This window comes from Macaca mulatta, chromosome 10 (genome assembly GCF_049350105.2).
Source record: "Macaca mulatta isolate MMU2019108-1 chromosome 10, T2T-MMU8v2.0, whole genome shotgun sequence".
Taxonomy (NCBI): domain Eukaryota; kingdom Metazoa; phylum Chordata; class Mammalia; order Primates; family Cercopithecidae; genus Macaca; species Macaca mulatta.
The window spans coordinates 35,212,902-35,357,080 of NC_133415.1; the positions used below are offsets into that span (position 1 = coordinate 35,212,902).

General features: G+C 42.9%; 1 protein-coding gene and 2 pseudogenes across 2 annotated transcripts; all 3 read left to right on the plus strand.

The window, feature by feature from the left end:
- Nucleotides 13,176-14,084, plus strand: MACMULV1R-PS1029 (vomeronasal 1 receptor macMulV1R-ps1029 pseudogene; annotated as a pseudogene).
- Nucleotides 26,494-85,006, plus strand: GAB4 (GRB2 associated binding protein family member 4). Its single transcript, XM_028828027.2, has 15 exons — nucleotides 26,494-26,729; nucleotides 27,529-27,874; nucleotides 45,157-45,463; nucleotides 49,192-49,399; nucleotides 67,127-67,707; nucleotides 69,240-69,325; nucleotides 72,653-72,917; nucleotides 73,329-73,419; nucleotides 73,975-74,555; nucleotides 75,778-75,863; nucleotides 78,573-78,837; nucleotides 79,257-79,347; nucleotides 79,657-79,753; nucleotides 80,732-80,839; nucleotides 81,728-85,006. Exons 1-15 carry the CDS (start codon nucleotides 26,494-26,496, stop codon nucleotides 81,869-81,871), a joined length of 3,492 nt encoding a protein of 1,163 aa, XP_028683860.2. The 3' UTR covers nucleotides 81,872-85,006.
- A 48,335-nt stretch (nucleotides 85,007-133,341) lies between these two features.
- Nucleotides 133,342-134,572, plus strand: LOC718162 (26S proteasome regulatory subunit 10B pseudogene; annotated as a pseudogene). The gene has a single exon (XR_001447661.3). The product of XR_001447661.3 is annotated as a 26S proteasome regulatory subunit 10B pseudogene (transcript).
- The last annotated feature ends 9,607 nt before the right edge of the window (nucleotides 134,573-144,179 follow it).

Sequence of the window (144,179 nt, forward strand, 5' to 3'; positions counted from 1 at the left end):
GGTGAGATAGGTAATATAAAAAGATATGATTTGAAATACCAAAAAGTCAAAATGTGGTAGAGATAATGTTAAAGTGTAGAGTTTTTTTTGTTACTTGTATTTGTATTAAAAGTTAAATTGTTATCAGTTTAAAATAACATGTTATAATTATGAATTTTTTTGTAAGCATTATGGTACCTACAAAACAAAAACCTATAACAGATACACTAAAAATTATAATGTATCACAAAAGAAAATCACTTAACCACAAAGGAAGACAGTAAGAGAGGAAAAAAGGATCTACAAAACAACCAGAAAAGTGGTAACAAAATGGCAGTACACAACCCTTACATATCAATAATAACCTTGAGGGTAAATGGATTAAATTATTTAATTAGAAGACATATAGAATAGCTGAATGGACTAAAAACCAAGACCAAATACATGCTGTCTACAATAAAAAGTCACTTAATCTGTCTACAAAGACAGATTGACTTAAAGTGAAGTGATAGAACAAGAAATACCATCAAATGAAAACCAAAAAATCACAAGAGTAGATACATTAGATAAAGCTGACTTTAAGTCAAGCATGGTAAAGAAAGATGATGAAGGCCATTATACAGTAATTAAGAGGTCAATACAGCAAGAAGTTATAACAGCTATAAATAAATATGTACCCCACACAGGGGCACACAAATATGTAAAGTAAATACTAACAGACCTACAGGGAGAAATGGACTATAATCCAATAATAATAGAAAATTTAAGCACCACATTTTCAGCATTAAAAAAAAAAAAAAAAAAACCGACGAAAAATCAACAACAACAAATAAGTGGAGTTAAATTGCACTCCAGCAAAAGTAATTCTAAGAGGGAAGTTTACAGCAATAAATACCTACATGAAAAAAAGAACTATTTCAAACAATCTAATATTATATATCAGGGAACCATAAATGCAAGAAAAAACAAAAGGCACAAAGCAGGAAAGTAGTAGAAGGGAAAAAATAATAAAGATCATAATAGAAATAAACAAAATAGAAAATTTTAAAAATAGAAAAGATGAATGAGACAATTGGTTTTCTGAAGATAAAGTCAACAATTTGTTTGTAGACTAAGAAAATAAGAGACAAGACTCAAATAAATAAAATTAGAGATAAAAAGGAGAAATTACAATTGATATCACAGAAATACAAAGGATTACAAGAGACTATTAAGAATAAATATTTGCCATCAAAATGAAAAACCTGGAAGAAACGAATAAATTACCACATACATAAAACGTACCAAGATTGAATCATGATGAAATAGAAAAACTGAAAAGACCAGTAATGAGTAAGAAGATCAAACTGGAAATAAAAACTCTCCCATCAAAGAAAGGCTCAGGAATGGATGGCTTCACCATTGAATTCTTCTTCTTTTTTTTTTTTGGAAACAGAGTTTCACTCTTTTTGGCCAGACTGGAGTGCAATGGCGCGTTGTTGGCTCACTGCAACCTCTGCCTCCTGGGTTCAAGCGATTCTCCTGCCTCAGCCTCTCCAGTAGCTGGGATTACAGACATGCGCCACCACGCCTGGCCAATTTTGTATTTTCAGTAGAGACAGGGTTTCTCCATGTTGGTCAGGCTGGTCTCGAATTCCTGACCTCTGGTGATCCACCCACCTTGGCCTCCCAAAGTGCTGGGATTACAGGCTTGAGCCTCCACGCCCGGCCTTCACCATTGAATTCTAACAAACATACAAAGAATTAACAACAATACTTCTCAAACTTTTACAAAATGTGGAAGAGGAGGGAATTCTTCCAAAATAATTCTACAATGCCAACATTAACCTGATACCAAAAACACAACAAAAAGAAAACCAACAACCAATTTCTCACATGAGCATAGATGTAAAAACACTAAAAGAAAAAAACACCAGCAAATTGCACCCAAAAACACTTTGAAAAGATTATTTACCATACACAACTAGGATTCATCCCAAGGATGCACAGGTGGTTCAATATAGTCAAATGAATAAACAAGACACATCACATTAACAGGATCAAAATAAAAAACCATGTGGTCATTTCAACACATGCAGAAAAGTATTCAGTGAATAGAACAACTCTTATGATACAAACTCTCTACAATTTAGATACTAGAGGAACACACTTCAACACAATAAAAGTCATAGATGGGAAATCCACAGCTAACATCAGAGTGAAGGGAGAAAGTTAAAAACCTTTTCTCTGTGGTCTGTAACGAGGCAAGTATGCTCACTTTTACCACTTTCATTCAGCATATTACTTGAATTCCCAGCCAAAGCAATTATGCAAAAGAAGGAAATAAACATTTAAACTGGAAAATAAGAAGGGAAATTGTCTCTGTTCTCTGATGGCATGATCGTATGTATAGAAAATCTTGACTCCTTTAAGAAACTAATAGCAATAATACTTTCATTCAGTAAAGGTGTAGGATAAAAAATCAACATACAAACATTAGTAGCATTTCTATATGCTCATAACAAGTATCTGAAAAAGAAATCAAGAGAGCAATCTCATTTATAACTGCTATTGAATAAAATAAAATACCTAGGATTAAATTTAACTTAGGATGTGAAGCATTTCTACAATAAAATTATAAAACACTGATGAAACAAATTAAAGATATCAAAAAAGATATCCTGTGTTCCTACTTGGAAGAATACTATCATTAAAATGTTCATATTATCCAAAGTGATCTACAGACTTATCATAATTCCTATAAAAATGGTAATGAAGTTCTTCATAGAAATAAAAAAGTGCAATATATAAATTAAATCACAAAAGACCAAAATAGCCAAAGTAACCTTCAGCAAAAATAAATAAAATAAAGCTGGAGACATCACGTCATCTGACTTCAAATGTACTACAAATATATAGTAATCAAAACAACGTAATACTGACAAAAAAACCAAAAACAAACAAAAAACAAACAAACAAAAAGCCTCCCAGGTATTTAGACCAATGGAACAGACTAGGGAAACCAGAAATAAATCCATGCTAAAAAGCTAGCTGATTTTCGACAAAAGTGCCAAGAACACACATTGGGGAAAAGATAGTCTCTTCAGTAAATGATGCTGGGAAAAGTGTACGGCCACAAGCAGAACAATAAAATTATTTCTTACCACATTCAAATATCAACTCAAATAGATTAAATACTTAAATGTGGCCGGGCGCGGTGGCTCACGCTTGTAATCCCAGCACTTTGGGAGGCCGAGGTGGGCGGATCACGAGGTCAGGAGATCAAGACCATCCTGGCTAACACGGTGAAACGCCGTCTCTACTAAAAAATACAAAAAAATTAGCCGGGCGTGGTGCCGGGCGCCTGTAGTCCCAGCTACTCAGGAGGCTGAGGCAGGAGAATGGCGTGAACCCGGGAGGCGGAGCTTGCAGTGAGCCGAGATCTGGCCACTGCACTCCAGCCTGGGCGATAGAGCAAGACTCCGCCTCAAAAAAAAAAACAAACAAAAAAACCCTTAAATGTAGGACCCACAATTATAAATTCACTAGAAGAAAACACATGGGAAACGCTCTATCATATTGCTCTTGAGAAGGAGTTTTTGTATAGAACCTCAAAAGCATAGGCAACATAAGCAAATATAGACAAATAAATGATATCAAACTGCAAAGCTCCACAGCATACAGAAGCAGCATATTATCTACCAAAAAGCTACATGACAAACAATCAACAGAGTGGAGAGACAACTTATAGAATGGGAGAAAATATTTGCAAACTATACAAACATCCAGAGTATATAAAAGATTCAAGTCTATTTTCTCATTGATCTTCAGGGTGTTTTTTAATCCATTATTGAAAATGGGGCATTTAAATCTCCAACTCTTGTTGTGGGATTATCTAGTTCTTTCTTCATTTCTGTCAGTTTTGGCTTCACATATTTTATTGCTTTTTTACTTCCATATTGGCTGACAATTGTTAAATCTTCCTGTGGAACTGACTCTTTCATCAACACAGAATGTCTCACCTTACATGTCTAAGTGTGTGGGTTTTTTTGGCTTTTGTTTTTTAAAATTCTTTTTTAAAATTTTGTAATTGCAACTACAACTTTATTATATCTGTTGCTTGCATGTTTTCATTTCTTTGCTTTTACACAATCTGTTTCTTTGGATCCAAAGTGACTGTGGTGCAGACAACATGTATTTGTGTCTTACTTTTATAATGTTTGACAATCTCAGCTTTTAAAATTTAATTATTTAATGTTTTTATACTTAGTGTCAATAATTATATAGCTGAGTTTATATTTGCCATACTATTTTTGTTTTCTGTATATCACCTGTGTATTTTATTATTTTTTCTACCTATTCTGCCATTTTGCATTAAGAAAATATTTTTATGTAACATTGCAATTTATTCTATGATTTTTAAATATATATTTGGAGCTATTCCTTCTTTCAGGGCTTCTGACACACATCTTAACTCATTAGAATCTGCTTTACATTTATACCGACAATATTGATGAGTTATATGAATGCTAGTATATGTATTTCTATTTCTCTTTTTCATTTTGTGATATTAATTTTATACTTATATCTATGTGTTATAACTAATGTTATACTTATATCTGCATGTTATAAACTTAATATATTTTACACTTTTTATTTTATATAATTTTATTTCTTTTAAAGAGGCTGAGAAAAGAAAAAAAGCAATTATACATCTACAAATCTTGTCATACGAACTTTCCTATTTTCCGTTTCCGGATTTCCTCATTTATTCCAGAATATTCAAGTTATTTGAAATATGTCAGAGAATATTTCTTTATTCCAAAACGACTTTGTTATCACTCACCTCTTTAGTTATTGGTAAATATATTCCATTTATATTTGCAATAGTTCCAGCAATGCGATACTATTTTTATTGTTATACATTCATTTTTGAAAATAAGATGAGAAACAAAAAGGAATATGTATACATAACATCTTTTATAACGACATGATTATCTTTACTGGTGCTTTTGTTATTTTATGTAGATTTCAAATTATCATCTTTGGTCATTTGATTTCAACTTAGTTGAAAGCAACTCAGTGTTTATCTGGAAAGGGCTTATTTTACATTTTTTTTTATTGATAACTTTCTTGTTCAGAGGATTCTTTGATGATAGTTTTTCTCTGAAGAGTAGACAAAAATTTTTGAGTAGAGTTGAAAGGTTTACACAAGGGCAATCAAATTAAGATCTTAGCAAATTGGATTGCAAATGAAATCATATTGATAGCAGCTAATGATATATTGAACTGCATTGGAGAGGGCAAGAAGAATTTAACTTGTGGACAATCAAGTCTGAGAGTTGGGTAGTCCCAACTCTCAGGCCTGCAGAACTGAGGCCAAATGGAGGACACACTTTTTAAAGGATTAAAGACAATGCAGGAGAGCACAGCATGCTGAACCTAAACTGGCAGAGATTTTGCACTGTGCTAAGATCCATAAACTTATAGAAAGAAAAGTCACCATTTTAACTATAACAGTTTAACATAAAGTATTCAACTAACAGCAGATTGCAAATATGCAGTCATTAATTATAATTAATATTAGGTTTAGTTATGATAGAATTGTGTTTGATGGGTGTTACAGGAGCAAAAGAAACATCCCTTGCTATGAAGTAAGTGCTCCATTACTGAGTGTTTAAAATAAAACCCTCCTGTGAGTGGAAGCCACAAATGCAACCGAGGAATGTGGTTGTAGAATACGCCACCAGAATAGCTTGATACTTCACATCTAAGAGAGATCTCTTGGCACGGGCAGTTCATATCCACTCTTGTTTAAAATGGAGGTGTCCTTCTGTACTCTGTAAATGCACCTGGACAAATTAGTGGGAGAGGTAAAAAGTAGTCCACATTTTGCTCCCACGTCTGGTGCTCTGGCTCAGAACTGTGTCCTCAGGAAGACAGAGCACGTTGCCCATGTAGATCTAATAGAGGTGACATTTTTCTGATTCTCACAAAGGTGCTTATGGTCTACTTCTTACTCCAAAAATTAGAGACCACCAGGGAACATTTGTGAGGGCTACCATGAATTACTTGAAACAGCAGAGATGCTTTGGGAAATCTAACATTGTGGTCTCATCTTGAAGGCTGAGCAATTGAGAGATAGCTGTTTTGTCTACTAGGACAGAGACCATACAACCCACTGAGCTGAAAATACCTAGAGAAATAAGCTCACACATGAAAAAGTTTGGAGCACAGTTGTTTCTACAGTGTTTTCTAGGAATTGTAAAATTCCATTTTCCTTTTGGTGGCTCTCTTTCTTACAATCACAAGGTCAGGGCTTGCAATCTTTCTATAGCTGACGTGAAAATTATAAACCTGGAGGGAGATGAGCTGATGGCATTGCTTCCCCACGAGTGTGAGCTTCATCTTAAAAACATAGGCTCACTCCAAAGACTCAACTGAGTGACTGACAGCATTGTTAACAGAGACTGTCAGCGTTGTTAACAGAGAGCTCAAGACTCAGGTGAGTGGTGAGATGAAGCAGGATTTACTCAAGGAACAGCTAGGATAATTCTTTTTTCATAATTTCAGTCATATCTCGCTGAATCATAACTGAAAACAATAGATATTTTCAGATGAAAAGATACATTTTTTCACTCATGAGTCTATAATGTATTAATTTTGAAGATACTTTGGTAATTTTGTAATACCATGTTTGAATTGCATTTGCATTATACGTCTTGTTTTACTAACTTTTCTCAGTTTAACTTACTGTATGTACTCCGGTGAAATTTCATATTTTATTTTAAAAAATAATTATTTAATTTAATTTCCCTTCTTCTTCCCTTCCCTTCTTCCATTACAAATGGTAATTTCATATTTTATTTTATTTTTTAATTATACTTTAAGTTCTAGGGTACATGTGCACAACGCATAGGTTTGTTACATATGTATACATGTGCCATGTTGGTTTGCTGCACCCATTAATTTGCCATTTACATTAGGTATATCTCCTAATGCTATTCCTCCCCCTGTACCCCCACCCCATGACAGGCCCCGGCGTGTGATGTTCCCCTTCCTGTGTCCAAGTGTTCTCATTGTTCAATTCCCACTTATGAGTGAGAACATGCGGTGTTTGGTTTTTTCTCCTTGCGATAGTTTGCTGAGAATGATGGTTTCCAGCTGCATCCATGTCCCTAAAAAGGACACGAACTCATCCTTTTTCATGGCTGCATAGTATTCCATGGTGTATATGAGCCACATTTTCTTAATCCAGTGTATCATTGATGGACATTTGGGTTGGTTCCAAGTCTTTGCTATTGTGAATAGTGCCGCAATAAACATAAGTGTGCATGTGTCTTTATAGCAGCATGATTTATAATCCTTTGGGTATATACCCAGTAATGGGGTGGCAGAGTCAAATGGTATTTCTAGTTGTAGATCTTTGAGGAATTGCCACACTGTCTTCCACAATGGTTGATCTAGTTTACAGTGCCACCAACAGTTTAAAAGTGTTCCTATGTCTGCACGTCCTCTCCAGCACCTGTTGCTTCCGGATGTTTTAATGATCACCATTCTAACTGGTGTGAGATGGTATCTCATAGTGATTTTGATTTGCATTTCTCTCATGGCCAGTGACAATGAGCATTTTTTCATGTGTCTGTTGGCTGCATAAATGTCTTCTTTTTAGAAGTGTCTGTTCATAACCTTTGCCCACTTTTTGATGGGATTGTTGGATTTTTTCTTGTAAATTTAAGTTCTTTATAGATGGATAGATCATAAAAATTTTCTCCCATTCTGTAGGTTGCCTGTTCACTCTGATGCTAGTTTCTTTTGCTGTGCAGAAGCTTTTTAGTTTAATTAGATCCCATTTGTCAATTTTGGCTTTTGTTGCCATTTCTTTTGGTGTTTTAGACATGAAGTCCTTTCCCATGCCTACATCCTGAATGGTATTGCCAAGGTTTTCTTCTAGGGTTTTTATGGTTTTAGGTCTAACTTTTAAGTCTTTAATCCATCTTGAATTAATTTTTGTGTAAGGTATAAGGAAAGGATCCCGTTTCAGCTTTCTACATATGGCTAGCCAGTTTTCCCAGCACCATTTATTAAATAGGGAATCCTTTCCCCGTTTCTTGTTTTTGTCAGGTTTGTCAAATATCAGATGGTTGTAGATGTGTGGTATTATTTCTGAGGGCTCTGTTCTGTTCCATTGGTCTATATCTCTGTTTTGGTACCAGTGCCATGCTGTTTTGGTTACTGTAGCCTTGTAGTATAGTTTGAAGTCAGGTGGCATGGTTCCTCCAGCTTTGTGCTTTTGGCTTAGGATTGTCTTGGCAATGTGGGCTCTTTTTTGGTTCCATATGAACTTTAAAGTAGTTTTTTCCAATTCTGTGAAGAAACTCATTGGTAGCTTAATGGGGATGGCATTGAATCTACAATTTACCTTGGGCAGTATGGACATTTTCACAATATTGATTCTTCCTATCCATGAGCATGGAATGTTCTTCCATTTGTTTAATGCCCTCTTTTATTTCATTGAGCAGTGGTTTGTAGTTCTCCTTGAAGAGGTCCTTCACATTGCTTATAAGTTGGATTCTTAGGTATTTTATTCTCTTTGAAGCCATTGTGAATGGGAGTTCACTCAGGATTTGGCTCTCTGTCTGTTGTTGGCATAGAGGAATGCTTGTGATTCTTGCACATTAGTTTTGTATCCTGAGACTTTGCTGAAGTTGCTTATCAGCTTAAAGAGATTTTGGGCTGAGACAACGGGGTTTTCTAAATATACAGTCATGTCATCTGCAAACAGGAACAATTTGACTTCCTCTTTTCTTAATTGAATACCCTTTATTTCTTTCTCCTGCCTGAATGCCCTGGCCAGAACTTCCAACACTATGTTGAATAGGAGTGGTGAGAGAGGTCATCCCTGTCTTGTGCCAGTTTTGAAAGGGAATGCTTCCAGTTTTTGCCCATTCAGTATGATATTGGCTGTGGGTTTATCACAAATAGCTCTTACTATTTTGAGATACGTCCCATCAATACCGAATTTATTGAGAGTTTTCAGCATGAAGAGCTGTTGAATTTTGTCAAAGGTCTTTTCTGCATCTATTGAGATAATCATGTGGTTTTTGTCCTTGGTTCTGTTTATATGCTGGATTATGTTTATTGATTTACATAAGTTGAGCCAGCCTTGCATCCCAGGGATGAAGCCCACTTGATCATGGTGGATAAGCTTTTTGATGTGTTGCTGCATTTGATTTGCCAATATTTTATTGAGGATTTTTGCATCGATGTTCATCAGGGATATTGGTCTAAAATTCTCTTTTTTTGTTGTATCTCTGACAGGCTTTGGTATCAGGATGATGCTGGCCTCATAAAATGAGTTAGGGAGGGGCCAGGTGCGGTGACTCACACCTGTAATCCCAGCACTTTGGGAGGCCGAGGCAGGCAGATCACAAGGTCAGGAGATCGAGACCATCCTGGCTAACATGGTGAAACCTCGCCTCTACTAAAAATACAAAAAATTTAGCCAGGCGAGGTGGCGGGCGCCTGTAATCCCAGCTACTCGGGAGGCTGTGGCAGGAGAATGGCTTGAACCTGGGAGGCAGAGCTTGCAGTGAGCCGAGATCGTGCCACTGAACTCCAGTCTGGTCAACAGAGTGAGACTCCATCTCAAAAAAAAAGAGAAAAATTGAGTTAGGGAAGATTCCCTGTTTTTCTATTGATTGGAATAATTTCAGAAGGAATGGTACCAGCTCCTCCTTGTACCTCTGGTAGAATTCAGCTGTGAATCCATCTGGTCCTGGACTTTTTTTGATTGGTAGGCTATTAATTATTGCCTCAATTTCAGAGCCTGTTATTGGTCTATTCAGGGATTGAACTTCTTTCTGGTTTAGTCTTGGGAGGGTGTATGTGTCCAGGAATTTATCAATTTCTTCTAAATTTTCTAGTTCATCTGCGTTGAGGTGTTTATAGTATTCTCTAATGGCAGTTTGTATTTCTGTGGGATCAGTGGTGATATCCCCTTTTTCATTTTTTATTGCATCTATTTGATTCTTCTCTCTTCTTTATTAGTCTTGCTAGCAGTCTATCAATTTTGTTGATCTTTTTTAAAAAAAAAAACAGCTCCTGGATTCATTGATTTTTTTTGAAGGTTTTTTGTGCCTCTTATCTCCTTCAGTTCTGCTCTGATCTTAGTTATTTCTTGCCTTCTGCTAGCTTTTGAATGTGTTTGCTCTTGCTTCTCGAGTTCTTTTAATTGTGATGTTAGGGTGTCAATTTTAGATCTTTCCTGCTTTCTTTTGTGGACATTTAGTGCTGTAAATTTCCTTCTACACACTGCTTTAAATGTGTCCCAGAGATTCTTGTATGTTGTATCTTTGTTCTCATTGGTTTCAAAGAACATCTTTATTTCTGCCTTCTTTTTGTTATGTACCTAGTAGTCATTCAGGAGCAGGTTGCTCAGTTTCCATGTAGTTGAGCGGTTTTGATTGAGTTTCTTAATCCTGAGTTCTAGTTTGATTGCACTGTGGTCTGAGAGACAGTTTGTCATAATTTCCGTTCTTTTACATTTGCTGAGCAGTGCTTTACTTCCAACTATATGGTCAATTTTGGAATAAGTGTGATTTGGTGCTGAGAAGAATGTATATTCTGTTGATTTGGGGTGGAGACTTCTGTAGATGTCTATTCTGCTTGATGCAGAGCTGAGTTCAAGTACTGGATATCTGTGTTAACTTTTTGTCTCGTTGATCTGTCTAATGTTGACAGTGGGGTGTTAAAGTCTCCCGTTATTATTGTGTGGGAGTCTAAGTCTCTTTGTAAGTCTCTAAGGACTTGCTTTATGAATCTGGGTGCTCCTGTATTGGGTGCATATATTTTTAGGATAGTCAGCTCTTCTCGTTGAATTGATCCCTTTACCACTATGTAATGGTCTTCTTTGTCTCTTTTGATCTTTGTCAGTTTAAAGTCTGTTTTATCAGAGACTAGGATTGCAACCCCTGCCTTTTTTTGTTTTTCAATTACTTGTAGATCTTCCTCCATCCCTTTATTTTGAGCCTATGTGTGTCTCTGCATGTGAGATGGGTCTCCTGCATACAGCACACTGATGGGTCTCAACTCTTTATCCTATTTGGCATTCTGTGTCTTTTAATTGGGGCATTTAGCCCATTTACATGTGTTAATATTGTTATGTGCGAGTTTGATCCTGTCATTATGTTGTTAGCTGGTTATTTTGCCTGTTAGTTGATGCAGTTTCTTCCTAGCATCAAAGGTTTACCTAGTCAAACCTCAGCAATGGCGGATGCCCCTCCTCCAGCCTGGCTGCTGCCTCCCAGTTCAATCTCAGACTGCTGTGCTAGCAGTGAGCAAGGCTTCATGGGCATGGGACTTGCTGAGCCAGGTGCGGGATATAATCTCCTGGTGTGCCATTTGCTAAGACTGTTGAAAAAGTGCAGTATTAGGGTGGAGTGTCCCGATTTTCCAGGTACCATCTATCATGGCTTCCCTTGGCTAGGAAAGGGAAATCCCCCAACCCCTTGCACTTCCCGGGTGAAGCAATGCCCTGCCCTGTTGTGGCTCACACTCTCCATGGGCTACACCCATTGTCCAACCAGCGCCAATGAGATGAACCAGGTACTTCAGTTAGAAATGCATAAGTCACCCGTCTTCTGTGTCAGTCACACCGGGAGCTGTAGACCAGAGCTGTTCCTATTCAGCCATCTTGGTGCCTCCCCTTGTTTTTTCTTTTTCTGATTTCAACTTGACAGCAGAACTCAACTGTGCTGATGGTGCAGATGCATGTTGGTGGGAACTTTTCATTGTGTGATTCTGACATTTATGATAAATGGATTCACTTACTAAAGTTTTGTAGAGAGAGCAATAACCATTTAGTCACCTAGATGATGTTTCCTTTATAAAATCAAACATATCTGGTGGTTTTAAAGCAATTATTTTTTTAACCTCAGTCACTTATGATTATTAGAGAAGAATAATAAGTGTCAAGGTGTTTGCATTGCCTTTCATATTTTTATTTATGGGACAGTGTAATTATATGACTTTGAATCTATAACCAGACACACTTTCATCCCCCCCAATTTGTGCTCATTTACTGTTTTTTATATTTCATGCATGAAGCTAAATTGTTTTTACCCATGGATTAAAGTAAAATGACACAATGATACCTGAATCCTGTTCAAATAACATGAAATGGAAACTGCAAAATTGTTTTGCAAAATTTAACAAGGTAAGAAAACTTGAGAGGCATTAGCTTTCTCATTGGAGACAGACATTCTTGTATCAAGTAAAGTCTCAGGAAAAAGAACCATGTGTGACTATTTTAATGCAACCTCTTGGTTGAAATATAATGATTAAAAGTAGTGTTTATCTTGTTGATAACTGAGAGGCAAATATTTAAAATTTTGTTTTGAGATGAAGAGAGTTCACATGATAAATCTCTGGGATGTGAACTAAACTGGGAGCGCACCAGGACCATTTCTAAGACATACAGTTAATTAGGGTTTGGGTAAACAGAATAGCGTTCCCCATTCCCTAAAAAAGATACTTACATCCAAGTTCTTAGATACTGGAAATACATTACAATTCATGGCAAAGAGAATATAAGGCTGCAGATGGGATCAAAACTGCTGATATGCTGATGAAAAATAAGAAGACTATTATGAATTATCATGGTGGGTCCAGTAGAAGCATAAGCGTCAAAAACCATGGAAGAGTGAAGAATAAACCGTATCAAAGTGACAGATCGTGAGAAAGACTCAATTGGATATATTTTTGTTTGTTTTAGTGAGTCTTTCCACTTCAGCACATGTTTTACTCAATTCACCTGTGCAAATGTGATTCATTTTATATGCTTGTCACTGAATTGGGTGCTAAAAATAAAATGAGAGAACATAAAATAATAAAAATATGATTTCTAAAGATGGAGGGCAAAGGACATTAGGAATACAGTGTGCACCCTATACAAGCATGATTGCAAATGTAGTCATTGCATATATATATACACATATATATATATAATTATTTGGTTTAGAAAATAGTGCAGGAGGTACATTATTAAGAATTTATAGTCAAGGTTAATCAAGAATAAGTGAGTAAAATAAAAATAATAATGACATTAATAATTTCAAACACTGAATAAAGAACATTGATGATATGAAGTCAATTTGTTTTTCATATCTACAAAATATGTTTCTTCTATGCCATTAGGATGAACACAGTTTTCACTTATGTTATTTTTTAAAAAGTATCAAGCTAGCATTGGAATCTCAGCTAACATTTTCCTTCTTCTCTTCCACATTTTTACATTCTTTCAGGATCACAGGCCTAAGACCCATGCCCTGGTCACCAGTCATTTGGCCTTTGTCCACCTAGTAATGCTCTTCACTGCAATGGAGTTTTTGTCTCCAGACATGTTTGAGTCACTGAATTTCAGAATAACTTCAGATGTAAAGCTTTGTTCTATGTGCACAAGGTGATGAGGGTCCTCTCCATCTACACCACCTGCCTCCTGAGCATGCTGCAGGCCATTACCATCAGCCCCAGAACCTCCTGGTTAGTGAGATCTAAACATAAATTTACAAAATATAATATCCTGGGCTTATTCGTTTTTTGGTTTAGCAATTTGTCTTTCAGTAGTGACATGATAATTTACACTGTAGGTTATTACAATGACTCAGATAATTTTGAATATCAGCAAATATTGCACACTTTTCCCAGTGAATGTCATCATCAGGGTGCTATTTCTTATGCTGTTGTTATGCAGAGATGCCTTCTTCATAGGAATCATGTTCCTCTCAAGTGTATACATGTTGATTCTTTTGTCCAGGCATCAGAGGCACTCCCAGCGCTTTCACAGCAGCAGCCTTATATTAAGGACCTCCCTAGTGAAAATGGTCACCAAGACCATCCTCATGCTGGTGAATTTCTTTGTGCTCATGTACTCAGTGGACTTCACCCTCTCATCATCCACAGTGCCGTTATGGGTATTTGGCCCTGTCATCTATGGTGTCCACAAGTTTGTGGTCAATGCCTATGCCACTGTCAGTCCTCTGGTGCTAATCAGATCTGATAAAAGAGCCGTCAATATTCTGCAAAAGTTTCAATGGAAGTGCCATCTATTTTTAACAAGTTGGTGATAAAATTTTCTAAAAATTATTTCTTCATAATCAATTAAATTATACAAAAAGCACATAACTTTCTTTCTGATTTAAATAAAATATGTGAATTGTACTTTTATAATATCTCAACATCTTTTAATTTTTTGGTGCCAAGAACTATGTGCTTTCCTCAGTTCAATGTCCACTATGATTTTGTATTCTCAAGGTCTGCCTCTTACCCCTTCATTTTAATTTTACCTTTATACAGGAAAACGTTATTTTCTTCTCGAGTACACTCTTAGGTGGCTCCTATTGGCAAACAAACCTCTCAGTTTTAATTTTTGAAATTATTTTAATTTTTCTTCTTTATTGAAGATATTTAGCTACATTCAAATTCTAGCTTGAATAAAAAATTTTTAAGCATGATTTTAAAATTTGTTTTTAATTGAAGATAACGTGTAAGTTTATTATGTACAAATGATGTTTTGAATTACATATAGATTATAAAATGGTTAAATCTAGCTAATTAACAAATGCATGATCTAAAAGTTATTATTTTTTGTGGTGAAAGCACTTAACATCAACTACTTTTCCATTTTTCAGGACTGCAACATGTCATAATTAAGTATGGCCGCCAGGTTGCACAACAGAGCTTGTAAAATGTATTTCTTCTATCTAATTGTAACTATGTTTCCTTTGACCAACACTTTGCATCCTCCCCACTAACCAACCCATGCTCTGGTAAACACCATTCTACTCTCTACTTCTAAGAGATAAGCTTGTTTAGATTCCACATTTGAATAAATTCCTGTGTTTTTTGTCTCTCTGTGTCTGGCTTATTTCACTTATCATAATGTCCTCCAGGTTCATCTATGTTGTCTTAAATGGTAGAATTTTATTCTGCCATTCATTTTGTTATGCCATATATTTGTGGCTAGATAGCATTTCATTGTGTTCACATACCATGTTGTCTTATCCATTTATCCTTTGATGGACACTGTGATTGATTCCATATCTTGGCCACTGTCAATAGTGCTGTAATAAACATGGGAGTGTAGCTATCTCTTTAACATACTGACTTTATTTCTTTTGGCTATATGGCCAGTTGTAGAATTGCTGGAACATACAGTAGTTCCATCTTTAGGCTGAGAAACTTCCATACTCGTTTTTCATAGTGGCTGTATTAATTTGTATTCAAACCAACAGCGTATAAGAGTTACCTTTATTCCACATCCTTGCCAACACTTGTTCTCTTTTGTCATTTTGATTATGGCCATTCTAATTAAGATAAGGTAAGGTCTGGTAGTTTTTGATTTGCATCTCCCTGGAGGTAATAAACACAAAGATAGAGAACCTGGGAGATACAAGAGGACAGAAATGACTCAGTGATAAACACCATGGAGTCTCACCCACAATTGGCACACTCTGATCCTCTAACCAAATGACAAGCCACAGTCCAATAACTTGTTTTAAAGAAAAATGAGAAAAAAAAAATCTCTAAAAACAAGGACAGGCAAGGACAGTGTCCCCCTTTGGGCGCAACAGCTGGTTTTATGTGATAATTACAGCACCTCTTCTTGCAAACATTTGTGTAAATGGAGGATTTTACTAAGGATGATGGACATCTAAGGTTCCCAAAGTTAAGAACTTTAAGTATTCCCAAATTGGTCTTCTTGTATGCTAAATTAGAGAAGTTAGGTTTCGGAATCATGGAAAATAAATGAGGGTTGTATTTTAGCTGGCACCTAAAAACATCCAAAAGTGGAAATGATAAACTTACTTAGAAAGGTAACAAGAAAATGTTTGAAACTACCTCAGAATCAAAGAAAAGTAGCAAAATCAGCTTCTAAAATCAGGAAGGTGCCAGAAACTATCTTCTTTTTCTTCCCCCGAAGCTCTGCTTTCTAAACTTCCTTGCCTGGATGATTTCATTTTGTTTCTCTTTCTCCTCCCCATATTCCTTCTTAAACCACAAAGGGTCCAGAAATAGCTACAGAAGAAGAAAAATAGTAGTCATTTCTTTTAAAGCAAAACCCACAGAAGAATGGGTTCAAACATAAGATATATACTTTATACCAAGTCAGAATTAAGTGCTCCAATGTTTGGATTTCCTCATCTGACTCATGACACCTTAAGTTTGCCAAGGAATTCCAAATAATGCTTAAGACCTGTGATTCAGGGTTTTCAAACCAATATCAGCTAATTGACTTACTAGTCCTCCAAAACAAAGCTGAAGAATGCTACAAGGTAGCGAATTAGAAACAGCTTTAGCAGATTTTAACAAACTAAAGTGCAAATGGGAGAGAGAAGCCTAGGCAGTTTTGCAACTGCCTCTGTGGGGATTTACTACAGCTATTCCCCTAATCCTACAGACTGGGCAAAATACAACAATGTAGTATATATCCCAGCAAAACCATACCTGATTATTATATCACATTTATTTTCGTTTTTGTGAATATACAGTAGTTGTGTATATAAATGGGGTACATGAGATACTTTGATACAGGCATGCAACGTGTAATAATCACAGCACGGTAAATGGGGTATCTATCTCCTCAAGCATTGATTCTTTGTATTACCAAAATTCAATTATATTATTTCAGTTATTTAAAAAGGTACAACTAAATTATTATTGATTATAGTAATTGTCAATTATTGACAATTGCAGTGTTGTATCAAGTACTACTGTTGTGCTATCAGTACAAACTGTGCTATCAGTACAAATACTACGGTTGTGCTATCAGCACAAATACCCTGTTGTGCAATCAAATAGTACCTCTACCTCTTATTCATTCTTTTAAACTATTTTTTGTACCCATTAACCATCCTCACTTCCCTGCATGCCCCTACCAAACTGCCCCCCTACTATGCTTCTCGGCCTCTGGTAACCATTCTTCTACTCTCTGTCTCCATGAGTTCAACTCAGTGGGATCCTCAGCTCCCACAAATAAGTGAGAACATGCAAAGTTTGTCTTTCTGTGGCTGGCTTATTTCATTTAATATAATGACCCTCATCTATGTTGTTACAAATGACAGGATCTCATTCTTTTTTTCTGGCTCCACTGTGTATACGTACCACACTTTCTTTATCCATTCATCTATTGATTGACACTTATGTTGCTTCCGAATCTTGGCTATTTTCAACAATGCTGCAACAAACATGGGAATGTAGACATCTCTTCAATATACTGACTTCATTTCTTGTGAGTATATACTTAGCAGTGAAATTGCTGGACTATATGGAAGCTCTATTTTAGTTTTATGAGGAATCTCCAAGCTGTTTTCCACAATGGTTGTACTAACTTACATTTCCACCAACGGTGTACCAGGCTTCCCATTTCTCCACATTCTCACTAGCATTTGCTGTTGCCTGACGTTTGGACAAAATTCATTTTAACTGGGGTAAGATGATATCTCATTGTAGTTTTGATTTGCATATCTCTGATAATATACTTGCTTGCAATTCATATGTCTTCTTTCAAGAAATGTTTATTGAAATATTTTGCCCATTTAAAAAATCAGATTACTAGATTTTTTTCCCATACAGTAGTTTGAGCTATTTATCTGTTCTAGTTATTAATCCTTTGTCAGATGGATAGTTTGCAAATATATTCTCCTATTCTGTGGGTTGTCTCCTCACTTTGTTGATCATTTCCTTTGACATGTAGAAGATTTTCAACTTGATGTAACTTCATTTGTCCATATTTGCTTTGGCTGCCTGTGCTTGTGGGTTATTATTCAAGACATTTTTGCCAATACCTGGAGAGACTTTCCTCAATGTTTTCTTATAGTTTTTAAATTTGAGGTCTTAGATTTAAGTATTTAGTCCACTTTGATTTGAGTTTTGTTTATGGCAAGAGATAGGGGTTATAGTTTCATTCTTTTGCATATAGATATCCAGTTTCCCCAGCATGATTTATTGAAGAGATTGTCTTTGCCCTAATTTAAGTTCTTGGCACCTTTGCCGAAAATGAATTCAGTGAAAATGTATAAAATTTTTTTCTGGGTTGTCTGTTCAATTCCATCGGCTCATGTATCTATTTTTCTGCCAGTACCAGGCTGCTACAGTTACTATAGCTTTGTAATATAATTTGAAGTCAGTTAATGTGATTCCTGCATTTAATCTGTGAATTGCTTTGGGTAATGTAGACATTTTAACATACTAACACTTTCAATCCATGAACATGGAATATCTTTCAATTTTTGTGTCTTCAATTTATTTTATGATTGTATTATAGTTTTTATTGTAGAAATCTTTTACTTCTTTGGTTAATTTCTATGTGTTTAGTTCTATTTGTGACTATTATAAATGGTATTTCTTTTTAATTTCTTTTTCAGATTGTTCACTCTTGGCACATAGAAATGCTACTGATTTTTGCCAGGCGCAGTGGCTCACGCCTGTAATCCCAGCACTTTTGGAAGGCTGAGGCAGGCGGATAACGAGGTCATGAGATCGAGACCATCCTGGCTAACACGGCGAAACCCCATCTCTACTAAAAATACAAAAAAAAATTAGCTGGGCGTGGTGATGGGCGCCTGTAGTCCCAACTCCTCAGGAGGCTGAGGCAGGAGAATGGCACGAATCCGGGAGGCAGAGCTTGCAGTGAGCCAAGATAGCGCCACTGCACTCCAGCCTGGGTGACAGAGTGAGACTCCATCTCAAAAAAAAAAAAGAAAAAAAAAAAAAGAAATGCTACTCATTTTTATATCTTGATTTGTATCCTGAAACTCTACTGGATTTATCAGTTCTAGTAGTTTTTGTGGAGTCTTTAGGTTTTTTACAAATATAAGATTATATCATCTGCAAACAAGGATAATTTGTCTTTTCCCCTTCTATTTAGATGCCCTTTATTTCTCTCTCTTGTCTGATTGCTCTTGCTAGGACTTCCAGTACTATGGTGAATAACAGTGGTGAAAGTGGGCATCCTGGTCATGTTCCAGATCTTAGAGAAGGGGATTTCAGTGTTTCCCCAGTCAGTATGACACTAGCTGTGGGTACGTCATATATGGCTTCTATTATGTTAATAATGTTCTTTCTCTACCCAGGTTCATGATAGTATGTTGAATTTTATCAAATGCTTTTTTCTGTCTTAATTTAAATTATTATAAAATCTTCGTCCTTCATTTTGTTGATGTGATGTATCATATGGATTGACTTGCAACCATTCTTGCATCCTTGTGATCAATCACACATGGTCATGAAGAATGATTTTTTAATGTAATGCTTAAAGTTTTGCTAGTATTTTGTTGAAGATTATTGCATCAATATTAATTGGAGATATTGCAGTTTTCTTTTTTAAAGTGTCTTTGATTTTGGCATAAAGGTAATTATGGTGTTATAGAATGAGTTTGGAAGCATTCCCCATCTCTATTTTGTGGACTAGTTTCAGTAGAATTGGTGTTAGTTCTTTAAATGTTTGTTAGAGTTCAGTAGTAAAACCATAGAATACTGGGCTTTTCTTTACTGCGAGACGTTTTATTACAGCTTTGATCTCATTGTTATTGGTCTGTTCATGTGTTGTATTTCTTCATGTTTCAATTTTGGTGTGTTTCTTGGTGCTAGTCTGGCCCACTCAGACCTGCTCCATGCTCTCCATCAGACAGCTGGTGGCCCTTCTTGAAGAGTGAGTGCAGCAGGGACTAGCGGTTGGGCTGAAGCCCCTTGGCCTCATGCGGACTCTCCAATACTCATTGAACTTCATGGTGAGGGACAGGGGACCCACCCTGTCTCTCAGCGGGAAAGCAGGGAGTCCTTGTTCAAGGAAGCCCCTGGGGCAGCCGCAGGAGGCAGCCCTGGGACAAAGCGCCCAAGGCCCCCCTCGACCGGCCATCCTGCCTCCTCTGCAGGACCTTCTCTTCCCCTTTTCCTCCCTCCTGAGGTGAAAAGGAGGGGAGGAGGCCATGGAGCCCACTGTGTCAGGGAAGCCTGGCCCTTCCTTTTGAGCCTCCAGGGGACTCTCACGGGTCTCGCCCCTTCTCCAGGACCTGGAAGCTTCTATCCCTGAAGAGCCCTGAGCTCAGGCCGGGCGCGGTGGCTCAAGCCTGTAATCCCAGCACTTTGGGAGGCCGAGACGGGCGGATCACGAGGTCAGGAGTTCGAGACCATCCTGGCTAACACGGTGAAACCCCGTCTCTACTAAAAAATACAAAAAACTAGCCGGGTGAGGTGGCGGGCGCCTGTAGTCCCGGCTACTCGGGAGGCTGAGGCAGGAGAATGGCGTAAAAACCCGGGAGGCAGAGCTTGCAGTGAGCTGAGATCCGGCCACTGCACTCCAGCCTGGGCTACACAGCGAGACTCCGTCTCAAAAAAAAAAAAAAAAAAAAAAAAGAGCCCTGAGCTCCAGTCCCAAGTGTCTCTTCCCCATTGCTTCCTGTTTCTCCTTTCGCCTCCACCACCACCACTGCCAGGGGCTCACACTCCCTGCTTTTGGGCTTCAAATGTTGTACTACGTGCTTGACTCACTAGCCTGCTTAATCTTCAAAATCACTCTATCTAGAAGACATTCTAGGCTGGGCATTGTGGTTGATGCCTGTAATCCCAGCACTTTGGGAGACCCAGATGGTCTGACTACTTGAGTGTATGAGTTACAGACCAGCCTGGGCAACATAGCAAGATGCTGTCTCTACAAACACAGAAAAAACTAGTGGGGTGCTGTGGCACATGTGTGTAATCCCAACTACTTGGGAGGCTGAGATGGGAGGATCGCTTGAGCCTGGGAAGTCGAGGCTGCGGTGAGCTGAGATCACGCCACTGCACTCCAGCCTGGGCAACAGATTGAGACTCTGTCTCAACATAAAAATAAAAATAATGTAAAAAGTGAAATTGCCGAAATCACTCATTTAACCAATAAGATGAGCCACTACCTACCAGGGACAATGAAAGTTTAAAGGTGCCAAGAATTATGAAGGCAGTATTGAACTCACTTGAAATATGAACACCACATTGGGTGAATTTAGATAGGAAGGACAAGGAGCCATTCCTAGGAATATCATTATATATGGGAAAACACTGAAAAAAGACTCTGCAATGTTTGAGAAAATAATGGCCATAGAAAAAGATTTCATGGACCTTCCGGCTTATGAAAAAATCAACTGAAATTGCTTAACATTAGGTTAGAGCAATAAAAAGGAAAAATAAACCTTTATATAAGAACATAGTTGGAATAGGGGACGGGAATGACCCATTTCCCGGTCTCTGCCTAGAACAGGGCTGGGGAAAAATCTGTGGTCATCACATTGACTGTTGCATAAACACATATTCTTTCTATATGTCATCATGGAGCAGGTGCTACAAAGACAAGGCAAGGAAAAGGAATAGAGAATATTACTGGGTGCTTTTCTGTAGGGTGATCAGGAAAGGACTCACTGAAAAAGAGACATTAGAGCAGAGCAAGTGTGAGAGAGAGAGTCATAGAGAGATCTGCGGGCAGAGGATTCCACGTGAGGGCAACAGACACTGCAAAGCCCCCGAGGCAGGGAGTGCTTGGCGTGTCTGAGGAGCCAGAAAAAGGCCAGTGGGGCTGGAATGGAGTGAGTGAGGAGTAATAGGGGCAGAACACATATAGCCTTAGAGATCATGGCTCTAGGTGTTTTGTTTTATTTTCCAATTTTTAAAATGGTGTTAAAATACACATAACATAAACTATAGTAGTTTAGCCATGCTTCAGTGAACAGTTCAGTAATATTAACACTCATATGGTTGTGCAACCATTACCACCATCCATCTCCAGAATTCTTTCCAACTTGTAAAACCGAAACCCTCTATCATTAAACAATAGCTCTCCATTCTCCCTTCCACCCAGCCCCAGGCAAGCACCGTTCTACTTTCTGTCTCTATGCATTTGACTATTCTTGGGACCTTATAAAAGCAGAATCTATGGTATTTGTCTGTTGTGACTTATTTCACTTACTCTAACGTCTTCAGGGTTATTTTAATAACATTTGTCAGAATTACCTTCCTTTTGAGAAATGAACAATATTCCATTATATGTATAGACCACATATTGTTTATCCATTCATCTGTCACTGACATTAGAGTTGCCTCTACATTTAAGCTATTAGTGAATAATTATGCTATGACCATGGATGTACAAATACTTCTTTGACCCTTCTTTGAATTCCTTTGTGTAGACACCCAGAAGGGAAGTGCTGGATCATGTGAGCCTCCACCCCCCTGTCTGAAGTCGTCCTTGAGCCTCCACTCTGCTGTCCCCAGAGCTGTCACTGATGTTCCACCCTACTATCTGGGAGCTGGTCTGAGTCTGCACCCTGCTGTTCTTGGAGCCCAGAAAGCCCACCAGGGCCGGTCAAACTCCACCCCTCCCTTGATATTTCCTCCCAGGCATCAGCACTTTGGAAAAGCCATAATGTACCTTTTAATGTCTAGGAAAGGTGCCTCAGGAAGGCATGGAAGGCATGGAGAGATCACCACCACCAGGTTATGGTGTCTCACCTGTGTCCACTGGCCCCATGCTGGCCCTTTAAGGGGTAAGAGCAGAACAGGCTGGGAGACTACACCTCTTTTATCAAAGTGGCCATAGATAAAGCCAGAAAGGGGACGGGAGAATGTGGTGCTGTGGGCAGGATGCTGAGGGCAGAGGCCCCTCCCCACAGGTGCTAAGCAGATCAGGCAAGGAGGAGCTTCCAGCCTCCATCCAGGCAGGACTTCTAACCACTGCTAGAGGCCCCTTCTTGGGAGGTCCTGTCCCAGCCAATGGCCAGCTCCAGAGACTTTTGTCCATTTTCCACAAGACGGACATGATGCAGGTGGCTGTATCTGGGCCCCAGAACTTTCAGGACTGAGCCCTGGTGAAGACAGGAGGGAGTTGTGGGCCCTGGATGTCCCTGTGCAGCCGATGCCTCTGGCTGGGACCATTCACCACCCAGATGCCTCCTCACTTGGTCTCCAAGCCTCACTGGTCACGTGAAAGGCCACGGGGCAGGGCTGGGATGGGTTCAGGGCTCCATGTGCTTCCTGAGAGGGATGAAGGGTTGCATCCCCCATAGCAGCCCAAAGCATAGTAGCCACTACTACCCCACTCAGTCTCAGTGAGCAGGCTTGTGGGGGATGTAGGGGCCTGGTCCTCCAGTGGCAGGTAGGCAGGCAGCGGTGCCTTTCACTCCTCACACTCCGCTGGCAGCATATCCTCCAAACTTGGGGCTCCTAGGAGGTGTTTCCATGCCCTCCTGCTCTCCTCCAGGTCACAGATTTCCAGGGACATGCTGAGCCACAGGTGAGCACCGCAGTGGCCCCTCGCACACTGAATTCCAAGGCTCCTTGTGAGGTGCTGGCACAGTCCTGGCTCGGCTGCACACCAGCCACGTGGGCCTCCATCCAGGTCTGGAGCAGAGTATGGGATGAGGGAAGGGCTCAGGCAGCATGATCAGAACTCACCCTGGGAGTGGTAACCTCCTCCTCAGCAGGCCCTCCCTCCTCCTCCAAGCAGCCCTCCTGATGTCCACATCAAGCAGCACCTGTGCCAGGAACATTCCGTCTTCCTTACTATGTGCTAGCTCAGCCTCAACATGGGACCCTGAGTCTCTTCGGTCCCCTCACTGCTCCCCTAGCACAGAGCCTGGGGCTCACAGCAGCCTGCACCAGGGTACAGATGGTGACATGTGCTGAGGACAGAAAAAACGCCTGGCAGCATGCAGCGTGTGTCCCAGGGCCTTTCAGCAGCTACAGGGACTGGATACGCCCACCTGAACAATTTTCTCTGTCTGTCTCTCTCTCTCTCACACACACACACACGCACACACAGCATGACAGACAGGTGACACTAAGACTGGTGACTTTCAAGGTACTTGGGAAAGGCCAGCTGACCTGAATCCCTCTGTGGAGACATAGGAGACCTCTGCCTCCAAAAGGAAGCTCTTCCTTTGGTGGGACCAGAAGTATCCACCCAACGCACCCCACACACACTACACCCTCCATCACTGCACTGCTCCCTGCCAGACCCCCATCCATGGGCCTGAATCATCCCTGGCAGATGCCCTGGTTCTACAGAGAAGGGCTGGTGCCTGCAAGTGGATGACACAGGTCAGGGTACAATCACAACCTCTGCCCCACTCAGCCTTGTCTTCAGCTGCCCAGGCTCTTGACAGTCACATCTGCCACTCCGAGGAAAGACGGGAACTCTGCCAAGACCCAGGTGCTCAGTTTTAAGCTTTAAATTATATTTTTGAACAACAATCCTAAGAACTAGGTCCCCTGTTGAAAGGGAAAATGGTTTTTTTTGCATAATATGCTGGCAATACTGTGTGGAGGGGATGTCTCTGCCACACAGGGTCCAGGGAAGCCGCAGGACCAGGAAAGGAGACCCTGGTGTCACCCTACAAAGAAGAAGTTGAGACAAAGTTAATGTTAGTAGAGAGTTTATTTGAGACAAACTTCAGGATTGCAACTCCGGAGCATAGATTCAAGTTATCCTGAATATACACTCCAATTAGCAGCAGTTATGAGCCGATTTTTAAAGGCAAAACAAGGGGGATAGGGAAGGGGCAGATACAATTCCTCAGGAATGTTAGTTGGTTCATAGCAATAACACTCCTTAGTGAGGGGCTGTACACTGTTAAGCTACAGGGTGCGATGTATGGCATCCGGTGTGACACTGTTAAGCTATAGGGTGTGGGGTATGGCATCTGGTGTGGCATTATGAGGTAAATTCAAAGCTACTTCTGGCAACAGCAGTATCAAGAAATGAATACACAGCTCAATGTGAGGGAGTAGGACATGACTGTGGTCTCATTTTAATGCCTCCTTCTGGACCTGATAATTAGAAACACTTGCATTTCTAAGATAAAAGTTATTTCCTGATTGCTGAAGACCCAGGTCAGCTTGGTCCGGACCCCAGGGACCTCATGCCTTGTGCCCTTTGCCCACAGTGAGAAGCCTGAGGGAGGACACTGGAGCCCACCTCCCAGAGCTCTCCCTCTGCCCCTCCTCCCACCCATGGGGCATGAACTGCCAGCTCAGCAGGGAGCGGAGGGTCTATGTGACCCCCAAGTAGTTCACCAATACATGGGCTGTAGGAGCCAGACAGGGCTCAAAGAGGAGGAAATGCAGAGCCCATTCCTGGCTCTGGTACCAATGTGTGACCCCAGGGGAACCGAAGGGGTGGGCAGACCAGGAGCCCAGGGTCAGTGAGGGTCCCAAGGGCAGCATCAGTGCCAGGGACCTTTCCCCATGGCCACAGGACAGACCCTCACAGAAGGAGGAGGTGAGCCCTACGGTGGGCGCAGACAGCTGCAAACCAGAGGAAATAGAGATAAGTTATGAGAAACTTACATTTTCCCATCAGCCATGCAACGGAAGACACAAGAAAAATAAATCATCAATGGAAAGTAAAGTGGTTTTTTTTTTTTGTCCACTTGAGACACAGAGGATAAATTTAAACTCACTGTATATATATATATATATATAAAAGGCTCAAGACACTGATAAGTCCCCCAACCATCATCAAAGCCAACATCCTGGGCAGGCTAGACCTTGGGGCAACACCTGCCCTCCATGCGCTGTGGCAGTCTCTGCACGCTCCTGAAGTTCCCACTGTGCGCACTGTAGGGGGCTGGAAGAATGTTGCTGGAGAGGACATATTCTGGAAGAGGGTTCTTTCCACCCCGAGGCCAGAAGACAGTCAGAGGTCCATGGGGACCCAGGTAGGGGCTCCTGCTGAGGCCCCAGTTGGCATGAGGTCACTGCAGGGGCTGAGCTCCCTTCCAACCAGGAAGAGCTCATCTGCCTCATCCCTGCCACTGCCTCTCTCCCCTCTCACCCCATCCAAACCTACTCTCAGGGCAGGATCCAACTGGGTACCCTGTGGCCTCCCTGGCTAACTGATTTATACTAAGGCATACGTCCTATACAGTGTGAGCTGTGATGGTGAGTTTAGAATTGACTTGCCATGACTGCAGCCTGTAGAGGGAGCCAGCACCTCCAGGAACCCCATCCTTGCCATCAGCAGAGGGTCTATGGCTCCTACCTCATCCAATGTCTCCCTGAGCACCATGTCTGCCTGACCAGGACCCACTGGTCCTCCCATGAGGATGTTGCCTAGGGTTCCAACCCAATAGGTCCAAATACACCTCACCAACCTCCCCTCCGGGTTGTCCCCCCATTCCCCACCTCAGGGTCACTACTCATATCTCATCCACCCACATGTCTCCTCAGTCTCAAGACCCTGCAATTTCCTCCACTTGGCTTCATCTCCACTTTTCTTACCAGCTCAAACCAAATCTTATCTCTGTGGACATCCCACTGGCCCTCATCAGGTCCCCCATGTCTGCTTGTTCCCGCAATCCATTCTCAAAACATAAAGCATAACATGTCACAGTTTCACGCTCTTCAGCACTTTCCTTTGCTCTAAGGAGAAGCCAGGCACCCACTCACCTGGCCCCACCCAGCACCCCCATTCCCACACACTCTTCCTTGCATCCTCCCTGCTACCTGATGAGGCCCCTGTGCCCCTCTTGTAAGCTGACACGCAGTGCACATTGGCAATGGCTTACTGAAGACGCCCGTTGTCTGTCCTGTTCTCTAAGACATCTGCAGGGGCAAGAACAGATCCTGTGCACATCAGATGCCCCCAGCTGTGCTTTCACACAATATGTGAACAAAGAAGCAAACCAAGCTCCTCCAGAGGCAGGAGACAAGGACCTCCGGCTTCTTGGTCCCCATGACGCAGGGTCTGGTTGAGGCCAAGCCGCCCTCCTCTTCCACCTCTTCTCTCCTTCCCTTCTCTCCCCAGGCAACATGCGAACCTCCAACTGGCCCAGGGAAGGAACTTGTAAAGCGCACCCTAACTAGGATAAGACAGTGGGGCATAAATGCGAGGAGAGGGGTTGGCTCTCGGTGCCACACTTCACGAACACTCACACATGCACACACTGATGCATGCACACACTGACACATGCACGCACGTGACATAAGTACACACACGCGCACACAGCGACATCCCAATACTTTCACAAACATACACAACACAAACAGCCCAAACCCTCACTCTAAAACCTAACCCCAGCCCCAAACTGCAACCCAGAACTCAAGTCCTAGCCTGAACCTTGACCCCAAACCCCACCTCAAGTCAGAAGGTAAACCACAGGCCGAATCCCGAACTGGAACTCAAACCCCAGCAGGAACCTGAACTCTTCCGTTGTCTTTCCTCACCTGGCGCCTGGGACTCAGCATCTGACGCTCTGCTGCGCGCCTCGTTCTTGTCCTCCCCACCAGCTGTGCTCCCTGTCCCCCCTCTCCCAAGGAGCCGCCCAGCCCATGTCCCCCACCCCGGTGGTCCCGATGAGATGCACCCAGGCTGACCCAGGGTGCAAGTCCCCACCCCAATCCCCAACCCAAACCCTAAACCAGAGGCCTTGTCTAAACTTTACTCCCAAACTCCCCCTCAAATTGGAATCCGAACCACAGGCCGCAAGCCTTAACCAGAACTCAAAACCCAGCCGGAACCTGAACCCCGCCCCCGCCTGTGAGCGCCTGCGCGCGGGTCCCGCCCTGCCCACGAGCTTCACCTCTGACCCGGACCTCCCCCAAAACTGCGCTTTCGACCCCGCAGTCCCAGGGAACCGCAAGCCGCCCCCCACACCCCACCTCCAGCAGCACCCTCTCGCCCTGTCACCGCACCTTCACTGTGAGCCGCGGACCCCATTTCCCTGCCGTCCCCCTCCCCCTCCCGGGAGCTGTGACCACCGGACCCAACATTTGCGCCTTCGTCTTCGTGGCCCGGAAGCGGCCCCGCAGGCGGAGCATGACAAGTGGCCACGTGCTGCACAGCGGCTGGCTGAGGAAGTCACCCCCCGAGGAGAAGTTGAGGCTCTTTGTGAGTGCGGGCAGTGGGGGAGGGACCAGGAGCGCTGCGGAGGGTCTGGGGGCTCCGGGAGGGGTGTGGGGGAGGCGGCCTGGGTCCACGGGAGGAGCTGTGGGTGGAGGCGACTTCTCCACGTCTGCATGCGAAGGCCACTCCCCGCCAGCGAGAGACAGGGTCCGGGTTTGCGTGGGTTGCGTTCCGAGTCCCAGGGAGTTGATTCCGGGGCTGGGGAACCCTGTTACCCTGAGCGCCGTGGGCCTGCAGGTCGGAGAGTGGGCGGAAAAGGAGACCAGGCTTTGCGGACTCACAGCAGGCTCCGCAGCCTCACAAAGGACAGGAACCTCGCACCCGCTCCCCTTCCCTCCCAGGCCCTGAGAATGGCGGGCACCTCGCACCCTCTCCTTTCCTCCCAGGCCCCAAGGAAGGCAGGCGCCTCAAACCTGCTCTCTTCCTTCCCGAGCCCCGAGAAGGCAGGCACCTCACACCCCCTCCTCTGCCCTCCCGGTCCCCAAGAAAACGCAGGCGCCTCACACCAGCTTCTCTTCCCTCCTCGCCCGCCATTCCCGGGGTCATTCGCGTCCTTCCACGCCTCCACGCCTGCTGAGGGACAGTGTGCACTGCAGTGTAGTTTTCTATATATTAATTCACGTGGTTAAACGATTTAGAAAAAAAGAAGATTGGCTGCCCTTCCTCCTAGTGGCTAATTTGAAGAGTGTCGTTCTAAATTTCAACAATTTTTTTTTTTTTTTTTTGAGACGGAGTCTCACTCTGTAGCCCAGGCTGGAGTGCAGTGGCCAGATCTCAGCTCACTGCAAGCTCCGCCTCCCGGGTTCACGCCATTCTCCGGCCTCAGCCTCCCAAGTAGCTGGGACTACAGGCGCCTGCCACCTCCCCCGGCTAGTTTTTTGTACTTCTTAGTAGAGACGGGGTTTCACCGTGTTAGCCAGGATGGTCTCGATCTCCTGACCTCGTGATCCGCCCGTCTCGGCCTCCCAAAGTGCTGGGATTACAGGCATGAGCCACCGCGCCCGGCCAATTTCAACAGTTTTATTGAGGAAACAGTAACTGTTGGAAGTCAGTATGATTATGCCAAGGTACATAAAAGAGGCTTTTCTCGCTTATTCCTTAGCCCCAGGTCTAGCCCTTCAAGAATCTATCCAGAATAAGCTGATCCTGTAGTCATCTTCCCTCTCCTCTGCTTCCCTGGGCTATAACCAATTCTGCGTTCTTGTCTTTCTCCATTTGTTTTTTCAAGTTTTTATTATACTTTAAGTTCTGGGATACTATCATGTGCAGAACGTGGAGATTTGTTAAATACATATACACGTGTCATGGTGGTTTGCTGCACCCATCAACCCGTCATCTACATTAGGTATTTCTCCTAATGCTTTCCCTTCCCCTGCCCCCCAACCCCAATAGGCCACGTTGTGTCATGTTCCCCTCTCTGTGCCCATATGTTCTCATTGTTCAAATACCACTTATGAGTGAGAACATGCGGTATTTGGTTTTCTGTTCCAGTGTAAGTTTGCTGCGAATGATGGTTTCCAGCTTCATCCATGTCCCTGCCAGGGACATGAACTCATACTTTTTTATGGCTGCGTAGTATTCCATAGTGTATATGTGCCACATTTTCTTTATCCAGTCTGTTATTGATGGGCATTTGGGTTGGTTCCAAGTCTTTGCTGTTGTGAATAGTGCTGCAATAAACATACGGGTGCATTTGTCTTTATAGTAGAATGATTTATAATCCTTTGGGTATATACCCAGTAATGGGATTGCTGGGTCAAATGGTATTTCTAGTTCGAGATCCTGAGGGACAGTGTGCACTGCAGTGTAGTTTTCTGAAGGGGTGTTGAAGGCAATTCCGTGAGGACTTGCCACACTGTCTTTCACAGTGCTTGAACTAATTTACACTCCAACCAACAGTGTAAAAGCATTCCTATTTCTCCACATCCTGTCCAGCATCTGTCGTTTCCTGACTTTTTAATGATCGCCATTCTAACTGGCGTGAGATGGTATCTTGTTGTGGTTTTGATTTGCATTTCTTTAATGACCAGTGATAGTGAGCTTTTTTTCATGTTTGTTGGCCACATAAATATCTTTTTCTGATAAGTGCCTGTTCATATCCTTTGCCCACTTTTTGACAGTGTTGTTGTTTTTTTCTTGTAAATTTGTTTAAATTCCTTATAGATTCTGGATATTAGCCCTTGGTCAGATAGATGGATTGGAAAAAATTTCTCCCATTTGGTAGGTTGCCTGTTCACTCTGATGATAGTTTATTTTGCTCTGCAGAAGCTCTTTAGTTTAATTAGATCCCATTTGTCAATTTTGGCTTTTGTTGCCATTGCTTTTGGTGTTTTAGTTATGAAGTCTTTGCCCATGCCTTTGTCCTGAATGGTATTGCCTAGGTTTTCTCCTAGGGTTTATATGGTTTTAGGTCTTACGTTTAAGTCTTTAATCCATCTTGACCCTGACCTCTTTCAGAACTGAGTTAATTTTTGTGTAAGGTGTAAGGAAGGGGTCTACTTTCAGTTTTCTGCATATGGCTAGCCAGTTTTCCCAATACCATTTATTAAATAGGGAACCCATTCCCCATTGCTAGTTTTTGTCAGGTTTCTCAAAGATGAGATGGTTGTAGATGTGTGGTGTTGTTTCTGAGGCCTCTGTTCTGTTTCATTGGTCTATATGTCTGTCTTGGTACCAGTACCACGCTGTTTCGGTTACTGTAACCTTGTAGTACAGTTTGAAGTTGGGTAGCGTGATGCCTCCAGCTTTGTTATTTTTGCTTAAGATTTTCTTGGCTATATGGGCTCTTTTTTGGTTCCGTATGAAATTTAAAGTGGATTTTTCTAATTCTGTGAAGAAAATCAATGGTAGCTTGATTGGAATAGCATTGAATCTGTAAATTCTTTGGGCAGTATGGCCGTTTTCACGATATTGATTCTTCCTATCCATGAGCATGGAATGTTCTTCCATTTGTTTGTGTCCTCTCTTACTTCCTTGAGTAGTGGTTTGTAGTTCTTATTTCCTTGAGCAGTGGTTTGTAGTTCTCCTTGAAGAGGTCCTTCACATCTCTTGTAAATTGTATTCCTAGGTATTTTATTCTCTTGGTAGCAATTGTGAATGGGAGTTCACTCATGATTTGGTACTCTATTTGTCTATTATTGATGTATAGGAATCCTTGTGATTTTTGCACATGGATTTTGTATCCTGAGACTTCACTGAAGTTTAAGGAGTTTTTGGGCTGAGACGATGGGGTTTTCTAAATGTGGAATCATGTCATCTGCAAACAGAGACAATTTAACTTCCTCTCTTCCTATTTGAATACCCTTTATTTCTTTCTCTTGCCTGATTGTGCTGGCCAGAACTTCCAATACTATGTTGAATAGGAGTGGTGAGAGAGGGCATCCTTGTCTTGTGCCAGTTTTCAAAGGGAATCCTTCTAGCTTTTGCCCATTCAGTAGGATATTAGCTGTGGGTTTGTCATAAATAACTCTTATTATTTTGAGATACATTCCATTAATACTTAGTTTATTGAGAGGTTTTAGCCCAAAGGGGTGTTGAATTTTATCGAAGGCCTTTTCTGCATCTATTGAGATAATTATGTGGTTTTTGTCATTGGTTCTTTTTATGTGATGGATTATGTTTATTGATTGTCATAAATAACTCTTATTATTTTGAGATATGTTCCATCAATACTTAGTTTATTGAGAGTTTTTAGCACGAAGGGGTGTTGAATTTTATTGAAGGCCTTTTCTGCATCGCTTGAGATAATCATGTGGTTTTTGTCATTGGTTCTTTTTATGTGACAGATTACATTTATTGATTTGTGTATATTGAACCAGCCTTGCATCCTTGGAATGAAGTTGACTTGATCGTGGTCAATAAGCTTTTTGATGTGCTGCTGGGTTTGGTTTGCCAGCATTTTATTGAGGATTTTTGCGTTGATGTTCATTAGGAATATTGGCCTGAAATTTTCTTTTTTTGTTGTGTCTCTGCTAGGGTTTTGCATCAGGATGATACTGGCCTCATAAAATGAATTAGGGAGGAGTCCTTCTTTTTCATTGTTTGGAATAGTTTCAGAAGGAATGGTACCAGCTCTTCTTTGTACCTCTGGTAGAATTCGTCTGTGAATCGGTCTGGTGCTGGACTTTTTTTTGTTGTTGTTGATAGGCTATTAATTACTGCCTCAATTTCAGAACTTATTATTGGTCTATTCAGAGATTTGACTTCTTCCTGGTTTAGTCTTGGGAGGGTGTATGTGTCCAGGAATTTATTCATTTCATATGGATTTCCTAGTTTACTTGCATAGAGGTGTTTATGGTATTCTCTGATGATTTCTGTGGGATCAGTGGTGATACTCCTCTATCATTTTTTGTTGTGTCTATTTGATTCTTCTTTGTTGTGTCTATTTGATTCTTGTTAGTCTGGCTAGTGGTCTGTCTAATTTGTTAATCTTTAAAAAAACAACTGCTAAATTTATTGATTTTTTGAAGTTTTTTTTTTTGTCTGTATCTCCTTCAGCTCTGTTCTGATCTTAGTTGTTTCTTGCCTTCTGCTAGCTTTTGAATGTGTTTGCTCTTGCTTCTCTAGTTCTTTTAATTTTGATGTTAGGGTGTTGATTTTAGATCTTTCTTGCTTTCTCTTGTGGGCATTTAGTGCTATACATTTCCCTCTAAACACTGGTTTAGCCGTGTCCCAGAGATTATGGTACATTGTGTCTTTGATTCCATTGGTTTCAGAAAAGAAGATCTTTATTTCTGCCTTAATTTTGTTATTTATCCAGTAATCGTTCAGAAGCAGGTTTTTCAGTTTCCATGTAGTTGTGCATTTTTGAGTGAGTTTCTTAATCCTGGGTTCTAATTTGGTTGCATTGTGGTCTAAGAGACTGTTTGCTATGATTTCCATTCATTTGCATTTGCTGAGGAGTGTTTTACTTCCAATTATGTAGTCAATTTTAGAACAAGTGAGTGCTATGTGGTGCTCAGAAAAATGTATATTCTGTTTATTTCAGGTGGGGAGCTCTGTAGATGTCTATTAAGTCCACTTGGTCCAGGGCTGAGTTCAAGTTCTGAATATCCTTGTTTCGTTTCTGTCTTGATGATCTGCCTAATATTGACAATGGGGTGTTAAAGTCTCCCACTATTACTGTGTGGGAGTCTAAGTCTCTTTGTAGGTCTCTGAGAACTTGCTTTATGAATCTGGGTGCCCATGTCTTGGATGCAGATATATATTTAGGGTAGTTAGCTCTTCTTGTTGAATTGATCCCTTTACCATTATGTAATTGCCTTCTTTGTCTCTTTTGATGTTTGTTGGTTTAAAGTGTGTTTTATCAGAGACTAGGATTGCAACCCCTGCTTTTTTTTGCTCTCCGTTTGCTTGGTAAATATTCCTCCACTCCTTTATTTTGAGCCTATGTGTGCCTTTGCACATGAGATGGGTCTCCTGAATACAGCACACTGATGGGTCTTGACTCTATTAAATTTGCTAATCTTTGTCTTTTAATTGGGGCATTTAGCCCATTTACATTTAAGGTTAATATTGCTATGTGAGAATTTGATCCTGTCATTATGCTAGCTGGTTATTTTGCCTGTTAGTTGGTGCAGTATCTTCATCATGTCGATGGTCTTTACATTTTGGTATGTTTTTGCAATAGCTGGTACTGGTTTTTCCTTTCCATATTTAGTGGTTCCTCAGGAACTCTTGTAAGGCAGGCCTGGTGGTGACAGAATCTCTTAGCATTTTCTGGTCTGTAAAGGATTTTATTTCTCTTTGCTTATGAACCTTCATTTAACTGGATATGAAATTCTGGGTTGAAAATTATTTTCTTTAAGAATGTTGAAAATGGAGGTTCCAGGATGGCCGAATAGGAACAGCTCCAGTCTGCAGCTCCCAGCGTGAGTGATGCAGAAGGTGGGTGATTTCTGCATTTCCAACTGAGGTACCAGGTTCATCTCACAGGGGCTTGTCAGACAGTGGGGGCAGCCCATGGAGCGGGGCAGTGTATCGCATCACCCAGGAAGTGCAAGGGGTTGGGGAATTCCCTTTCCTAGCAAAGGGAAGCCATGACAGATGGTACCTAGAAAATCAGGACACTCCAACCCTAATACTGCGCTTTTCCAAAGGCCTTAGCAAATGGCACACCAGGAGATTATATCCTGCGCCTGGCTCGGAGGGTCCCACGCCCACAGAGCCGTGCACACTGCTAGCACAGCAGTCTGAGATCAAACTGTGAGGCGGCAGGGAGGCTGGTGGAGGGGCGTCCACCATTGCTGAGGCTTGAGTAGGTAAACAAAGCGGCCTGGAAGCTCAAACACATAATAACATTAACCTTAAATGTAAATGGGCTAAATGCTCCAATTAAAAGACACAGACTGGCAAATTGGATAAAGAGTCAAGACCCACCAGTGTGCTATATTTAGGAGACCCATCTCACATGCAGAGACACACATAGGGTCAAAATAAAGGGATGGAGGAAGATCTACTAAGCAAATGGAAAACAAAACAAAACAAAAAAAGCAGGGGTTGCAATCCTAGTCTCTGATAAAACAGACTTTAAACCAACAAGGATCAGAAGAGACAAAGAAGGCCATTACATAATGGTAAAGGGATCAATTCAACAAGAAGAGCTACCTATCCTAAATATATATGCACCCAATACAGGAGCACCCAGATTCATAAAGCAAGTCCTTAGAGACCTACAAAGAGACTTAGACTCCTACACAATAATAATGGGAGACTTTAACACCCCACTGTCAACATTAGACAGATCAACGAGACAGAAAGTAAACAAGGATATGCAGGAATTGAACTCAGCTCTGCACCAAGTGGACGTAATAGACATCTACAGAACTCTCCACCCCAAATCAACAGAATATACATTCTTCTCAGCAATACATCACATTTATTCCAAAATTGACGACATAGTTGGAAGTAAAGCACTCCTCAGCAAATGTAAAAGAACAGAAATGATAACAAACTATCTCTCAGACCACAGTACAATCAAACTAGAACTCAGGATTAAGAAACTCACTAAAAACCGCTCAACTACATGGAAACTGAACAACATAACGAAAAGAAGACAGAAATAAAGATGTTCTTTGAAACCAATGAGAACAAAGACACAACATACCAGAATCTCTGGGACACATTTAAAGCAGTATGTAGAGGGAAATTTATAGCACTAAATGCCCACAAGAGAAAGAAGGAAAGATTTAAATTGACACCCTAACATCACAATTAAAAGAACTAGAGAAGCAAGAGCAAACACATTCAAAAGCTAGCAGAAGGGAAGAAATAGATCAGAGCAGAACTGAAGGAGATAGAGACACAAAAAACCCTTAAAAAAATCAGTGAATCAATGTTTGATTCAATGTTTGAAAAGATCAATAAAATTGATAGACCACTAGCAAGACTAATAAAGAAGGAAAGAAGAATCAAATAGATGCAATAAAAAATGTTAAAGGGGATATCACCACTGATCCCACAGAAATACAAACTACCGTCAGAGAATAGTATAAACACCTCTATGCAAATAAAATAGAAAATCTAGAAGAGATGGATACATTCCTGGACACCCTCCCAAGACTAAACCAGGAAGAAGTTGAATCCCTGAATAGACCAATAACAGGTTCTGAAATTGAGGCAGTGATTAATAGCCTACCAACCTAAAAAAAGTCCAGGTCCGGACAGATTCATAGCTGAATTCTACCAGAGGTGCAAAGAGGAGCTGGTACCATTCCTCCTGAAACTATTCCAGTCAATAGAAAAAGAGGGAATCCTCCCTAACTCATTTTATGAGGCCAACATCATCGTGATACCAAAGCCTGTCAGAGACACAACAACAACAAAAAAGAGAATTTTAGAACAATATCCCTGATGAACATCGATGCAAAAATCCTCAATAAAATACTGGCAATCCGAATCCAGCAGCACATCAAAAAGCTTATCCACCAAGATCAAGTTGGCTTCATCCCTGGGATGCAAGGCTGGTTCAACATAGACAAATCACTAAATGTAATCTAGCATATAAACAGAACCAAAGACAAAAACCACATGATTATCTCAATAGATACAGAAAAGGCCTTTGATAAAATTCAACAGCCCTTCATGCTAAAAACTCTCGATAAATTAGGTATTGATGAGATGTATCTCAAAATAATAAGAGCTATTTATGACAGACCCATAGCCAATATCATACTGAATGGGCAAAAACTGGAAGCATTCCCTTTGAAAACTGGCACAGGACAGGGATGTCCTCTCTCACCACTCCTATTCAACATAGTGTTGGAAGTTCTGGCAAGGGCAATCAGGCAGGAGAAAGAAATAAAGGGTATTCAGTTAGGAAAAGAGGAAGTCAAATTGTCCCTGTTTGAAGATGACATGATTGTATATTTAGAAAACCCCATCATCTCAGCCTAAAAAGCTGATAAGCAACTTCAGCAAATTCTCAGGATACAAAATCAGTGTGCAAAAATCACAAGCATTCCTCTACACCAATAACAGACAAACAGCCAAATCCTGAGTGAACTCCCATTCACAATGGCTTCAAAGAGAATAAAATACCTAGGAATGCAACTTACAAGGGATGTGAAAGACCTCTTCCAGGAGAACTAGAAACCACTGCTGAACGAAATAAAAGAGGACACAAACAAATGGAAGAACATTCCTTGCTTATGGATAGCAAGAATCAATATCGTGAAAATGGCCATACTGCCCAAGGTAATTTATAGATTCAGTGCCATCCCCATCAAGCTACCAATGACTTTCTTCACAGAATTGGAAAAAACTAAAGTTCATATGGAACCAAAAAAGAGCCCACATTGCCAAGACAATCCTAAGCCAAAAGCACAAAGCTGGAGGCATCATGCTACCTGACTTCAAACTATACTACAAGGCTACAGTAACCAAAACAGCATGGTACCGGTACCAAAACAGGGATATGGACCAATGGAACAGAACAGAGCCTTCAGAAATAATACCACACATCTACAACCATCTGATATTTGACAAACCTGACAAAAACAAGAAATGGGGAAAAGATTCCCTATTTAATAAATGGTGCTGGGAAAACTGGCTAGCCACATGTAGAAAGATGAAACTGGATCCCTTCTTTACACCTTATAGAAAAATTAATTCAAGATGGATTAAAGACTTAAATGTTAGGCCTAAAACCGTAAAAACCCTAGAAAAAAATCTAGGCAATACCATTCAGGATGTAGGCATGGGCAAGGGTAAGGACTTCATGACTAAAACACCAAAAGAAATGGCAACAAAAGCCAAAATTAAAAATGGGATCTAATTAAGCTAAAGAGCTTCTGCACAGCGAAAGAAACTAGCATCAGAGTGAACAGGCAACCCACAGAATGGGAGAAAATTTTTACAGTCTACCCATCTGACAAAGGGCTAATGTCCAGGATCTACAAAGAATTTAAACAAATTTACAAAAAAAATCAACCCCATCAAAAAGTGGGCAAAGGATATGAGCAGACGCTTCTCAAAAGAAGACATTTGTGCAGCCAACAGACACATGAAAAAATGTTCAGCATCACTGGCCATTAGAGAAATGCGAATCAAAACCACAATGAGATACCATCTCACACCAGTTAGAATGGTGATCATTAAAAAGTCAGGAAACAACAGGTGCTGGAGAGGATGTGGAGAAATAGGAATGCTTTTACAATGTTGGTGGGACTGTAAACTAATTCAACCATTGTGGCAGATGGTGTGACGATTCCTCAAGGATCTAGAACTAGAAATACCATTTGACCCAGCCATCCCATTACTGGGCATATACCCAAAGGATTATAAATCATGCTGCTATAAAGACACATGCACACTTATGTTTATTGCGGCACTATTCACAATAGCAAAAACTTGGAACCAACCCAAATGTCCGTCAATGATAGACTGGATTAAGAAAATGTGGTGCATATACACCATGGAATACTATATAGCCATAAAAAAGGATGAGTTCATGTCCTTTGTAGGGACATGGATGAAGGTGGAATCCATCATTCTCAGCAAACTATTGCAAGGACGGAAAACCAGACACCACATGTTCTCACTCATAGGTGGGAATTGAACAATGAGAACACTTGGACACAGGGTGGGGAACATCACACACTGTGGCCTGTTGTAGGGTAGGGGGAGGGGGGAGGGATAACATTAGGAGATATACCTAATGTGAATGACGAGTTAACGGGTGCAGCATACCAACATGGCACATGTGTACATATGTAACCTGCATGTTGTGCACATGTACCATAGAACTTAAAGTATAATTTAAAAAAAAAAGACTGTTGAATATTGACCCTCACTCTCTTCTGGCTTGTAGGGTTTCTGCAGAGAGATGTGCTTTTAGTCTGATGGCTTCTCTTTGTGGGTAACCTGACCTTTCTTTCTGGCTGCCCTTACCATTTTTTTCCTTCATTTCAAACTTGGTGAATCTGACAATTATGTGTCTTGAGGGGTTTGGAAAGTTCTCCTGGATAATAAATATCTTTAAGAGTGTTTTCCAATTTGGTTCCATTCTCCCCGTCATTTTCACGTATACCTCAAATGTAGATTTGACCTTTTCACATAGTCCCATATTTCTTTGAGGCTTTGTCTATTCCTTTAAATTTTTTTCTCTAATCTTGTCTTCACACTTTATTTCATTAAGTTAATCTTTAATCTCTGATATCCTTTCTTCTGCTTGATCAATTTGGCTATTGACACTTGTTTATTTTTCACGAAGTTCTCATGCTGTCGCTTCCAGCTTGATCAAGTCATGTATGTTCTTCTCTAAGCTGGTTATCCTAGTTAGCAGTTCCTGTAACCATTTATCAAGGTTCTTCGTTTCCTTGCATTGGGTTAGAATGTACTCCTTTAGCTCGGAGGAGTTTGTTTTTACCCCCTTTCTGAAGCCTACTTCTGTCAGTTCGTCAAACTCATTCTCCATCCAATTTTGTTCCCTTGCTGGCAAGGAGTTGTGATCTTTTGGAGGAGAAGACGCATTCTGGATTTTGGAATTTTCAGCCTTTTTGCCCTGGTGTTTCCTCATCTTTGTGGATTTGTCTATTTTTGGTCTTTGATGTTGGTGATATTTGGATGGAGTTTTTGTGTGGGTGTCCTTTTTGTTGATGTTGGTGCTATTGCTTTCTGTTTGTTAGTTTTCCTTCTGATAGTCAGGCTTCTCTTCTGCAGGTCTGCTGGAGTTTGCTGGAAGTCCACTCCAGACGCTGTTTGCCTGGGTATCACCAGTGGAGGCTGCAGAACAGCAAAAATTGCTGCCTGCTCTTTCCTCTGGAAGCTTTGTCCCGGAGGGGCACCTGCCAGATGCCAGCTGGAGCTCTCCTGTATGAGTTGTCTGTCAACCCCTGCTGGGAGGTATCTCCCAGTCAGGAGGGACAGGGGTCAGGGACCCACTTGAGGAGGCAGTCTGTCCCTTAGCAGAGCTTGGGCGCTGTGCCGGGAGATACACTGTGCTCTTCAAAGCCACAGGCCGAACGTTTAAGTCTGCTGAAGCTGCGCCCACAGCTGCCCCTTCCTCCAGGTGCTCTGTCCCAGGGAGATGGGAGTTTTATCTATAAGCCCCTGACTGGGGGGATGCTGCCTTTCAGAGATGCCCTGCCCAGAGAGGCAGAATCTAGAGAGGCAGTCTGGCTACAGCCGCTTTGCTGTGCTGTGGTGGGTTCTGCACCATGTTTAAACTTCCCAGTGGCCTCTTTCTCCGTTTTACCTACCGCTGGTCATTGTCCCTTTTTATGAGGATCCATAGCCATTAGACTGCATTCTGCTGGCCTGAGGTAGAGACAAATGCCACAGATCAATACAGGTTACCAGGGCTCAACTGAGGCCCTGAAAGGAGGCAACTCCAGCAGCAGTAAATATAAAATATTGACATAAATCTGAAATACAGATGCAGTTTTAGAACCAAGAGGTAGACAAAGGAAGAAATTAACAAGAAACTCTGGCTTTCTGGGACAAAGCCAAATTCAGAATAAAGGTAATCCTGATCTGAAGTTCCATAGCACAAAGCATTTCCCTCACAGTCACCTTATTCAGAAGTCTCTTAGAAGTCTGTGTGCATCTTCTGTTCATAGCCAGGTGCTTCTCTAGGGAGGTGGAGATGATTCTTGGACAAATGATTGTATTTAGCTTGACCTGATGTCTTGTGTGGTTGTGGCCTGAATTTTGCAGGTGGTCCCACGTAGTTTGAATCGTGGCTCTACCTAATAGCTTTGCATTATAGGCAAATCTACTTAGTGAATGAAGCTTCACTTTCTACAAAATGTGGTGTGCAAATAATTTATATCACAGGTGACTGTTGTATTAAGAAATTGTATAATGTAAGGTTGATACAAGGCATGGAGCTCAGTCCCTGAGGTAGAGTTAGCCATGAAATAAACTGCTTAGTGTGGCATGTGCTACCTTCCAAATTTCCCGTGCCACATTCTCCCATCTCTCACTGTCATTTAGCCACAGTGGCCCCTTTCTCGCTTTGGAAAGAGCCAAGTTCTTCCTCACTTAGGGCCTTTGCACTTGCAGTTCCCTCTTCCTGGGATGCAGCAGCTTCCTCCACCACTTTCACATGCCTGGCTCCTTCTCATTCTTCTAGTTCAGCGGGTATTTTCAAGCAGTGTTGTAAGGTGATTGAGAGCATGTGCTCTGGTTTCAAATTTTGGCTCTACCACTTACTGGCTCTGTGACCCTTGGGCAAGTTACTTCTCTGCATCCCAATTCTTAAACTGTTCATTGCAGTAGTAATATCTATTTGACTAGGTTGTGAGGATAAATAAATTCGTATATATGTGTACATACACGCACATATTTAGCATTTGGAATGGTGCTCAGTGTGTAGTAAGGCTCTGTAGAAGTGATTGCTGTTATAAAATGTCACTACCTCGAAGAGACCTTCCTTGCCCAGGTCATCTAGCAGTCTCCCCCAGGCTGCTGTGATTATTGTCATATTTGGATATGTAATTACTGACATACTTGGGTTTATTTCTATTGTCTGTCTTCATGCTATTTATCCTGCTTGAAAAAAATGAATTGAAAAATGAATAGCCACTTTGTGAGATGGTATCATGAAATTGAACATATGTTTAACTGAAGTTCCAGAAAGGGGTTGAGGGAGAGGAGAGAAAAAATATTTGAAGAAAATTTAGCTGAAGTTTTGCCAAATTTGATCATAAACAGTAGTCCACAGCTCCTAGAAGTTCAGCTAGTTCCAAGCAGGATAAACACAAAGGAGAATGTACATAAGCTCATCATGATCAAATCGCTGAAGACAAAGGTAAGGAAAATGAGGCAGGAGAATCGCTTGAGCCCGGGAGGTGGAGGTTGCAGTGAGCCAAGATTGCACCACTGCACTACAGCCTGGGCAACCGAGCAAGACTCTTGTCTCAAAACAAAAAACAAACAAAAAAGTAGCCAGAGGGGTAACCCACACTGTACCAGATTGACAGTCAGCTTTTATCAGAAACAGTGGAGGCCAGAAGACAGTGCACTGACGTGTCAACAGCCCTGGAGGAAGAAAACCATCATCTGAGATTCTACACCCAGTGCAATTTTCTTTTTAAGTGAAGATACTATAAAAACATTGTCACATTTTTAAAAAAGCTAAGAAGGGTGTTATCAGAAAGCATGCAATATAAGAAATGCTAAAAGAAATATTTCAGGCTCCTGGAAACCATGACCTGTGGCTTTTATCCTATATGTAGTCTGCCTAACAGAATCTGATCACTGTAGGCACACATTTGTTTTTCTTTAAGTGTTCATTGAATATTTGCTAGCTGTGAGGCACAGTACCAAGGCTTTTAGCTGAGTCACTTCATATCCTTAGAACAGCCTGATAGCATAGGCACAGTGTTGTCCTCATTTCTCAGGTGAGGAAATGAAGACATGGAGAACACAGGCCATGACACAGTCTGTGGTGCCATCATCCTAGATTCTCCAGTGGAAAATTCTGCTTTAAAATATGAAGGCAAAACCAACACACTGTCAGAGCATCAGATAGAAAACAACAACAACAAACTAAGACCGTATGTTACCAGACAACCCACAATATGAGAAATGCTAAAAGAAATACTTCAGCAGTGTGCTTCTGGGGAGTATAATGATATTGATACACAACATGGATGCAGAAGGATTTCCAGTAAATTACAGGCACTGGAAGAAAGTATTGGGAGGATGAAGACTGGAGCTGAGCAATCCACAGCTTTCAAGGATCTGCTTACAGATTTGGGAAACTGTATTCCATTATCCACCCAACTATCTTTGCAGAGCTATCGTCATCACTGTTCCCTCTCCCCTAGCCTCAGTCCAAATTCTACACGTAAAGCAATATTGGTGAGAGAACAAGCAGAGCCCATGAAACCAGGCTGCTGGGCTTGAAGTCTTGCTCTGCCACTTTATGACCAAGGCGTTTATAGAATGAATGCAAAGTTGGCTTAACATTTAAAAACAGGCCAGTGCAGTTCATCACAGTAAGAGAATAAAGAAGAAAAATCACCTGATCATCTGAATAGACGCAAAAAAGTATTTGACCAAATTTCAACAAACCATAGAAAATTAGTTGTATCTATGAAGAACCTATAGCTAACATCATTCTTAATCATAAAATACTGAACGTTTTGCCCTAAGATCATGAACAAAGCAAGGATGTCTGTGCATATGACTTTTATGCAGTGTTGTACCAAAGGGTCTAGTCAGTGTAACAAGCATTAAAAAGAAATGAAAGTCATAGAGATTGTAAAAGATGAAGTAAAATTGTCTTTATTCTCAAAAGGCATGATTGGATATACAGGAACTTCTAAGAAATCTACTTCAAAAAACCTTCCCAGAACTAGGTGAATATAGCAAGACCACAGAATTTAAGGTGAACATATAAACTTAATATATGGAAATACAGCTGCATAATTTACACAAAATTGAAATAATGCGGTAGCATAAAAACCCTCACAATATATGAGAGTAAACGCCAGCTAGAGTAGTAACAGTACACTTGCTATGCTCATAATATACATGCACCTGCACCACGCACACACAGAATCGTGAAGGCAGCAGCCTGGGCAAGACTTCAGGTGACTGTAAATAAGTGGCACTTATTTTTATGTTCCTCAACTCTATCCTGTCTGACTGTGCCTCAATCTTCAATCTTTTCAATCCAAGGCTTATTGGGCTGGGAGATTAAGTGAGGCCCAGGAGTTGATATAGCAGCAATGAAGTCTTTGGGACCTTCCCTGAGTCATTTTAGTGGTACAGAAAGGGAACAGCCTGATTAGAGTGATTTCACAAAACAGGAGAAGAGGAAATGAAGATTAGCAGTGAGGAAACTCTTCAGAGTTTTAAGGTAAAGAGGGTAGAAAAACTGGGCCATAGTTGGAAGAGAATGTGGGCTAAAGCCAAACTTTTAATTTTTTTCTAAGATGGGAGAAGTTTGTGTCTTGATGGGAATGATCCTAGTAGAGGTGGAGAACTGTTGGGGTGATGTCCATTTGTGAGCGAGAGGGTGTTCACAAATGCAAGAAGGTTGGCCTTAGTATGGATGAAGACTCTGTGCTCCCCAGTGACAAGGTCCAGGGCTATAGGCACAGGCAGGCTGGTGGGTGTGGAGGCGGATTCCCTTTGCATTGCTTATATTTTCTCATGGAATAAGAAACAAAGAAATAGGGGTGTTGGAGGTTTAAAGGGAGAGAAGTTGAGAGGTTGTTGCAAAACAGCAGGAGAAAGCCATGAACTAGGTAAATATGGTAGGACGTTGGGCCACATGAGGGCCCCTTGAAGTTAAAGTGAGACCAGGCAGCATGGTTATGTAATTCTCTCCAGCTGTTCACAGCTGAATGGGAACAGGTGGAGTAGGCAAAGCATTAGGCTTAGCCAGGGGCTGTGGTTTTGCCAGATAAATAAGAGGAATGGAGACAGAAGCAAGGGTGTGATTATATTAGAGCCATGGAAAGGAAGTTTGATAAGGGGGAGAATAACAGGGATAAAAGGTGAGTGGGAAAAGGTGGTAGGAGTCCTAGAGTGTAGGTCTTCTGGGTTCTAAAGAGTTGTGATAATAACCCGATGCTTGGTGTCTGTGGTCCTTCAGGGTTGTATACCAAGGGGTTTGGGTTTATTTGCATAATAAAACTATGAGGTACTCAGGGTGGTGGTGGTGATTCCAGTAGCTGAGACAAGCTCCAAAGAGGTAAATGGCTTACTGGAAAGTCACACCTGGAGCCAGTGGAGAAGCATAGACTCATCCACAGTTCTCTACCATGGGTAGTCTTTTATCCCTGTATGTGGTGTCACTCAGTCTTGTTGAAGAGATGGAAGAAGAGAGCCTGAGAGAAAATGTAATCATGCATTCAATTCTATGGGGTGGAGTAGTGTAAGGAGTTTATCTGATCACTAATACATACTGAGCACTTAACATGTACAAGACACTATTATAAGTACTAGGGATGCAGCAGTGAACAAGATGGAAAAAAAGCCTCTCAGTGCTTTGGGAGGCAGCAGCAGGAGGATCACATGAGGCCAGGAGTTCAGGATGAGCGTAGGCAACATAGCGAGACCCCATCTCTGCAGAAAAATATATTAAAGAATTAGCTAGGTATGGTGGCGTGTGCTCTAGTCCCAGCTACTTAGGAGGCTGAAGTGGGAGGATTACCTAAGCTCGGGAATTAGAGGGTGCGGTGAGCTGTGACTGTGCCACCACTGCACTCCAGCCTGAGTGACAGAGTAAGACTGTGTCCCTTAAAAAAGAAGCATCCTGAAGTCCTGTGCTTGGGAGAAGTTTTAGAAGGGTTTTTCTGTGACTCTTCTAAAGCATCATGATATGGTAAAAAGCACATTTTACTAAAAGTTGGGAAACATGTTTTTCTGCTACTTGTTTACTGCTAATACTTCTGCTTCTGACACTGTTGCTTCAACTCACCATGCTTAGTGGAGGTCCCCATCTATAAACTAAGATGTTGTGGCTTTGAGAGTTCTGCTCTGTCTAAAAGTGCTATGCACTGAGGTCAGTGTTCTAGCCTAATGACATTGTTGCTATAAAGTGTTCTCACCCAACCTCCTGCTCTAAAGTGTGGAAATGCACGTTATTTTGTAGTGATGAGACTCTGTTGACATAGTGAGATGCTGCGGTAAAATGCATTCAAAGTCACTCTCCACCTTTGAAACTCTGGGGAAATCCGAAAGGGAGACATAGGCTGAGTGCAGGTCCAAGTCCCGTCCTCAACTTAGTGATGTCTTAGATCTGTTAAAAGCTTGGTAATAACAAATGAATGTTTCCCCTCTTCTTACTCCTTCCTGGTGGGATTTAGGCCTGGAGGAAACGCTGGTTTATCCTGCGGAGGGGCCAGACTAGCAGTGACCCAGATGTTCTGGAATACTACAAGAATGATGGCTCCAAGAATCCCCTGCGCACCATCAACCTGAACCTCTGTGAGCAGCTGGATGTTGGTGTGACTCTGAACTTCAACAAGAAGGAGATTCAGAAGGGCTACATGTTTGACATCAAGACCAGTGAGCGTACCTTTTACCTGGTGGCTGAGACCAGGGAGGACATGAACGAGTGGGTCCAGAGCATCTGTCAGATCTGCGGCTTCAGGCAGGTTGAGGAAAGCACAGGTATGGGAGCACACACAGCCCTGTCTCAGGAGGGGCTAGATGAGGCCCTCTGATCTCCAGCAAGGAGGGCAGCTCTAGCTGCCAACACTGCCAAGAAGTGTTGGGCTCGTGATGAAGCTAAAGGCGTTTTGGGTGTTTCTTCTGATACCTCGATATCAGTACCATCCTCAGTCCTCCACCTCTCCCCCTTCCCTGAGCTCTCAGCACCTTTGCCCTGTCGCCTCTCAGCACCTTTGCCCTGTTGCCTCTCAGCCACCCCTAGGGAAGACCTCTCCTTCGCCCTCTACTGGTCCATCTCTGGCTGTTCTGGCCCACCTACCTCAGATCGCCTGGCACAGTTGCACTTGACCCTTGGTGGGTTTGTTTAGGGGTGCTTTGTGAATCTTACTGATTTATAATCACTTAGGAGGGGACAGGTGAAAGGAGCAAATACAGAGTTATGCTTGGGTTTTAATAACCTTCACAAAAGAGTAGTTCAGCTTTTAAAAATGAGTTTTAAGTTGCAGAAATGCTCCTTCACATGTGTTCGGGCTCATCCTCTACTCACCAGGAAGGTTAAGGAGCAGGCTTTTTTCTTTTTTTTTTTTCTGAGGCAGGTATATGGTCTAAATTGGTCATTCTTGAACCTGGTTGCATATCACAATTGAGGGACATTTTTAAAATGTTGATGCCAAGGACCTGTGCCAAGTGAGTTACCTAGAAATCTTTGAGTGGTGGACCCAGGCATTAGTGTCTTTTGGAAGCTCCACTGTTTCCCACTTTTTTGGGAGGGTAAAATTGAAAAGAAAAGCTTCATTTTGAGTAGCAAGGGTCTAGGGCTCAGCAGATACTTCCTGTACATGTTTTAGATTTTGAAGGTCACATATAGTCTCTATTTTATATTCCTGTTTTTTTAAAATGTTACAATCCTTTGAAAATGTAAAAACCATTCTTAGCTCATCAGCATCAGGATAACCTGGGAACTTGTTAGACCTGTACATTCTTGTAAGAATGTCAGTAAGTAATTCATTCTTGTAAGTCAGTCTGCACCCCAGTCCAGACTTACTGAATCAGAAACTCTGGGACAAAACACAGCAGTCTGATTTTAAGAACTCTTCAGGCAACGTTTATTGTCAGAACTGCTTTGAAAGGATGTTTCCGGAGCTATAGGTCTTTTGAGAGAGCTGATCGGTTTTATAGCCATGACTTGGTGCTGATAGACCCCCAGGTCTGCATATAAATGGACTCTGGGTCATGGATAGGACTCTACTGCCTGAGTGCTAGACAGGGGCTGTGGAGGTGAGGGTGGGTCACTCTTTCATCCTCACAGCCCACACATACAACTGGGGGCATGAAGGATGCTTGGGGTGACAGGACAGGGTGAGTGGGTTGTGGAAAAGTGGCCTTTCCTACCAGACTGAGGTGCCTGGACTTTATTGGGAGGGCAATGAGGAGCAGTGACTGTCACCAGGGGAGTAGTTCCTTACTATGCTACATCCTTTGTTTGATCAACGCATACTGGTTGTATCACACAGTGGGCTTGATTCTGAGAACAAAACCATTTCAAAAGAGATGAAATCTCTGCCCTCACTGAGTTTCGAGCTGAAGGTATGGGGCGATGAGAGAAAGGTTGGTGTTTTACAAGAATTCCATTTGAAACACGAGCAATTACTGGCAAGAAACTGGTTGAAGAAATAGACAGAAATGTGGTTTTAGAAAGAGAGAGAATGCTTTGTGAGTCATCTTAAGGATGCAGGGCACTGTGGAAGAGCTTTCTGTGAGCAATGCCGTAAAGACAGGACATGGTTGGTGAGAAACAGTGAAGAGTCATAGTGATGCCTGGGCTCTGGCTTGGAGAGTGGAGTGGACAGTCATGCTGATGTGCCTCACCTAGAGGGAACACAGGCATGCAAGGGGCTCACTTGGAGCATTGGGGACACCTGCTTTTGGGGTGTCTGCCTTGCAGCAGGGAGCCCCAGAAAGGCCTGAGCTGCAGGTTCAGATTTTAGCATTGCCATCACTTAGGCGGTACCAGGGGCTGGGCTGTGGGAGGATAGGATCATCCTGCAGTATCCAGAGTCAGGGTGAGGCTGAGGAGGGTCTAGAGCGGAATCCTGAAGAATAGCTCCATTGAAGGCAGAGGAAGCAGATCCAACAAGATGGCAGGAGCAGAGGCTCGGCAGAGCTTCCTGTTGCACCCTCCCTGGGCAGCAGCTGCGTTCATCCTTGGTGCCGTGGCTGCTTGGCCCCCTAGCATAGACTCTTTCTCCTCCACTGGTAGAGCATTCATCTTGCAGGTCTTTTGGAGCTGCAAGGCCATTGATTCTGTTAGCAGACATCCCACTCACCAGGAGACCTGCATGGGAGCTCATCTTGGAGTGCACATAGCTATCAATAGAGCCATCTTTCCCAGAGCCCCGTCAGATGTTTCTGTTGCTCACTGGCAGAACTTGTCTTGCCCAGCATCAGAAACAGCTGGAGAGCAGCAGACACTCAGGGGCATTAGCCAGCTGGGGTTCCTGCTACAGGCCATGAGGTGGCACAGCCAGAAATAGGCCAGATATCAGGGAGGCAGAAAGAGAACTCTGTCCCCTCTGATATGACTTGAAGAACGCTTAGAAGGCCACCATCAACACCACCCAAACATAACCCCACTAGCGATCACATCATTTAAAATTACACCTGTAGACCTTCATTTCTTTTGAACAAGTTTTGCTGTTGGGATTTTTTATTGCTGAAAGTATGTTTTTATTTATTCTGCAAACACAAACTAAAAGCTGTCTATGTAACCGGCCTCTATTAGGTGAATGCTTGGGCCATGGAGGTAACAACATCAGTTGCAGTTCTCAAAAACCCATGGACTGGGCAAGGAAGTGCCTATGATGGGATGGGAACATGCATATAATGGGAACATGGGCCAAGTGCTGTGACACCCAGAAGAAAGCTGGTCCAGGAAGTTTCAGAGAGAATATGATATTTGAGCAGGGCTTAAAGTCTGCATGTGAGTTTGAGTAGAAGTGAAATCCAGGCAGAAGGAACAGCATAAGCCAAAGCAAAGAAGCCTGAAAGAGGCTGGTGTGTGCAGGATGACCAATGCTACCATATACCTTGGTTGTGGGTGTAGGAAAGCAGGAAACAGGTCAGACTGCGAAAGGCCTTGTAGGTTCTGTTGAGGAGTGTGGACAGGTCCTAGGGAGCAAGCCAGATGAACAGTGTGCTGGGCTTGGGGTGCAGCAAAGTACCACCTGTCCATGATACCTGTCTTCCTTGCCAACACATCAGGAGTCTGGGATGCTGTGGAAGGACAGGCAGGAAAGCGGGGTTTCCAAGAATGCGGCTTCAGTTGGCAAGCCTCACTTGACCCAGACAGCCTTAGCTTTGAGGGAGGCCATGATAGAGGAGCCACCGTGGAGGAGGGAGGTGGTGGCACTCACCACTGCAAGGGCTGTCTTGCCTGGGAGCCTGGACCACACTCCTGGACTGTGGGGAGTCACACCATCTGGGAGTGGCACAGTCATGGCCCAGGGCACTATGAGGCTTCCAGGCTGCTGTAGGGTGGGAAAGAGGCAGAGCGTCTGCTCCTCAGCCAGGATAGCCAGGAGGCCCCAGCCCTCCTCTGGGAGGACACAGGGGCGGGCGTGTGGGAGGAAGGGTGCTGGGGCTGGATTATCGCCTCTGCCTGCATGTGTTTCTGCCTCTAGCAGCCCACTTTAGGACAAGGATGCCTTTCCTTCCTGTTTCATTCACAGGCTCCCTGGGAAACATTTCCTCAGCCAGTCACGGCCCCTGCTCTTCTGCAGCTGAGCCCAGCCGCTCCCATCAGCACCTCCCCCAAGAACGAGAACGTGCGTCTGAACCCCCTGTGTCTCACCATGTGCCGCCCATCTGGCCCATCCTTGCACCTCGGGGGTGTCTCTGCCCGCACCAGCACGCCAGCCAGAAAGCAGGACATGTAAGGTAGGGGACCACTACAGCCAGTGCGGGGAGTGACCCCCACAAGGTCTTGTTCTTTTCAGTCCCTGATTTTTTTTAAATTTCAAAGAGAAGGACATAAAATATTGTATCTTTCAGGTTAGCAAACATACATAACAAAATTTAATTTTTTGTTTATGTAGCCTTCACATTTTATTGGTTTTATTTATGTTGCTACAAAGTGATAATTGGATTCCTAAGAAACCTACCATTATAGAAAATCATGCCATGAAAATTTTGTTTGATTTTGGGGAAAAAAGGATTAGTGGCTAGAGTTTCAGAACTGCAAATAACAAAGTCAGTTTATGTGTTGGCCTTAAGAGGACAGCTATGAAACCTTAAGATTGATGAACAGATCCACAGCTCAGTTGAATTCTAAGCTGTGCTGCTCCCCAGTAGCTGCAGTCATGGCTATTTAAATTTAAACTAATTAAAATTAAATTAAATTTCGAGTTCAGTTTCTCAGTTATAGTGGCCAGCAAAGTGACTAGCAAAGATAGGCAGCATGTCCATCACCACAGATGGTTTCACAAGGGACTCCTTGCTCTGGAACCATGACCTCTGCTTCTCTGACACCACTGGATGTCTCACAGGGGCAGAGCCTGCACCAGTTTTATCACCTGTAATTCCCAGTGTAAGGGCCGGCAAATGTGCAGAGGGGATGGGCTTGACCAGAGCTGGTACTCAGTTGCCACCATGGCACACAGATCACAGTCATATTCCTTGATTTGTTAGTTTAGAAATACCTAAATCATGCTGTGAAAATGAAGGCAGACAGATAAATGCCTGTGTTAATAGATTACTTCATGACATCTCCGAGAATATTTTCGTACATAATCTCACTGGAACCAGTCAAACATATGAGAGATAGCTAGAAAGATCATTTGTGTCCATTTTATAGGTGAAGCAGCTGAGGCTCACAGCTATCAAATGGTAGAGGAGGGACTAGAACCCAGGTACCCTCACATCTGTCCTGAACTCTCTGTCTCACACTTTGCTGCACTCCTGGTTTTCTAATTATTTTTCTGTAACACAGCAGGGGCTCCAACACTCAATCTGAAGGCTGGTTCCATCAGCCATTTTCCTGAAGCAACGCTATTCCTTCATTTGTGAACTTTCAGCAGTTCCACCTTCATCAACTGATACATGAAGATCTGTGTTCTAGAAAGATAAAAGAATTAACCAAGATCAGTGAACTAGTTAGTGGCAGAACCACACCAGTACCTGCCTCTCCTGAGTCCCAGACCAGGGATAGGCAGTACAGTGCAATGGAAAGCATGGCACAGGTTTGGCATCAGCCAGATATGGCTTCAAATTCAGGTTCTGCCACTTTTCGTGTTATCTTAGGCCACTTATTTAACCTCTTTGACCTTCAACTTCCTTATCTTCAGAATGGAAATGACTAACTCAAGGGCGGATGGGTGTAAGGTGGCAGAACACACATGAGGTGCACAGTGGCAGAAGCTCAGTCCATGTTACCTGTGGTTCTCCCTGTGCCCATTTCCCTCTACTGCATGTATGAATGCCTGGACAGAGAGAAGGGAGGTCTTACAGTCGTTCTTGTAAAAGACACAGTGCTTCGTGTTGGTGCCCTTCACGCTTTCACATGCACACAGAACACTTAGTGAGCTTGCTGAGATGCTTGTTTTCATCAGTGAACCTTGCTGACACGGACTGAGGTTACCAGTGCAGCTCATCTGCAGGACACACTTTATGTAGAAGGCTTGGTATACTAACAGCCACTACCACCTGTACTCCAATGACACAGCTGAAGCAAAAGGAGACAGACACATAAATGTCTCTGCCTGCATGAGCAGTGAGGGTCCACTTTCTGCATTCCTTCCTCCTCTGTGAAATTCCTGTTAGTCTTACCAGCAGGAGTTGGTTTCTTTGAATCACCACAGCAGTTTTTTATGTTCTCTCTCCCAGCATTTGGGGCTGTCTGCCTCATGTTAATGGATTTCCATGTTAAGATGTTCTGGATGTTATGGAGGTTGTGTTACGGATTTCCGTGTTAAGATGCTCTGAGGACACAAGGCAAGGCATGTAGTACGTCTGCATCAGTACATGATGAGTGTTTGATGGTCGTGTGCTGTAGTGAGATGGCACAGTGGAGGAGAAAGAACTGTCTACAGCTTGGGAACAGCACTGCCACAGGCCCTTGGCCAGGCTGTGCTGTCTTCTCTCTTTGTTTTCGCTTGTGTGGATGAGGGAGTGAGAGGGCAATGAGCAATATTTCAGGGTAGTTTCTTCAGAAAAGTTCAAACACTGTTTGCCAGATTGCAAGGGGAGATGGAAAATGGGAAGGAAGCTTTCTTAAGTCCTGAAAGATGATATTGTTTCTAATGGTAGTGGCATAGCTTGCATCATACTAAATTACTGAACAGTTAGAAACTGAGACATTAAAAAACAACTGTTTGAAGGCACTGAAGAACAATTAAAACTCTGGCAGGAACTGGAACAGATTTGACTCTTGAAAGAACTGAGATTCAATTTCTGTGGCTTTTCCTAGAACAGATCCCAGATATTCAGTGTGTGATGAAAAATTACTAGCCGTATGAGTAAACCAGAATAGACCCAGATTTTGGAGCTAGCCTACAAAGACTTTAAAATAAGTATGTTAACTTTTTAAATCTATGGGCAAAAAATGTATGTAATGGGTGAAGAGATGATGGATTTTGGGAGAGATACAGGGACTCTGGAAAAGGACTTAGAAATTCCAGCTCCACTGTGGTGGCAGACCCACTGCAGGATATCCTTCCCAGATCACAGATTAAAACTCTGGACACATACAAAGTATGATTACCCAAAGACCCTGGGAAGTAAATGAAAGGAGGCAGAGAGTGGACTGGAGAAAAACTTGGAGCAGTGAATATGCAGAGGTCAATTTTCTGTCTTCCATGGATTTGCCTCCAGGGTGCGCCCACACAAAGCAACACAGTGGGGCCAGTGGTTAGAACTTTCCTGGAAACCCCGTCTTTCTAGGTAGAGGAACCAGAAAAGAGCCCAGTGGAGCTGGAAAGGATTCTAGAGCAGAGTGAGCTGGAGAAGGCATCTGCTAATTCTGAGCATGAAACCACCAAAGTCTTATGCTCACCTTGAGCTAGACATGTGTGGAAAGTCCCAAAACACTGTAACAGAGCTATATGAACTGAGCACAGCTTGGAACTACCACACGTAGGAGAGATGGAACTTGCAGTCTCAACCTAACCAGCTTGATTTTCTGCAGAATCCAAAACATCAACATTCTCCCAAGGATTATGGCAACCCACAGTCTACACAAAACACAACATGCACAACATTCAGGATGCTATTCACAATTTCTCAGCTTACGGAGAACCAGTAGAATGTAACCAGTTCTAATTGGAAGACAGATGTGAACCTCAAGATAATACAGATGTTGGATATCTATTCAGCAGTGAGATTGCCGGATCACACGGTAGTTCTGGTTTTAGTTTTTTGAGGAACCTTCATACTGTTTTCCATAGTGGCTGTGCTAATTTACATTCCTACAAGGAATATATAGAGTGTTCCCATTTCTCCATGCCCTTGCCAGCATTTGTTATTATCTTTTTGATAATAGCCATTTTAACTGGGGGAGATGATATCTCATTGTGGTTTTGATTTGCATTTTTCTAATGACTAGTGATGTTGATAATTTTTTCATTTACCTATTGGCCATTTGGATGTCTTCTTTGAAGAAATGTCTGTCCAGATCTTTTGTCCATTTTGTAATCTGATTATTTGATTTTTTGTCCATTGAGTTGTTTGAGTTCCTTATATATTCTATTAATTTCTTATTGGATGAATAGTTTGAAAATACTTTCTCCGATTGCATAGATTGTCTCTTCACTTTGTTAATTTTTCCCTTTGCTGTATAGAAGCTTTTTAGCTTGATATAATCCCATTTGTCAGTTTTTGCTTTGATTACTTGTGCATTTGAGGTCTTACGCAAGAACGTTTTTAAAGGCTAGACCAGTGTTTTGAAGTGTTTTCTCAATGTTTTCTTCTAGATGTTTCATGGTTTCAGGTCTTACATTTACATGTTTAATCAATCTGGAGTTGATTTTTGTATAGAGTGAGAGATAGGGCTCTAGTTTCATTCATACATTCACATGGATATTTATTTTTCCTAGCACCATTTATTGAAGAGACTGTTCTTTCCCCAGTGTATACTCTTGGCATCTTTGTTGAAAATGAGTTGACTGTAAATGCATGAATTTGTTTCTGGCATCTGTATTCTGTTCCACTGGCCTGTATGTCCATTTTTAAGTCAGTGCCATGCTGTTTTGGTTATAGCTTTGTAGTATATTTTGAGGTCAGGTAATATGAGTCCTCCAGTTTTGTTCTTTTTTGCTCAGAGTTGCTTTGGCTGTTCTGATTCTTGTGTGGTTTCACAAAAATTTTAGAGTTTTTGTTTCTATTTCTGTAGAGAATACAGAATGGTATTTTGATAGGCATTGACTCTGCAGGTTTCTTTAGATAGTGTTGGGATGATAAGACCCAACACCAGGCCATGGGGGCTACGAAGTCTGGCGGAGTCAAAGGATTGAGAAAAGACAAGTTAAGAGTGAAGGTGGGACCAGGGGGCCAATGCTAGTATGGAGGGTGCAAAGGTCCCAAGCTCTGGGAGCCCATGCTATTTGTTGGTGATCAAACAAAGAAACAGGTGGTGAGGATGTGGGGATTGAAAGGTAGCAATGCGTCAAGGGCATGATCTACAGCTGTGATGGTTTAGCATTTTCTTTGAAGCATACAGAACATGTTCTGCTACTTGAGATAATGGGAAACATGTTCTTCTAGTTTAAGATACAATCAATCTATGAGCCTGGGAGGGCTAGAAGCAAGGAGCCACCAAGTCTAGACACTTTCCAGAGGCCACTAGGGGTTTTATGCCCTGAGTCCTGGATTCTATCCAAGCCACGAGGGGTTTTATGCCTTGGACTTAGGTTATGGTGTGGCAGGGCAGCCTTCCACCCTTTGGCACAGAACTTGGTGTTGCAAAGGCCAAGAGGGGTTTTAGACCCTGGACCCTGGACATGTTCCAAGACTCTTTTACATTATTTCAGACATGCAAGCCCTGCCTCAGCTTTTTTCCCAACACTCAGATTTTCCCCGACAGAAGTCAGGTAATATGATTCCTCCAGTTTTGTTCTTTTTGCTCAGGGTTGCTTTGGTTGTTCTGATTCTTGTGTGGTTTCATATAACTTTTAGAATTTTTGTTTCTATTTCCATAGAGAATACTGAATGGTATTTTGATAGGCATTGATTCTGCAGATTTCTTTAGGTAGTATGAACATTTTAACAATATTAATTTTTATAATCATGATCATGGAATATTGTTCCATTTTCATGTCCTTTTTAATTTTTTTAATAAGCATTTTATAGTTTCGTTGTTGAGATCTTTTACTTCTTTAAGGTTATTTCTAAGTATTTTTTGTAGCTACTGTAAATGGGATTGCTTTCTTAATTTCTTTTTTAGACTTTGCTGTTGACATATAGAAATACTACTGATTTTTACACATTGATTTTGTATTCTGCATCTTTGCTGAATTTATCCATTCCAACAACCTTTTGGCATTTTTAAGTTTTCCCAAATATAAGATTATATTATTTGCAAACAAGGGCAATTTTACTTCTTCCTTTTCAATTTGGATGCCCTTTCTTTCTCCCTTCTCATTGCTCTGGCTAGGACTTCTAGTACCATGTTGAATAACAGTGTGAAAGTGGGCATTCTTGTCTTATTCCAGATTTTAGAGGAAAGGCTTTTAATTTTTCCCTGTTCAGTATGATGCCAGCTGTGAGTTTTGCATATAAAACCTTTTATTGTTTTGAGGTATGTTCCTTCTATACCTGGTTTGTTGAGAGTTTTTATTGTGAAGGGATGTAGCATTTTATCAAATAACTTTTTGTCATATTTCGAAATGATCACATGATTTTTGTTTTTGAATCTGTTAATGTGGTGTATCATGTTTATTTATTTGCATATGTTGAACCCACCTTGCATCCCTGAGATGAATCTTACTTGATCAAGATGAATTATCTTTATAATATATCGTTATAAACATCAGGGATGTTTCCTTTTTTATTGTAGCTTTGTCTGTTTTTGGTATCAGGATAGTGCTTTATAGGATGAGTTTGGAAGTATTCCATCCTCCTCAACATTTTGGAATAGCTTGAGAAGAATTGATGTTAGTTCTTTAGATGTTTGGTGGAAATCAGCAGTGAAGCCATCAGGTCTTGAGTTTTTCTTTGATGGGAGTTTCTTTATTACTGCATGTATCTTGTGATTTGTTGGTCTGTTCAGGTTTTCTATTTCTTCATGATTCAACGTTGCTAGGTTGTATTTGTGTAGGAATTAATCCGTATCTTCCAGGTTTTCCAATTTTTGGCATATTGTTGCTCATAATAATCTCTGATGGTTCTTTGAATTTTTGTCTTATCAGATGTAATGTCTCCTTTTTGTCTCTAATTTTATTTAAAGCTTGACTCATTTTTTTGTTAATCTAGCTAAAGGATTTCAATTTTGTTTATCTTTTCAAAAAAACAAAGTTTTTGTTTCATTGATATTTTATTCACTCTAAATTTTATTTATTTCTGCTCTGAACTGTAATATTTATTTCCTTCTAATTTGGGGTTTGTTTTTTTCTTACTTTTCTACTTTTTTAAGGGGCATCATTTAGTTTTTTTCTACCCCACACTATATTTTATTTTATATTTATTTAGTTATTTTTATTACATTTTAAATTCTGGGATACATGTGCAGAACACGCAGGTTTGTTACGTAGGTATACACATGCCATAGTGGTTTCCTGCATCCATCAACCTGTCATCTACATTAAGTGTTTCTCCTAATGCTATCCCTCCCCTATCTCCCCACCTCTTGACAGGCCCTGGTGTGTGATGTTTCCCTCCCTATGTCCATGTGGTCTCATTGTTCACCTCCTACTTATGAGTGAGAACATGTGGTGTTTGGTTTTCTGTTCTAGTGTAAGTTTGCTGACAATAATGGTTTCCAGCTTCATTCATGTCCCTGCCAAAGATGTGAACTCATTCCTTTTTATGGCTGCATAGTATTCCATGGTGTATATGTGCTGCATTTTCTTTATCCAGTCTATCATTGAGGGGCATTGTGTTGGTTCCAAGTCTTTGCTGTTGTGAATAGTGCTGCAGTAAACATACGAGTGCATATGTCTTTCTAGTAGAATGATTTGTAATCCTTTGGGTATATACCCAGTAATAGGATTGCTAGGTCAAATGGTATTTCTAGTTGTAGATCCTTGAGGAATCGCCACACTGTGTTTCACAACGGTTGAACTAATTTACACTCCCACCAACAGTGTAAAAATGTTCCTATTTCTCCAAATCCTCTCCAGCATCTGTTGTTTCCTGACTTTTTAATGGTCACCATTCTAACTGGCATGAGATGGTATCTTGTTGTGGTTTTGATTTGCATTTCTTTAATGACCAGTGATGATGAGCTTTTTTCATATGTTTGTTGGCCACATAAATGTCTTCCTCTGAGAAGCATCTGTTCATATCCTTCGGCCCCTTTTTGATGGGATTGTTTGGATTTTTCTTGTAAATTTGTTTAAGTTCTTTGTAGATTCTGGGTATTAGCCCTTTGTCAGATGGATAGATTGCAGAAATATTCTCCCATTCTGTTGGTTGACTGTTCACTCTGATAATAGTTTCTTTTGCTGTGCAGAAGCTGGTTAGCTTAATTAATCCTATTTGTCAATTTTGGCTTTTGTTGCCATAGATTTTGGTGCTTTAGTCATGAAGTCTCTGCCCATGCCTGTTTGCTTAATAGTATTGCCTGGTTTTTTTTCCCCATGATTTTTATGGTTTTAGATCTTACTTTTAAGTCTTTAATCCACCTTGAGTTAATTTTTGTATAAGGTGTAAGGAAGGGATCCAGTTTCAGTTTTCTGCATATGGCTATCCAATTTTCCCAACACCATTTATTAAACAGGGAATCCTGTCCCCATTGCTTGTTTTTGTCAGGTTTGTCAAAGATCAGATGGTTGTAGATGTGTGGTTATTTCTGAGGCCTCTGTTATGTTCCATTGGTCTATATTTCTGTTTTCGTACCAGTACCATGCTGTTTTGGTGCCTGTAGCCTCATAGTATAGCTTGAAGTCAGGTAGCATGATGCTGCCAGGTTGTTCTTTTTGCTTAGGACTGTCATGGCAATACGGGCTCTTTTTTGGTTTCATATGAAATTTAAAGTAGATTTTTCTAATTCTGTGAAGAAAGTCTAATTCTGTGAAGAAAGTAGTTTGATGGGAATAGCCTTGAATCTGCAAATTTCTTTGGGCAGTACGGCCATTTTCACAATATTGATTCTTCCTATCCACGAGCATGGAATGTTTTTCCATTTGTTTGTGTCCTGTCTTACTTCCTTGAGCAGTGAGTGGTTTGTAGTTCTCCTTGAAGAGGTCCTTCACATCCCTTGTAAGTTCTATTTCTAGGCATTCTATTCTCTTTGAAGCAGTTGTGAATGGGAGTTCACTCAGGATTTGGCTGTTTGTCTGTTATTGGTGTATAGGAATGCTTGTGATTTTTGCACATGGATTTTGTATTCTGAGACTTTACTGAAGTTGCTTATCTGCTTAAGGAGATTTTGGACTGAGACGATGGGATTTTCTGAATATACAATCATGTTATCTGCAAACAGAGACAACTTGACTTCCTCTCTTCCTAATTGAATACTTTTATTTCTTTCTCTTGCCTGATTGCCCTGGCCACAGCTTCCAATACTATGTTGAGTAGGAGTGGTGAGAGAGGGCTTCCTTGTCTTGCGCCAGTTTTCAAAGGGAATGCTTCCAGCTTTTGCCCATTTAATATGATATTGGCTGTGGGTTTGTCATAAATAGCTCTTATTATTTTGAGATATGTTCCATCAATACCTAGTTTATTGAGAGTTTTTAGCACGAAACAGTGTTGAATTTTATCGAAGGCCTTTTCTGCATCTATTGAGATAATCATGCGGTTTTTGTCATTGGTTCTGTTAATGTGATGGATTACATTTATTGATTTGCATATGTTAAACCAGCCTTGCATCCCAGGAATGAAGCCGGCTTGATCATGGTGGATAAGCTTTTTAGTGTGCTGCTAAGTTCAATATGCCAGTATTTTATTGTAGATTTTCGCATCAGTCTTCATCAGGGATATTGAACTGAAATTTTCTTTCTTTGTGTGTCTTTGCCAGATTTTGGTGTCAGGATGATGCTGGCCTCAAAAAATGAGTTAGGGAGTAGTCCATCTTTTTCTGTTTTTTGGAATAGTTTCAGAAGGAATGATATCAGCTCCTCTTTGTGCCTGTGCTAGAATTCGGCTGTGAATCCATCTGGTCCTGGGCTCTTTTTGGTTGGTAGTGTTTAATTACTGCCTCAATTTCAGAACTTGTTATTAGTCTCTTCAGGGATTTTACTTTTTCTGGTTTAGTCTTGGGATGGTGTATGTGTCCAGGAATTTGCCTATTTCTTCTAGATTTTCTAGTTTATTTGCTTAGAGGTGTTTATAGTATTCTTTGATGGTAGTTTGTATTTCCGTGGGATCACTGGTGTTATCCCCTTTATCATTTTTTTTATTGTGTCTGTTTGATTCTTCTCTCTTTTCTTTTTATTAGTCTGGCTAGAGGTCTATCTAATTTGTTAATCTTTTCCAAAACCAGTTCCTAGATTCATCAATTTTTTGAAAGGCTTTTTGTGTCTCTATATCCTTCAGCTGTGCTCTGATCTTAGTTATTTCTTGTCTTCTGCTAGCTTTTGAATTTGTTTGCACTTCCTTCTCTAGATGTTAGGGTGTCAATTTTAGATCTTTCCAGCTTTCTGTTGTGGGCATTTAGTGCTATAAATTTCCCTCTGAACATTGCTTTAGCTGTGTCCCAGAGATTGTGGTACGTTGTGTCTTTGTTCTCATTGGTTTCAAAGAACTTATTTATTTCTGCCTTATTTTCGTTATTTATCCAGTAAATAAATTCAGGAGCAGGTTGTTCCGTTTCCATGTAGTTGTGCGTTTTTGAGTGAGTTTCTTAATCCTGAGTTCTAATTTGATTGCAATATGGTCTGTGAGCCTGTTTGTTATGATTTCCATTCATTTGTGTTTGCTGAGGAGTGTTTTACTTCCAATTATGTGGTCAATTTTAGAATAAGTGAGTGCTATGTGGTGCTGAGAAGAATGTATATTCTATTGATTTGGGGTGGAGAGTTCTGTAGATGTCTATTAGGTATGCTTGTTCCAGAACTGAGTTTCAGTCCTGAATATCCTTGTTAATTTTCTGTCTCATCAATCTGATATTGACAGTGAGGTGTTAAAGTCTCCCACTGTTATTGTGTCAGAGTCTAAGTCTCTCTGTAGGTCTAGAAGAACTTGCTTTATGAATCTGGGTGTGCCTGTATTGGGTGCATATATATTTAGGATAGTTAGCTCTTCTAGTTGAATTGATCCCTTTACCATTATGTAATGCCCTCTTTGTCTCTTTTGATTTTTCTTGGTTTAAAGTGTGTTTTATCAGAGGCTAGGATTGCAACCCCTGCTTTTTTTTGCTTTCCATTTGCTTGGTAAATCTTCCTTCATCCTATTATTTTGAGCGTATCTGTGTCTTTGCATGTGAGATGGGTCTCCTGAATACGGCACATCGATGGGTCTTGACTCTTTATCCAATTTGCCAGTCTGTGTCTTTTAATTAGGGCATTTAGCCCATTTACATTTAAGGTTAATATTGTTATGTGTGAATTTGATCTTGTTATTATGATGCTAGCTGGTTATTTTGCCTGTTAGTTGATGCAGTTTCTTCATGGAGTCGATGGTGTCTACATTTTGGTATGTTTTTGCAGTGGCTGGTACTGGTTTTTCCTTTCCATATTTAGTGTTTCCTTCAGGAGCTCTTGTAAGGCAGGCATGGTGGTGACAGAATCTCTCAGCATTTGCTTGTCTGTAAAGAAATTTATTTCTCCTTCACTTATGAAGCTTTGTTTGGCTGCATATGAAATTCTGAGTTGAAAATTCTTTTCTTTAGGCATGTTGAATATTGGCCCCTTCTCTCTTCTGGGTTGTGGGTTTATGCAGAGAGATCTGCTCTTAGTCTGATGGGCTTCCCTTTGTGGGTAACCCAACTTTTCTCTCTAGCTGCTCTTCGCATTTTTTCCTTCATTTCAACCTTGCTGAATCTGACAATTATGTGTCTTGGTGTTGCTCTTCTCGAGGAGTATCTTGGTGATGTTCTCTGTATTTCCTGAATTTGAATGTTGGCTTGTCTTGCTATGTTGGGGAAATTCTCCCAGATAGTATCCTGAAGAGTGTTTTCCAACTTGGTTCCATTTTCTCTGTCATTTTCATGTACACCAATCAAACATAGCTTGGTCTTTTCATGTAGTCCCATATTTCTTTGAGGCTTTGCCTATTTTTTTAAATTCTTTTTTCTCTAATCTCATCTTCATGCTTATTTCATTAAGTTGATCTTCAATCTCTGATATCCTTTCTTCTGCCTGATGGATTTGGCTATTGATACTTGTGTATTTTTCATGAAGTTCTCATGCTGTGTTTTTCAGCTCCATCAGGTCATTTATTTTCTTCTCTGAACTGGTTATTCTAGTTATCAATTCCTGTAACCTTTTATCAAGGTTCTTAGCTTCCTTGCTTTGGGTTGGAACATGCTGCTTAGTTCAGAGGAGTTATTACCCACCTTTTGAAGCCTACTTCTGTCCGTTCATCAAACTCATTCTCAGTGCAGTTTTGTTCCCTTTCTGGCGAGGAGTTGTGATCCTTTGGAGGAAAAGAGGTGTTCTGGTTTTTCAGCCTTTTTGCACTATTTTTTCCTCATCTTCGTCGATTTGTCTACCTTTGATCTTTGATGTTGGTGATCTTCAGATGGGGATTTTGTGTGGATTTTTTTTGTTGATGCTATTCCTTTCTGTTTGTTAGTTTTCCTTCTAACAGTCAGGCCCCGCTGCTACAGCTCTACTGGAGTTTGCTGGAGGTCCACTCCAGACCCTGTTTGCCTGGTTATCACAAGTGGAGACTGCAGAACAGCAAAGATTGGTGCCTGTTCCTTGCTCTGGAAGTTTCGTCTCAGAGGGGCACCTGGCAGATGCCAGCTGGAGCTCTCCTGTATGAGGTGTCTGTTGACCCCTGCTGGGAGGTGTCTCCAGTCAGGAGGGACAGGGGACAGGGACCCACTTGAGGAGGCAGTCTATCCCTTAGCAGGGCTCGGGAGCTGTACTGGGAGACATGCTGCTTTCTTCAGAGCCACAGGCAGAACGTTTAAGTCTGCTGAAACTGCACCCACAGCTGCCTCTTCCCCCAGGTGCTCTGTCCCAGGCAGACGGGCGTTTTATCTATAAGCCCCTGACTGGGGCTGCTGCCTTTCTTTCAGAGATGCCCTACTCAGAGAGGAAGAATCTAGAGAGGCAATCTGGCCACCGTGGCTTTGCCGAGCTATGGTGGGCTTCGCCCAGTTCGAACTTCTGAAGGCTTTGTTTACACTGTGAGGGAAAAACCACCTACTTATGCCTCAGTAATAGTGGATGCCCCTTCCCCAACCAAGCTTGAGTATCCCAGGTTGACTTCAGACTGCTGGCAGTGAGAATTTCAAGCCAGTGGATGTTAGCTTGCTGGTCTCCATGGGAGTGGGATCCGCTGAGCTAAACCACTTGGCTCCCTGGCTTTTAGCCCCATTTTCAGGGGAGTGAACAGTTCTGTCTCTCTGGCATTCCAGGCACTGCTGGGGTGTAGAAAAAACTCCTGCAGCTAGCTCGGAGTCTGCCCAAATGGCTGCCCAGTTTTGTGCTTGAAACCCAGGGCCCTGGTTGTGTAGGCACCCGAGGGAATCTCCTGGTCTGTGGGTTGTGAAGACCATGGGAAAAGTGTAGTATCTGGGCCAGAATGCACCATTCCTCACAGCGCAGTCCCTGTCATCTTCCCTTGGCTAAGGGGAGGGATTACCCAACCCTTTGAGCTTCCCTGGTGAGGTGATGCCCCATCCTGCTTTGGCTTACCCTCTGTGGGCTATACCCACTGTCTAACCAGTCCCAGTGAGATGAGCCGGGTATCTCAGTTGGAAATGTGGAAATCACCCGCCTTCTGCATTGATCTTGCTGAGAGCTGCAGACCAGAGCTGTTCCTATTTGGCCATCTTAGCAGCCACCCATCATTTAGATTTTTACAGTGTTTATTTATTTATTTAAATGTAGTGACCAAGTGCAAAAGGAAGTGGCTACAAAAACTAGGAAACCATTTTTAAAAGTCAGGGGAGAGCTCTGGGTTGATATTGACACCAAAGAATATGCAGGAGGTGGTGTGACAGCCCCACATGCCACAGCCTTTGTGCAGCCAGAAGCCTAGGACAGGAGGGCAGGTGCAGTGTGCTGCTGGCTGGAGTGAGTGTTTCCTCCCAAAGTGCTTGCTGACTCCAGGAAGCACCCTGTGCACTTGTGCTTTAGTGTCTGCCTGTACCAACTTGGCCATATACTGCCTTCCTCATCTGCTACACAGGGGTAACACGTGTCTCTCAGACCTATTAGGAAGAATTAAAGTGGCATCACATGTCATGCGCCTGACACAGGGTCTTACCTGTTTTATGCGGCTTCTGTCAGCCTGCAGTCCTGGAAGAGAAGCCTCTCTCCAAATCCACTGCTCCCAGGTGTCCATCCAACAGAAGCAATGCAGGACATCATAGTAACATTGGCCTCACATGGGTGTGCATGTCAGGAATGGAGTCCCCAGGACCTCTGAGTCCTCAGAGTTCTCCTCCTGATTCTTGCCCAAGGGGAGCACACTGCAGCAGGGATTGAGCAGGGTGTCCAGAGCCCTGGGTGCTGGCACAGTGCTCCTGTTCTTTGAGTAGGTAATTTCGGGCATGTTGGCTTCCCTTGATTACCTTTTACCTGATGCCTGAAGTGATGATTAGTCCTGCTCAAAATGCATCAGTGTCATCTACCATAAGCCAGGCATAATTCCAGGGGACAGGATGTGGCCCTCTGCTGTCTTGGAGGACATGGTTGGCTAGGAGTAGAGAGAGATAGACCCAGAAACCAACACAAGACAGAGCAACACAAGACAGATCCATGTTCTGATGGTAGCCCAGGTGCTGTGGGAACAGGGAGGAAGAGCACAGGGTCTGCTGGGAGTGGGGAGACTCATACACTGGTAACACACACAAGACAGAGCGAGTGCGTATCCTGATGGGAGCCCAGGTGCTATGGGGGCACAGAGGAGGGTGTGCTTAAAATGGGAGGGAGAATTAGGGACCAGTAATTCTTTTGTAGATGGAAAGTCTTTTGGACTTGGTGGAACATTTTGAAGAGAAGCATTCCAAGGCAAGATGAGGCATGCAAACCCAGGGATGGGGTTTAGACCATGTGGGACGTGCTCAGGGTTGAGAAGTATCTGAGCTGGAATAAAGGACCTGGGCAGGCAGATGTTGGGACATAAGAAAGTGGGGTTTAAGGAGGAAGAGTTTGGATCTGCTGGTTCAAAGTGTTTGGGCCAAGCTCAGGAAAAAGGATGGCAACACCCCATGTTTCTTTATTTACTTTTGCATTCATTTGCTTCTTCCTTCAGCAAACATTTATTCATTGTTTACTGTGTGACAAGCACTAACCTGGGTGCTGAGGAAAGAAAGATGAGTAAGACAGGGTTTCCTTCCTCAGGGAAATCATAGTCTGGTGGAGGAGATAAGTAACAATGGAGTGTGATGCAGATAGCAATTTGCTGCTACTCCAAGAACAGTTATGCAGGTGAGTGGTTACGCTTGGAGGAAGAGGATATAAGAGAGGCTTTTAAAAATGTGCCTTTTGAGCTGAGTTTGAAGGATAAATGGAGTAGGAGCTTGCCAGAGGGACCTCAAAAGCCATCCAGGGACAGCTGCCAACAGGACAAAGCCCAGAAGTGTCACTGAGGAGCACGCTGAGGACGCAGTAACATCTGGTTTGAGTGGATCCTAGGTGGGAAGTGTAACTAGGGAGAAAAAACTGGAGAGATGGAATGGAGTAAAGCTGGGAGTTTGGACTTCATCCTAAAGTCTCTGTGACAGTGGTGAAGATGTTCAAGCTGGGAGGTTAGGAAGGTAAATAGCAGGATGCAGAGGGCTGGAGAGGCCCTGGGAAGATGTGAGGAGGACTTGTTATGAGACCTTTTGTGGTCCAGAAGAAGGATCAGGAGGAAATGAGTGGGGTGGGCTCACTAAGGCTGACCGGTGAGTGAATGAGAGTGTGGGTAACTCCAATGTTTTGGGTTTGAGAGGCTGGTGCCAATCGTAAGACAGAACAATCAGGAGAGGTAGATTTCAGGAGGAAGATGATGGGCTTATTCTGAATATGTGTGAGATTACCGCAGGACACCTGAGGTGCTTTCCCACACTCTATCCCCACCTTGACGTCTTTCCGAAGCTCCTGATCCCTTCAGTGCTGGCCTGGCCCCTCCACTGTCATCTCTCAGCCTGAGCAGATTGCAGCCCCTTGAATGGCCAGGCTGTGTTCTGCATCTTGCTGTTTCCAAGTGGAACAGCTTTTCCCTTGTCTCAACTTTTGTCTGGCCAGCTGCTGCTGATTCTTCTGGGCTCACTCAGATGGAAGGCTTTGCAGAAGGCTTTCCTGGTGGTCTCGACCACCACCAGGGAGGGCTCATCCAGATCTGTCGGTAGCCGTGTGCTCATCCCATCTGATTGTGGTGGTGTGCGTTCATGACACCTCCTCCACTGCTGTGACGCCTGTCCTGCAGGGCAGGTGGCATCTGTGTCTGCTGTGCCTGGCCTAGATGGAAAGTGAGGCATGAGCCAACATCACAGGAGCAAATCCAGGTGGCATATCTACCAGAGATCTGGAAACTCCAAAAGACCAAGTGAAAGGCACCAAAGACAAATATGAACATGAGGATCCTGCATCTTCCTCCACTCTCGTGTCTGCTGGTGAAGCACAGCATGCTTTAGAGACACGTGTTCAGTTATGGAGGCCCATGCTGTTGGCTTGGTCTCGTGTGTGGAGAGGAATAGAAAGGGAGAAGGAATGCACAGGCCCAGGGAGGAAGGGTGTGAAGCTTGGTGGCCCATGTTCACAGAGGAGGTAGCCTGGTCTGAACACCTGCTTCCCTTCATTTTTCTAAGCTTCTGGGCCAGCTTTGGCCACGTCCCTAAGGGAAAGCTCTCCATAGGCTGAGAGCACACCAGTGAGGCAGTTCCACGAATTGGTCTCAGAGGGCTATGACCCCTAGAAACAGCTTGCAAATGTGCATGTGTGGGAGATATGCCTCATTCTGGGGAGATACCCCAAGAGCTTTTGCTCAGCTTTTTAAAGATGCCTGTGGCCATGAAGAGGCTGAGAACCACTGCTATAAGGATCCAGTCTTACTTTTTTCCCTACATTAAATCCTAGGAGGAATAATAATATAAAAGATAGGGAAGAAGACCTAGATCCATACTTGCTCAAAACTACATCCTCCAGTTTCCCAGAGCACCCACACAGAACATAGAACCCAGTTCCAAACCACTCTCATAAAGCCGAAGGCTGTAGAGCTGCAGAGCCAGATGGACACTTGGAAATCACTGTGATTTCCGGGTCATGTCTGGGGCAATCAGGAAGGCACACAGAGCTTATCAGTGGCAGCGTTGGAACATGACACAGCTCCCTTCTCATTCATTGATTCTCTTTTTACTACTTGCCTTATCTCCCAAAACCTACATTTTAATAATTCAAAACTTTTTTCTTTTTCTGAGGTAGGGTCTGGATCTGTTGCCCAAGCTAGAGTGCAATAGCATGATCTCAGCTCACTGCAGCCTCGGCCTCCTGGGCTCAAACCATCCTCCTACCTCAGCCTCCCAGCCAAGTAACTGGGACTTCAGGTGCATATCACCATGCCCGGCTAATTTTTTTTGTTTTGTTTTTTTGAAGAGAGAGATTTTCACCATGCTGTCCAGGCTGGTCTCGAACTCTTGAACTCAAGCCACCTGCCTGTTTGGGCTTCCTAAAGTGCTGAGATTACAGGTGTGAGCCACTGTGCCTGGCTTCAGACCTTTTTCCATCTCAAATGTAGTTGCCAAACAGGAAACCATTTTTTCTTTGGATGTTTAGGTTTCTGGGGAGAGAAACTTTTCCCTCTAATTGCCTCTCTAACCACCGTAATACCTGGTAGAAGATGAATCTGTTGCTTACTTCTGAATAGTTCTTTATAACTTAACCACATTGACACCCATGAGCTGCTGGTTTACTTTACAGGGGAACACTGAGACTCAGAGATGAGATGACTTGCTTGCTGCTTCCTGCCACCCACTTCAAAGCTCTCCCCACCATTTCTCAGCCTGGGCATTCAGACATGCACATTCTGGAATGCTCACAGCAGGGAACCAATAGGCAGTGTACCTGGCTTGCTGCTGTCTGTTTTGTGGGGGTGAAACTGATCACCCTGCTAATCACAGCCCAGATATAGATATACCAGCTCTAGATATAATAGAGTCTGATTTCTAAGCAATCTGCAAAGTGAGTTTTTAATCACCATTTTATAGACGGAGACACTAAATCAGAAAGGGAAAATGCTCAAGGCCACAAGGTAGTGAACTCCCAAACTAGACAAACCTCAGGTCTGCCCAATTCCTCTTCCTGTGTTTTCTCCATACCATCTCACTACATGGGGCTGTGAACTTCCCCGCCTGCCTCCCTGGGGCAGTCCTGGCCTCCTCTCACCCCTGCCCCTTCCCTTCTTTCTCTGTCTTAGGAGTGCCAGCTTCTCGCAGGGCTCCAGGGCCCCATTCCCCTTGAGGAGAAGCACAGCCGTGCAAAATCTTGCCCAGCACAGTGAATGCAGTGTCGATGGAGTCAGCGGTCACATCCATGGCTTCCATAGCCTTTCCAAGCCGAGCCAGCACAATACAGAATTCAGAGGCAGCACCTGCAGAACCCCCTGGAGCCTGGCCTCCCATGGCCACACCAGAGGCAGCCTCACAGGCTCTGAGGCAGATAATGAGGGTGTGTACCCCTTCAAGGCACCCAGAAGCACCCTGTGCCAGGAGTTTGGGGGCCACCTGGTGAACAACAGTGGTGTTCCGGCCATCCCACTCTCAGCGCACCAGATCCCTAGGACAGTCACGTTAGACAAGAACCTCTGTGCCACAGCCATGGCCACTCCTGGGCCTATTGGCTCCCTTCCTCTGCCCAAGGCAAGTCAGGCAGAAGCATGTCAGTGGGGCAGCCCTCAGCAGAGACCTTCAGTCAGTGAAAGCAGCAGGTGGTCCATTGACGCTGCCATCCCCAGGCGGAATACCCTTCCTGCAATAGACAACAGCCGATGTTGCCAAGGTCAGTATGAGCCCTCACCGAGAAATAGAGGGAGAGGGGAGGTGGCACCGGGTTCTCAGTGGTTAGCTAGTCCTTGGTCTCCCATGGCCAAGGGAGACTTGGGAGCCACTCAGGTCACTGATAGTCAAGTTCATCTCCTGTCTGGACCTTGAGACCGCTGGGTACCCCAGCACTGGAGGCTGTTAGTAGACACCCACAGTGGCAAGACTGTGGCAGACTCAGCCTCTACTAAGGGAGACAGAACATTCTTCGTTGCAGTACAGCACATTATGGGTTTGGAATTCTTTTTTTTTTTGAGACGGAGTCTTGCTTGTCGCCAGGGCTGGAGTGCAGTGGCCAGATCTCAGCTCACTGCAAGCTCGGCCTCCCGGGTTTACACCATTCTTCTGCCTCAGCCTCCCGAGTAGCTGGGACTACAGGCGCCCACCACCTCGCCCAGCTAGTTTTTTTGTGTTTTTTAGTAGAGACGGGGTTTCACTGTGTTAGCCAGGATGGTCTCGATCTCCTGACCTCGTGATCCGCCCGCCTCGGCCTCCCAAAGTGCTGGGATTACAGGCTTGAGCCACCATGCCCGGCTGGGTTTGAAATTCTAAATAATCGTGTATGTATGTGTAAATCAAAGCAAAGACTTAAAATAGAAATTGAGGAGATCAGTCCAAACTAGAGCCAAACCAGTGTGGACTCACAGTTGAAACAAAACGAGATCTTCAAAATATTTTCCAACCTATATTTGGATCTCTTTGTTTGAAGTCTAAACTTGTATTTGAAATACCTAGATTTTTTTGTCATTTGTTTTCCACTGAGAATATTTTATATCTGCATATAACCTCCTCTCCTCAATGAAAAGAAATAGATCAATAGTAACTCCTTTCCTTTTACATCCATTCTTACATCTTGCAGAGCCTTTGTTTGTTCTTCCCGTTATGAGGGAGTTTGGCGGGGCAAAGCCTTGTTTTCTCTGTTTTATATGAGGCCCGTGGTACTTAGGCTTATTCAGGGTTGCAAGTCAGAAGTGGCAAAGATGAACCTCATGCTGAGGTCCTGGATCCTGGGTTAGAACTCTTTGCAGTCTTTTCAGTGTTTCAGCAATTTGAGCAAGGCCCTTGTGCTGTGAAATTGAAATGATAGAGACATATATAAAACAGGTTTGCTGTTCAGAGCTCACATTTATGTACACAATGAAATGAAACCGATATGCAGAAGTCAGTACAAGCCCTCTTTACTGTTCCTGGAGGTGGCAGGTGGGTGAAGGGGATGGGTGGTGGGTGCCATAGGAGTTGAAGGAGAAGTGTATCCTGTGGGTAGATGTCTAGGAGAGACACTCTGTGGGTAACACTGGAGCTGGACCTGGAAACCCAGGAGGAGTTGTGGTAGGGAGCAAGGATGTGTTAGAGGTAACACCTTGTCATTTGGGGTGGAGAGTCGTGTCCTCTGGAGCGTCAGTGAGACCCTGAGCAGCACTGGGGAGGGTGTGGGAGGCATCAACACATGGATCAGCTGTGATACATGCGGATCTCCTTCCTCTGTCATAGCTTCCTCCTGCAAGTACCCCCGGCATGGTGGAGGGAATGCCGGCCGGCCTGCTGAGTCCATGCATGAGGGAGTCAGTTCTTTCCTGGTGAGTATGACTGAACCAGGGGTCCCCAGGCTGGCTCAGGGAGGTAAAGGTCACACTCCAGGGAACTAAAAGCACATCCCCCAAAGGGTGACAGCATCTCCCTCCTAGGAGCCTGCCTGGGTTCTTGCCTCAGTTCAGAATCATAGGTTCAGTTTTTGGATAAGTGAGATACAGGTATCCAGGTCTGGAAGAAAGTGAGTACTTTTTTTTTTTTTTTTTTTTTTTTTTTGAGACGGAGTCTCACGCTGTTGCCCAGGCTGGAGTGCAGTGGCGCGATCTCGGCTCACTGCAAGCTCCGCCTCCCGGGTTCCCGCCATTCTCCTGCCTCAGCCTCCTGAGTAGCTGGGACTACAGGCGCCCGCCACTGCGCCCGGCTAATTTTTTGTATTTTTAGTAGAGACGGGGTTTCACTGTGGTCTCGATCTCCTGACCTTGTGATCCGCCCGCCTCGGCCTCCCAAAGTGCTGGGATTACAGGCTTGAGCCACCGCGCCCGGCTTTTTTTTTTTTTTTTTTTTTGAGACAGAGTCGCTCTGCCGCCCAGGCTGGAGTGCAGTGGCCGGATCTCAGCTCACTGCAAGCTCCGCCTCCCGGGTTCACGCCATTCTCCTGCCTCAGCCTCCCGAGTAGCTGGGACTACAGGCGCCCGCCACCGCGCCCGGCTAGTTTTTTGTATTTTTTAGTAGAGACGGGGTTTCACCGGGTTAGCCAGGATGGTCTCGATCTCCTGACCTCATGATCCGCCCGTCTCGGCCTCCCAAAGTGCTGGGATTACAGGCTTGAGCCACCGCGCCCGGCCGAAAGTGAGTACTTAAGTAGATAGGATCACAAGGCTCACCAGCCCTGTGGGTAGCAGAGGGTACAGAATGCTGGGGTTTTGGGTGCTCTAAGCAGGTGCTCTAACCCATGAGGTCCCCTGGAGCAGGAGTGCTTCCCTGTGAGCCTTTGGTATGGGTAGGCAGAGGCGACAGGCTACCGGGGTGGTGGGTGATCTGATTCAGCAACCTTATCCAGGAGATCCTCTGGAGAAGGGGTGCTTCCATGTGAGCCTCAAGGCAAGGGCAGTACTCAGAGTCAGGTGAGGTGGATGGATTCCAGGCTGCCACCTGGAAAGGGTAACCACAGTTGTCCAAGGTGTCAGACAAGCAACAAAGCCTGGCTTCAGGCCCCTTATAAAGATGGTGGGAATTAGGTAACCAAGGCAGAGGGTAGATGGGGCAGGAGCTGGAGGAAGGCTGTACCTAGGTCTGCTGCATTGCACAACTCTGTGGCAGCTCTGACTGCAGCTTGATGGTCACCCACAAGTCTGAGTGAGCCCCAAGCTCCCTGTACCTCCCTGATACCTTGTCTGTTAATCACAGCCGTTGGGGGAGAGGAATCTCCTTGTCTGCAGAAGTGCACCTCGCCCCACACCTCACCTTCCAGAGCCAAGACATCTGATATGATCCTTGCCTTGATCAGGGCCTAAGATGCTGACTTGCCTGAAGGGGTGGCCTGCCCCTCCACACCTGTGGGCGTTTCTCGTTAGGTGGAATGAGAGACTTGAGAAAAGAAATGAGACACAGAGACAAAGAAAAAATGGGCCCAGGGGACCCGTGCTCAGCATACAGAGGACCCACGCCAGCACTGGTCTCTTGAGTTCCCTCCGTATTTATTGATCTTTATCTCTACCATTATCTTTACCTTTACCAAATAGGATCATAGGAGGGAGAAGGTCAGCAGAAAGACATGTGAATGAAGATCTCTGTGACATGAATAAGTTTAAGGAAAAGTGCTGTGCCTTGATAAGCATATGCAAACATCTCCATAAACCTTTTTAGTACATAAAGAGCAGCTAGCACATCCCACCTTCAGTCCTGAGGTGGTTTTCTCCTATCTCAGTAAATAGAACATACAATCGGGTTTTACACTGAGATGTTCCATTGCCCAGGGACGGACAGGAGACAGATGCCTTTCTCTATCTCAACTGCCCAGAGGCCTTCTTTCCTCTTATACTAATCCTCCTCAGCACAGACCCTTCATGGGTGTTGGACGATCAGGTCTTTCCCTTCCCACAAGGCCATATTTCAGACTATCACATGGGGAGAAACCTTGGACAATTCCTAGCTTTCCTAGGCAGAGGTCCCTGCAACTTTCCGCAGTGTATGTGTCCCTGGGTACTTGAGATTAAGAGAATGGTGATGACTTTTCACAAGCGTACTGCCTTCAGGCACTTGTTAAACAAAGCACACCCTGCACTGCCCCAAATCCATTAAACCTTGAGTCACCACAGCACATGTCTCTGGCAAGGACAGCGTTGGGGGTAGGGTTACAGGTAAATAGCATCTCAAATACAGAACAAAATGGAGTCTCTTATGTCTGCTTCTTTCTACACAGACACAGTAACAGTCTGATCTCTCTTTCTTTTCCCCACACCCGCCAGTGCTGAGTCAGGACTTGAGGTGGATGGTGGGTCTTGAGGCCACACCTGCATGGTGCACGGCCTGTGCTGCCTTCTGCCTGGGTCCAGCATCCAGAAACCAGAGTGGACCCAACCACTAAAGATATTTTATCCTATAGATTTGTCACAAATTGTAGTTGGACCCCATGGGGTCCTGAGAGCTAGAAGGGCCCAGACATCTCATTTTTTCCTGCCTCTACCTTGATTTCAGAGTCTTTCCAGGGTCACTCTGATAGCTTCAATGTGTAGCCCTCCCCATGTAATGAAGGCTTATAATTGTATGCTGCCCTGGCATCCACATTGAATGCAGGTTTAACTTTCTCAGAACAGAGGCAGAGGACTTAGTCATCCCGATGGTTTCCAGTTCTACATCACACCCATGTGGCTTCAGTCAGTGGCCAGAGATAGGAACTTAGACTCACCTCCCCCAGCCAGCAGACTGGGCTCGCCACTGTCTTGCTGCTCCCTTTAAATGGATCATCCAGGCATTTACTCCAACCTCAATTAAGTGATCCACACCCCATTCCGCAAGATACACTGCCAGTTGCCACCCTCTTTCCTGTTGCTCTCTTTGTCTGTGCTCCCTGACCTCCCAGGGCCTGTAAGAACTGAAAACTCTTCCACTTTTACGTGTGACTGTGTCATGGAAGCTGCTCCAAAGTCTGACCCCTGAGGCTGCCCAGAGGGGCCCCATGCATGGGGTTCCTGGCTGGAGCTCTTCTGTCTGGGCCTCTGGTGGCTGCTGAAGACGGCAGCCCCCAGCCAAGGTGATCAAGAGTTTCGTTCAGAACACCCAATCATGACTCTTTTTGGCCTTGTCTAGAAATTCTCATTCCTATCTTGTTCTTGCTGGTGATAGCTGTGTTTCTTTCACTTTCCCCTTCCTAGCCAGGAAAAGCACTCGTGGGCCTGTCGGACAGCATTGCTTCTGAGGACAGCTGTGTGCCCATGAACCCAGGCTTCCCTACCCTGGTGGCTGTGGAGCAAGCAGGCAGTGATTCTCAGGGTGTCTGCACCGCTGTGGGCTCATGTCCTGTTTGCTTTGACCTGCTTGGCTTCCCACTCACGGAGCTTTCTGTGCACCAAGACGTCAGCCAGGGACATGAGGTCCAGCTGCCCCCTGTCAACCGCAGCCTCAAGCCTAACCGGAAAGGTAAGTCTTTCCCCATTCTATCTCTTGACAATGTCCAGGGATTCTTCATTCGCTTAGGGGTCAGGTGGATCCTGGATGTGGAACGTCTGACTTTGGCAAGTTATATGAGTTCTCTGAGCCTCTCTCTGTGAAATGAAGATAGTAACTCCTACTTCCTGGGTTTGTTTGGAAGGAGAGTGTCTGGGACAGTGGCCCTGGCTCACAGCAGGTGTCCAGTGAAGTTTGGTCTGTGCCCTCCACGTGTAGACCAGGAAGAAGAGCTAGAGTTCAGGTTCCAGGCTGCTATGACCTCACCTTGTGGCCTTGGCCCAGCACAGGGTTCAAGGAAGGAGTGGGATACCTGGGTGGGGATCATTCTGGCCACAGGGAACCAGACCTGGCTGATGTCTGAAGGTTCTTTTCCTGCTCCAGCAAATCCAACACCATCCAACCTGAGAAACAACAGGGTCATCAGTGAGCTCTCCTTCAAGCCACCTGTCACAGAGTCCTGGTCTGGGACCAGGTGAGTGTCTGTCAGTGGAAACAGGAGCTTGGTTCGGGTTGGTGGAGTGAGTGGGATGGCCATTGGCTTGTGGTCAGGAAACTGGATGCTGATGTTGACCTGGACATAGCTGATCTTGACTGTGTCTCATGAGGGGTGGCGGCCTTCTCATCTGTAAAGGGGGAATAATGATCCCTGCCCCGTCAGTTCTTGATCTGGTAACAGTGTGAGGTCTGGATGCTTCAAGTCAGGGCCAGCTGGAGGCTGGAGCCCTGACAGAAGCCCTGAGCCCCACGCAGGATGTACTCCTTGCCTTCTTATAGAGTCTGATTTCTAAGCAACCTGCAAAATGAGTTTTTAATCACCATTTTATAGATGGAGATACTGATTCAGAAAGGGAAAATGCTCAAGGCCACAAGGTAGTGAACTCCCAAACTAGACAAACCTCAGGTCTGCCCAATTCCTCTTCCTGTGTTTTCTCCATACCATCTCACTACATGGGGCTGTGAACTTCCCCGTCTGCCTCCCTGGGGCACTCCTCTCACCCCTGCCCCTTCCCTTCTTTCTCTGTCTTAGGAGTGCCAGCTTCTCGCAGGGCTCCAGGGCCCCATTCCCCATGAGGAGAAGCACAGCTGTGCAAAATCTTGCCCAGCACAGTGAATGCAGTGTCGATGGAGTCAGTGGTCACATCCATGGCTTCCATAGCCTTTCCAAGCCGAGCCAGCACAATACAGAATTCAGAGGCAGCACCTGCAGAACCCCCTGGAGCCTGGCCTCCCATGGCCACACCAGAGGCAGCCTCACAGGCTCTGAGGCAGATAATGAGGGTGTGTACCCCTTCAAGGCACCCAGAAGCACCCTGTGCCAGGAGTTTGGGGGCCACCTGGTGAACAACAGTGGTGTTCCGGCCATCCCACTCTCAGCGCACCAGATCCCTAGGACAGTCACGTTAGACAAGAACCTCTGTGCCACGGCCATGGCCACTCCTGGGCCTATTGGCTCCCTTCCCCTGCCCAAGGCAAGTCAGGCAGAAGCATGTCAGTGGGGCAGCCCTCAGCAGAGACCTTCAGTCAGTGAAAGCAGCAGGTGGTCCATTGACGCTGCCATCCCCAGGCGGAATACCCTTCCTGCAATAGACAACAGCCGATGTTGCCAAGGTCAGTATGAGCCCTCACCGAGAAATAGAGGGAGAGGGGAGGTGGCACCGGGTTCTCAGTGGTTAGCTAGTCCTTGGTCTCCCATGGCCAAGGGAGACTTGGGAGCCACTCAGGTCACTGATAGTCAAGTTCATCTCCTGTCTGGACCTTGAGACCGCTGTGTCCCCCAGCACTGGAGGCTGTTAGTAGACAACCACAGTGGCAAGACTGTGGCAGACTCAGCCTCTACTAAGGGAGACAGAACATTCTTCGTTGCAGTACAGCACATTATGGGTTTGGAATTCTAAATAATCGTGTATGTATGTGTAAATCAAAGCAAAGACTTAAAATAGAAATTGAGGAGATCAGTCCAAACTAGAGCCAAACCAGTGTGGACTCACAGTTGAAACAAAACGAGATCTTCAAAATATTTTCCAACCTATATTTGGATCTCTTTGAAGTCTAAACTTGTATTTGAAATACCTAGATTTTTTTGTCATTTGTTTTCCACTGAGAGTATTTTATATCTGCATATAACCTCTTCTCCTCAATGAAAAGAAATAGATCAATAGTAACTCCTTTCCTTTTGCATCCATTCTTACATCTTGCAGAGCCTTTGTTTGTTCTTCCCGTTATGAGGGAGTTTGGTGGGGCAAAGCCTTGTTTTCTCTGTTTTATATGAGGCCCGTGGTACTTAGGCTTATTCAGGGTTGCAAGTCAGAAGTGGCAAAGATGAACCTCATGCTGAGGTCCTGGATCCTGGGTTAGAACTCTTTGCAGTCTTTTCAGTGTTTCAGCAATTTGAGCAAGGCCCTTGTGCTGTGAAATTGAAATGATAGAGACATATATAAAACAGGTTTGCTGTTCAGAGCTCACATTTATGTACACAATGAAATGAAACCGATATGCAGAAGTCAGTACAAGCCCTCTTTACTGTTCCTGGAGGTGGCAGGTGGGTGAAGAGGATGGGTGGTGGGTGCCATAGGAGTTGAAGGAGAAGTGTGTCCTGTGGGTAGATGTCTAGGAGAGACACTCTGTGGGTAACACTGGAGCTGGACCTGGAAACTCAGGAGGAGTTGTGGTAGGGAGCAAGGATGTGTTAGAGGTAACACCTTGTCATTTGGGGTGGAGAGTCGTGTCCTCTGGAGCGTCAGTGAGACCCTGAGCAGCACTGGGGAGGGTGTGGGAGGCATCAACACATGGATCAGCTGTGATACATGCGGATCTCCTTCCTCTGTCATAGCTTCCTCCTGCAAGTACCCCCGGCATGGTGGAGGGAATGCCGGCTGGCCTGCTGAGTCCATGCATGAGGGAGTCAGTTCTTTCCTGGTGAGTATGACTGAACCAGGGGTCCCCAGGCTGGCTCAGGGAGGTAAAGGTCACACTCCAGGGAACTAAAAGCACATCCCCCAAAGGGTGACAGCATCTCCCTCCTAGGAGCCTGCCTGGGTTCTTGCCTCAGTTCAGAATCATAGGTTCAGTTTTTGGATAAGTGAGATACAGGTATCCAGGTCTGGAAGAAAGTGAGTACTTAAGTAGATGGGATCACAAGGCTCACCAGCCCTGTGGGTAGCAGAGGGTGCAGAATGCTGGGGTTCTGGGTGCTCTAAGCAGGTGCTCTAACCCATGAGGTCCCCTGGAGCAGGAGTGCTTCCCTGTGAGCCTTTGGTATGGGTAGGCGGAGGGGACAGGCTACCGGGGTGGTGGGTGATGTGATTCAGCAACCTTATCCAGGAGATCCTCTGGAGAAGGGGTGCTTCCATGTGAGCCTCAAGGGAAGGGCAGTACTCAGAGTCAGGTGAGGTGGATGGATTCCAGGCTGCCACCTGGAAAGGGTAACCACAGTTGTCCAAGGTGTCAGACAAGCAACAAAGCCTGGCTTCAGGCCCCTTATAAAGATGGTGGGAATTAGGTAACCAAGGCAGAGGGCAGATGGGGCAGGAGCTGGAGGAAGGCTGTACCTAGGTCTGCTGCATTGCACAACTCTGTGGCAGCTCTGACTGCAGCTTGATGGTCACCCACAAGCCTGAGTGAGCCCCAAGCTCCCTGTACCTCCCTGATACCTTGTCTGCTAATCACAGCCGTTGGGGGAGAGGAATCTCCTTGTCTGCTGAAGTGCACCTCGCCCCACACCTCACCTTCCAGGGCCAAGACATCTGATATGGTCCTTGCCTTGATCAGGGCCTGAGATGCTGACCTGCCTGAAGGGGTGGCCTGCCCCTCCACACCTTTGGGCGTTTCTCCTTGGGTGGAATGAGAGACTTGAGGAAAGAAATGAGACACAGAGACAAAGGAAAAGTGGGCCCAGGGGACCCACGCCAGCACCTGTCTCTGAGTTCCCTCAGTATTTATTGATCATTATCTTTACCATCTTGGAAAAGGGGAAGTGGCAGGACAAATAGGAATATAGGAGGGAGAAGGTCAGCAGAAAGACATGTGAATGAAGATCTCTGTGACGTGAATAAGTTTAAGGAAAAGTGCTGTGCCTTGATATGCATATGCAAACATCTCCATAAACCTTTTTAGTGCATAAAGAGCCGCACTGCAGCACGTCCCACCTTCAGTCCTAAGGCGGTTTTCTCCTATCTCAGTAAATAGAACATGCAGTCAGGTTTTACAGTGAGGCGTTCCATTGCCCAGGAACGGACAGGAGACAGATGCCTTTCTCTATCTCAACTGCCCAGAGGCCTTCTTTCCTCTTATACTAATCCTCCTCAGCACAGACCCTTCATGGGTGTTGGACGATCAGGTCTTTCCCTTCCCACAAGGCCATATTTCAGACTATCACATGGGGAGAAACCTTGGACAATTCCTAGCTTTCCCAGGCAGAGGTCCCTGCAACTTTCCGCAGTGTATGTGTCCCTGGGTACTTGAGATTAAGAGAATGGTGATGACTTTTCACAAGCGTACTGCCTTCAGGCACTTTTTGAACAAAGCACATCCTGCACTGTCCCAAATCCATTAAACCTTGAGTCACCACAGCACATGTCTCTGGCAAGGACAGAGTTAGGGGTAGGGTTACAGGTTAATAGTATCTCAAATACAGAACAAAATGGAGTCTCTTATGTCTACTTCTTTCTACACAGACACAGTAACAGTCTGATCTCTCTTTCTTTTCCCCACACCCGCCAGTGCTGAGTCAGGACTTGAGGTGGATGGTGGGTCTTGAGGCCACACCTGCATGGTGCATAGCCTGTGCTGCCTTCTGCTTGGGTCCAGCATCCAGAAACCAGAGTGGACCCAGCCACTAAAGATATTTTATCCTATAGATTTGTCACAAATTGTAGTTGGACCCCATGGGGTCCTGAGAGCTAGAAGGGCCCAGACATCTCATTTTTTCTTGCCTCTACTCTGATTTCAGAGTCTTTCCAGGGTCACTCTGATAGCTTCAATGTGTAGCCCTCCCCATGTAATGAAGGCTTATAATTGTATGCTGCCCTGGCATCCACATTGAATGCAGGTTTAACTTTCTCAGAACAGAGGCAGAGAACTTAGTCACCCCGACGGTTTTCAGTTCTACATCACACCCATGTGGCTTCAGTCAGTGGCCAGAGATAGGAACTTAGACTCACCTCCCCCAGCCAGCAGACTGGGCTCGCCACTGTCTTGCTGCTCCCTTTAAATGGATCATCCAGGCATTTACTCCAACCTTAATTAAGTGATCCACACCCCATTCCGCAAGATACACTGCCAGTTGCCACCCTCTTTCCTGTTGCTCTCTTTGTCTGTGCTCCCTGACCTCCCAGGGCCTGTAAGAACTGAAAACTCTTCCACTTTTACGTGTGACTGTGTCATGGAAGCTGCTCCAAAGTCTGACCCCTGAGGCTGCCCAGAGGGGCCCCATGCATGGGGTTCCTGGCTGGAGCTCTTCTGTCTGGGCCTCTGGTGGCTGCTGAAGACGGCAGCCCCCAGCCAAGGTGATCAAGAGTTTCGTTCAGAACACCCAATCATGACTCTTTTTGGCCTTGTCTAGAAATTCTCATTCCTATCTTGTTCTTGCTGGTGATAGCTGTGTTTCTTTCACTTTCCCCTTCCTAGCCAGGAAAAGCACTCGTGGGCCTGTCGGACAGCATTGCTTCTGAGGACAGCTGTGTGCCCATGAACCCAGGCTTCCCTACCCTTGTGGCTGTGGAGCAAGCAAGCAGCGATTCTCAGGGTGTCTGCACCGCTGTGGGCTCATGTCCTGTTTGCTTTAGCCTGCTTGGCTTCCCACTCATGGAGCTTTCTGTGCACCAAGATGTCAGCCAGGGACATGAGGTCCAGCTGCCCCCTGTCAACCGCAGCCTCAAGCCTAACCGGAAAGGTAAGTCTTTCCCCATTCTATCTCTTGACAATGTCCAGGGATTCTTCATTCGCTTAGGGGTCAGGTGGATCCTGGATGTGGAACGTCTGACTTTGGCAAGTCATGTGAATTCTCTGAGCCTCAGTTTTCTTCTCTGTGAAATGAAGATAGTAACTCCTACTTCCTGGGTTTGTTTGGAAGGAGAGTGTCTGGGACAGTGGCCCTGGCTCACAGCAGGTGTCCAGTGAAGTTTGGTCTGTGCCCTCCACGTGTAGACCAGGAAGAAGAGCTAGAGTTCAGGTTCCAGGCTGCTATGACCTCACCTTGTGGCCTTGGCCCAGCACAGGGTTCAAGGAAGGAGTGGGATACCTGGGTGGGGATCATTCTGGCCACAGGGAACCAGACCTGGCTGATGACTGAAGGTTCTTTTCCTGCTCCAGCAAATCCAACACCATCCAACCTGAGAAACAACAGGGTCATCAGTGAGCTCTCCTTCAAGCCACCTGTCACAGAGTCCTGGTCTGGGACCAGGTGAGTGTCTGTCAGTGGAAACAGGAGCTTGGTTCGGGTTGGTGGAGTGAGTGGGATGGCCATTGGTTTGTGGTCAGGAAACTGGACGCTGATGTTGATCTGGACATAGCTGATCTTGACTGTGTCTCATGAGGCGTGGCGGCCTTCTCATCTGTAAAGGGGGAATAATGATCCCTGCCCCGTCAGTTCTTGATCTGGTAACAGTGTGAGGTCTGGATGCTTCAAGTCAGGGCCCAGCTGGAGGCTGGAGCCCTGACAGAAGCCCTGAGCCCCACGCAGGATGTCCTCCTTGCCTTCTTCCCACGACAGCCACACCTTTTACTCCAGCTCCTCCCAATACCCCATCTCCATGCAGAGCATCACCAGCACAGACTCAGAAGACAGTGGAGAGAGAGAGATTTTTTTGGTGAGTCCTTGGGGGTCACTGTAAGCCTCCTCTCAGAGTCCCCTGGGACCCACACTCACGTCCCTGGTTCCCAGCGTATCTACCCCAGCTGACTCACCCCAGCCCAGTCAGGTGTGATTTGGTCTCCTGTTGCAAGCCTTCTTGAGCACAGGCATATCAGGCAATCATCAGGGTTAGGAATATGATGGTTTCCCCTTAAGGAAGTCTGGAACTTGAAGAGCAGAGGCAGCCCGCCTCGCCCTCACGATGGTGGTACAGGTGGGCCCTGCCCTGGAAGGGGCAGAGTTGGAGGTGTCTTGTTGGCCATGGGGAGACACAAATGTACATGCCTCACCGTGGTGAGGGCTGTGAGAGACGTGGAGATGCAGGTGGACCACAGGACACCCGTTAGATTGGCACTGAAGAGGGCATCATGACCAGCACTTGATAGTTGCTGCATAGATACCGGAAGAATGAGCCAGCCAACCAGCAAAGCAGCCAAAACCCAGAGCCCAGGGTGGCCGCTTTTCTCACCAGAGCCACACTTCAGGAATGTCCCAGCAAGGTGGCAGCCTTCTAGGGAGGAGGCTGGGGGACCCTGTGTGTCTCCTGGAGGGCTGCCAAGGGAGTAGGCTCCATGTAGCCCGGGGTGGTGGGCAGTAAGGGAGTAGGCTCCGTGCAGCCTGGGGTGGTGGGCACTGCTGATGTCTGGGAGCTGGAGGTGGAGGCAGCTGCTTTGTAGGATGGACCCACTCTGGGCCATGGGTGGAAGTTTCAGAGGACTGATTGGGTGCAGCATCTAGTGTATGAAGGAGAGGCACAGTAGTAACACCTGGCTCACAGGACTGCTGAGAGGGTTTGAATGAGCAGAGTGTGCCCCAGTGCATGGCTCAGAGTAGGACCCAGTAGGCTCGCAGCTACACCCACAGGTGTGATCCACTGGGTGCTGCGTCTGTCTGTGTCCTAAACTCATTTGTAGGATTTTCCTCCTTGTGACAGCAGAACGCGGCATCTGCATTTCCTGTTTCCGGTGGCACCAGCAGTTCAGCCCTGCCAAGGAGCACTGGTACCATCCACTACGTGGCCCTGGACTTCCAGCCGAGCAAGGTGCCTGGGGTGGAGCTGGGCTTGGGCAGAGTCCTTGGGTCCTGGGAGAGAGACTGTGGGGCCAGGCCCTTCAGCACCAGCAGCACCGGGCTGCTGGGCTGCCACTGCCAGCCCAGTGCCTGGCTCTTATGCTCAGTGGTGCTCTGATCTGGATCTTGGGGCTCCTGTTCCTTCCCTCTCAGCATGGTGCCTTCATCAGCCTGCCCTGACTCCCTGTAGAGACAGACAGATGACGGTGTGGAGACCTGATCTGTGGAGGTTGCGGAATAAATCAGGAGAGACCCAGGACTCAGCAACCTGGCTCCAGGCCAAACTCTTCTATGAGGAGAACTCACTGTGTGGGAGGGTTCCAGAGCTCAGCCATTGATGCGGGGGTGTCAGAAGGGACTTCGGGGCCCCGGAAAGCCTCCCGAGAAAGCACACCTACTGGTAGACAGTAAAGCAGTGTCTACTACTAGACAGTAGCCAGCCTGTCTAGACAGCAGGGTGGAGAGCTCCACCTCTGTGCATTGCCCCCTTTGGGGAGATAGGGCTCACCGAGGCACCCCTGGAAAGGCCTAGGCTGGTGCTTGTTGACACCTGGGAAATTTCCTGCCCTGGATAAGTGTTTAGAGGGGAAGGCCTTGACCAATCTTTGGGCCAGAGAAGGGCCTGGCTCTTCCTGCGAGCTGGGAGATGAGAAGTGCTGGCAGGGCTGTGGCATCCAGCAGCAGGAGAGGTTAGCCTGGAGTTGAGGCTTTAAAGCCCAGGCCCCACAGGCTGCTGAGAGCAGGAGGCGGAGGTTCCTTTCCCCCTGAGACAGTTTGGGAGAGCCCCCTCCTCAGCCTGTCCTTCCTCACCAGGAACTCACAGACACTCCCACTCCCACTTCCACCCTCTGTCCCTCAGTCATCCATAGGCTCTGTCACGTCTGGGGAGAAGGTGGACTATGTCCAGGTGGATCTGGAGAAGACCTGGGCCCTGCAGAAGACCATGCATGAACAGATGTGCCTGCGGCAGTCCTTGGAGCCTCCCAGGGGTGCCAAGCTGTGACTTGGGCCACCAAAACCAGAGCAGGGCCAGGACAGTGCTTCAGAGCTGCTCCTCCACACTCTACAGCTCTGTGGTATCAGGGACCGCATCCCTTATCCAGAGAGCAGAGGCCTGATCCAGGCACATCCTCTGCCTACTCGGGGCCCACGTCTGCCTTTGGCTGGCTGTGGTCCCCACCTTCACCCCCTTGCTAGGAGCGGTTGCCAGCAAGCATCCTCAGTCTCTTCCTGCTCCTCAGACCCAGGCTCCCAACAGATTTCCACACTCACACTTCGCTCACGGTCCTCAGCCTCTTCCCTCTAGCCTTTGGGCTGTTCCCCTCAATCCTGGAACATGAGGAGCTACCCTGCTGACCCTGGGACCCGAGGCCCGCAGGCCACAGTGGACATGGACCTTTTCAGCCCTGGCATTTTTTGGTCAGGGGAGAGGCAAGGCCATCAGACGTTGAGATAGTTGAGAAGGAAGGTTAAAGGTGGTCTTGAGAAGCAAAGGAATTAGATCCTTAGACCCAGCAAGGCAGCTCTTACCTGCAGGGTCTCCCACTTTCAGACTGAGGCCAGAGTATGGCAGCTGCTCCTGGGTGGGAGAGGCAGAGAGGGAAAGGCAAAAGGAAGGGAAAACATTAAGAGTTTCAGAATGAACAGGGCAGAGCAGACACTTCAACCTACCTTGGGGTGAATAGACTTTCCTCCTCCAAAAAATGACTGCCCACAGGGTTTGATGGAGGCGGCCTCCACACCCTGTCAGCACCTGTGAGTGCCACACTTCACCAGACCAGGGGCCTGGTCAGCTTCTGGGGATGTACGCCTCAGCAGGAGCCCTCTCCCCTGGCTCAGGTGGCCAGGCCCCGGGCTTAGGCACTGAGGACACAGGAGTCTATCAGACCTTTTCCCAAACTTGACAAGGTCACATCAGTGAGGGAAAGGACAAGGACGCAGACGGTGGTGATGGGCAAGATGGGCTGAAGATGCTGATGGGGTGCCCAGAAAGTGGAAACTCCTCAGGGAGTGGAGGCAGAGAAGGTGGTTTTTAGGACAAGGGGTGCCTGAGTTAGGCTTGAGAGGAAGTTAGGTCAGATTTTTACAGGGAAGGAGGGCAGGGCCAGGGTGCAGTGGAGGAAGAAGGAACGACAGACTGGAAAAGCCTTGTGCTGAGGGACCAAAGGGACTTTGGAGTGCAGGTCCAGCTGCTCAGAACTGCAGGGGCCGGGCCTTTGTGCTTCCACAGTTGGAATGGTGATGGCCGGGTGGCCACACTGGGCAGAGTGTGCAGGGTGCTGGATGACTGGCCCAGCCCTGACTGTGTCCCTGTAAGGTCCTCTGCAAGAGACCCCATACAGTGCAGCTCTTAACTGCTGTTCCCTGTCCCCAGCTGACTACAATGGGGCCCAGTATTGATCTCAGTTCCCAGCCCAGTCACCTTCCTTGTTGATCCCAGGCTGCTGAGAAAGTGCTGCGTGTTCTGAGTGTGCGTGGCGTGCATGAACCTGGTGGAGGCTTCAGAGACTGAGGTGTTGAAGTCCCATCTCCAGAGGGGTTCCTTCTAGCTCTTGGTTCCTGTGACCACCAAAACCCTGAGGGTGAGATTAGGGTGGAGATGGAAAGAAGGGCAAGAGAAGAGGACACAGGCCTATTGGAAGCAGAGCTCTATTCCCAAGCCTGAACTCCAGTCATGTCTAGCATGTATCCACCCCTCCACCCACCAGCCCAGAAGGAAAAGTCAACTCAGCTTAATACAGGGGTCCTTGGACCTATCATGAGGTTAAAATCCACCTCCCCTGGTGGCCTGGCCATGAGTGAGACCCCAAAAAGGGACACCTCAGCCAGTGCAACTCACATGAGGGCTTGTCCTGCTGGGCTCTCCAGGGGAGCCTTCTTCACCCACCCCCACCACCTGCAAAGTTAGAGAGCAGTCAGGTGGGAACAATGAGAAGCAGGGGCAAGGACATCTCCCTAGGACCTTGCTTTTCCATCTGTGGAGTGGGTAGTTGGATTTGATATTTTCTGGCCCCTTCCTAGGCTGAGGCTCTACTGGTCTCGGGGAGCTCCTTGCTCTGTTACTTCTTTCTGGAGGATCTGCATCACGAGGGATGAGCAACACCAGAGCTTTGGCCAATTAGCCAGTCCCTCCCTGGCTTGATATGGACAACTTCTTTAGTTCAAACCAGTCAAACAGACCGCATTCCTATGGCAGAAGCACAACCATTCTGGTTGTGGGATCATAGGCTCAGCTGCAGTCTGCCTTGTGGTCCTTCAGCATGCTGTGAGGCTGTCATCTCAGTCCCAGGCCCTGGCACAGCACCACCGGTATGACTGTGACCTCCAGGGAGATGCAGGACAGGGAAGTGAGCACTGCCGTTCTGGGCCTGGGCCTTGATCTAGGAAGTGTGGGGGAGGGGAGGCTGACCTGCAGAGCACTAAGGGCATCATTCTGGGATACACCAGGCCCCTGGGGCCTGGGACAATGGCCGTCTGCCTGCTGAGAGCCCACTGCAGAGTCAGGCTGGCATATTCGGTCCGGCAATGTGTGTGCTTGTTTTTATTTGTTGGCTACTTGTATCTTGCTGTTTAGAATCATTTTGTACAGAATGTTTGGTTTCTCCTTAAGAGAAAATGGGCGAGAAGCCCCGTCTTAAGTTCTTGACTTGGTACCATTTAAAACTGACATTTCATTTTTCAAATCACTGTTGGTGCCTAATCACTGAAGTTAATCCATTTTTTTCTACAACTTTTATTATGTGTATTTACCCTGTGAGCAGACCTGGGGTGACAGGAGTGTGCTCAAGTGGTTGTCGTTTCTGCTGTGGCCACGGGACAGGCCTCGTGCTGGCAGGCTCCTTTGTACTGAGGCACTGGAGCAGGACAACAGTGAAGTGCATGAGGAATACAGCCCAGGGTGGGCTGCTTGGGTCTCTCTGGGAGTGGAGCCCATACTCACTGAAGTCCCACCTTGGGGTGAGCCTGAGCACCTGGCTGCCCTGGGTAGGCACAGACACACACTGTCAACAAGAAAAGCGTTTCAGAATCATTTCTCCAATGACCCAGGAAGGCCACTGTGCCAGTCTGTTCACTTCATCTTAAGTAGGAAATAAGTAGTTTTCCTGGCTCAGAAAGAAAATAAATTCTCTTTATCACAGAATCTGTTTTCCTAATCTGTAAACTGGACATTGTGCTAGCATCTGCCAATTCGTCTTTCTCAGAAGGGTGTCTAGTGGTGGGTTCTGAGAGGGCCTCATCTGTGTCTGTGTCCACTGGGCCTCTGGCACGGGTCCCTGAGGTCTGACATCTCACAGCTCCCCTCCACCCACTGCACAAGTGGGGCAGCCCTTGAGGTCCCTGGTGCCTTTTTACCTGTACCATGTTCTCCCAAATGGCACTGCAGGCATGGTGCTTGGGGACCCAGTGGTAAGGGCTGCTCCCAGGCTCTGTACATGCCCCACTTCTCTGCTTCAACTCGAGGATAGGGTGGGGTCCAGGAAAGGAGCCGGGTGCAGGCTCTGGAGTGGGAAACCTGTGGTGAAGGCTGATCCTGGGCTCTGTGAGCGTGGCTGCTCCTGCGTTTCTCTAGCTCCAGGATGGGATGGTGCCTGTGGTAAGGAGCTGGGTGTAGCCATGGTGGGTGCACCATGGCCCTGTGTGACAGCTAGTCCTTGGCCCTGCCAGTGTGGCTGCTCGTGTGCTCCTCTCCAGCTCCTGGATGGGATGGTGCCCACGGGAAGGAGATGGGTTTGAGTTCCGGAGAAACGGGGCTGCCTCCCAGCTAGCCCTGACCCGTGTCAAGTCCAGCTCTGGAGATGTGACAACCCCCTCTCAACCTCCCCAGCTTCTTAGGTGCGAGGAAAGGAATGTGGCATCTGCAACAGGTGTTTGTGGGCAGTCCAGAATTCTTGGGTCTGAAACATCTCCAGTTATTTGGGTTTCAGGTGCACCTGAGAGGTGAGTCCCCTCCACAGTATTCCACTGGGATGCCGCATCCTGTGCACCCTTCCTCCCTCTTCCATTCAATCCTCTAGGTCCTCCCAGCCTCAGAACTAGGCAAGTCCTTCAGCACACAGGGCTCTCACTCCATGCTGTATCTCAAGTGAAGGGGACGGGTATGTCCTCGCCTTACCAAGGAGGAGCACGGGTCCCTATCAGGCTGCCCAGATGCAGTGAGGAAATCAAGGGTACAGCATACAGGAAGAGCAACAGCTTTCAAAGGCTCCAGAGAGGCTGGTTTCATACTGTTTGAGAACAAGGGTCTTTCTCTTTGTAGAAAAGGGGCTATAGCAGGGTCAAGGCACAAGAAGGTCACTGGACTGCCCCCGCTCAGCCCTCAGGTACTGCTCTGGTTGTCCATGGCTAAAACTCATCCTGCTGGCCAAAGCCTTTGCTGTTCCAGTTGTTAAATATTTTGATACCACCCTTAACTCTAAAGGGTGGAGTCACAGGCACAGTTAGGAGCTAGAACTAACCTCCCACTGACACTTGGCCATTCACACTCGTAGAACAGCACACTTACTAAATAACTGCATAATTCATTATGCAATGTCTGTTCCTCTGAAGTAAGGGGTTAGGTCTGTTTGGATCACCAATATATTCCGACACTGAGCAATGAATGAATGAACGGATGGATGGATTTTTAAAAGACTCAAAGTGAAGGGAAATACTATATTGACCCAATGCTTGGCTGAGACTGGATGCATCTCCACCCAGGAGATCAAATCCAGGAATCTGGTGGGTCTGCTTTCCCACAGGTGAGGATGTTGCTGTCCTTGGAAATGGCTTCCGTCCAGCCGTGTGGAGGGTGGACGTGGTCCAGACTCTGGGAGAGCCCGGCTCAGCCTTGGGCCCCTCCCTGGGCCACTGCTGGTAAAAGAGCACACAGACTTTCCTTGCATAAGAGGGATGGGACATTGCAGTAGACAGCAGGAGAAGGCCACCTGTGTGGGCAGTTTCCCATAGGGGCTGGGCAGCAGCACCCTTGCGGGCTTAGCAGTGGTTGGGACAGCTCTCCCGGGACACTCCAGAGAGTGCTGGTTCAGTGCTAGTTCACAGCTCTGGCCTGGCACCAGCAAGTGGGCAGTGATGTCACCCAGGATCTTGCAGTTCCTGCATCGAAGGGGAAGCACAGCAATCTTTGGATGAGATAGTGTGGCCGCTGGCTCAGGCCCCTGTCTGTTCAACACCCTTAGGGACAGCACCCACCTCGCTGGAGCAGCAGCTCTCTGCTGTCAGCCTGTGAGGGAACAGGAAGTAGTTGACCAGGTTCAAGTCAAAGCTGGAGCCCTGGAGACCACACAACGCTTTCACAGAGAGGGCAGTGGTGTCCCTGTGGGTCCCTGGTCCCAGGCCATTCTCCCCCTTTTTGTTCACCCCCTCATTCACTTCTGTACCCTCAACAGCCCAGGGATGCCTGGCAATGTGGGTGCTCAAAGTTGACAGTAGATGAATGATACTTACAGCACGTGAAGGCCCCAGACTTAATGTAGTAGGTGGAATCACTGGAGAGAGATTTGGGCAGCACAGCACAGAATGGGGCTCTAGGGGGCCCTGCCATGGCCCCAGAGGCTCCATCATGAACCTGTGCTAGCATGGACAAGGGCTTAATAGCTTCTTCCATGAAGCAGGCTCTTGTAGTCACATGCAGGTGGGTCCTGGGGCAGGGAGGGTGTCACTGTGGGGGCCTGACCGGAGCTACCTTTCCACCCATGCCTCCCGCTGCACACACTTGGCAGCGGGAGGCTTGATCCAGGAAGGCAAATAGCCACTGCAGCCTGGAAATAAAAGGCTGTGAGTTGTTCTCAAATGAAGCCAAGAGTGTTTGAAGCTTCACAAAAAAAGCAGGAGTGCCCAGGGTAAGCAAAGGCCCCGAAGGAGCCTCTACTCACCCATGGTCTCCAGGCCAAAGGCAGAACAGGCATTTCTAGTTCAAAGTGAGGCTGGAGGCATGGGACCCGGAGGAAGAGAAGGTGAACACTTGGCCCAGAGTGTCTGGGATTGGAAACACAGCAATGACCTTGGTTTGGAAAATAAGCGGTATAACAAGGTAACCCCTGAAGTCCCTTCCAGCTCTGACATCCCATAGCCCCAGGAGCCAAAGATTAGTGTGTCCTAAGGTCTTGTGGTACCAGGGTTCTAAGGCTGGGGCTCAGGTCTGCCACGGAGTTCATGTCAACATCATTCCAACCACAGCAGCCCCCATACCCCTTTCTCCATGGTTCCCCAGGAGAGAGCATCCACACCCCTGCAAAGCAGCAAGCTCCACCTCTGTCCCAGTCCACTGCTGCAGCCCCTGTTCAGGGGCCTGGCCCTAGAGCCACCATGAGTTATTCCACCCACACCACTTTCTCCCTGCTTCCCTGGGACAGGGCATTCAGACCTATGCAGAGCAGTGCCTCTGGCTCCACCTCCACCCCCAGTCGACTCCTGCAGCCCTGCTCAGCACCCTGGCCCTAGAGTCACCCAAAGTTATCCCCCTGCCTTCAAATGAGAAAGGCAGGCATCAGTATGAGAATTATGCTGACAGAAGAGGACATGGTGGTGTACACTGGCTTCTGATGGCAGAGGTGTGGTCCTATGGGAGACAGGAAGGAGATCCTCTTCATGCCCATATTCCCTGGAACAAGCTGATTTCCAGATCCCAGCTTTGTTTCTCTTCTCACTAGACAATCTGGAAAGATCAGTCATGCATTTCTCCAAACAGCCCACCGCACAGAATAGCACTTCTTAAAGTGTGGGCCACTCAGCTGTTTCAAGGCAATGTAAGTTCAGAAATGGAGGAAGCCTTTAGAAACCTGTAAAGCATTGTGATATTACCATGGCCACATAAACACAGGGTCTTTTTTTTTTTTTTTTTTTTTTTTTTGGTAAGTCATTTTATTGTATTTTACAAAAGTAATGGTCTGCAGCAGACCAAAATTAGAAAAAAACAAGTCCTTCACCAGGAAGTTTGAGAAGAACAAGGAGCCGCAGCTTGGGAAGTCAGAGATCATAGCCAACCTCCTCTGCTGAACCTGAAGTTCAGAGAGGAGAAATTGCCTTGAGGTCATACTATAAACCTGGATCAAAGCTTACTTTCACAGAATCAAAGCTGAAATTTTGAGTGATTTTTAAGCAAACCATAAAGTGAATAGGTAGCCATAGATAGTAAATACTGCGTTTGTTGCATTCAACAAAAACATGTCTGAAACCAGAATGAATGGGAGCTCCACACAGGAGGACGCAGTCCACCACCATGGACTCATGGAGAAAAGTCAGTGATGTCAAGCAGCCAGCGAGGACCCCTCCTCCCACCTACCCTTGTGCCCATCTTGAGTTCTTATCCCGTTGCTACCTACTACCTTGACAATGGCTTGAGGCCCTCTGGGGCCTTCACGTATCCACAGACCTCAGGGGATCATGTCAGCAATGCAAAGCAAGACCCACTCTCTCCAGCCCACATTCTCACTCCTTTCTACCATCTACCATTGACCATAATGCGGAGAACCAAGGGCAGACAGGAAGTGCAAAATCAGCGTCTATTCAAAAACCACGAACAAGGCCTGAGGGATGCTGTTCACGCAACATGGGGCACCCAGATTGATTAAAACGATATTGCCCGTATCTGACTTGGCCATGTGCTCAGGGCAGAAGCCAGTCAGCTCGCTCTCCTGTGAGGTCCAGGCCTCCTACCATAATTGCTGCTTAGTGTAATCCTCACTGGGAACATGAAAGTCCTGAGGAGGAAACAAGGCAAGGCAGTGGGCACCAGAATCAGCCCAGTAACTGGACTAGAAAACAGTCACCTCCTCTGGGAAGTCGTCTTCACTACATCCAACCTGGCTGGAGTCCTGAGAAACTGCCTACAAATGGTGCCAACAGCTTCTGCCTGCAAACACAGTCCAGCTTCTCATCTTGACATGACGGCCTTTTGTGTGACCTTTCACTTCATACCACCTTAAAGTAATGCCCATTTTATCGATTAAATGACTGAGATTCAGATGGAGAAAAGAATTGGTCAGGTCACATGGCAGTGAATGAAGGATTCATAAGTTCCTACAGGAGCCCAGCAGCTACAGCCCTGGTCCATTGGCCAAATCCAGTGGCATCAAGACCTCGGTGTAAGCCCCCGTGCTCGTCCTCACTTGCTGTCTGGCCATGGTCAGTGAGCGTCTCTGACTCAACCTGTAAACCTCCCTGGGCCTGGATTTCCTCATCTCTCAGGTGAGGATATGTCTACCTTCTACTAGTTTGGCGTTCTATTCTTCCATGGTGCTTACCCGCAGTCATGTTCCTGCTTTCGTCTTCTACTTTTAGATTTGCAGAGTCAACTTGCAAGACAATTAGTCACCCACTTGGGACATGATCCTACAGTCAGGTCAATGGGAGTGTGCTGGGGTTCTGTGGTATGGGTCCTTGGTCATGAGCAAGCTTTCCCCTCATTACCCTTTATCACATTATACAGCTGCACCTGCAGCAATATCACCAAGCACTAGTTCTAATAATGATATATTTTAAAGAAAACACCTAAGCACAATGTAGTGTTTCTTAATTGATTTAAGCAGCATTTATGACAGTTACTCTAGCCCTATTCTTGTCCTCAGATCCTGAGTACAGTACCCTAGATTTGTACAAGATTCCACAGAGCTTCGAGCTGGCTTAACACCCAATACCCTCATCTCCCCAGTGCACGTCCTCTGACTACTGCAGAAGACGTTGCTCGAGCAGTGGTTTAACTCACTCATTTCCCAGGAGCATTTATTAGATAACATATCAGATTAGCCAATCACCTCCCACAGATGATTAAAAAAGATCAAAAGAGCTGCCAGAGGGGAGATAACAGCATCTTCTCTCTTAGTCCCTCTTTTTTCTTGTAATTCTGCCCTATCCAGTTTTTCCTCACCCCACACACAATATCAACAAATAGGGACAGAAAGGCAGATGGGTGGACAGAACCTATACACACACACATATGCATACACACACACACACAGAGAGAGAGAGAGAGAGAGAGAGAGAGAGAGAGAAGGAAAAATATTCACAACAGAAAAAAGATCATCGAATGCCATTTTCCCCCATAGAATGGAACTTCATACTTTTAAGAAAATAAAACAATTCCCCAAATTACTCTTAAGCTCCTAATGCTTCTGGAAATTTACATATGATGGCCCCCTGAGCAAGCTCTGCTGCTCCCAGAGAAACTGGCATAGCCTGATGCATGTGCCTTGGTACAAGCACTTCCCAGAGCTTGTGTGCAACGGAACATATATCCAAACCATAATGTGCTTTTAGAACACATGTGGAAGAATTTCATAAACAGTAAAATCCTATACTTTTCTGTCTTGACTCTCAAACTGGCTTGTTGGCAAGTGGTATGTAAAGCCACAGGAAAAATGTAGCACTTTTTCCTGGAGCTATATTCTCTAATATTCAACAAAGAAAAATATGCATTTATGTTAAAACAAGTGTTTATAATTATGAACTACATGCCTGAGTCTTTTTGTCTAACTTTAATTTACAATCAGGGTATATGTGTAGGTTTGTTACCTGGGTATATTGTATGGTGCTGAGGTTCGGAACACGAGTGAATCCATCACCCAGGTAGTGAACCTAGAGACCCATAGGTAGTTTTTATTAACCCTTACACCCCTCCCTCTCTCCTTGCTCTTGTATTCCCAAAAGTCTATTGCTCCTATTTTTATTACCATGCATACCCAATGTTTAGCTCCCACTTATAAGTGAGAACATGTGATATTTGATTTTCTGTTTCTGCATTTGTTTGTTTAGGATGATGGTTTCCAGCTGCATCCAAGTGGCAGCAAAGGGCTTGATTTCATTCTTTTTTTATAGGTGTGTAGTACTCCATAGTGTATATGTGCCACGTTTTATTTATTCCACCCATAATTGATGGGCACCTGGGTTCATTCCACGTCTTTGCTATTGTTAAAAAAAAAAAAAAAAAAAAAACTACCGTTGAATGGTAGTTCTAAGTTCTCTGAGAAATTTCCACACTGCTCTCCACAGTGACTGAACTGATTTAAATTCCCATCAACCGTATATACCCACTCCTTTTTCAACAACCTCATCAATCTGTTATTTTTGGACTTTTTAGTAATAGCCATTCCGACTGGTGTGAGATGATATCTCTTTATGGTTTTGATTTGCATTTCTCTGGTAATTAGTGATGATAAGCATTTTTTTCATGAATATTCTTGTATGTCTTTTTTTGAGAAGTGGCTGTTTATGTCCTTTGCTGCCTTTTTAATGGGGTTATTTGCTTTTTGCTTGTTCAAGTGTTTAAATTACTTATAGATTCTGGATACTTGACTTTTGTTGAATGCATGGTTTGCAAATACCTTCTTCCATTATGTGGGTTGTCTGTTTACTTCCTTGATAGTTTCCTTTGCTGTGGAGAAGCTCTTTAGTTAATTAAGTCTCACTTGTTAATTTTTGTTTTTGTAGCAATTGCTTTTGAGGACATAGCCACAATTATTTGCCCAGGCTTATATTTAGAAGGATATTTCCTAGGTTTTCTTATAGGATTTTGATTAGTTTGAGATCTTTCACTTAAGTCTTTAATACATCTTGAATTAATTTTTGTATGTGATGATAGGTAGGTGTGATGTTTAATAATGAGTGTCAACTTGACTGAATTGAAGGATGCAAAGTATTGTTCCTTGGTGTGTCTGTGAGGGTGTTGCCAAAAAAGATTAACATTTGAGTCTGTGGGCTGAAAGAGGCAGACCCACCCTCAATCTGCGTGGGCACCATCTAATCAGCTGCCAGTGCAGCTAGGATAAAAGCAGACAGAGGAACATGGAAGGACTAGACTGGCTGAGTCTTCTGGCCTTCATCTGTCTCCCAGGCTGGCTGCTTCCTGTCCTTGAATACTGGACTCCGAATTCTCCAGCTTTTGGACTCTTGGACTTACACCAGTGGTTTGCCAGGGGCCCTCGGGCCTTCAGCCACAGACTGAAGGCTGCCCCGTCAGCTTCCCTACTTTTTAGGTTTGGAGACTAGGGCTGGCTTTTTTGCTTCTCAGCTTGCAGACGACTTATTGTGGAACTTCACCTCATTATTGTGTGACTTAACAATCCTTAATAAACTCCCTTTCATATGTACATCTATCCTACTAGTCCTGTCCCTCTAGAGAAAGCTGACTAATGCAATAGGGATCCAGTTTTATTCTTCTGCGTATGCGTAGCCAGTTACTCGGGACCATTTATTAAATAGAGAGTCCTTTCCCCATTGCCTATTTTTGTTGACTTTGTTGAAGATCAGGTGGTTGTAGGTATGCAGCTTTATTTCTGGCTTTTATATTTTGTTCCATTGGTCTTTGTATCCACTTTTGTACCAGTCAGTATTAGGTTACTGTGTCCCCATAGCATAGTTTGAAGTTGGGTAGTGTGATGCCTCCCACTTTTTTGTTTTGTTTTCTGTTCTGTTTTGTATTCTTTTTTTTTGCTTAGGCTTACTTTGACTCTTCAGGGATTTTTTGTTGTTGCTGTTGCTGTAGTTGTTGTTCCAAATGGATTTTAGAATAATTCTTCTAATTCTGTGAAAAACGATGTTGGTAGTTTGATGGGAATAACATTGAATCTGTAAGTTCCTTTGGGAAGTATGATCATTTTAATGATGTTGCTTCTTGTATAAGCATGGGATGTTTTTCCATTTATTTGTGTCATTTCTGATTTCTTTCAGCAGTGTTTTGTAATTCGCCATAAAGTAATCTTTCACCTCCTTGCTTAGCTGAGTCTCTGAGGTACAATGAGATTGTAGAGAGACTCTGAGCTCATGTCAGGCTGCTTTGGGTCAGTCCCCTACTCTGATATCAAGTAGTTTGGTGGAAATGTGGAGATGCCCAGGTCTGCTGGATGATGCAGAATGACTCAGCCTAGTTTTCAGAGCACTGCTCTCTGCTGATCTTTTTGATCTTCCCTACACTCTGCCGACACACTACTGCCAAACTGAAATTGGGTATTTCCACTTCTGTGCCTTTTCTTCTGACTCATCTGGAGCGACCCCCTCTTGCCAGTTCCTGTCTGTCAAGGCCTAACTGCTAGATCTCTTCTCTATGATGCTTTCCAGAATCTTCTCAAGTTGGCTCCCTAAGCTATCTGTACCTGTATTATAAAGTTTAACTCCATGCACCTGCTAGTAATAAGTATTTGCAGATCATCTTATCACCTAGATCAGACCTTTTGTACCCAGAGTGCAACACCCATGTCTCACTCGTCTTGGGTTTCCCTCAGTGCCCAGTACAGGGCCATGCTCCCTCCTCTTTGTTCATACTTATATTATAGCATTCTTCACACTGCAGTAATGCTGTTATGATATTCCCTCATTCACTGCAGACATGTACTGGGTACAGAGGACAAAGAGCTCAAAACAATGTGGTCCCTGCCCACCAGAAACTCACAGTCTACCAGGAAACAAACAGTAACAGTCTCAGAAGCTCAGAGCTCTTTATTTTTCTCCTTTTTGATGCCAAAACCTTGGGCTACATTTCCAACAAATGGAAGTCCTGTCTCCTCTGTTCATCCACCTGTGGTGACAGGGAGCTCAGGAGGTATCTAGGCAGCCTATTCCATTTTAAGTAGCTCTGACTATTAAACAACTCTGTCTCTTGTGAAGTTTGAAAAGCTGAGAAGTTCCAAGTAGATACCAGATGTTTTGTTTGTTTGTTGCATCTGCCAATTCATGGTAAATTGGCCCTTAGTGTGTTTGGCAATTTTTGCTTTATAAACTAATTTTTAGTATGTAGCTAAACTTGCAAGACAGTAAGGGAGAATCACCAGGGGTCAAAAAGGAAGAGAAAACTGAATTCCAGAACAGTGAGTCGGAAATGATGCTCTTTTTTTCTGCAATGTGGTGGTAGGGTACATGAGTGAACTTAAGTGTGTACCAAACTGTAAACTAGGTAAAGAAGTGTTTGAAAATACTTCTTTAAACATTTTGGGTGCCATATGGACGTAAAGCTTGAATGTGCTGAAGCGTGGTATTTTAGAGCATTGTAATGTATGGTGAAGTGTTTGTGCATACATACATACATAAAAGATGATTATAATAATGTTGCTTAAAAATGATTTGTTAACAGTGCCTATTTAGTGATTATATGATTACCTAACTGTAAACTAAATGATCAAGTGTTTACATATACTTCTTTAAACATACGACTTACCATTAAGGTTAAAAACTTAGCTTTATCAAGTTATTTCAACACATGTATATAATGTGTGCAGTGAAGTGTTTTTAGATAGGTGTTTAAAAATAGAATCAAATAATGTGTGAAAGTTTATAAATTGTGTAATTCTTGTTATGCTCAACTAAATCAGACTCTAGGGACCGGGGGTAAAAGCACTAAGGGAACATAGCACTTGCTCCAAGAATTTTATTTTCCACAAGCCTGCTGTCAGCCTAAGACCGGTTTTACCTAGTGACTGATGAAACTTCCTGCTTTGACACCAAGACCAGTTTTACCTGCCACCATCACTCACCAATCAGAGCTTTCCAGCTCCCAAAAGCTTCTCTAGTGCCCATGAGCCTTCTTTCAAAACAATACGTAATGTTTCTTTTTAAAATAAAACCCCCAAACTTCTCTTTGTTCTTCAGATATACCAAAGACCACCTGTGTATATGTCCTGAATTGCAACTGTTGCTTCCAAAAATAAAACGTTAAATTTAGAAATTCATCCTTTATTTTGACATCGACAAATGTTACTGAAAAGTTGTATCATTACTGTGTTAATTCACTGATTTTAGGTGTTTACCACATGTGAGATGGGTCTCTTGAAGACAGCAGATGGTTGGGCCTTTTATTTTTTATCCAACTTGCCAGTGTATGCATTTTAAGTCTGGTGTTTAGACAATTTACATCTAAGATTAGTATTTATATGTTAGATTTTGATCCTTCCATCATGTTGTTAGCTGGATGTTTTGTAGACTTGATTATCTAGTTGCTTAATGGTGTCTGTGGGCTATGTGTTTAAAGTGAACTTTTGTGGTAGCAGGTATTGTTCTTTCACTTCCATGTTTAGCATGTTCTTAAGAACCTCTTATAAGGTTTGTCTACTGGTAACAAATTCCCTTAGTGTTTATTTGTTGGGAATGATTTTATTTCTCCTTTGTTTATGAAGCTTAGTTTGTTGGGGTATTAAATACTTGGTTGGAATTTCTTCTCTTTCAGGATGCTGAAAATAGCATCTGCAATTTCTTCCGGCATGTAAGGTTTCTGCTGAGAATTCTGCTGCTAGTCTGATGGGGTTCCCTTTGTAAGTGATCTGCCTCTTCTCTTTAGCTGCCTTTAAGATTTTTTTCTTTTGCTTTCACCTGAATGAATCTAATGACCTATGTGCCTTTTGCATGGTCATAGTATCTCACAGGGATTCTCTCAATTTTTTGAATTTGCATGTCAACCTTTCTAGTGAGATAGGGGAATTTTTCATGGACTATAACCTCAAACATGGTTTTGAGGTTGCTTACTTTCTGTCCTTGTTTCTTAGCAATGCCAGTGGGTTGTAGTTTTGGTCTCCTTACACAATCCCATATTTCTCAGATATTTTGTTCATTGACTAAGATTCTTTTTTCTTTATTTTTCTCTGACTGAGTTGATTCAAAGAACCAGTCTTCAAGCTCTGACGTTCTTACCTCAGCTTGCCTATACTGCTGTTAATGTTTCCAACTAGAAATCTAAAGCTATTCTAAAATTAAAATTCTATCTTAAAAAATGACTATATAGGCTGGAGGCGGTGGCTCACGCCTGTAATCCCAGCACTTTGGGAGGCTGAGAAGGGCAGATCGCCAGGTCAGGAGATCGAGACCATCCTGGCTAACACGGTGAAACCCCATCTCTACTAAAAATACAAAAAAGTAGCCAGGCGTGGTGGCGGGCGCCTGTAGTCCCAGCTACTTGGGAGGCTGAGGCAGAAGAATGGTGTGTACCTGGGAGGCAGAGCTTGCAGTGAGCCGAGATCGTGCCACTGCATTCCAGCCTAGGCCACAGAGTGAGACTCCATCTCAAAAAATAAAAATAAAAATAAAAATAGAAATGACTATATATGCATATCCAGCCAGTGTTTAAAGCAATCCATCCATACAACTAACAGACATCTTCTATCCCAATTTTATGATGGTTTTGCTAAAGAGGGGCAAAATATACTCAGAAACCAAATTATTTGATTTCATTAAACCCATTCTTCTTCAAGTCAGAAGCCCTTATTCCATGTTTTCAAAATTCATGATATTGTAAGGATTATGAAAAAATATGAAAGCAAATTAAAGTGGTCAAAGGGAAAGTGTTCACGAAAATGTTATTAGCAAAACAATCTATCTATAAAAATGTGAACATATTTTAATAACCTTGAACATGGCAGGAAGAGTTGTAATATAAAAAGAGATTTACATGTGCAAAAGCTGACGGAAAAAGTTTCAGCTTCAAGCATTAACGTCTTAGTTCACAAATCTGAAGGAAAATAAAGAGAAAGGTACTAAGAGATATGAAAAAAATATATAAGAATAAATATTTCTTTTATGAATCCTTGTGAATATATGACAGCATAGAAGCTACAGAAAACCAGTTTACTGTTTGAAAAATGAATGTTAGTTCAGAAGTACCAATATGGCATTTTCAAGTCAGTGGAAAATAAGTGTACAGTGTTCATGCAATAATTTAGAGTATCCTCACTGCATTAAAAGGGATTTTAGAACATAACTTTTCTTACTGAAGCACATTTTATAGCTCTGAAAATGTAAGGTGTTTTGACAATGAATTAGGAAGATTATCAAATACATAACAATAAATTACACTTAATCAAATTAAAACCTCTTTATTATTATACTTTAAGTTCTAGGGTACATGTGCATAACGTGCAGGTTTGTTACATATGTATACTTGTGCCATGTTGCTGTGCTGCACCCATCAATTCGTCAGCACCCATCAACTCGTCCTTTACATCAGGTATAACTCCCAGTGCAATCCCTCCGCCCTCCCCCCTCCCCATAATAGGCCCCGGTGTGTGATGTTCCCCTTCCCGAGTCCAAGTGATCTCATTGTTCAGTTTCCACCTGTGAGTGAGAACATGCGGTGTTTGGTTTTCTGTTCTTGCGATAGTTTGCTGAGAATGATGGTTTCCAGCTGCATCCATGTCCCTACAAATGACACAAACTCATCCTTTTTTATGGCTGCATAGTATTCCATGGTGTATATGTGCCACATTTTCTTAATCCAGTCTGTCACTGATGGACATTTGGGTTGATTCCAAGTTTTTGCTATTGTGAATAGTGCCACAATGAACATATGTGTGCATGTGTCTTTATAGCAGCATGATATATAATCTTTTGGGTATATCCCCAGTAATGGGATGGCTGGGTCATATGGTACTTCTAGTTCTAGATCCTTCAGGAATCACCATACTGTTTTCCATAATGGTTGAACTAGTTTACAATCCCACCAACAGTGTAAAAGTGTTCCTATTTCTCCACATCCTCTCCAGCACCTGTTGTTTCCTGACTTTTTAATGATTGCCATTCTAACTGTTGTGAGATGGTATCACGCCATTCTAACTGGTGTGAGATGGTTTTGATTTGCATTTCTCTGATGGCCAGTGATGATGAGCATTTTTCATGTGTCTCTTGGCTGTATGCATGTCTTCTTTTGAGAAATGTCTGTTCATATCCCTTGCCCACTTTTTGATGGGGTTGTTTGTTTTTTTCTTGTAAATTTGTTTGAGTTCTTTGTAGGTTCTGGATATTAGCCCTTTGTCAGATGAGTAGATTGCAAAAATTTTCTCCCATTCTGTAGGTTGCCTGTTCACTCTGATGGTAGTTTCTTTTGCTGTGCAGAAGCTCTTTAGTTTAATTAGATCCCATTTGTCAATTTTGGCTTTTGTTGACTTTGCTTTTGGTGTTTTAGACATAAAGTCCTTGCTCATGCCTATGTCCTGAATGGTATTACCTAGGTAAAACCTCTTTTTACATAGTATATTGGAAAGTATTTTTTCTTGTGCTCTAAATGATACATGGTTGATTAAAATTTAAGTGATATTCATCTTAAACTGTGCTTGAGATGTGAACTAGATTTAATACATACAAAATTCTTATTTCCCCATTCAATTTAATAAAAATTCCAAAAGGTCATTTACTTTTCAAAAAGAAACTCATTGCAATAATTCCCTATTGAGGACCAGAAATCCCAAAGCATTAGTTATCGATATAGAGCTTTCAAGTTTCTAGGTCACCGAATGGAATCTGAAACCAACCCCATGGTGACTAAAGGGTATTGTCAGGAAAAACTGTTAAATGACCTTTATCAAATGGTCTCAGTAGGAGACAGGTGTCCACTGTTGCTGACCATCTGAGTTTAAAAGCAAGAACATAAAAGGGGATGATTGCCCCTAAAAAAATTATCTCCAGGGATTTGATTTAGGTCAAACATTGAGGTTGGACAAGTCTATGGCACAGTGAGTTAACATAATCTCATCCACCCCACTCTCCATACATACCTCAACCAACAACCCCCCAACACACACACACACACGCACACACACACACACACACTCTGCATAAGCTTTCTGAAAAGGTGTTTACTATAAAAATGATTCAAGGAGGCCGGGCGCGGTGGCTTACACCTGTAATCCCAGCACTTTGGGAGGCCGAGGCGGGCGGATCACAAGGTCAGGAGATCGAGACCACGGTGAAACCCCGTCTCTACTAAAAATACAAAAAATTAGCCGGGCGTGGTTGTGGGCGCCTGTAGTCCCAGCTACTCGGGAGGCTGAGGCAGGAGAATGGCGTGAACCCGGGAGGCGGAGCTTGCAGTGAGCCGAGATCGCGCCACTGCACTCCAGCCTGGGCGACAGAGCGAGACTCCATCTCAAAAAAAAAAAAAAAAAAAAAAAAAAAAATGATTCAAGGAAAGGGAGAAGTATTACTTTTTCCTTGGAAAGAAAAAGCTAAATTTTCTCAAACGGTATTAGAATTTGGATCAACGGATAGAAAAGGGGGATATAGTAAAGACATATGTAAAAAATAAAATGTGTACATTAAAGAAACAGATTTTGAAATTATGAAGATCAATGCTGAACTTATTTTGAAATAGCTTCAAATTGCAGTTTCATTAGTTGAGTTTTCATTGGTTTGGGAAATGTGGGCCATTGTCAAGATATGTCTAGAAAGCTTTGGTGGGTAGGGAAGTTATATAACGTTCGACTGGAGAGAGTAGGAAGAACAGAGGGCCAAGTGCAAAATGAATTATGAAATGAAATCAAATATGTTTCATTTGTTACTGTAATAAATTATTTTCATAATCAGAAAATGAAATTGAATTTTTAGATTTACTGTCAAACTCAAATATCAATAAAATTTCTGTACCAATTTTGGGAGCGAGGTAGTGGTTACAGCTCTCCCCATCTCTCCATCACCTGACCAAGAGAAAGAACAAATTCAAGGCACAGTCTGTGTTACTCATTTTGACCACAATCAGTATGGAGACTTGTGTGTGGTATTGAAATCAACTTTCTATGGAGCATGTAATTTTAGCTAAGCTCCTTCTTTGAAAAATGTGCTTTAAAAAATTAAGGCTGCAGTACAAGGACATGAGAGTGAGATGGGGAAAGAGAGCCTGTGGTTGAGGAAATGCAAATGAGGCTTGGCTCAGACAGCTGGCTGCTTTGGGATGCCATGGGTGATAAATGGTTCTTAAAACATGAGCAGGCATTAGACTCCTGATTCAGTGTCAGACTGGCAAAAAGAGCAGTAGTAGTACATGCTTCCTTTAATTAATGCAACACTACTGCATTAGTCCGGATACTGTTGATAAATGGGAAAGAACTGGTATCAGAGGTAATATCAGAAATCTTTCAACCTTGAAGCTGGGATGTGTTGGGCAAAAGCTGCAATGTCGTAAGAAGTTTGATTGAATTTGTAATGTACCAGTGCACCATGACAAAAATGGGGAGATAGCATAGTCAGGACTGGGAAAGGTTGTGATCAGTGAGAGAGAATAAGTGATTACACAGCCGGGAGGAGTTTGAAAACAGACAAAGGACAAGGCCGGGTGCTGTGGCTAACGCCTGTAATGCCAGCACTTTGGGAGGCCGAGGTGGGTGGATCACGAGGTCAGGACATCGAGACCATCCTGGCTAACACGGTGAAACCCCATCTCTACTAAAAAATACAAAACATTAGCTGGGCGCGGTGGTGGGCGCCTGTAGTCCCAGTTACTCAGGAGACTGAGGCAGGAGAATGGCGTGAATGCAGGAGGCGGAGCTTGCAGTGAGCCGAGATTGCACCACTGCACACCAGCCTGGGTGACAGAGCAAAGACTCCATCTCAAAAAAGAAAAAAAGAAAAAGAAAAAAAAAAAAAAGAAACAGACAAAGGACAAGCAAATAGAGAAGGGGAAAGCAGTCACTACCGTAATTTGAACAGTAAAACTCACAGGAACTTTGAAGTGGAGAGGAGTGTAGTCTTTATTTGGTCCTTGGGGATTTGTCAGAGCTGGAGGATGTGCACAACAAACAATTTAGAGTGCTCTGAAATGTGGTCTGACAGCATATACCTTGTAGTTATGTCTACACTTTGTGCTTGATCCAAACATACGTATTTTGGGGGCAATATCTGACTGATACCTTTTAAACACACACGCATGATGTTTTATAGAAAATACATCTGGGCCTGGCTACATTTCCAGAGTGTCCCATTTCTCTTCGTTCCAATTTCCACCTAGAAATCAAGTCAAATCTTTGAGATGACACTAATGTTGTAAAGATGCTGCATCAAAAGAAGGTTTTTTAAAGTAGATAAGCCATTCAGTAATTTTCTACAACAGGTGAATGACAGAAGCATTGACTTCACATTTCACAGTGGACCCCAGTGAGAATTCCCTGAAATCATGTCTCTTTTCCCATTTGTTAAGCACAATCACAGTACTACAACCACAGCCACAACTATAGCTACATGATTTCCTCACATGATCAGCTGTACTTTCCTGCTCTAGTCTAACATCTTCCAGCCATGCCTTCCTACAGCACTCTACAGCAAGGGTCAGCAAACATTTTCTAAACTGAACCAGATAGTAAGTATGTTAAGTTTTATGTGCTGTAATGTGTCTCTCAACTGCTCACCTCTGCCAGTGTAGAGCAAAAGCAGCAGTAGGCAATATATAATGACAGATATGGCTGTCTTCTTCAGTGAAGCTTAATAAAAAGTGGCAGCAGGCTAGATTTGGCTTATGGGGTATGGTTTGTTAATCCATGATGGAACGCTTAAAATTTCCACGGTTACTTTAACTGGAAAAGTGAGTCTTGCCTGTTATATTTTACCTCTTCCAGCAGGGCATACAGAGAGGAGCGAGTCAGAACACTTCTTCTTGACATTTATATACTCAGAAGTATACTGGTGTGTTACTACGGTACATCATAGATAGTATTCTCTCCTTTCCTTTTGGTTCTCATCTTTTGTCCTAGATTAATAGAGAACATCAAGTGCCGTTTTCAGATAGAAAAACTAACAAGCCACTTAATATCACTCTTTCCTGCCTCTTAACATTAGTGTTGAACTTTTCTTATGCACAGACAGCAAAGATGTTTCAACACTTCTGTAAGCTTCTCCTATCAGACATTGTGTTTCATTTCATCATCTGCAAAAAGCAGGGGAAAGAGTTTACAATTTTGTGTTGGTTATCAACTGCAGCATCACAAACCACCCCACAGCTCAAAACAAATAATCATTTATCCTTTCAGCTCAAGTATCTGGAAACATCTAAGACCAAGCTGATCTAGGTTGAACCTAGTTGGGGTTGACTGAACTTGTGCTTCTGCAGTTTACTGACTGGAGGGAGCTCTATTCTTTACTGGCTTGCATTGGGCAAATTATCTAATGAGGATCTGCACCACCTTTCTTTCATCTTCCTGCAACCAAGAGACTAGCTGAGATATGTTTGTCTCGCGGTAGTGGAAGAGGCACAAATCAAGTCTAATTATGCAAACTCCATTTAAGCCTTTGCTTGTGTAATACCTGCTGAAGTTCCACTGGTCAAAGCAAGCCCCAGGAGTAAACCTAGGTCACCGAGCCATAGTAAAAGGACACTGCACATGGAGTGGATTCAGAGAAGTGTAAACATTTTAGTCAGATGTACAATCTCCCAAAGACTGGCACAAAGGTGGGTGTCAGTAAAAGTCCAGCTTAATTCCAGCTATGTGATGTTGAGTTCAGTTTTTCAGCTGTTAAGAAGAGAAGATGATGCCTACTGCAGAAGATCATTTGTGCGATTACAAGGATTAAATAAGAACATGACAAATGTGTGAAGTGCCTAATACAAAGTTAATTGGTAAATGTTCTATAGTTTTCATAGAATCTTGGGCTTGAAAACAGATTAATTCTAAGCTTTTTAATATTATTGTCATAATTGCATAATTTAGTGGGCCTATCAGCATGTCTAAGCAAATGTTAATCAGAGCCAGCCAAGGTTGTGTCTTTTGGATACCAGGAAAGAAAGAGTTACAGTGGCTGTTAGAGAGGAATTGATACGGAGTTTAGTAAAAAAATAAATTTTAGTTTGCTATCCAAAATATATGTTTCATAAATAGAGCTAAGATTTCACTGGAAACTTGAGAAAGGTTGGGCAATTAGTTATGTATATAAGAAACTGTGCTGAACCTGCCAAATTCTTTGAAGTGTCACAATCACTGAACAGAGAAGGTGCAAGTATGATATACAGGAATATCACATGACAAGATTTAGTGGGTTGGTGGTTATTGCCATTTGGTCTATTTTGCTATTTATGACCAGTCTTAGGAGTTTTCTTTAAAACTTATAAGGAGATGAAGCAATGAGAGTCTACACTAGCACACAATAATAATAACAATATAGATCGGTTGAAAGTAAAAGGAGGAAAGGTGATATGTTGTATAAACATTAATCAAAGGAGAACAGGAGTGTTATCTCAATATCAGCTAAAATTAATTTCAGAGCAAAGACAATTGGGAGAGACGGAGAAGGGCATCACATAAGGAAAAAAAAAGATTCGGTTCGTGAAAAAGACTTGGCAATCTTAAATGTATATACAACCAATAACAGAGCTACAAAGTATGTGAAGCAAAATCTGATAGAACTGAAAGAATAAATACACAAATCAACAATTACAATTGGAGACTTCAACAAGCATCTTTCAATAATTGGTAGAAAAACTAGACCTAAATACTATCAATGTTATAAAAAAAAAAAAACCTCAACAACACCATCAATCCACAGGATTTCACTGGCATTCATAAAGTGCTCCAATGCCGGCTGGGCGTGATGGCTCAAGTCTGTAGTCCCAGAACTTTGGGAGGCCAAGGTGGGTGGATCACCTGAGGTCAGGAGTTGACCAACCTGGTCAACATGACGAAACCCCGTCTCTATAAAAAATACTAGAATTAGCCAGGTGTGGTGGTGGCTGCCTGTAATCCCAGCTACTCGGGAGGTTGAGGCAGGAGAATCCCTTGAACCCGGGAGGCAAAGGTTGCAGTGAGCCAAGATCGCACCATTGCACTCCAGCCTGGACAAAAGAGCAGGAATCTGCCTAAAAAAAAAAAAAAAAAAAGAAAAGAAAGAAAAAAAGTGCTCCACCCCCTAGCAGCAGAATACAGCAGAACGTTTAGGTACCCACAGAACATAAACTAAGATGGACTGTATCCTGGATTTAAACAAACATTAAGATTTTTAAAAGAACTGAAATCGTGTAGAATGTATTCTCCAACAAAAATGGCATCAATTATAAATAAAAGAGATAACAGCAAAATCTTAAGTACTTGAAAAATAAACAGCACACTTTTTTAGTTCTTTTTTTTTTTTTTTTTTTTACATTTTTGTTTATTTTAGGTTCTGGGGTACAGGTGGAGGATGTGCAGTTTTGTTACATAGGTAAATTTGTGCCATGGTACTTTGCTGTACCTATCAACCCATCACCTCAGTAGTAAGCCCAGCATGCATTAGCTGTTTTTCCTGATGCTCTCGCTCTCCCTCCTCCATCCACGGGCCCCAGTGTGTGTTGTTTCCTTCCCTGTGTCAATGTGTTCTCATTGTTCAGCTCCTACTTACAAGTGAGAACACTCGATGTTTGGCTTTGTGTTTCTGAATTAGTTTCCTGAGGATAATGGCTTCCTGTTCCATCCATGTCCCTGCAATGGACATGATCTCGTTCCTTTTTATGGCTACATAGTATTCCCTGTTGTATGGGTACCACATTTTCTTCATCCAGTCTATCACTGATGGACATTTTGGTTGATTCCATGTCTTTGCTATTGAGAATAGTGCTAAACAGCAAGCACACCTCTAAGGAGAACGTCTCAAGGGAAACAATTAAATATATTGAACTGAATAAAAAAAACAACATATCAAACTTGATTTAACACAGTGAATGTCAGTGCTGAGAGGAAAAGGTATTTCACTAAATGTGTATAATAGAAAAGTAGAAATTTCTCAAATAAAAATTCAAGCTATCATATCAAGAAAGTAGAATATAGTAGCAAAATGAAACCAAAACAAATATAAGAATATAATAAGGATAAGAGCAGGAAATAAATGAAACAGCCAAAAGAAAACAACAAAGAAAAGCAAATAAATAAAGTTGGTTCTTTGAAAATATCAATCAAATTGACAAATCTTTTCTAATAATGACAAAGAAAAAAGGGATGTCTTAAATTACCAATTTTATGAATGAAATAGGCTATCCTTACAGACCCTGAAGACATGAAAATGATAATAAAGGAATGTCATGAACAACTCCACTCACATACATTTGACAACTTGGAGAAAATGGGCCAATTTCATGAAAAACACAAACTACCACAAAATTCACCCAATCTAAAATAGATAATTTAATAGCCTTAAAAATTAAAGACGTTTAATTTCTAATTTTAAAGACTGCTGAAGGAGAAAGCTCCAGGACAAAATGGTTTTACTGAAGAATTTTACCTACTGCTTAAAGAATTGACACTAATACACACAATCATTTCTGAAAATAGAGAATCTTTCACAATTCATTTTTATGAAGCTAACATTACTGTGATATCAAAATAGACAGTACAAAAAAGTAAACTCTAGTCCGGTAATTCTCTTGAACATAGATATACTAATTCTTAACAACATTAGCAGTAGAACTCAGCAATATACACAAAGAATTACACAGCATGCCCCAGTGAAGTTTACACCAGTGACTGCACGCCTAGGTATTCGTCCCACTGAAATAAAAACTTTTTTTTTTTTGCATTTGTAATTGGCTTCCCCTCTGTTTTTGTTGGCAAGAGCAGGTTGGTGTCCCAGGCTTAGAATCCATCTCTCTTCCTCTTCCCAGCCTCCCGAGTAGCTGGGAGTAAAGGTGCCCGCCACCACGCCCAGCTAATTTTTTGTATTTTTAGTAGAGACGAGGTTTCACCGTGTTAGGATGGTCTTGGATCTCCTGACCTCGTGATCCGCCTGCCTCGGCCTCCCAAAGTGCTGGGATTACAGGCGTCAGCCCCGCAACCGGCCAGAAGCCATTTTTCCTCCACATCACAGCACCTGTGGTATGGGCGAAGCAGCCTGGAGCCTGACTGCATAAGCCTGCACAGCAGGAGGGTCCCGGCAGGAGGGTCAAGGTGCCCCTGCCTGGGTCCAGCTCAGAGGCCTCCAGGAGGCACGGGTCTTGCTCCCTGGTGCTGGCAGTGTCCTGTTCCCAGGATCTGCACATGGGGGTTACCTTCTTGCATCTCCCCATCGGTGGTACATGCTCCTCCAGACCCCCTCTTGTAGGCCTGGAGACAGCGGCCTGCACCTCAGCCCTACTGCATGCCAGTGAAGCGAAGCACCCCGGGCCAGAAGCCCCACAGCTGTTGACCCTGGCTTGGACACCAGGCAGGGGGCACCAGAGCAGGAGCTGGCCACCCAGCCGTGATTCTGTGACCCGGAGTGCCCAGTCGCTGATGGTCCTGTGTTCGGGGTGTGGACCAAGGAGGAGCGGTGTCCAAGGCCCTTAGGCAGGTCCTGGGCTCCCTGGGCGTCTTGTGCTCAGCGATTTTGAGGCCATTTGCATCCAGCTCTGCCAACCCGAGCTCTGAGCCGCAGCGGCGGCCACCCGCAATAGCACCACCACGTGTCCTGGGGGCTTTCTTCAGAGGAGTCTGTCAGCATCCTCAAGTTCCAGGCGCTCTAGCCCCAGTCCTGCTTCAAGGGGCTTTTTCCCACCAGAGGCCTCTCCTCAGTGGCCTGAATGCTCGGCCAACTCCCATAAAGTTTGCCGATAACACAAAGCTGTCACTGACATTTGTGGCGCCAAGACTTGCGCACGCGGGTTGCACACATAGCCACTGTCTGCGCCACGTGCAATGACGCAGCCTGAGGCACGCCGCACGCGCACGCCGCACGCGCACGCCGCACGCCGGCTTGGCTTGCCTGTAACGGGCTAGGCGTGGCTTTGTGTTCCTAGCTTGGCTTGGTGTTCGTAGCTTGGCTTGGCCTTAGTCGCTTTGCCTGGAGTTTCTTGCTTGGATTGGCATTTCCTCCCTCGCATTCCTTTGCTGGGCTTGACCTTTTCTTTGCTGGGTTTGGTATTCCCTTGACTGGGCTGGGTGTTTCCTTGGGGGTGGGGGGCTTGGTCTTTCCTGGGGTGGGCGTTGGGTCGCCCCGGGTGGGCGTGGGCTTTCCCGGGCAGGTGTGGGTTTTCCCTGGGTGGGCTGGGTTGGGCTCCCCAGCTGGCAGGTTTTGGTTGGGATTGACCTTTCTCTTAGAGCAGATTGGAAACCCAGAATTTCCTGCTAGTTGTTGAAACTGGTTGGTAGACGCGATCTGCTCACTACTACCGGCCTCCCCTGGCTGTTAAAAGCAGGTGGTGGCTGAGGTTTGTTCAATGCCTGCTGCCTCCTCTATGAAGAAGCCGTTTGATCTCAGGAGCAAGATGGGCAAGTGGTGCTGCCACTGCTTCCCCTGCTGCAGGAGGAGCGGCAAGAGCAACGTGGGTGCTTGGGAAGACTACGACGACAGCGCCTTCATGGAGCCCCGGTACCACGTCCGTCAAGAAGATATGGGCAAGCTCCACAGAGCTGCCTGATGGGGTAAAGTCCCCAGAAAGGATCTCATCTACATGCTCAGGGGCACTGAAGTGAACAAGAGGGACAAGCAAAAGAGGTAACCGGGCCTGGGCTGGGAGGAGGCAGGACGTGGGGGGATGATGGAGACATACCCTCCTGGCGGGAGAGTGGGGAGACTGGCTTTCTCGCCTCCGCAGGCCCCACACTTCCCTGGGTGTGGAAACCTCAGAGAGGACAGGGCACAGGCCCTTTATGAACAGCAACACAAAAACAAAACTGTAGCTGAATTCCAATCCAATTACTATTTCTCTTATAGAACACCAATAGTCTGTTTTAAAGTGATTTAACTCGCAAAATTAAGTTGATGCAGCAGATAATTTTTAATGTACACATTTGAAAACAATGTTCTATACATTATAGAAAGGTGTATATTGAGAACTAAGTCCCATAATACATCAACTTCTGGGCTAAATATTTTTCAAATAAAATCCAACATGGATTTTATATCGATGTACCCTTCGCAAATATGTTCTTTACTGAGGAACCGTAAAAGGAAACTGAAATGGGAAGTATGGTTCGTGTCCTTGAATAGGAAGATTCGTTTTTCTGAAGATGTGAGCTTCTTCTGTGTTTATCACTTTTATGTAAGCCAAATAAAAATAGCGAAGTTTTAGCGTTTTTAAAATGGACATGCTGTATTTTATTATTGTGATAAATTAATTTTTTTGCAACAGAATGGAAAAAGACTTGCTTTTCCAGATATCAAAATGTGCATGTGCTATTTCCACAAATTATTTACTAACAGCTGAAAAGACATCAATGAATAGAACAGAATAGGAAATCCAGAAATACCCAAATACATGTAAGAATTTATCACTTGATAATGGTGATGTTTCTTATTGGTAAAACAAGATGAATTATTCATCAATGCTGAATAATTCATGCTGTTTGGAGAAAACTAGCTAGATTTTTATGTCACAAAAATAAGTTCCTGGAGTATTGATTAAAAATTTTAAATATACAAAAGGAGAAAAGCACCAGAAGAAAACACAAATGTCTATTTATATATGCAAATATTTATTTATTTATTTTTCTGAGACAGAGTCTCACTCTGTTGTCCAGGCTGGAGTGTAGAGGCACAATGTCGGCTCACTACAACCTCTGCCTCCCAGGTTCAAGCAATTCTCCAGCTCAGCCTACTGAGTAGCTGGGATTACAGGTGCCCACCACCATGCCTGGCTAATTTTTTTTTTTTTATTATACTTTAAGTTCTAGGGTACACATGCACAACGTGCAGGTTTGTTACATATGTATACATGTCATTTACATTAGGTACATCTCCTAATGCTATCCCTCCGCACCATCCCCACAATAGGACCCGGTGAGTGATGTTCCCCTTCCTGTGTCCTAGTGATCTCGTTGTTCAATTCCCACCTATGAGTGAGAACATGCAATATTTGGTTTTCTGTTCTTGTGATAGTTTGCTGAGAATGATGGTTTCCAGCTGCATCTATGTCCCTACAAAGGACACGAACTCATCCTTTTTTATAGCTGCATAGTATTCCATGGTGTATATGTACCACATTTTCTTAATCCAGTCTGACACTGATGGACATTTGGGTTGATTCCAAGTCTTTGCTATTGTGAGTAGTGCTGCAATAAACATACGTGTGCATGTGTCTTTATAGCAGCATGACTTGTAATCCTTTGGGTATATACCCAGTAATGGGATGGCTCGGTCAAATGGTATTTCTAGTTCTAGATCCTTGAGGAATTGCCACACTGTTTTCCACAATGGTTGAACTAGTTTATAGTCCCACCAACAGTGTAAAAGTGTTCCTATTTCTCCACATCCTCCCCAGCACCTGTTGTTTCCTGATATTTTAATGATCACCATTCTAACTGGTGTGAGATGGTACCTCATTGTGGTTTTGATTTGCATTTCTCTGATGGCAAGTGATGATGAGCATTTTTTCATGTGTCTGTTGGCTGTATGAATGTCTTCTTTTGAGAAGTGTCTGTTCATATCCTTTGCCCACTTTTTGATGGGGTTGTTTGTTTTTTTCTTGTAAATTTGATTGAGTCCTTTATAGGTTCTGGATATTAGCCCTTTGTCAGATGAGTAGATTGCAAAAATTTTCTCCCATTCTGTAGGTTGCCTGTTCACTCTGATGGTAGTTTCTTTTGCTGTGCAGAAGCTCTTGAGTTTAATTAGATCCCATTTGTCAATTTTGGCTTTTGTTGCCGTTGCTTTTGGTGTTTTAGACATGAAGTCCTTGTCCATGCCTATGTCCTGAATGGTATTACCTAGATTTTCTTCTAGGGTTTTTATGGTTTTAGGTCTAACATTTAAGTCTCTAATCCATCTTGAATTGATTTTTGTATAAGGAGTAAGGAAAGGATCCAGTTTCAGCTTTCTACTTATGGCCAGCCAATTTTCCCAGCACCATTTATTAAATAGGGAATCCTTTTCCCATTTCTTGTTTTTGTCGGGTTTGTCAAAGATCAGATGGCTGTAGATGTGTGGTATTATTTCTGAGGACTCTGTTCTGTTCCATTGGTCTAGATCTCTGTTTTGGTACCGGTGCCAAAACATGGGACAATTTGACTTCTTCTTTTCCTAACTGAATACCCTTTGTTTCTTTCTCTTGCCTGATTGCCCTAGCCAGAACTTCCAACACTATGTTGAATAGGAGTGGTGAGAGAGGGCAGCCCTCTCTTGGGTCAGTTTTCAAAGGGAATGCTTCCAGTTTTTGCCCATTCACAATGATATTGGCCGTGGGTTTGTCATAAACAGCTCTTATGATTTTGAGATACATTCCATCAATACCGAATTTATTGAGACTTTTTAGCATGAAGGGCTGTTGAATTTTGTCAAAGGCCTTTTCTGCATCTATTGAGATAATCATGTGGTTTTTGTCTTTGGTTCTGTTTATATGCTGGATTACGTTTATTGATTTGCGTATGTTGAATCAGCCTTGCATCCCAGGGATGAAGCCCACTTGATCATGGTGGATAAGCTTTTTGATGTGCTGCTGGATTTGGTTTGCCAGTATTTTATTGAGGATTTTTGCATTGATGTTCATCAGGAATATTGGTCTAAAATTCTCTTTTTTTGTTGTATCTCTGTCAGGCTTTGGTATCAGGATGATGTTGGCTTCATAAAATGAGTTAGGGAGGATTCCCTCTTTTTCTATTGATTGGAATAGTTTCAGAAGGAATGGTACCAGCTCCTCCTTGTACCTCTGGTAGAATTCGGCTGTGAATCCATCTGGTCCTGGACTTTTTTTGGTTGGTAGGCTATTAATTATTGCCTCAATTTCAGAGCCTGCTATTGGTCTATTTAGGGATTCAACTTCTTCCTGGTTTAGTCTTGGGAGAGTGTAAGTGTCCAGGAAATTATCCATTTCTTCTAGTTTATTTGCATAGAGGTGTTTATAGTATTCTCTGATGGTAGTTTGTATTTCTGTGGGGTCGGTGGTGATATCCCCTTTATCATTTTTTATTGCGCCTATTTGATTCTTCTCTCTTCTTTATTAGTCTTGTTAGCAGTCTATCAATTTTGTTGATGTTTTCAAAAAAAACGAGCTCCTGGATTCTTTGATATTTTGGAGGGTGTTTTGTGTCTTTATCTCCTTCAGTTCCACTCTGATCTTAGTTATTTCTTGCCTTCTGCTAGCTTTTGAATGTGTTTGCTTTTGCTTCTCTAGTTCTTTTAATTGTGATGTTAGAGTGTCAATTTTATATATTTCCTTCTTTCTCTTATGGACATTTAGTGCTATAAATTTCCCTCTACACACTGCTTTAAATGTGTCCCAGAGATTCTGGTATGTTGTAGCTTTGTTCTCATTGGTTTCAAAGAACATCTTTATTTTTGTCTTCATTTGGTTATGTAGCCAGTAGTCAGTCAGGAGCAGGTTGTTCAGTTTCCATGTAGTTGAACGGTTTTGATTGAGTTTCTTAGTCCTGAGTTCTAGTTTGATTGCACTGTGGTCTGAGAGACAATTTGCTATAATTTCTGTTCTTGTACATTTGCTGAGGAGTGCTTTACTTCCAATTATGTGTTCAATTTTGGAATAAGTGTGATGTGGTGCTGAGAAGAATGTATATTCTGTTGATTTGGGGTGGAGAGTTCCCTAGATGTCTATTAGGTCCGCTTGGTGCAGAGTTGAGTTCAATTCCTGGATATCCTTGTTAACTTTCTGTCTTGTTGATCTGTCTAATGTTGACAGTGGGGTGTTAAAGTCTTCCATTATTATTGTATGGGAGTCTAAATCTCTTTGTAAGTCTCTAAGGACTTGCTTTATGAATCGGGGTGCTCCTGTAGTGGGTGCATATTTATTTAGGATAGTTAGCTCTTCCTGATGAATTGATCCCTTACCATTATGTAATGGCCTTCTTTGTCTCTTTTGATCTTTGACGGTTTAAAGTCTGTTTTATCAGAGACTAGGATTGCAACCCCTGCTTTTTTTTTTTTTTTTTTCCATTTGCTTAGTAGATCTTCCTCCATCCCTTTATTTTGAACCTATGTGTGTCTCTGCATGTGAGATGGGTCTCCTGAATACAGCAAACTGATGGGCTTGACCCATTATCCAATTTGCCAGTCTGTGTCTTTTAATTGGACCATTTAGTCCATTTACATTTAAAGTTAATATTGTTATGGGTGAACTTGATCCTGTCATTATGATATTAGCTGGTTATTTTGCTCGCTAGTTGATGCAGTTTCTTCCTAGCATCGATGGATTTTACATTTTGACATGTTTTTGCAATGGCTGGTACCTGTTGTTCCTATCCATGTTTAGTGCTTCCTTTAGGATCTCTTGTAGGGCAGGCCTGGTGATGACAAAATCTCTAAGCATTTGCTTGTCTGTAAAGGATTTTATTTCTCCTTCGCTTATGAAACTTAGTTTGGCTGGGTATGAAATTCTGGGTTGAAAATTCTTTTCTTTAAGAATGTTGAATATTGGCCCCCACTCTCTTCTGGTTTTGAGAGTTTCTGCTGACAGATCTGCTGTTAGTCTGATGGGCTTCCCTTTGTGGGTAACCCGACCTTTCTCTCTGGCTGCCCTTAACCTTTTTTCCTTCATTTCAACTTTGGTGAATCTGACAATTATATGTCTTGGAGTTGCTCTTCTCGAGGAGTATCTTTGTGGTGTTCTCTGTATTTCCTGAATTTGAATGTTGGCCTGCCTTACTAGGTTGAGGAAGTTCTCCTGGATGATATCCTGAAGAGTGTTTTCCAACTTGGTTCCATTTTCCCCCTCACTTTCAGGCACCCCAATCAGATGTAGATTTGGTCTTTTTACATAATCCCATACTTCTTGCAGGCTTTGTTCATTTCTTTTTCTTCTTTTTTCTTTAGATTTCTCTTCTCGCTTCATTTCATTCATTTGATCCTCAATCGCTGATACTCTTTCTTCCAGTTGATCGAGTCGGTTACTGAAGCTTGTGCATTTGTCACGTATTTCTCGTGTCATGGTTTTCATCTCTGTCAGTTCGTTTATGGCCCTCTCTGCATTAATTATTCTAGTTATCAATTCTTCCACTCTTTTTTCAAGATTTTTAGTTTCTTTGCCCTGGGTACGTAATTCCTCCTTTGGCTCTGAGAAGTTTGATAGACTGAAGCCGTCTTCTCTCATCTCGTCAAAGTCTCCGTCCAGCTTTGACCCGTTGCTGGTGATGAGCTGCGTTCCTTTGCCAGGGGAGATGCGCTGTTATTTTTTGAATTTCCAGCTTTTCTGCTCTGCTTTTCCCCCATCTTTATGGTTTTATATGCCTCTGGTCTTTGATAATGGTGACGTACTGATGGGGTTTTGGTGTGGGCGTCCTTCCTGTTTGTTAGTTTTCCTTCTAACAGTCAGGACCCTCAGCTGTAGGTCTGTTGGGGATTGCTTGAGGTCCTCTCCAGACCCTGTTTGCCTGGGTATCAGCAGCAGAGGCTGCAGAAGATAGAATATTACTGAACAGCAAGTGTACCTGTCTGATTCTTGCTTTGGAAGCTTCCTCTCAGGGGTGTACTCCACCGTGGGAGGTGTGGGGTGTCGGTCTGCCCCTAGTGGGGGGTGTCTCCCAGTTAGACTACTCAGGGGTCAGGGACCCACTTGAGCAGGCAGTCTGTCTGTTCTCAGATCTCAACCTCCGTGTTGGGAGATCCACTGCTCTCTTCAAAGCTGTCAGACAGAGTCATTTGCATCTGCAAAGGTTTCTGCTGCTTTTTGTTGTTGTTGTTGTTATTGTTGTTGTTTAGCTGTTCCCTGTCTCCAGAGGTAGAGTCTACAGAGACAGGCAGGCCTCCTTGAGCTGCTGTGAGCTCCACCCAGTTCCAGCTTCCCAGCAGCTTTGTTTACCTATTTAAGCCTCAGCAATGGTGGGCGCCCCTCCCCCAGCCTCGCTGCTGCCTTGCCTAGATCGCAGACTGCTGTGCTAGCAATGAGGGAGGCTCTGTGGGCATGGGACCCTCCCAGCCAGGTGTGGGATATAATCTCCTGGTGTGCCCGTTTGCTAAGACCCTTGGTAAAGTGCAGTATTGGGGTGGGAGTTACCCGATTTTCCAGGTGTTGTGTGTCTCAGTTCCCCTGGCTAGGAAAAGGGATTCCCTTCCCCCTTGTGCTTCCCAGGTGAGGCGATGCCTCGCACTGCTTCAGCTCTGGCTGGTCGGGCTGCAGCAGCTGACCAGCAGCACCGATTGTCCGGCACTCCCTAGTGAGAATCTGGTACCTCAGTTGAAAATGCAGAAATCACCTGTCTTCTGTGTCGCTCACACTGGGAGCTGGAGACTGGAGCTGTTCCTATTCAGCCATCTTTTTTTTTTTTTTTTTGAGATTATGGTATCACTATGTTGCTCTGGCTGGTCTCAAATTCCTGGCCTCAAGTGATCTTTCTGCCACAGCCTCCTAAAGTGCTGGGATTACAGGGATGAGCCACCATGCCTAGCATAGAGTATTACATTATTTTCAAAGTCTTATTCTAAGAGCCATTTATTGACTTTGGCCTAAATAACTCAATGTAATATCTCTGATACCTTTTTTGACAAATTTTGGGGCATAATAATGAGAGAAGGGGGTTTGAAACTTTGTAATAAGAGTTAACTTAGAGCCATTTATGGAGGAACAAATGCAAATTATCAGAAAAATAAAAGAAAGATCAAGTGTAAAAGTTCTGTGGCAAAGATGATGATAGTAGAGAATATATGTTTGTGACTCATGGTGGCTTTTACTTTGTTCTTGAATTTCTGAGTAATTTAAGGGTTAACATTTAAAGAATCTATATTATAGATAACATTTTATTGCAAGTAAATGTATTTGAAAATTTGTTATTGGTTTTGTATGAGATTATCCTCATCCTCCTTCATTATCAAGATATATGATTTTATTATTGTAGTTTGATGATCTTACAGCAGAGCTGGAAGCTGTATCTTCAAAATATGTCTATTTGACTAAAAACAATCAAGTTATTCAACAGGAATTATTATCTATGAAAAAAGTACAATAGGAATGTAAAAAACTTGAGGAGGATAAAAATGTTGGAAGAAGAAATATTAAATCTTAAGAAACATGGGAAGTACACATTGGTGAAGAGACATTGGTGAAATACAAAAATATAAATCAGATCTAGAAGAAAGGGCAATGCAGGCAATAGAAAAATTAGTAGAAATCCCTTTACAGGTTAGTTTGTAAAATCAGGTAAGTTTATTTATAATGTGCTTTCATTTATTTCATTGCAAATTATATTTTGGAGATATATATATATATGTTGTGTTTCCTCTGCCTCTCTCATAGCAATTTGCCTTGTAGAGTTCTAGGAAAAAGGTGGCATCTGTTTTTACTTTCAAATATTTAAATTTCCATCATTATAACAAAATTGATTTTTCAGAGTAATGATTCTCACTGTGGAGTCATTTGATTATTGAGACCCATTGGCATAAGATTACATCCTCTGACTATAAAAATCCTGGAAGAAAACCTAGGAAATATTCTTCTGGACATTGCACTTGGCAATGAATTTATGGGTAAGTCCTCAAAAGCAATTGCAAGAAAAATGAAAATTGACAAATGTGTTTTAATTAAACTAAAGAGCTTCTTCTGCACAGCATGAGAAACTATCAAGGGATTGAACAGACAGCCTACAGAATGGAAGAAATATTCACATACTATGCATACAGCAAAGGCCTATTATCCAGAATCCATAAGAGACTTAGACAAATCAACAAGCAAAAAATAAATAACTCCATTAAAAAATGGGCAAAGAACATGAACAGACAGTTTTCAAAAGAACACATATGTGGCCAACAAATATATTAACACATATATACCATCACTAATCATCAGAGAAATGCAAAACAAAATATCAGTGAAATCCCACCTCACACCAGTTAGAATGACTTCTGTTAAAAAGTAAAAATAATAAAAATATTTAAATATTTAATATTAAAATGTTATTTAGATTGAGATAATTTGTCATTATCATTAATTCTCAAAACATGGATATTTAAGAATAACCTTACTTCACATGTAATAACACAACAACTACCTTAAAAACTGAAAGCTGGGGCCTGGCACAGTGTCTCAAGTCTGTAATTTCAGCACTTTGAGAAGCTGAGGTGGGCCAATGATGATGTCAGGAGTTTGAGACAAGTCTGGCAAACATGGTGAATCCCTGTCTCTATTAAAAATACAAAAATTAGCTGGGCATGGTAGTGGGCACCTGTAATCTCAGCTACTCAGGAGGCTGAGGCAAGAGAATCATTGGAACCTGGGAGGCAGAGGTTGCAGTGAGCTGAGATCATGCCATTGCACTCCAACTTGGGCAACAGGGTGAGACTCAAAAATAAATAAATAAATAAATACAATTAAATAAATAAAAACAAATAAAAGCTGGAAGTTCTATGAAAACATTAATGCACATACCATCTTTTTAAAATGTTCATGGTTTCTGTAGAGATTTCAATACCTATTCTAGCTTATTAAAGTAACCTATAATTTGTATTATACCAACTGTAGTATAAAAACCTTAAAATGTATATTTGTTTCCTCTCTCCTCTGTACTATTTATGTCATGCATTATAGTCTCAAATATTGTGAATTCCATAATATAAAGTTACTCTTTTTAAAACAAAATAGACAATTATCTTTAGAGCACTGTAAAATCATTGGGTGATATATCTTTGTATCTTTTCTGGCACTCTTTATTTCTTTGTGTAGTTTCAACTTTCATCTGCTTCCATATTCCTTTTGCTTCAAGAAATCATTTTGACATTTATTTTAGTGCAGACCTGTTAACAAGGGACTCTTCCAGTGTTAATCTGAAAATGTCTTCATTTAATTGTTATTTTTGCTATATAGTTAATGAATATAAGATTGGGGGTTGACTTTTTTTCAGTTATTTAAAAATTTTGTATTTTAGTTAATTTCATATTACCAGAGAATTCTTGGATTCACTGGGGTATTTATTTGCTTGCTTCATTGGTTTATTTTGCTTTTCTCTTTCCTTCCTTCATGCTACCATTCAAATAATTTGTATTGACCCAGTATAAAATTTACTGCTTCTTTCTTTAACTCTGATGACCAGTCTGCTAATCAGCTTGCTGATGTAATTCTTCATCTCTGTTCTCATGCTTTCACTTATTTCTAGCTTTTGCCTTTTACTGTTCCCATCTCTGCTGAAATTCCTCATTTTTCCATTCACATCGTGTTTTTTAAACTAGATCCTTTAACATTTTGATCATTATTGTTTTAAATTACTTGCATTTAGTTCCACCATCTGAATTACCTCTGAATTTGATTCTGTTGACTTTTTATCTTTTGAAAATATTGTAACTCATAACTCAAATTTCTAACTTGCTTTTATGTGTCTCTCAGTTTCTAAAAAATGCAAATCATCAGATGTAGAAAAACAGTAGATGAGACAATTATTTATGTCCAGATTGTTTTATATTTCTGTTTCATTTTGGTGTGTGTCATGTTATTAGTGTGTACAGGAACAAAGGTTGCTTCTTGCTGTGGTGTCTGAAACATTCAGTGAACCATGTAACTCAAATTTCTCCAGCAGTAGGCTGCTATATCATGTGCCTTGTGTGAGGCCTTAGGCTCTGGAGGGCATATGCCAATGTCCTGTTCCACAGTTAGCTTTTGGTAGTCCTTACCACCTGTGTCATAGATAGGGTCTCTCTCCACTTTCTTGTTCCTCTCTAACTGTAGAACATCATTTTGTGTATGTGTATGTGTGTGACTAGGCAGAAAATTCAGGTTGAGGGCAGAGGGATGATTCATGTTATTTTTGAGCCAGTTTCATCATCGGACACTCAGAGAAGGGGTATTTTTAGCACTTCCTGACTCTTATTCTAGTGGAAGTCAAACTGTTACTTATCTGTGTTGTTTTTTGAGGAAGAAATAATACCTTGCCCTCCTCCCAGATCAGTGGTAGAAAACCTTTGGTTTATATCATTGCAAGTTTTCAGCCCCACAATAAGGACAAACTCTTATTTCTCCTTCCATAGGAACAATGCACCTTTGTCTGTGGTCACTGGATGGAGATTTTCCAACCCTTTACCACAGTAGCACAACTCTGCATTAGTGCAAAATCCTGGGCCCCAAAACAATCCCTGTTCCTTTCCTGATGGAGAAGTATTTTTCCTCCATCCCTCCCCCAGAAACAGTGAGCCTTTGCCTGGTCTCAGGTAGGGTGGGTTAGGGTGTGATAGGTTTCTTAACCTTCTCTGAAAGCTGATGTGTTTTGCTGCTTCTTGTCTCCCAGAAACAGTTGACTTTTGCATGGGTTCATGGACCCAGATGCTTTTTTGCCACAGCAAATTAAGGATTTTGAATCTTAGGAGAGAAGCAAATGTTCATGTAGTCAATTTTTTTCTTATTTATTTTTCGGTTTGTTTTCTTGTTTCAGTAATGATGAGTTGAATATGATCATTATTTTCCACTTAAGCCACTTGTAACTCTAATATTTGTTTTTATTAGTCCCCCTTTGGCATTTCAGCACTAAATCAAATTCAGATAATCATCAGTTGTGTGAATAAAGTGTTTTTATTGAGAACAAAATGGTTGACATAAACACGGATTTGGATATTATCATATGTAGCACAATACATCGCTGGTTCAAAATGTAAAATCCTCTTTAGGCTGAACAAAGAATGGTTCTTGAAACTATTGTCCCTTTTTGACCAATAAAAAAAAAATCAATTTTTTAATCTCATGAATAGATTATTAAAATAATTACATACCTGATCTTCATTTTATGTTCTCTCTCTTCAAGATATTTCCTTAAAAGCTACTTTTAAAGATATTTCCTTAAAAGCTCTTTTGAATTACGTTAGACTCTGTATTTTCTCCACAAGATCATCAGGGTAAATCCTGCCTTTACATTTTTTATAAAAATTCTCTTTTTTTCCCCCAAATCTTAGTTGAGCTGAAAGATTTCCACCAAATGTCTCCTATGCCACAAAGCCTTATTTCACGTATCTCCCCTGTCCTCCTTGCTCAAGCTCATTTAGGAATATTTTTATTAAAACATTCATGCAATACTGTTTTTTAAAAAGTCTGAACATAAAGTGTTTTCAGTTTGAACACAAAATAGTGCTGTAACTTGAAAACAAGTTTTAGAAATGAGTGTTTCTAGAAGAAGAATCAACAGTGTCATAAATATCATAATCCAATTTTCCTGTTTGTACTAAAATATTAGCAAATATTTATTGAGAAATGCTATCTGCCTGAAAGTATAATGCTTTTGATACACATTATATCATAAAAGCTAGGTACTATTCTTAGTAGTATCTTAAGAGTAAAAATACCGAGTCTTAGAGATGTTGCGCAATGTGCCCAAATAGCATAGCGAGAGTTGGAATTCTGAAATTCTGACTATCCTGTATGTATGATAGGAGAATCAATGCTTGTCAAATGTAACCGAAAAGTCGTGGTGGGGATTTGGAGGCCTCTGATTGGTAGGGTCAATACACTTAAGCAGATCATGTCACTACTTAGTTAAAACTATTTCATTAAAGCAAAATTCCACGTATTATTTCACAAATATTATTGGCACCAAAAACATTTTCCTTCCTTCCTTCCTTCCTTCCTTCCTTCCTTCCTTCCTTTCTTCCTTCCTTCCTTCCTTCCTTCCTTCCTTCCTTCCTTCCTTCCTTCGTTCCTTCTTGTACAGTGTAGTTATCTTAAAGATGAGTAGGGCCGGGGGTGGTGGCTCACACCTGTCATCCCAGGACTTTGGGAGGCCGAGGCAGGTGGATCACGAGGCCAGGAGTTCGAGACTAGCCTGGCCAAGATGGTGAAACCCCGTCTCTACTAAAAATAGGAAAATTAGCTGGGCGCGGTGGAAGGAACTTGTAATCCCGGCTACTTGGGAGGCTGAAGCAGAAGAATCACTTGAACCCAGCAGGCAGAGGTTGCAGTGTGCTGATATCACGCCACTGCACTCTAACTTGGGCAACAGAGCAAGACTCCGTCTCCAAAAAAATGAATTTAAAAAAATGAAGATGAGAGTGGACCAGCCTGGCCAACATGGCAAAACTCCATCCATCTCCACTAAAAATACAATTATCAGCCAGGTGTGGTAGCATGCGCCTACGATCCCAGCCACTCAGGGAAGCCGAGGCACAAGAATCGCTAGAGCCTGGAAGACGGAGGTGGCAAGGTGAGACCCTGTCAAGAAAGAAAGAGAGAAAGAGAGAGAGAGAGAAAGAGAAAGAGGAAAATGAAAAGGAAAAGGAAAGGAAGGAAGGAAGGAAGGACTGTAGATCTCAGAGTTGACAAATGGGTAGATCCACTATGAGCTGCACATGGGGTGGTGGCCAAGCTTGGATTGCAGTTTGCAGTTTTCTTTTTTTGTATTTTTATACGAAGTCTTGCTCTGTCGCCAGGCTGGAGTGCTGTGGTAGGATCGCGACTCACTGAAATCTCTGGCTCCCTGGTTCCAGCGATTCTCCTGCCTCAGCCTCCTGAGGAGCTGGGATTATAGGCACACCGAACCACGCCCAGCTAATTTTTGTATTTTTAGTAGAGACGGAGTTTCACTATGTTGGCCATGGTGGTCTTGATCTCCTGACCTCGTGATCCACCTGCCTCGGCCACCAAAAGTCCAGGGATTACTGGCATGAGCCATTGCGCCCAGCCAGATTGCAGTTTCCCTGCTAGGTTGGTGTAGCCTTGCCATTGTATCAAATTGACCCCATGGTCAGTAGCCCTTTCATTATCAATAAATGTGGAACATCTATGCATAGCACATTGCACACTGGTTTCTTTGGTTCTCTTTCTTTTTCCTTCCCTTCTCCTCCTTCTCCTCTCCTTTCCTTTCCTTTCCTTTCCTTTCCTTTCCTTTCCTCTCCTCTCCTCTCCTCTCCTCTCCTCTCCTCTCCTCCCCTCCCCTCCCCTTCCCCTTCCCCTTCCCCTTCCCCTTCCCCTTCCCCTTCCCCTTCCCCTTCCCCTTCCCCTTCCCCTTCCCCTTCCCCTTCCTTTCCCTCTCTGTCTCTCTCTTACACAGGATTGCCCATGTTAGAGTGGACAAGGCTGACTGCATCCTCGACTTTTCAGGCCTCAAGTGATCTTCTCCTTATCTCAGCCTCCAGAGTAGCTGAGAATACTGGCATGCACCACCATGCCCAGCTAATCTTATTATTATTGTTGTTATTATTATTTTGAGACAGAGTCTCACTCTGTCACCCAGGCTGGAGTGCCATGGTGCAATCTTGGCTCACAGCAACCTCCGCTTCCACCTCCCTGGTTCAAGCGACTGGCCTGTCCCAGCCTCCTGGGTTTTTGCCTCATTGGCTGTGGCTGGTCTCAAACTCCTTGCCTTAAGTTGATCCACGTGCCTTGGCCTCCCGGTGTGCTAGGATTACAGGCATGAGCCACTGCACCTGACTGAATTTTATTTATTCTATCTCATATATACCCAAGGAATATTTTTGGAAGTCAATGCTAGCATAATCCCCATTTTGCATATTTCACTGCTGGGGAGACCTGAAACACACAATGACTTTTTTATGATCACAGAAATGAAAAGAAAATGAATGTTCTAACCCAGCTCTGTTCCCTCAAACCTGGGGCCCTGCCTGCATTTAGATGTTTGCAGGGGGTAAGGGGCTTGTGTTTGCCTAATTGTGTACAGGTGAGGAGTTGACATGGGAGAGGAAGGTGAGTAATCAGCAGCGGTGTGGGCCTGTGCATAGATTTATGAAAGACTAGGGCTCAGGGGATGGAACCTTGAAGAATTAACACACTTCCCTTGTGAGAGAACCTGACAGAATTTAGAACTTTGAAAACCAGACACCCGCATTCTAGAGACAGCCCTATACCTATCTCATTTCATGGGAGATGCTTAAGAGAGCACTTATGTTCTCATTATATGGTGACATTTCTAAGCCTTGGAAAGGCTCAAAGTGAGAACCTTTTTTTATAATGTAGACATTGGCTCCGTCCGCATCCTTAATGCCTCTGTCCATTTGTAAGACAGTGTACCCACATGTAACACAGTGTAGCCCAGGGCAAGTCTGTCCATGCCAGACCTCTCTTGTCATCTAAACTGGGCAACCCCACCTGTCCCACCATAACCGTGTGTTGCAGGAGGAGCAGGAAAGGAGGGGGCTCTCCCTGACAGGGGTAGGTTGTCAGGCGTTGCAATCCTGGTGGATCTGTCTGTCATGTTCACACCCAGGTCATGGCTGGTGGAATACAAATTTGAGTGTTGGGGGACCAAGTTTGTCTACTCAGATGTGAATCCAAAGGCCTTAAGCTGTCTTCTGGTTTCCTCACTGCCTGGGGGTCTATGCAGATGCTATGTGCCTGATCCGGGGAGCAGAATTTCTAATGGGAATGTCACCTTGTGGTGAAAATAAGGCAGACCATTAACTTTTTGTTGTTGTCTTGGCTTGGCTGCTGGGCACTCTCTTTACAGAGCTGCATTAAAACCTATGGGCAGCTATTTGATGCGTTAAACTCCTCCATCTCCTTGGAGAAGGGGCAGATTTACTATAGCACCAAGCATGGCCCACAGCAAGCTATGGTGAGAGCAGACACATGGGCGTGTCTACAGACAGGGGCCTGACAAGACCAGGATGGCCCAGGACCCAGACTCAAATATGGACTCTCTCTCCACTCTGTCTTAGCGCTGTTTTCTATGAGTGACCCAAAGTTCTCACCCCCAGAAATCTGGCCTTCATTAGTACCAATGGCAAGTTGGTTAGGTGTAAAGTCCCTGTTGACATACTTGTGGAAATATCAGAGAAGGTGTTTGTGTTGTTTTTACTTTACACTAGGCTGAATTTATTCATGTTGCTACAGTTTGTATTGTTTTAACTATTTACCCCAGGTATCTTCTGTAGCAGGTGGCTTCACTGTACTGCCAGACCTTCTCCGAGACTTAAAAGCCACGACTATTACTACGGAGGCTTTTACACAAAAATAGGGAAGAGGTTACATGAAAAATGGGTTACATCGTTCCATGCGTTTGTCTGAAATGTGTCATCTCAGAGAACTCATCCCTGGAGTTCAGGGCAGAAGCTGTCCCTTCGCATGTCTTTGTGTCTTTGTAATGTTCTATAAAAGGAGGTCATTTCCCAGAGTGGTTTAGCCCTTCAGTGCTGCTGGAGTCTGCCATGATAACCTTCTATTTTCATTTTGGCTGTAATGCAGAAAACATTATCTGTGTGTCATGATTGGCTGGAACAGTTTGCTTGGATTCCATAACCCAGTACCACGGACTGAAGGTCTCAATGAAAACTGAGTGTCTCATAATTCTGGAGGCTAGACATTCAACATCAAGCTATTGGCTGGAGTGATTTCTTTTTTTTTTTTTTTTTTTGAGATGGAGTCTCGCTTTGTCGCCCAGGCTGGAGTGCAGTGGCCGGATCTCAGCTCACTGCAAGCTCCGCCTCCCGGGTTTACGCCATTCTCCTGCCTCAGCCTCCCGAGTAGCTGGGACTACAGGCGCCCACCACCTCGCCCGGCTAGTTTTTTGTATTTTTAGTAGAGACGGGGTTTCACCATATTAGCCAGGATGGTCTCGATCTCCTGACCTCGTGATCCGCCCGTCTCGGCCTCCCAAAGTGCTGGGATTACAGGCTTGAGCCACCGCGCCCGGCCGAGTGATTTCTTTAATGCCTCTTTCTACTTGAGATGAGATGACCACCTTCTATTTCTGTTTTCACAGGCTCTTCCCTTGAGCCTCTCTGTGTCTTTACTCTTTTTAAAAGGACTCCAGTCATAGTAGATTGGGGTCCACTTTACTTAACTTACTTAATCATAGTCACCTCTTTAAGGACCATATGTCCAAACACTCACTCACAATTTGAGGCCGATTACATTATATATGCCTTAGAATATCAACATATAAATTTGGGAGAAGAGACACAATTTTTTTTTTTTAAAGCAAACTAACTTTATTTGAATAATCTAAACAGAGAACGAGAGTAGGTGAATGTGTAGCCAGAGGGAAAATATCCTATGTCAAGTTTCAAAACATAACAAGTGAAAATAAGTTTATTTCTAAAAGAAATTTCAGTGAAAGAAAAAGGATGTTTATTATGACATAACATATTGATTCCTAATGGTGGATCTATTAACTGTCTAATCTAGTCAAAATATTTAAGCTATATCTGCATATGTAAATAAGAACAAAATCTGTCCTCTAATTTTACCTAGTAAAATAATGGCAAAACAATAAACTAAATTTACGTAGGTTTCATAGATATGCCAATCACATAAAATAAAAACAATCAGGAGAGAAGCATGTCAACGTGTGTAATTTAATTCCAACAATGTGTAATTTAAACATTAGGCTTGGATAACAACTGGTAACAAATCCTACTCTGGCTTGGATAATAACTGATAGCAAATGCTAACTTAAAAGTTTTCATGAATTCAGCAGCTACCAGTACAACCTCTGTCATCCTTCTCACCTTCCCTTACTTAAATGGTAGCAAAATTTTCTTGAAATTAAAAAAAAAAACTGTTTGGGAAATGATTTTATTAAAGTAAACAGACTTGGATGCTTATTTAAAATGTATCTATATATATTTTAATATGCAAAAACAAATGTACAGATATCTACACAAGCAAAAACAATTTTCTTTACATTTTTAGTAAGCTTCAGCAATGAGGATATTTTACTTTGAACACAAACACATGAAACCTTCAAAAAAGTCCACATTTTCATAGGAAGCTACTTTACAAAGAAAACACATATACTCCAGTTGAAAATACAAACACCCTGTCTGCTTTATGGTAAAAATCCCAGGAATCATATTTTCTCATTTTACTATGCAGAATCAGAGTTTGAAAAATAATAATCTTTCTCTTCTTCATCTAAAGATTCCATAGCATTAGTGAAAAGTTTTCCAATACCAGAGTTTTCTCCTAAATCTGTGTTAAGTGGGGTTTTCCTTCTTGGTGTTGGAGTTGAGAAATCAGTTTCAACTAATTTTTTCTTGATGTTGCCACAGACAATACCACCATTACTTTTATGATATTTTTGCATAGGAAAAACATATTTATCACTATCATTCCTATTTATAGAAGCTAGCATGCCAGGACTGACATGCTGACATTGAGGAGTTTTTACCAATGGAAAGATAACTGATGATAGAGTTGTTAGATTTTTGTTTGTATTTGGCAGAATATCATCATCATCTTCACTGTCCTGTAAACTTGGCAACAGTATTCTTTGATGCTGTAAAGGTGTTGTACTGAAAAAATCATCATGGTCATCTTTTGGCAACTGTTCCAGAAATTCCCTCATCTGTTGCTTCCTTTTAAGAGTTCCCACTTTGGCAGTTATCTTAATAGTTTGTTTCTGATCAGCATCACCTCGCTTGCCATTTTGGCCTTTGGGATTGGCTGGCTTTTTCTTAGTGACATGTTTATGGGATCCTTTTCTTCTGGGATTTTCCATGTATTTCCTCTCATCAGTCCTCACCCGATTTGTCAAGTGAAGAAAGTGAAACAGAAAAAGAAATTAAAAGGAAAGCTGAAGTTAAGAAAACCAAAGCAGGAAACACCAAAGAAGCAGTGGTTCACCTGAGAAAGAGCACAAGAAACACAAGTAATATTCCAGTGATTTTGGAACCTGAAACTGAAGAAAGTGAAAATGAATTTTATATCAAACAAATGAAAGCTAGACCTTCCATCAAAGAAACTCTTCAGAAGTCTGGTGTTAGGAAAGAGTTTCCAATTACTGAGGCAGTAGGATCTGATAAGACAAATAGGCATTCCTTAGAATGTTTACCTGGTTTAATTCAGGATAAGGAATGGAATAAGAAGGAGTTACAGAAACTTTGTTGTACTTTTGCATCTCTTCCAAAGAGACACAATTTAGAACATAAGATGCATTAACCCCCTGTTGATGGTAGATTCCCAGGAAAGTGATTACTTGGTGAAAGGATATACGTATGTAAAATTTGTATAGCTACGGCCGGACGACTTTCCACAAGGTCTGTGGCAAGTACATTGCTATCAACAGTCCCTGAATTTAGTTGCTTCTCTGGACCCAGCCTTCCCTGGATGTTAACATTCTTTGAATTTTTTGACAATCTCGTGTCTGTGGGTCAAATAAAAACACATTGTTCCTTCTATTTCCAGCTTTCCAACTGATATGTTTGAGTCACCTTTTAGATGTAATTTTAAATATGGATTTAGGTTTTCTGTTCCTCAAGTTATCTGTCTTGTCTGTCTTGTTCTGTTCACTGTCTCCAAAATGGAGAGGCAATAAGGCTTCTCCAGGTGCTTGCACTCAATGTCAGAAGCCACTGTGTTTCAGGTAATTTAGAGGGAACGTCATGCAGTACTCTCTGTGGAAGGTTCTTAGTTCTGACCCATGTGCTGTTCAGCAGCCAATTGAATTGCAAAGCCTGTGTGTTCTCATCTCTGCACTGAGGACTTTTTTGGAGAACTCAGTGGAAAATGCACTTCATACAGGCTATTAATACTGTTGGGTGCTGTTGCTTCACAGCTGACAAAATTTCATGAGGATTTCTTGTAGGTATCAGTGGTTAGATTATCACCCGCCCCATATAAAATTTTTTTAAAAGTCTAAAACTTTTTGTCAGGCACATGCATGTCCTCCACATTCACAAGAAGAAATGTTTGTGACTGGACGCGGTGGCTCACGCCTGCAATCCCAGCACTTTGGGAGGCCGAGACAGGCGGATCACCGGAGGTCGGGAGTTCGAGACCAGCCTGACCAACATGGGGAAACCCTGTTTCTACTAAAAATGCAAAATTAGTTGGGTGTGGTGGAGCATGCCTGTAATCCCAGCTACTTGGTAGGCTGAGGCAGGAGAATCCGTTGAACCCAGGAGGCAGAGGTTGCGGTGAGCTGAGATCACACCACTGCACTCCAGCCTGGGCAACAAGAGTGAAACTCCATCTCAAAAAAATAAATAAAATAAAAAGAAGGAAAAGAATAGTAGAATGTATGTTCCTACTTCTGGCTTTTGGGCCTTTCCCAAAGAGTGGTTTCTGTCTGCCGTGACACAGAATGCTCAAAGACAGGGTGGTATACTTCGAATGACAGTTTGGTTTGGCTGAGACCAAAGGTAATAAAAGAAAATGAATCTTGAAAAAAGCTTTGAGAGGCTGGGCGCGGTGGCTCAAGCCTGTAATCCCAGCACTTTGGGAGGCCGAGACGGGCGGATCACGAGGTCAGGAGATCGAGACCATCCTGGCTAACACGGTGAAACCCCGTCTCTACTAAAAAATACAAAAAACTAGCCGGGCGAGGTGGCAGGCGCCTGTAGTCCCAGCTACTCGGGAGGCTGAGGCAGGAGAATGGCATGAACCCGGGAGGTGGAGCTTGCAGTGAGCTGAGATCCGGCCACTGCACTCCAGCCTGGGCGACAGAGCGAGACTCCGTCTCAAAAAAAAAAAAAAGAAAAAGAAAAAAGCTTTGAGAGACCTTCAGAATTTCTTGGCCAACAAGTTTGTGTCAGACTCCCTCTGGACAAAGCCACTATGTAAAAGGTGTGACTGGTAATTTTTTTGAATGCCCAAGTTTAATGGACATATATAATGTAATCAGCCAAAAATTACAATATATACAAAGTATTAGGGTATTATGGCCCAATAGGAAAAATAGGATAAATATCCAGAAATCTACCCTAAAGAAATGGAGATGTATAAATTACCTAAAAAATTTTAAAATAATTATCTAAATGGTACTCAGCAAAATGTGAGCACAGACAACTAAATAAAATCAGGAAAATGAGAACATACACAATAAGATAAAAAATAGTAAAAAGCAAATTATGGAGTTAAAGAATATAAAAAGAATGCCTGAGAAATGATCAAACAAGAAAAAAACATAAAAATTAAAAAGTTCAACAAATTTTAACGAGGATAAACACAAAAAGATTCATAATGAGAAAAATTATAAGCAAAGTTTTGAAAGTCAGAGACTAGTAGATAATCTTGAAAGCCAAAAAAGAAAAGCTATGTTATTTATAAGGGTGCTTCTATGAGATAATCAGTGAACCTAGCTGCAGGAATCTTGCCGGCCAGAAGGGACATGGGTAATACAGTCAATGTGCTGAAAGTACAAAAAGTTTTAAGCAATAATACTATATCCAGATAAACTGTTTGTCAAAATGAAGAAAAAGTAGAGTCCTTTCATGATGACCACATACTACAAAAGCATATCGCCATTAGGCCGGCACTAGAAGAAATGCTACAGAGAGTTTTTCTCATTAAAAATAAAGTGATGTTAAACAGCATTGCAAAATTACATGACAGTACATAACTCTCTAGAAAAGACATATACAGGCACAAAAATAAAATTCTGATGAATTCAAATGATGGTTCCTAAAACATATGTAATATGTTATATAATTTTAAAAAAGTGTAAAAATAGTCAAAAAAGTTTGTTAATGATATATAATATAAAAAGATATTAGTAACATCAATAACATAAAGGTGAGGCAGATGGAAAGAGGAAGAATGTTTGTATGCAACTAAAGTTGTTACTGGCCAGGCACGGTGGCTCATGCCTAAAATCCCAGCATTTTTGGAGGCTGAGGCAGGTAGATCACCTGAGGTCAGGAGTTTGAGACCAGCCTGGCCAACATGGTGAAACCCCATCTCTACTAAAAATACCAAAAAAAATTAGCTGGGCATGGTGACAGGCACCTGTAATCCCAGCTACTCGGGAAACTGAGGCAGTGGAATCACTTGAACCAGGGAGGCGGGGTTTGCAGTGAGCTGAGATCACTCCATTGCACTCCAGCCTGGGCGACAGAGCGAGACTCCGTCTCAAAAAAAAGAAAAAAAAGTTAAGTTGTTACCAATTTAAAATATATTGTCATCTTTAAGAGGTTTTATGGGCCAGGAGCAGTGGCTCACGCCTATAATCCCAGCACTTTGGGAGTCCGAGGCGGGTGAATCACGAGTTCAGGATTTCGAGACCAGCCTGGCCAATATGGTGAAACCCCACATCTCTACTCAAAATACAAAAAGTCTAGCCGGGCGTGGTGGTGGGCGCCCATAATCCCATCTCCTTGGGAGGCTGAGGAAGGAGAATCATTTGAACTCAGGAGGCACAAGTTGCAGTGAGCTGAGATCGTGCCACTGCACTCCAGCGTGGGCTACAGTGTGAGACTCTGTCTCAAAAAAAAAAAAAAAAAAGATTTTATGTAATCCCCATGGCAACCACAAAGAAAACATTTAGAGAGATACACACACACACAAAAATACATTAAAGCATGTCACTACAAAAATCAACACAAAAAGGAAGATTAAAAACAGTGGTAAAGGTGGTCACATAACTATAAAAATCAGAGAAAACAATGACAAAAGTAAGTTCTTCACTTTCAAAAACCTATTTTAATATTTATGGACTTAATTTTTCAATCAAAACATGTAAATTGAATAGAGGGATTAATAAAACAAAGCCCAACTTCATCCTTTCCATAAGTGACTCGCTTTAGATCTAATATCAAAACTAGACTGAAAGTAGCAAGATGAAAATAGGCTTTTGGGGGCCGGGCATGGTGGCTCATGCCTGTAATCCCAACACTTTGGGAGGCTGAGGTGGGAGGATCACCTGAGGTCTGGAGTTCAAGACCAGCCTGACCAACATGGAGAAACCCCGTTTGTACTAATAATACAAAAATAAATTAGCCGGCGTGGTGGTGCAAGCCTGTAATCCCAGCTACTCCAGAGCCTGAGGCAGGAGAATGGCTTGAACCTGGGAGGCGGAGGTTGCTGTGAGCCAAGATCACGCCATTGCACTCCAGCCTGGGCAACAAGAGCGAAACTCCGTCTCAAAATAAAAAAATGAAAATAGACTTTTGATGTAAATGGTAATCGAATGAAAGCAGTGCTGGTCATAACTGTGTTAGGCAAAATACATTTTAGTCATAGTTCATAAAATAAACTTTAAGTCTAAACTGTCACAGGAGACAAAGAAGGCCATTAAATAATAATAGAAGGGCTCATTCACTGAGAACTTACGAAATTTTATTTTATATATGTGTGTATATATATATATATATAATTCTCAACCAGTGTTCCCAAATGTATAAAGTGAACATTGAAATAATTATTACAATAGATAAAAATAATAATAGTAGAATATTTTAATTCAAACTTTCATAATAATTAATATAGCTAGCCAAAATATTAATAAGGAAACAGAAGGTTTGAAAACACTAGAGAAAAATTAGACCTAGTGGGCATATACAGAATACACAGCAACAGCAAAACATACAATTTCCTCAATAGCTCATAAAACATTCTCCTAGATACACCATCTAGTAGGCCACAAAAGAAGACTTAACAATTTTTTAAAAATATAAATCTTAAAGATTATTATTTCTGATAAACATGGAATAAAACTAGAAATCAATAACAAGAAAACAAAAATGTCAACATACATATGGAAATTAACTCACTTTTGAGCATGTTCATGTTCAAACATTGTAAGACTTAATATTGTGAAGATGTTTGTGCTGCCTAGTGAGCTATGGATTCAATGCAATCCCTTTACAATTAACAATTTTTTTTTCTTTTAGAAATAGAAAAAGCAACCAAAAATTTATATGGAATCTCAAGGGACAATAAAGAGCACAAAAATGTTTTAAAAAAGAAACAGTGTTAGTGACCTCACCTTTTCTAATTTCAAAGCACATTACAAAGCTACGGTAATAAAAACAGTTTGGCTCTGGCATAAAGACAGACAAGTTTTCCAGTAAAACACAATGTAGCACAAATGTTAACCTTGTACATATGGGTAAATAGTTATTTGAACACCTATATTCATTGAAGCATTATTCACAAAGGCCGATATTTGAAAGCCAAACTTTCCTCACTGAATGAATGAATAAATACAATTTGTAATATAAAAGTATTGGAAAACTACTCAGCTTTTAAAAGCAGACAATCTTGTAACATCCACAATAAAGATAAACCTTGAGGACGTGATGCTAAGTAAACCTAGCCACAATAAAAGATATACTCTATGATTCCACTTATATGTAATATCTAAAGTATTGAAACTCTTAGAAACAGAAAATGGAATGGTTTTTAATTGGGAGCCAGGTGGTAAAAAACATGGGCATTATTAATTTATTTCATGTTTATTGAGTTTTAGTTTTGCAACAAAAAAGTTTTACAGCTATGCTGCATAACAATGTAAATACACTTAACATGACTAAACTGTATAAGCAAAAATATTTAAGATTCTAAATTTTATGTTATGTATTTTTACCACAATCAAAATTAAAAATGACACCTGAGGGCAGGGTGTGGGTGGCTCATGGGTATAATCCCAGCACTCTGGGAGGCTGAGGTGTGCAGATCACTTGAGGTCAAGAATTCAAGACCAGCCTAGCCCCATCTCTACTAAAAATACAAAAATTAGCCAGGCATGGTGGTGCATGCCTTTAATCCCAGCTACTCAGGAGGCTGAAGCAGGAGAATTGCTTGAACCTGGGAGGTGGAGGCAGCAGTGAGCCGAGATTGTGCCACTGCACTTTGGGCAACAGAGCAAGACTCTTTCTTAAATAAATAAATAAGACACCTAAAAGAGATAGAGTTACAAACTTTCTGAATAATTATCTTTAAACCAAAAAACTTTCTTTCACACTAAGATAATGTAAGATAAAGATGTTGAAGTTAATACAATTTCCATGACTACTCACCTAGACAGAATCAATTATTGGCCACCAGGCAAGAAGAAAAACATACCAATCATAAACAAAACAGGGGCAATATTTATACAAGCAAACAAACACTTAGATAATTTTACTGACAAAGGACATAGGGCTGATTCATAGTTGACTTTTGCCCCACACTGTCTTAAGGTGTACAGAGTTGAATATTGTCATACAAAATTATAATATATAAATTAAAACTAAAAACTAAATTTATGTAAGGTGGACTACCCTAAAAAATGAAACACACCAATACAAAATTGCAAACAAAGTTAAAATTAACATTAACCCCCAAAATTCTGCTTTGAATACTGTAATTCAAAACCACAATAAGTAGAAACTAGAAACACAACTGATATGAGGAGCCCACTCTAAAAAGTGCAGAAATATAAATACAAAACATAATGAAGAGAAACTTTAACCCATAAAACCCTGTATAAACATAGAACAGAATTCTAGATAACTAAATTTTCAACTCTAACTGTGCGTCCATGCACGTCACGAATTTTGAATCCTTTGAATACAGTCAGGGCAGCAACATTTCAAAGGAAACACATAATTACTCATAAAGAGTTTTAATGAGAAAATTTTTAAAAATAAGCATTCAAGTAATACTAGAGAAACTTTTAAATTATGCTACAGATACACTGATACATTGCTGCTTTTTTTTTTTTTTTTTGAGACGGAGTTTCTCTCTTGTTGCCCAGGTTGTAGTGCAATGGCACAATCTCGGCTCACCATAACCTCCACCTCCCAAGGTCAAGCTATTCTCCTGCCTCAGCCTCCTGAATAGCTGGGATTACAGGCATGCGCCCCCATGCCTCTCTAATTTTGTATTTTTCATAGAGACGGGGTTTCTCCATATTGGTCAGGTTGGTCTCAAACTTCCGACCTCAGCTGATCCACCCCCCTCAGCCTCCTGAAGTGCTGGGATTAAAGGGAGTCCTTGTTAAAATGTTAACCAGTTTATTTCAGCAGTGGTTGGTGAAATGGAAAGCACCCAGCCGTGATTTGTGGTTCACCCCAGGGGCATGAAGGAAAGGCTTTTATAAGGTTCATGAGAAAGCAATCCAAGGTAAAGGATTGGTTACAGTTGGTGAAACCCCGTCTCTACTAAAAATACAAAATTAGCCGAGCGTGGTGACGCGTGGTTGTAATCCCAGCTACTCGGGAGGCTGAGGCAGGAGAATCGCTTGAACCTGGACGGAAGAAGTTGCAGTGAGCCGAGATCAGGCCATTGCACTCCAGCCTGGGCAACAAGACTGAAACTCCGTCTCAAAAAACGAAACAAAACAAAACAAAAAACCAGCCATTCCCGGCATCCCCTATAGGAGACGGCTTCTCATCACGGCAGACCCTAGAGATGAGGCGCTTCGGGACTACTGCAAGAAGCTGCTTGAGCACAAGGAGATCGACGGCCGTCTTAAGGAGTTAAGGGAACAATTAAAAGAACTTACCAAGCAGTAGGAAAAGTCTGAGAATGATCTGAAGGCCCTACAAAGTGTCGGGCAGACTGTGGGTGAAGTGCTTAAACAGTTAACTGAAGAAAAATTCATTGTTAAAGCTACCAATGGACCAAGATATGTTGTGGGTTGTCGTCGACAGCTTGACAAAAGTAAGCTGAAGCCAGGAACAAGAGTTGCTTTGGATATGACTACACTAACTCTCATGACATATTTGCCAAGAGAGGTGGATCCATTGGTTTATAACATGTCTCATGAGGACCCTGGGAATGTTTCTTATTCTGAGATTGGAGGGCTATCAGAACAGATCCGGGAATTAAGAGAGGTGATAGAATTACCTCTTGCAAACCCGGAGTTATTTCAGCGTGTAGGAATCATACCTCCAAAAGGCTATTTGTTATATGGACCACCAGGTACGGGAAAAACACTCTTGGCATGAGGCATTGCTAGCCAGCTGGACTGCAATTTCTTAAAGGTTGTATCTAGTTCTATTGTAGACAAGTACATTGGTGAAAGTGCTCGTTTGATCAGAGAAATGTTTAATTATGCCAGAGACCGTCAACCATGCCTCATTTTTATGGATGAAATAGATGCTATTGGTGGTCGTCGGTTTTCTGAGGGTACTTCAGCTGACAGAGAGATTCGGAGAACGTTAATGGAGTTACTGAATCAAATGGATGGATTTGGTACTCTGCACAGAGTTAAAATGATCATGGCGACAAACAGACCAGATACACTGGATCCTGCTTTGCTGCGTCCAGGGAGATTAGATAGAAAAACACATATTGATTCGCCAAATGAACAAGCAAGGTTAGACATACTGAAAATCCACGCAGGTCCCATTACAAAGCATGGTGAAATAGATTATGAAGCAATTGTGAAGCTTTCAGATGGCTTTAATGGAGCAGACCTGAGAAATGTTTGTACTGAAGCAGGTATGTTCGCGATTCGTGCTGATCATGATTTTGTAGTACAGGACGACTTCATGAAAGCAGTCAGAAAAGTGGCTGATTCTAAGAAGCTAGAGTCTAAATTGGACTACAAACCTGTGTAATTTACTGTAAGATTTTTGATGGCTGCATGACAGATGTTGGCTTAATGTAAAAATAAAGTTAAAGAAAATTATGTATTGGCAATGATGTCATTAAAAGTATATGAATAAAAATATGAGTAACATCATAAAAATTAGTAATTCAACTTTTAAGATACGGAAGAAATTTGTATGTCTGTTAAAGCTGCATTTATTGCAGCAAGTTACAAAGGAAGAGTGTTGAAGCTTTTCATATTTGCTGTGTGAGTATTTTGTAAAACAATGAAAGTTGTTTGAGATAGTGGTATAAGAAAGTGTTTCTTATGACTTATTTTGTATCATTTGTTTTCCTCATCTAAAAAGTTGAATAAAATCTGTTTGATTTAGTTCTCCTAAAAAAATAAATAAATAAAAATAAAAAACTGGGCTAAAATACATGAACTAGATTGTTTCCAACAGTTCCTGCAGCTTTGTCAAGTCTACGTTAAAAAATTACATGTATGGATTTATTTCCTGACCCTTAATTCTAGTCCATGAATGTGTATGTATTGATCTTGTATCCTACAACTTTGCAGAATTTGATTGTTGGTGTTAATAGTGTTATCATTACTTAGGATTTTAATTATATGTATGTGTGTACATTATATATAATTATAACATCTCTACGTAGAAATAAGCTTATTACTTTTCCAATTGTAGTGTTTCTTTTCTTGTATTGCTCAATTATTCTGGCAAACTTAAAGTTTTTAAGTCTTTCACCATTGCATGTAATGGTAGTTTTGAGTTTTTTATATGTACCTTTTATTGAGGTACATATAAAAGTTTTAGTCTATATATAGTTTACTAAGTGCTCTTATCAAAGTGTTTCGGATTATGTCAAATTTTTTCGCTATTAATTGAGATGATCATGTTCCTTTCTAAAATTCATTCTACTGAGTTGGTATATTGCATTGACTAATTGCAATTGTTAGAGTGAGAAACATTGGAGTTACAACTTTTAATGTTTAAAACAATTCATCAGTGAAACCATCTGGTTCTGGACTTTTCTTGTTGTATATTTTTGATAACTTATGTGGTCTTTTGCTTGTTACAGGTTGTATTAGACTTATTCAGAGAAATAGAAGCAATAGAATAAATATCTACCTCTATGTCTATATCCGCGTGTGTGTATTCATATATGTGTATATATATATGTGTGTGTTAATATATGGGACAGAGCTCTTTAGAGTTGTCATGGCGGTGTCTGTGCAGAGGCCCTTTCTCAGCCATCTATGGACTGGTTTGGAGAACCTTCTGTTCTTCCGCTCACCTCATTTCAATGCTGGCCCTTGTTGGCAGCAGCAAGCTTCTGCCTCTCACCAGAGGAAACAGAGTGTTGCCCCATTAACACCTTTTTGCCAGTCTCCTGTGTGGAGTTCTGCAAAGACAGTAACTGGCAGCCAGATTTGGGAGCCTCAGAGCTATTGCTGGCCATCATTGCTGCTCCTTATACCCCATGCAACTTTCTGCTTCCCAGATGAGGCACAGAATTATATCTACACAGACGTTCAGCCTTGGAAGGCACCAGATAACAGCCCCAGGACTCAGAACAATCACTGGGGTAGATGGGTAACAAAGCAGCACTTGCCTCCCTACTTTGCCAGCCATGACCTGGTGTGTAAACGTAACGAGCCACCAGTATTCTAACATCCCTACAATCTGCTCCTGCTGAGAACTGGCCAGCTCATATGACATTCCTTTACACACAAAATTTGATATTAAATGTTTATTCTTTTGTATTTGGCTTATTTTACATAGTATGTCTTCAAGGTTCATCCATGTTGCAGCATGTATCAGCATTGCTTTTTTTTGTTGTTGTTGTTTTCCTAAGATGGAGTCTCTCTTTGTCATCCAGGCTGGAGTGCACAGCAATGCAATCCTGACTCTTTGCTGCCTCAACCTCCCCAGGCTCAACTGATCCTTCTGACTCAGATGGTCCTCCCCAGTGGCTGGGACTACAGGCACACACGATCAAGCCTAGAAATTTTTGTACTTTTTGTAGATATGGGATTTTGCTGTGTTGCTCAGGCTGGTCTCAAACTCCCAGGCTCAAGAGATCCTCTCATCTTTGCCTCCCAAAGCTCTGAGATTATAAGCATGAGCCACCACGCCCGTCAACACTGCATTCATTTTAAGGCTAAATAATATTCTGTTGTGTGTATATACCTAATTTTCTTTGCCTGTTTATCTCTTAGAAGATATCTGGATTTGTTTTTACATTTTGTGCTATAAATGATGCTGCTATAAAAATTGGTGTAAAAGTATCAGTGCATAAGTGAATAAAATTTTAAAACCTGAATACATTTCTGCATGCAGGTTTTTTTTTGGTGGGGGAATAAAGTCTCGCTCTTGTGCCCCAGGCTGGAGTGCAGTGGCACGATCTCAGCTCACTGCAATATCTGCTTACCATGTTCAAGTGATTCTCCTGCCTCAGTCTCCCGAGTAGCTGGGATTACAGGTGCTTACCACCACACCCAGCTAATTTTTTGTGTTTTAAGTAGAGATGGGGTTTCACCATGTTGGCCAGGCTGGTCTTGAATTCCTGACCTCAGGTGATCCGCCCACCTCGGCCTCCCAAAGTGCTGGGATTACAGGAGTGAGCCACCACGCCTGGGCAGCGGTTCTTAGATTGAAAAACAGAGGCCAGGCATGGTGGCTCACACCTGTAATTCCAAAACTTTGGGAGGCTGAGGCGGGCATGTCACTTAAGCTCATGTTTAAGACCAGCCTGATCAACGTGGTGAAACCTCGTCTCTAGTAAAAATTCAAAAATTAACTGGGCGTGGTGGTGCATGTTTTTAGTCCCAACTATTCGGGACACTGAGGGATGAGAATCGCTTAAGCCCCAGAGGCGGAGGTTGCAGCTTAAGTCCTTGCGTTTGATTAGTTTGGATACACCTGTAGTTGGAACACATGGAACTGCTCCACCCGTTGCTGGAACATACAGTAATTCTACGGAGAACTTTCTGATGAACTGCCAAACTATTTGTCACAGTCGATAAACCATTTTATATTCTCACCAGACATGCACCAGGGTTCCACTTTCTCCACATCCTAGCCAGTACTTGCTCTTTTTCATTTTTGTTGTTTTGTTTTTTATATAGCCACCCTGATAGATGTAATGTGATATTGCGTTGTGGTTTTGATTTGCATGTCCCTAATGACCGGTGATGCTGAGCATTTCTCTGTAGACTTAGTGACCCAATATAGATTCATGTCCTCTGCCCTTTTATAAATGTTGTTGTTGTTTTGTTGTTAAGTTTTAGAAGTTCTTTGTATATTCCGCTTATTATATTATACCTTATGTACCTAGTCAGATACATTGCGAATCTTTTCTCCCACTTGCTGATTGTCTTTTCACTCTGTTGTTCATGCTGTTTGTAACAAATTTTAGTAGAGAAGGGTTATTTTTGATCAAAAACCATGAACAACAGGTGTTTTTCATATCAAAAAAACCCAGAAAAGTTTCACATTTTAATCAAGTCCAATTTATCTATTTTATATTTTGTGGCCTATGCTTTTGGTGTCACAGTCAAGAAACTATCACCAAATTTAATGTTATAAGATTTTTGCTTATGCTTTTTGCTAAGAGGTTTTAAGGATTAACTTTTGAAAACATTTATAGTAGGTTTGGGGGTACCTGTGAAGGTTTGTTACACAGGTAAACACATGTCACAGGGGTTTGCTGTACAGGTGATTTCATCACCCAGGTATTAAGCCCAGTCCCCAATAGCAATGTTTTCTACTTTTCTCCTTCCTCCCACCTTCTAACTTCAAATGGACCCCAATGTCTGTTGTTTTTCTCTTTGAGTTTCTAAGTTCTTATCATTTACCTCTCACTTACAACTGAGAACACGTGGTATTTGGTTTTCTGTTCCTGTGTTAGTTTGCTAAGAATAATAGCCTGCAGCTTCATTCGTGTTGCCACAAAAGACGTAATCTCTTTTTTATTGCTGCATAGTATTCCATAATGTATATGTGGCACATTTTCTTTATCTAGTCTGTTACTGATAGTATTTAGGTTGATTCCATGCCTTTGCTGTGGTGAATAGGGCTGCAGTGAGCATTTGCATGCATGTGTCTTTATGGTAGAATAATTTCTATTTCTCTGGGAATATACACAGTAATGGGATTGCGAGCAGATCTATTGAATGGTAGTTCTGCTTTTAGCTCTTTGAGGAATTGCCCAACTGCTTTCAACAGCAATTGAACCAGTTTACACTCCTACCGACAGTGTTTAAGTTCCCTTTTCTCTACAACTTCGCCAGCATTTATTGTTTGACTTTTTAACTATAGCCATTCTGACAAGTGTGAGATGGTATCTCATTGTGATTTCTTTTTTTTTTTTTTTTTTTTTTTTTCAGACGGAGTCTCACTCTGTCACCAGGCTGGAGTGCAGTAGCATGATCTTGGCTCACTGCAACCTCTGCCTCCTGGGTTCAAGTGATTCTCTTGCCTCAAACTCCCCAGTAGCTGGAATTACAGGTGTGCACCACCATACCCAGGTACTTTTTGTATTTTTAGTAGAGACAGGGTTTCACCATGTTGGCCAGTATAGTCTCGATCTCTTGACCTCATAATCTGCCTGCCTCGATTTCCCAATGTGCTGGGGTTATAAGCCTGAGCCACCACACCCGGCCATCTCATTGTGGTTTTAATTTTCATTTATCCAATGATCAGTGATGCTGAGGTTTTTTTCATACATTTATTGGCCATATGTGTGTCTTCTTTTGAAAAGTATCTGTTCAAGTCCTTTGCCCACATTTTAATGAGGTTGTTTCTTTCTTTATAAATTTAAGTTCCTTATAGATACTGGATAGTAGATCTTTTTCAGATGCATAGTTTGCAAATGTTTTCTTCCAGTCACTAGGTTCTTTGTTTACTCGGTTGATAGTTTTCTTTTTTTCTGCTATGCGAAAGCTCTTTTGTTTAATTAGATCCTACTTGTCAGTGTTTGCTTTTCTTGCTATTGATTTTTGTCGTGAAAGCTTTGCCCTTTCCTATGTCCAGGATTGTATTGCCTGGATTGTCTTCTAGGGTTTTTATAATTTTAGGTTTTATATTTAAGTCTTCAATCAATCTTGAGTTTATTTATTTATTTGTGTATGGTATAAAGAAGGGATCCAGCTTCAATCTTCCACAGTTGTCCCAACCACTTGTCCCAACACCATTTATTGAATGAAGAATCTTTTCTTTATTGCTCCTTTTGTCAGCTTTGTCTATGACCACATGGTCACAGATGTGCAGCCTTGTTTATTTCTGGGCTTTCTATTCTGTTCCATTTGTCTGTGTGCCTGTTTTTATCAGTATCGTGCTGTTTTGCTTACGGTAGCCTTGTAGTTTAGTTTGAAGTCAGGTAATGTGATACCTTAAGCTTTGTTCTTTTTGCTTAGGATTGCCTTGTCTATTTGTGCTCTTTTCAGTTTTCTATGTATTTTACAATAGTTTTTTCTAGCTGTGTAAAGAATTTCATTGGTATTTAATAGGAATAGCATTGAATCTGTAAATTGCTGTTCTGTATAGCCATTTTAGTCATATTGGATCCTCCTATCCATGAGCATGGGATGTTTTTAAATTTGCTTGTGTATTCTCTGATTTCGTTGAGCAGTGTTTTTTGTTTGTTTTGTTTTTGAGATGGAGTCTCACTGTGTTTCCCAGGCTGGAGTGCAGTGGTGCAACCTCAGTTCACTGCAAGCTCTGCTTCCTGAGTTCACGGCATTCTCCTGACTCAGCCTCCCGAGTAGCTGGGACTACAGGTGCCTGCCACCATGCCTGGCTACATTTTGTAATTTTTTTTTTTTTTTTTTTTGAGATGGAGTCTTGCTCTGTCTCCCAGGCTGGAGTGCAATGGCACAATCCTGTGTCACTGCAACTTCCGACTCTCAGGTTCAAGTCATTCTCCTGCCGCAGCCTCCTGAATAGCTGGGATTATAGGCGCCTGCCACCATGCCCAGCTAATTTTTTATGTTTTTAGTTGAGACGGGGTTTCACTGTGGTGAATTACCCTTTTGATGTGCTGCTGGATTCGGTTTGCAAGGATTTTGTTGTGGATTATTGAATGGATGTTCATCAAGGTTACTGGCCTGAAGCTTTCTTTTTTTGTTGTGTCACTGCCAGGCTTTGGTATCAGGATGATGCTGGCCTCATAGAACAAGTTGGGAAGAAGTCCCTCCTCCACTATTTCTTGAAATAGTTTTAGTAGGAATGGTACTAGCTCTTCTTTGTACATCTGTTAAAATTTGACTGTCAATCTGTCAGGTCCTGGGCTTTTTTCTTTTTCTTTTCTTTTCTTTTTTTTTTCTTGGTTGGTAGGCTGTTTATTACTGATTCAATTTTTGGAGCTCATTATTGGTCTGTTCAGAGACTGAATTTCTTCCTGGTTCAGTCTTGAGAGGGTGTATGTGTCCAGGAATTTATTCATCTCTTCGAGGGTTTCTAGTTTGTGTGTGTAGAAGTATTCATAGTAGTTGTTGATTGTTATTTTTATTTCTGTGGGGTCAGTGGTATCATTCTCTTCATCATTTATAGTTGTGTTTATTTGAATCTTCTCTCTTTTCTTCATTAGTCTAACTACTGCCTATCTATCTTATTATTTTTTTCAAAAAACCTTGATTAAGTGATCATTTGAACAGTTTTTTATGTCTCAATTTCTTTCAATTCATCTCTGATTTTAGTTATTTCTTGTCTTCTGCAAGCTTTGTGGTTGATTTCTTCTTGCTTTTCTAATTATTTCAGTTGTGATGTTAGGTTGTTCATATGAGATCTTTCTAACTTTTTGATGTGGGCATTACTTCTTATGCCCTACTCTAACTTTTTCTCCTTCTCCTAGATGACTCAGAACCATGCTTTCTAAACCAGTTCAAACTTTCTCAGTGAATCATCCTGATCTCCCTGAGGCAAAGTTAGCAATTTTCCATTACACGTGTTTCTGTTTCTCTGTAATAATATCTAATGCAACAATGCAAGTGTTTCATTCCCTCATTCATGCGGGGAACTCCTTTGGCTGAGATAAAGACTTAAAACTTTCTTTCAACATTAATGAAGATCTATTTAGAAAGTCGCCATTTTTACAGAAAAGATATATAAATACCAATGAAAATAAATATAAAATTATATGACATACAATTATATTGTGGAGAGATTGAATAAATAAGTGAAGTAAGCTCTAAGAAAAAAAGATGATATAAAATGATACATAAATGAAAAACCCGGGCTGGTATAGCAAAATTTATGTACCAGTAAAGTGCATACTTTGCAGAAGTGGCAGGAAAACTGCATACAGAGTGAGACCTGATGAAAAACTTTAAGGAAAGGTCAGATCTCTGTATGGAGATTGGAAGGGAAGACAAAGAGAGGCCAGAAAATATACATTGTTTGATCTATACCCTTAAAAGAGATTAAAGTGCACTCAGGAAAACATGGTCTGCTTTAGGAGAAGGGCACATGTTCCATGCTGGCCAAAGCTCAGAGCATCCCTACCTTCTCCAGGAGGAAAGGGGAGGCAAAGGAGCAGACAGACGGCAGGAAGGCCAGGTCAGCACAGGGCACCCAGGCCAAGCCAGGTGGGCTCCATTGTGCAGGTAGTGAGGAGCCACTGCAGGATGGGCTTTATTCATTGGTTTGTTTTGTTTTCTTTAGTAACTAAGACACATGGTCAAGGTTGACCTTTGTAAGTATTGCTGCAGCTGAACACAGGATGGATAAAACTAGTGTTTTAAAAATTATGTTGTATAGAACAGTAGCCCCAGTGAGATATTAGTGGAACACACAGGCGTGCGCGCACACACACACACACACACTCACACTGAGCCCAGATTATTCTGGCAAATGCTGGGTTAAGCAAACTAAAAGAAAAATCTTTAGTGCTGGACATCTCAGAACCTGGAATGCGGCTATATGACTCATAAAACAGCAAGGTTAAGGCAGAGCATGTGATATTTTTTCCAGAAATGTTGAAACAGCTTCCTGTCCTTGGCTTCAGTGTCACCGTCTTTCTCCTCCTTCTCCATCAACCTCTTTGGCTGCTCCTTCTTGGTTTCGTTCTTGACAGTCTGCTGCTGCTCAGCCATTCTCTTTTCACTCCCCATGGATTTCTCAAGTGTGTTTCTATTCCTGCAGATCTTTCCTTGTTTTTCCTGACACCTCTCCTTGTCAGACCCTCCCCCGTTCTAGGGCAGGTGTTCCATCTGTGTGCACTGTTAGCATCCTGGGATGCTCCCAGCGTGTTCCCTGCCATACTCCATCAGGTTTTCTCCTCCAGACTCTGCGAGGGCAGCAGCCTTGTCTCCACTGTCGCTTCAATACTCAGCACATAACACAGAAGCTTACTCCAAAACATTTACTGGGCCAACTGAGACTAAAGATATGTTCCCCCATGGGCCGGGCGCGGTGGCTTACGCCTGTAATCCCAGCACTTTGGGAGGCCGAGGTGGGCGGATCACAAGGTCAGGAGATCGAGACCATGGTGAAACCCCGTCTCTACTAAAAACAGAAAAAATTAGCCGGGCGCAGTGGCGGGCGCCTGTAGTCCCAGCTACTCGGGAGGCTGAGGCAGGAGAATGGCGTGAACCCGGGAGGCGGAGCTTGCAGTGAGCCGAGATTGCGCCACTGCACTCCAGCCTGGGCGACAGAGCGAGACTCCGTCTCAACAAAAAAAAAAAAAAAAAAAAGATATGTTCCCCCAGATCTCAAAAAGTTACAATAATAAATGTAGCACAATAGTCAAAAAAAGTCTCTTCAGTCAGTTCTCTATATATGCACAACAGTTTGAAGTCATTATTAGGCAAAGTTAAACAGAAACTGTCACAAAGTTCCCTAAGATAAATTATTTTGCTTTAATCTTCAATTCATCATGTGAGATCATCAAGACCATGTGTTACTGTAAATATTTCTAGCTAACAACATACCAACCTGATTTTTATTGTTTGACATAACCGCAATATAAATCAGCTAACTAAAAATTGCATAAATAGTTCTTTCAAATAAAATTCTGCCAAATTTTACATTATTCTTATGCTCAAATGATAATGAGCTCATAGGCTTTTCCAGTACCTCAGTCAGAACATTGTACCGATTCCAGCTGTGGGAATAGCATCTTAGAGTTACGTTACAGATGGGGAAAAGGTACTTACCTTACATGACATTGGCCTTTGCATTACTGTGCCCTTTGGGTCAGGAAAAAGCTGTTCCCTTAAAATTCTAAAATCACTTCTGTCAGGTCTGAAGGGTGGGTTGGAAACACAGTTTTTTTCATTTTAGCCTCAGATCTTTTATTCCTTGCTTAAAGCAGTGAATAGATAAAGGCCACCACAAGGGCCTCTAATGTTTCTGCAGAAGCAGTGTGCCTGAGAGCATCTTCCTGAAACACTCCCTTCTCTCTCCCCAAAATCACCTTAGGAAGGAAAGTCAAAACTTAGCAGACTGAGGCGATCCAAGGGGATCACTGGGCTCTGAGGCTTATGAGAGAAGAGAGAGAGGTCTAAGACATTTTGTGTATAAATTTATGGGTTATTTTAGTGCAATTTTGCTGTAATCATGGATTGCATAGTGGTGAAGTCAGGGCTTTTAGGGTATCCATCACCTGAATAATGCACATTGTACCCGTTAAGTAATTTCTCACT

Coding starts and splice junctions, on each gene's coding strand:
- GAB4 (XM_028828027.2), top strand. CDS start 26,494: ATGAGGCCCCTGTGCCCCTCTTGTAAGCTGACACGCAGTGCACATTGG. Junction 45,464..49,191: donor GCAGGTTGAGGAAAGCACAG/GTATGGGAGCAC, acceptor TTTCATTCACAG/GCTCCCTGGGAAACATTTCC. Junction 72,918..73,328: donor CCTCAAGCCTAACCGGAAAG/GTAAGTCTTTCC, acceptor TTCCTGCTCCAG/CAAATCCAACACCATCCAAC.